The sequence below is a fragment of the Squalius cephalus genome (genome assembly GCF_949319135.1).
Source record: "Squalius cephalus genome assembly, chromosome: 21".
NCBI classification, from domain to species: Eukaryota; Metazoa; Chordata; class Actinopteri; order Cypriniformes; family Leuciscidae; genus Squalius; species Squalius cephalus.
Genome location: NC_137142.1, coordinates 1,121,404 through 1,265,582, shown reverse-complemented (window position 1 = coordinate 1,265,582; position 144,179 = coordinate 1,121,404). Strand labels below are relative to the sequence as shown.

General features: G+C 43.4%; 6 protein-coding genes across 6 annotated transcripts; all 6 read right to left on the bottom strand.

The window, feature by feature from the left end:
- Window positions 1-9,632: 9,632 nt before the first annotated feature.
- Window positions 9,633-21,891, bottom strand: lgi1a (leucine-rich, glioma inactivated 1a). Its single transcript, XM_079855942.1, has 8 exons — window positions 21,342-21,891; window positions 21,153-21,224; window positions 12,870-12,941; window positions 12,637-12,708; window positions 12,181-12,252; window positions 11,917-12,086; window positions 11,673-11,837; window positions 9,633-10,771 (listed from the first exon to the last, which is right to left on the bottom strand). The coding sequence occupies exons 1-8, from the start codon at window positions 21,515-21,517 to the stop codon at window positions 9,954-9,956; spliced, it is 1,617 nt and encodes a 538-aa protein (XP_079712068.1). The 5' UTR covers window positions 21,518-21,891; the 3' UTR covers window positions 9,633-9,953.
- Window positions 21,892-46,271: 24,380 nt separating this feature from the next.
- Window positions 46,272-48,053, bottom strand: LOC307149470 (trace amine-associated receptor 13c-like; the record flags this gene model as incomplete). Its single annotated transcript, XM_079855814.1, has 2 exons — window positions 46,272-47,313; window positions 48,013-48,053. The coding sequence occupies 2 exons, from the start codon at window positions 48,051-48,053 to the stop codon at window positions 46,272-46,274; spliced, it is 1,083 nt and encodes a 360-aa protein (XP_079711940.1).
- A 13,950-nt stretch (window positions 48,054-62,003) lies between these two features.
- LOC307149469 (trace amine-associated receptor 13c-like) lies at window positions 62,004-66,054 on the bottom strand (the record flags this gene model as incomplete). Its single annotated transcript, XM_079855813.1, has 2 exons — window positions 62,004-63,045; window positions 66,014-66,054. 2 exons carry the CDS (start codon window positions 66,052-66,054, stop codon window positions 62,004-62,006), a joined length of 1,083 nt encoding a protein of 360 aa, XP_079711939.1.
- Window positions 66,055-75,932: 9,878 nt separating this feature from the next.
- Window positions 75,933-76,904, bottom strand: LOC307149468 (trace amine-associated receptor 7c-like; the record flags this gene model as incomplete). The annotated part of the gene is made up of 1 exon (XM_079855812.1): window positions 75,933-76,904. The coding sequence occupies one exon, from the start codon at window positions 76,902-76,904 to the stop codon at window positions 75,933-75,935; it is 972 nt and encodes a 323-aa protein (XP_079711938.1).
- Window positions 76,905-98,197: 21,293 nt separating this feature from the next.
- Window positions 98,198-100,665, bottom strand: LOC307149467 (trace amine-associated receptor 13c-like; the record flags this gene model as incomplete). The annotated part of the gene is made up of 2 exons (XM_079855811.1): window positions 98,198-99,236; window positions 100,325-100,665. 2 exons carry the CDS (start codon window positions 100,663-100,665, stop codon window positions 98,198-98,200), a joined length of 1,380 nt encoding a protein of 459 aa, XP_079711937.1.
- Window positions 100,666-135,556: 34,891 nt separating this feature from the next.
- On the bottom strand, window positions 135,557-136,552 carry LOC307149687 (trace amine-associated receptor 7c-like; the record flags this gene model as incomplete). The annotated part of the gene is made up of 1 exon (XM_079856195.1): window positions 135,557-136,552. One exon carries the CDS (start codon window positions 136,550-136,552, stop codon window positions 135,557-135,559), a length of 996 nt encoding a protein of 331 aa, XP_079712321.1.
- Window positions 136,553-144,179: the final 7,627 nt, after the last annotated feature.

Genomic DNA, 144,179 nt, shown 5'->3' with positions numbered 1-144,179 from the left:
CGCCATGTAAAGTGTTCACTATTCTATGCGCATCCAAAACATCTAAAGCACTAGCACTGGATGCGTGTTTCTAATTCTGAAATCTTCTCTGTCAACCTAACTGTCTCCTTACATTTATCACATATAAATCCTATATTGTCGACAGAGAAGGCTATACTAAACATGTGACATGAAGTGCAAGTGACAATAACAGGACAAGACATTACTCACCGTGTTTGTTGACTGATTCTTACTCACCTGAGCTTTTTATGAACTCAAAGGCGCGGACGCGCGAGAGAAAAATAAATAAATAAAAATAGCTGAGCGCACGGGTGGCGCGTTAACAGGCTAGCGAATTACTAGCGTTTTGTGCTAGTAGTACTAATAACAGAAGCTAGCGATGTCAGGTTAATCTGAGATGTTGGGTAAAATGTAGTAGTATAAACAACTAGAAATGGTAGTAAAATGATGGTTCAAAACAAAGAAATATAAGGCTAAGACGGAGCTTACAGCACCGAAGCACACAAACACACTCACAGCAGGCAGCGAGGCAGACAGGAGCAATCGATCGGCCAATCGATCAATGTCCGATCAATGTCCGGGGAACACTATTAATGAAACTATTAATGCACTCCTGCAGAGCGAGGACCACCTTGCGAATGGTTCGACAAACCGTGTTTTCCCCTAGCTTCTGTGTGTCACCCACCGTGCAAGTATGTACCACTTGCAAAAAAACGCAACGCAATATTTGCGGTACAGTAAGTGCATGAAATCGACGTGTTAAATTCTTTATGTGCGGCTCAAGAAGTTCGCAAAGATAAGACATTCCTTCCACGGAAAATCTGTATCTTTCATACAAGTAACTATCAGGAAAGGCAAGGGGATTTTGTCTGGCTAAAAACTCTCTCTACGAAGTGCTCGTCAAACAATTTGCGCTGAGATGTCCACCGGATTTGGAAGAAAAGTTGAAGTCATTGTAACAGACACTGGGAATAAGTTACGTCACCTATATGTTTCTTTGCTCTCAGCTGATTGGTCAAACTTCAGTCTGAGATCTCGAATCCAGAACATAGCCTGCCCCGGAGCAGGTTAGCCGTGCAGCGTAAGATACCATGGCAACGAACACCGATTAAAGCCGAGCTACTTTCATAGTACCTAAAACCCAGGGTTGGCGGAAACTAAACTGAAACATAGCTGGCTAGCCACCTAAACCAGCTTCATGGTATAGGCCCAGGGTTTAAATACAGAGGCAAACAAGCTAAACAAGATAACAAGGGAGCGTGGCTAATCAGAAACACCTGGGGAGACTAATAAACAAGAAAAACTACAAAGGACTACAAAACATGGCACAGGACAGGAAATAAAAGTCCACACAAGACAAGGGGAACACAAGACAGGAATCATAACAACAACAGTATAACCTATAATTGTTCACATTTGATAATTTATTAACTAACATCTTCATGTGTATTTTTTAAGATACATGTTTGGCCTTTATTGGACAGAACAGTATAGAGAAGACAGGAAGCAATTGGAGCTGAGGGGAACGTTGTGTCAACGTTTCAAATTTACGTTGTGGCAACGTCTCTGGCACGTTGCATTTCTGCTATGGCAACGTCGCTGTCTACGTGCTCGCAACATTGTAACAACGTAGAATTGTAAGACGTGACAGGGCTGTAGCAACATTGTTGCGCGACATTCAGCAACTGAGAGACGACGTTCTGACAATATTTTTATATGGTGTATTTTGTTAGATAATGATATACTTTTTATCGTTTATTGTTTATCTATATTATTATTTAATGGGGCTATCAACACCTGCAAGTGTAGCCTACACTTTGAAGAGTAAAAATGACAGAAGGTTTCGTTAATTCAACTTTATTAAAACTGCATATAATCAAATTGCACTTCCAAAAGTCATACATTTGTGGAGAAAAAAAGAAAAAAAATAAATAAACGAATATACAAATTTATTTTAAGTATAATAAATAAAACATAAAAAGCAAAGGCAGATCAGAACATTTAATGAACAAAAGTCTGTATGGCAGACAGTAGCCGAAAGCAGGTGTCACCGGGGAAACATCCACAAATCCAGAGGAGCAAAGAAACGAATGAGACTAAATAGCGGAAAAATCAAACGAAAAACTAAACAGTGCGAGCGATGCTACATTATTAGAAATTAAAGTTGTAGGTCGTGTTTGATAGCTGAGGTAACTGTTAGGCTAAACGCAATACTCACGTATCCTTGCTCGATGATGAATGAGAACACAATGAGCCCAACAGGTGATTGGAATTTAAAAGGCTGATTTTCCCGCTTCAGGGCAGTGACGAGTACATTATGTAGTCCAGTGGTTGTCAAGACACCATTGGCACAACCTTAAGCAATGGCCCTGAACAGTGGTTTAATGCCAACATTGTGACAACGCTGTAACAACCTTCACTACACAACGTAGCTATAGCAACTTTTTGGCCATGTTGTTAAAACGTTGTTAGAAGGTTGGGTACGTTGTGCCAACGTTCTGTGTTTGCTGGGAGGATTGCGAAAGAAACCGAAATTAGACAGACGTAACTGGTGCTTTATTCCAAGCCAGTATCGCAGCAATCAGGCATTCCACTGAATGGTTCTTGTAACTTAAAACAAACATTATAACTGCAAACAACACGTCTACAGAAAACCTTGCATTCACTTAGCAGTCACATTCATGCATTGTTCATTTTCATTTGTTAAAACTGCCACTCTTTTCACTGCACACAACAAAAGCATTAAGTTTTTGTCTGTTTTCTACAGACGCAGTAAAGTATTTTGGGCTAATGATAAGTAACCTTCATCCAAGGGGAATGGATGTTGCATCAGCATATGTCCATGCATCTAACACCTTTAATTGCTAGGCTTCAACATCCTGTTTAATGGGACATCATTACTGATGACAAATGTTTTCACGTGCTAATAGACTCTCTGTGGAGAGTTAAAGATTTTGCCATGTAAACAGCTCGGTTCAGTTAAAAGTGCTGATTGGTCTCAAAAGGATTGAACACAGAATCATTACATCATAAGAAAGCCAAGACGAGTAGAGGACATTGCCGATCAGGGGCTGAATTCACTTTGAATTCTTTAATTAGTTCCTAGCAAGGAAGTTTTAAAGATTTTGAAACCTAGTCACAAAACTGCTAAGATCAAGGTATACTGAGGATTTGAGGAAAATGCTTTGTTTCAGTGTTTCAGCCATAGAAATACATCAATAAAACAATATGTCAGGATACATTTACCTCAAGAAAGTCGTTCACTGTCCGTAGCTTGTCCGTAACAGTGCAAATTCCCTAATCAAACACACCTTCTTCAGGTAACCTGATTCAGAGGACCTGATTTAGGCCATCAGCTTATTAGTAGAGACTCCAAGACCTGAAATATCATTAAAGGGATACTTCAGGATTTAGCATTAAGCTTTGTATCAGTAGAAAACCTGTAGTATTTTCAAAGTACCATGCTTTCCTCCCTCATATCCCGCTGAGACGAAAGATTTATGTATTTTTTGTCTGGAAAAAATCCTCCGATGACGCAAAAATCGCCATTTTGCCTCATCGGAGGATTTTTTGGCCAGAGGCTAAAGACTACAGCCAGTAGGAGGAGCTGTCCCGCATGTGTTCAACATAGAGGGATCTCACTCACAGAATGTACACACAGTGACTCACCATGTTTGCTGACTGATTCAGAGTCCCAACTTGAGATCCTTTTAGATGCCATCACCTCCTCTCTCTCTCACTTCACTTCTTGTCCGCTCTCTGTACTGTAGGATTGAGGCCCTGAAGCCCAGAAAGCACCCAGAACCTCTTTTTTAGAGCCAGAGTCCTCATTGTCAGATTTGCAGTCTGTGTCAAGGTCAGGTGATGTGGGCTGGTCATGGATGACATTTTTAATGGTGGTTGGTGGTTTTTTTGATAGTCTCAGGAAAAAAGGTACAAAAGCTGTCACTAGGGCGATACCCTTTCAATGGTATATCTTTGTACCTTTTTTGCCCCTAAAGGTATATATTGGTACCTAAAGTGTACATATTAATACCTAAATGGTATTAGTAACTTTTTGAAAGGGTACTGTCCCAGTAACAGCTTTTATACTTCTTTTTTTTTTTTTTCTGAGAGTGCAAAAAATCACAGTGTTTCGCTATGCATGTGGAAATTTAGCTGATCCTTGATGTGATCATTGGTTGCAACACAAAGTTGATTCTGGACTAATTTGATCTAATATATTTTTATAACTTTGCGGTGGTTGTTTTGAACAAGTATTAATGTAGATTGTATTATGCAAAACTAAAGTGCTTGTTTCAATACTGGGTGCCTTTTACCCTGAGAGTGAGGTAAAAGGCATCTCTTGCCACCTCACACAGTTATATGTCCCACAGGATGTAGCTCCCACCTGCTCCAAAACACCTGCCTGGAAGTTTCTAGTAATCCTGAAGAGCAGGTTCAGGTGCATTTGACACTCTGCAGGACAGTGGCCCTCCAGGAACAGGATTGGACAGACCTATCTTAGTGAGCCCAGTCTTTATTTATTTATTTATTTATTCCAGTTTGGTGTATTCAGTGTTTTACAGTCTCCAGGACAGGTTTGAGAAGCTAAGTTTTTGTTTTCACTCAAAAAATATTTTACTATATTGTTCAGTTTATTTAAAAACAAATTTTTTATTTAACACCATTGTATTAGCTTTCTCATTCAAACACAATGCATTGCGTTAAACTGACTTGAAACAGTTGCGTTTGGCTTAACTCAATATTTTCATGTCGAAAGAACATGTTTCAGTTAAGTAGACCAAAAATAACATTTGATGCCTGCTCAATTTACTTAAGTAAATGCAGTTAATTCAACACGATTCTTTTCAACCTTTTTACTTAATCCATTTGAGTTGAGATAACATAAATGAGTTTAGTTGTGTTAAAATAGCAATAAAGAAGACTAGGAACAGGATTTCCCCTTCCCATCATGCTTTGCACAGGACTGGATAGGGGTGTCAATGTGTTTTTTCATCATGATAAAAAAAAAATTGGTGACTTGTTAATGTTTAATGTTCTTTAATGCTTATATTTAAAAGAGTTTCTGATATGTTATTTATTTATTTATTTAGTTTACTTAATAGGGACCATGCATATTCATGCACATTGTTGTATGAAAATACACCATGTAAATATGCCAGAATTAGTAAAAAGATACTACTTTTCATCTGCAGTCCCTAGGCCGGTAACATAAAAACTAACAAAAAGATAAACAACAATCATACAACATTCATTCACTATGACAACAGTACACATATTTAAAAATATACATTGACAATACAAACAAACAAGACAAAAATTCATGATAACAATGACATTATACATTCACCACTATACTACATTTAATTTAACAGTGAAAGTGTATGACTGATAAATGCTACAGTTAAAAGTGAATACATCCATGGTTCTCTAAGAGCCACTGTTTTAATTGAGTTTTAAAGGTGGTAAATGTAGGACACTCTCGTATCACAAGGGGCAAGCTATTCCAAAATGTACCGCCTATTATTGACAATACATTTTGTCCAAAGGTGGTACGTCTAAATGGTATCATACAGTCCCCTTTTACAGAGGCCCGTGTACTACCTCCGCTTGCAAGTTTTTGAAAAAAGGCATGCAGCGGAGGCGGAGCAAGATTATTTAACACCTTATAAACTAGACAAATGTACTTGAAACGTTTGAAACTGTCAAAACTTAAAAAATTATGTCTCTCTAAAATATTGCAATGGTGAAATGACAATGCCTTTTTATCAAAAGTTTTTATGGCTTTCTTAAATAGAGATTCAATAGTTTTAAGACTCGATATGCTAGTTAATGACCAATTTATAAAACAATACTCAATATGTGAAAAAATCATAGTATATAAGAACAACTTGGCTGCTTTGGTATTAAAAAATGGCCTAACTTGTTTAAAATTCTGCAAACTGAATTTAACTTTATTTGCCACCTTTTTTACATGATATTTGAATGTTAAGGTGGAGTCATATAACTCCTAAATACTTAAATTCATTAACAATATCAAGGTCATGTCTCTATTTAAACACCAAAAAAACAGTCTGTATGGCGTTCACCAAAAAAAAGTATGAAGGTGTCACATTCTAATGTGTTCTTTAGAGGACAGGAGCTTGATCATGTGTAAAGATTACAGCATCATCTGCATACATCTGGACGTCAACATGTTTACATGCCTCTGGCAGGTCATTAATATAAAGTGTGAACAAGATCGGACCAAGTATGGAGCCTTGGGGGACCCCTACTAAACATTCACTAGGCTAAATGGAGACTTTGAGTCATTAATACGAACACATTGCTTTCTACAGGACAAGTATGATTTTATCCAGTTGAGAGCTTGCTCAGAGAAATTAAAATATGTCAATTTAGATAAAAGAGCTTCGTGATTTACAGTATCAAAAGCTCGCTTTAGGTCTAGGAAGACAGCACCAACATAAGAACTCCTGTCTAGGTAGCCTTTAACCTTTTCCAAAAACAAACAATTAGCTGTTTCTGTTGAGTGATGGGCCCTGAATCCAAATTGCATAGGGTGGAGTGAATTATTGCTCTTATTGAGATGTTCAATCAGTAATTTAGCCACCCATTTTTCAAGGATTTAGAAACAACAGGTAAAATACTGATTGGCCGATAATTGTGCATATCCAATCTTTCCCCTGATTTAAAAATGGGTGTGACCAGGGCCATCTTCCATGCTGATGGCACGATGGATTGACTTAAAGACTGATTAATCAGATGTGTAATAGGCTGTAGAAGGACCTCTTTGTGCCTTTTTAAAAAATCCGTATCAAGGCCATAGATATCCATGGCCTTTGAATTTTTTAAGCTGTTGATAGTGTTTAATACCTCTAATTCAGTTATTTGTTGTAGGTAAAAAATCGTCTGTGCACAACTAATGGAGCGAATAGAGTAGCTAGTTGAATTAAAAGTGTTAGTGTTTTTGGAGGTTACCACTGGGGTGAGGTGTAGACCATGTGCTTGGGGTGAGGACGTGCTAAGAACAATTAAAGTGGATTTAATAATAATAAAAACAACAACTACTTCAGACATGCATTGGATGTAACGTAACCGTCTTCTAGCAAATGCCTAACATTAAGAGTCTTTACGCAGTAAAGATTTTGTAAAAGGTTTTCTTATTAGATAACATTTGTAAGATTGTTGAACGCATTCACTAAATAAAAGAATCAATTAAACAATTGGATTATTTGTTTTAATTTTTGTTTGATATTAATTTTAGGATAACTGAACTTAATAGTTTTGGACAAAATTAAGAATGTTAACCTGATTCTACTAAATGGCATTGAAATAACCTTATGTAATAAACTTAAGTCTACTGAAATAAACAATGTTAATTAAATGCTACATAACCCAGTTACGTAGTACCTGTTGACATAAAAAGTAAATCCAACATATTTTCCAACAAAATTTGAATTAAACATTACATGGTTAAGACATGCACGGGTGATTTGTTCGCACTAGATCCATAACATGCATTTAGAAAGGACAGATAGGATTGAATTTCTTTTTGTGCAGACTTTAAGTTAACTTTTACCAAAGATTAAAATGTTAAAGTTCAGCGCCTGAAGTGTTTATTAAATTGTCGCTATAGTGAAATTGAAACACAGTGTCCCGATTGTATAACCCTACACGTCGACTTTTGAACAGTAGTCTAAATTCTGAATAAACACATTATATCTGTAAGAATCTTTGAGGTGTGAAAATTGGATTGTGGTTAAACAAAACAAATAAAAATATAGCAAGAAACACTGAGATAATGTCGAGTAGCACAAAAACAGATGCAAAAACTCGATACATTACAATATCGTTCTACAAATAATGGTTTTGCTGTAACACAATGGTCTTTTCAATACATGTCGGCATTGTGTAACACATATATGGATATAACACCTGCCGTTCGAAGTTATTAAATCAAGCAAATTCATGTGAATACTGTCGTATATGAACAAATAGAAGACGAGAAGACCTCGAGTTCACTAACATTACATAGAAAATAGATATCCAGGGGAAAGTGTAAATAAAAACACTACACAAAACATTACAGTCACACCCGGCATTACAATAAGAATGGTGATGCTAAGAATGAAACCGTGGTAAACAGTTTAAAACAGTCTGTTTTAGAAAAATGAGAACAAAATCAAAGAAACATAATTCAATCTCCATACTGCTACAACTAATTGCTGTTTTGGTTTTTTGCTTCATCCCTTATCTCTGTCTCTCTTGATGATTAATTAAAAATGCTATCACTTGTTAATTCAAATAAATTTAATTTTACCACAATCTCTGTGTCTGATTTAAAGCGGACAGAATGCTGGATCTTACGAGCCGTAACTGATAAAAATAGCCCTCATTTTTACCCTTCCGGTCAAATATTGTGCTAAAAACATCCATAACAGCTTTAACTCATCAATGCTGGTAAATAAGCATTGTATAAGTGGTATAATCCACGGCTAGATGTGCATTAAAGGTTTAATGTGTCTGCTTCGCGTTGGTTGATTCTGTCGTGCATTAAAATCGTTTAATGCACAGCTAGCCATGGATGATCTCTTACATGTGTTACAGAGTATACTATAAAAATATACAGATAATATGTCATATCAATAACATTTGGACTCACTCAATATATAAAGCTTTAAAAATGTTAGAGTCGCTTTGGACATATATTTATTATGATCTACCTATATACATGATCTAGTTTTACTTGTAGGCTACTGTTATTGCCCGATTTTTTTTTATGAATGTGTTTAATTTCTTTTAAACTCGCACTCAAGATCACAAAGTCTTTATTTAAAGTTAGTATCAGTCTCCAAAAATGTAGGCATTTGCACAAACTCATCCAGCAGAACATCAGTTTCATCATTTGGTGATATAGAATCTCGTCATCTCAACAAATTGTATCTTGTTGAAAAAGAAAAAGTACTGACATTGGTCGTCTGTTAGTAGTTAATACAGTTCAAACAAACAGGCAAATGCTAAAAACAATAGTCACATGACACACTACAAAAGTCGAACTGTCAATGTATATTTCAAACTCCCATTCTGCATATCAAATATTTCACCCAGCTGCCACATACATACACTGTTTACAAGTTAAAAGAGAAGTTGAGATAGACACATTAATGAATAGAATAGCAAGTACTTCAATGAAAGTACATCAGTAACAATGTAAAAATACAACAGAAATGAATGAGTGCACTGAGAAGATCATTTATTAAAAAAACAACGTGAATCATTTCAGTGGCGTACCTAATTAATTATGCAAGTCATCTGCGCAGAATCTTCATGCTGTGAATCTGATGAAAACATCCTGGTCATATTTCATCCCAAAATCAAAAGTAAGAAAATATAAGAAATTGTGTTTTGCATAAAGAAAATTAAGCCTATTTTTTAACCATTAAGATTTTTATGCATTTTTCATGACAGTTAAGCCATTTTTACTGTATTACAGACTACATTATGGTATTGAGAATTGAGGAGTTTTAATAGGTTAAATCATAAAAATATGAATACAAGGCAAAGACATCAGCGTGAAACTAAACTTGCGCTAGTCTCGTCTCTATTGTGACGAATATTCGAGGCAACACTTCTAGAACAAGGACAAATGTGGGCGGGGCTTGATTGTGTCCGTGGGGAATTGATTGGATGATTGGATGGTTGAGGTTTGAAGTTATTCTGATTCCTGAAGATTATTAAAACAACAATGATGTGCACAGAAAAATAATTTAATAATAAACACTGCAATATTCCATAAAAACAAGAATGGTTGATGTTGATTTCATGGTGACTTTAAAACTAGCTTTATTTATTTAAAAAAAAAAAAAAAAAAAAAAATCTAAATATGACCTGGACGTGTCCGTGAGATTCATCGAGACACTAATCATCCTCAACCGTCCCGATGAAGCACATCAGCTGCTCAAGTCAAGCACCAAATGTTCATAAATCCGTGTTTGCCCTTTAAAACTAGAGCCAAGAAGGAATTCCCTGTTGTCAATAAACACCAGAGAAAAAGCCCTGGGTGCCTGAATGTTCATCTCCTGAAAGTGGATGAACTGTCTCTTCTGTGCGTCCCAGCGATAGACGCGAGTGAAGGCGTAGTCGCTGCCCAGGATGGCGTACTGCCAGTTGGCTATGGAGAACGGCTGGAAGACCATGGAGCCACGAGAGGCCATGGTCTGGATCTCACTGAACATGCTGCCATCCCACCTCATCACCTTGGAGTCGCCGATGAAGCGGGTCAGACATATGTAGAGCTCGCTCTTCACCGTGAAGTGTTTGACCGCGTACACGTCCTCCATCTCTGGGATATCGGTGCGCCGCTCGAACTGCTTGTTGCTCTTGCTCCATTGGTAAATAACCGGCCGCTGAGAACTGCTGGACAAGATCAGATGAGGCTTCCCCGAGATGTCTAGGTACTCCACGTCTGTGTCGCGGTGCCAGGGGTGCAGGGACTGATGGGAGTAGAAGCCATTGCCGTTCCATCTATAAATAGTCGTGGAGCCGGCTTTGGAGCTGTCGGCGATGATGAAGAAGGACTCTCCGTCGACGTGGAATATTTCCACGTCATTTGGCTTTCGTATTTTCAGAATGTCGATGTCTTGAATTTTGATGAATTTGTTTGCGGAGACGTCTCTCTTGAAGATGTGCGAGCCGCCGAACAGTTGAGCTACTATGATGAAGAGTTGACTGTCGATGACTAGCGGTTTGCAGATGACAGATGAAGTACCTACGGGAGGAGGAGAGATGTGAAGAGTCGTTACTGTATCATATTTAATCATTAAAAGCCTCTAAATGATCTGATAAACATGTCGCACATGCGTTCTGTCATCTGACTTATAGTTTAGACTTCTTTTATCAAGAAAAATATATACTTTTAGTGTAATTGTATAAATGTCCACCTTCACGTGTCTTTCTGCTGTGAAATCTTTACTGATTTTTATAATATAAATGCAAGAATAACTTTTACACTGCGAGCATTATTTCAAGATGAACACATACTGGACTGAAGCAGCTTTGTTTACTTATTATTCATATATATATATATATACACTGTATATATATTTTTTTTTTTTTTGAAAAACAATGTGTCAAATGTTTCATTTGTCAGGGTTTACGGGGTTAAAGCTGTACGAAACAAAGGCTTGAGAAACAGTTCAATGTCATATTTTCATCCAAAAAATATTAAACTTTTGCCTGTTTAATGTAAAAATTACAACCAGTGGAATGTTAGAAAGTTACAGAAAAAAGTTAGAAAAAAAGTTAGAACAAATTAAATAAAATAAAAAACTTACGTGTTCAACACCCTCCACCCTTTGATTTTATTATTACAGTTTATTTGGATAGGAGTATATCAGCTTGGTACATCTTGACTTGGGAATATTTTCACACTTTTCTTTGCAAAAACGTTCCAGATCTGTCAAATTGTGAGGGCTTCTCCTGTGCACGACCCTCTTCAGGTTCACACACACATTTCACAAATTTTCCTTCACTTTTTACATCACAAAAACCATCTGTTTTAAAAGGGATGTGTAGACTTTTTATACCCACTGTACTGTATTATTCTCATAAATATTATGTGTAGAGTTAAATATCAACTCCTTGCGACGTTTCCACCACTATTTGCTTACTTGTGATGTTATCGAAGTTTCGGAACTCCATTTGCACATGATCCCATTCCATGAAACTACACCTGCCAATGAACGGCTGGGCGAATACCACAAACTGGTCGCCACCAAATGCAAAAGCTTCGACTGAAATGGACTGAAATTCGAGAGACTTCAACAGCGGAAAATCTGTAGAACAAACAGACAAATGTTAAGCTCTTTTGATGTCAAGTAACACAAACTGGTCTGTAATGAAAATGATAAAAACCTGTTGTTATGCAATCAAATGACTGCGCCACAAGGTCATTGATTTTCCTGTCCTGGTAAGATTCAGGGCCACTGCAATAGATCTCATCCACAGTTGCATTTGTGTGAAACATCCAGTCGACTAACCACTTTAACTTACAGTCGCAGCTGAAAAGATTTCCTCTCAGATCCCTGGGCAAATTAATAAAAGTTTCAGTCTAGAAGCTTGTATATCATTGACAGTTATTCAAATGATATCACAAACATTGCACACTCGCATACGTACACTTTAGTCAAAGCTTCCATCCCTTTGAAAAGATCTTTAGGTAGTGTCTCCAAATTATTGTACGCCAGACTTCTGCAATAACATTAGTCAAAAACCAAACGGTAGTTTACATCAGTAAAAAGAAATGGACCAATTTTTATTGTGTGCAAAGGTTTTTTAAAGAATAAAACCTGGTTTGCTGACTGCTTCTTCAAACATCAGAGAAATAACATGAATAATTAATAGTGAGACATAAACTCACAATTGTGAGACAAACATTTCAGAAATTTCTTATTCCAGTGAGGAAACAAGCTTCTACAGCAGACACTTTGTATATTGTAAAAGTATGAAGTAAATGTTTTGTATATATTTAAAAAAAATAATTTTTACATTCTAATTATGATGGCAATGTTTTAATGTGGATGAATAAGAGAAATGATCGACAACATTTCAGTCGTACTATGCAGAAATGCTCACAAGTGTATTAAGGACTTGAGTCCTCTGAAGGCGAAAGGTGATATGGACTTGATTTGGTTATTTTCAATGAACCTAGAAGAAAAACAAACATTAAAGTGATGCACAAGATTTAAGCATTCAAAACAGTCATTATACACAAGGAAACACATGAATCATCAGATCAGCTGTTTTTCTGTCATTGAGTTCTTCATGCAGTGCTGATTGCTCATATAAGTGTTCTGTGAGACACTTACAGATACTCCAGATGAGGAAGGCCAAGAAACGCATCTTCATTTATAGATTCAAAGACGTTTGCTGTGAAAAGACTAGGAGAGATAATTTAGGGTGAATACAGGACAGTAAAGGGTATTTGTCTTTATGTGTATGTGATTACATTAATAAAATCTGCATTAGGTTCATCTGAAAGTATGGAATCACAAAAAGTCATGCCACATTTGGACAGCAGTGCTTACAAAGGCTTATGTTAAAGTACTATCATATGAAAAGTATGTAATTTCCCAAAAATGGTACATTTGTCTTTCTGAACGGGTATCTGATGATGCTGTGTGGTATTGAAGCGTCCATTGTAGCACGTAGCATCACAATGTCCCCACTTTAACGTGTTTATGACCTGTTAAATCTCTGATGGTCTAAATGCAACGGATTTTGTCATGCAAATTTTGTTTTGTAAACAAAGCTGAATTTCTTTCCCAAAATATCAAAATCACACCCCAAATTCCCTGCTTGCTATAGTAGCCACACCCCAAACTCTCATCCTGCTACAGTAGCCACTCCCCAAACTCTCAGCCTGCTACAGTAGCCACTCCACAAACTCTCAGCCTGATACAGTAGCCACTCCACAAACTCTCAGCCTGATACAGTAGCCACTCCACAAACTCTCATCCTGCTACTGTAGCCACACCCCAAACTCTCATCCTGCTACAGTAGCCACTCCCCAAACTCTCAGCCTGCTACAGTAGCCACTCCACAAACTCTCATCCTGCTACTGTAGCCACACCCCAAACTCTCATCCTGCTACAGTAGCCACTCCCCAAACTCTCAGCCTGATACAGTAGCCACTCCCCAAACTCTCATCCTGCTACAGTAGCCACTCCCCAAACTCTCAGCCTGCTACAGTAGCCACTCCACAAACTCTCAGCCTGATACAGTAGCCACTCCCCAAACTCTCATCCTGCTACAGTAGCCACTCCCCAAACTCTCAGCCTGCTACAGTAGCCACTCCACAAACTCTCATCCTGCTACTGTAGCCACACCCCAAACTCTCATCCTGCTACAGTAGCCACTCCCCAAACTCTCAGCCTGATACAGTAGCCACTCCCCAAACTCTCAGCCTGATACAGTAGCCACTCCCCAAACTCTCATCCTGCTACAGTAGCCACTCCCCAAACTCTCAGCCTGCTACAGTAGCCACTCCCCAAACTCTCATCCTGCTACAGTAGCCACTCCCCAAACTCTCATCCTGCAACAGTAGCCACTCCACAAACTCTCATCCTGCTACTGTAGCCACACCCCAAACTCTCATCCTGCTACAGTAGCCACTCCCCAAACTCTCAGCCTGATACAGTAGCCACTCCCCAAACTCTCAGCCTGATACAGTAGCCACTCCCCAAACTCTCATCCTGCTACAGTAGCCACTCCCCAAACTCTCAGCCTGCTACAGTAGCCACTCCCCAAACTCTCATCCTGCTACAGTAGCCACTCCCCAAACTCTCATCCTGCAACAGTAGCCACTCCACAAACTCTCATCCTGCTACAGTAGCCACTCCACAAACTCTCATCCTGCTACTGTAGCCACACCCCAAACTCTCATCCTGCTACAGTAGCCACTCCCCAAACTCTCAGCCTGCTACAGTAGCCACTCCACAAACTCTCATCCTGCTACAGTAGCCACTCCCCAAACTCTCAGCCTGCTACAGTAGCCACTCCCCAAACTCTCAGCCTGCTACAGTAGCCACTCCACAAACTCTCATCCTGCTACAGTAGCCACTCCACAAACTCTCATCCTGCTACAGTAGCCACTCCCCAAACTCTCAGCCTGCTACAGTAGCCACTCCACAAACTCTCAGCCTGCTACAGTAGCCACTACCCAAACTCTCATCCTGCTACAGTAGCCACTCCCCAAACTCTCATCCTGCTACAGTAGCCACTCCCCAAACTCTCATCCTGCTACAGTAGCCACTCCCCAAACTCTCAGCCTGCTACAGTAGCCACACCCCAAACTCTCATCCTGCTACAGTAGCCACTCCCCAAACTCTCATCCTGCTACAGTAGCCACTCCACAAACTCTCAGCCTGCTACAGTAGCCACTCCACAAACTCTCAGCCTGCTACAGTAGCCACTCCACAAACTCTCATCCTGCTACAGTAGCCACTCCCCAAACTCTCATCCTGCTACAGTAGCCACTCCACAAACTCTCATCCTGCTACAGTAGCCACTCCCCAAACTCTCCTCCTGCTACAGTAGCCACTCCATAAACTCTCAGCCTGCTACAGTAGCCACTCCCCAAACTCTCATCCTGCTACAGTAGCCACTCCCCAAACTCTCAGCCTGCTACAGTAGCCACTCCCCAAACTCTCAGCCTGCTACAGTAGCCACTCCCCAAACTCTCATCCTGCTACAGTAGCCACTCCCCAAACTCTCAGCCTGCTACAGTAACCACTCCCCAAACTCTCAGTCTGCTACAGTAGCCACTCCCCAAACTCTCAGCCTGATACAGTAGCCACACCACAAACTCTCATCCTGCTACAATAGCCACTCCCCAAACTCTCAGCCTGCTACAGTAGCCACTCCCCAAACTCTCAGCCTGCTACAGTAGCCACTCCCCAAACTCTCAGCCTGCTACAATAGCCACTCCCCAAACTCTCAGCCTGCTACAGTAACCACTCCCCAAACTCTCAGCCTGCTACAGTAACCACTCCCCAAACTCTCATCCTGCTACAGTAGCCACACCACAAACTCTCATCCTGCTACAGTAGCCACACCCCAAACTCTCAGCCTGCTACAATAGCCACTCCCCAAACTCTCATCCTGCTACAGTAGCCACTCCCCAAACTCTCATCCTGCTACAGTAGCCACTCCACAAACTCTCCTCCTGCTACAGTAGCCACTCCCCAAACTCTCAGCCTGCTACGCCACGCCCCAAACTCTCAGCCTGCTACAGTAGCCACTCCCCAAACTCTCAGCCTGCTACAGTAGCCACACCCCAAACTCTCAGCCTGCTACAGTAGCCACACCCCAAACTCTCAGTCTGCTACAGTACCCACACCCCAAACTCTCCGCCTGCAACAGCACCCACTCCCCAAACTCTCCGCCTTCTACAGTAGCCACTCCCCAAACTCTCAGTCTGCTACAGTAGCCATTCCCCAAACTCTCAGCCTATATAATAATACGGTGCAGCAGCTGTCCACCTCCGAGGAGATGGATGTGCTGAGTATCGAGTTAAGGGAATTGAAGATTCGTTAGAACTACTATGGCGCTGGTGGGTAAGGCATAAATGGCAGCCCCAGCCATTAACAAACTCCTTCAAAAACATTCAGTTCGGTTGTTTCCTGCCAGTATGCTTAAGGTCACCGAAGTGGCTGTTCCAATTACATCAGAAGCCAGTCTCGAAAGGTTGGTACCCTTAGTAGACTATCTGACAGAATGGAAGAATCTGCCAAATATATCTCAGTGTGTCCTGCAGATCATAGAGTAAGGCTACAGAATCCAGTTCGGTTCTCCTCCACCATGCTACATCGGGGTGTTGCTCACGTTAGTGCATCCCGAGCAGGCTATGGTAATGGAGCAAGAACTCTGTTAGGGAAGGAAGCTATAGAGCAGGTGTATTCACCCGACAGAGAATCGGGTTTTAACAGTCGTTACTTCATTGTTCCGAAAAAGAATGGGGGGTTACGTCCTATAATAGATCTTCAACAGTTGAATCGTGCAGTCAAAATACTCAAGTTCAAAATGCTGTCAGCTCTGACCCCGCTCAGGCTGCAAGGCATACGCATTTTGAACTACATAGACGACTGCTTGATTCTAGCTGAGTCAGAGCAGTTAGCGGTTCTGCATCAAGATGTCGTCCTCGCACACATGCAGAAATTGGGGTTGAGACTCAATGCCAAGAAGAGTGTGCTTTCTCCACTACAGAGAACCACTTTCCTTGGTGTAGTTTGGGATTCAGTCACGATGCGAGTCGTTCTATCGCCCGCTCTTGTAGCTGCTATCCTCACAGCCACGGAAGAGTTAAAGCTAGGCCAGCCACGTCAGAGACTGTTAGGCCTCATGGCAGTGGCGTCCAATATGACCAATATGTATGCTGTACGTGAGACCTTTGTTGTGGTGGCTCAGGACCAAAGGTTTCTACCCGAGGGGAAACCCACTTTGTATGATCAAGATCACGCAGCAGTGTGTCTGTGCCTTGGTTATATGGAGGAAACCTTGGTTCCTATCCCAGGGTCTGCCATCGAGTTGCGCTCTCGACAGATGCTTCCCTTACTGGCTGGGGAGCGGTAATGGAAGGCCGCTCAGCTCAGGGTCTCTGGAGGAGTCATCATCTTTCGTGGCACATAAATTGCCTGGAGATGATGGCAGTCTTCAATGCGTTGAGACACTTCCTCCCAGACCTGAGGGGCCATCATGTGCTTGTCCAGTCAGACAACACATCGGTGGTCTCCTATTTAAATCATCAAGGGTATCTGCGTTCACGTCCACTATGCAAACTGGCACACCAGATTCTCTTGTGGTCCCGAGGGAAGCTGCTCTCCCTGAGAGCAGTTTAAATTCTGGGGCATCAGAATGTAGGAGCAGACATCCTGTTGAGGCAGGGGCTGAGGCCCGGGGAATAGAGGCTCCACACCGAGGTGGTGGAGCACATTTGGGAGGTTTATGGCCAGGCACAGGTGGATCTGTTCGCATCTCAGGATACGACACACTGTCCACTTTGGTTCTCCTTCACACACCCAGCTCCCTTGGGGCTGGACATTGTGGTATAGACATGGCCGAGGCTACGTCCGTACGTTTTCCCCTGATTACTCTGCTTCCAGGAGAAGGTCTGCCGGGATGGAATAAGTCTACTACTAGTAGCACCATACTGGCTGAGCTGACTGGTTCTCGGACTTGGTGTCCCTTTTCGACGGCTCTCCTTCAGAAATTCCAGTCAGTAGGGACCTTCAGTCTCAAGTGGGAGGGGTGACCCTTCACCCCAGCCCAGAGATATGAAACCTGTGGGTCTGGCTTCTGAAGGGGGCCCAACTCATAGACTTTGGTCTCTCAGCTGAGGTTGTGGAGACCATACTTCTCTCCTGAGCTCCCTCCATGAGGAAACTCTATGTATTGAAGTGATGGTTTTCACTTCATAGTACAAACTGCATGATTGGTACAGTGCTGGAGGTGCACGTTTCCTCCGTGATGCTCGTAGACCAGTACAGGAGTATGGCGGCTTGGAAGCCTTATTATATAAGGAGGTATCCCTGCAGGATGTGGTATGCGGCAGGCTGGTCCTCTCCGCTCACATTCGTAGGGTTTTACAACTTCGACCTGGGCGCTGCCCCAGGTTCACAGGTGCTCTTGTCTTAGTTGTGCTCTCAGTATTCACACATACAGGCTCTGATTCGTATGGCGTTCAGGCATTCTTGTTCCAAAAGCACCATCGACGCAGTGCGAATTTCCTCGAAAAGGGAACGTCTCAGGTTACGACTGTAACCCTAGTTCCCTGAGAAGGGAACGAGACGCTGTGTCACTTTGCCATAGTCCCTGCATTTCTGTGATCGACTTGCTTCGGCTAAATAGAAGCTGAAGTCGGTCAGACCGCATGTGCTTTTATCCTTTCCTGGTCGTGACGTCACCACCTGTGATGCTCACTAGGGATGGGCGATATGGCCTAAAAAATTTATCACGATAATTTCAGGTATTTATTGCGATAACGATACACATGACAATAAATTATTTTCTTCTGTAAAATATCAGATTATGTTATGTTTAAGTTTTGTTTTGTTTAATTCCATTTTTCTTTATTTAAATTTCGTTTTCCTTTATTTAAATTTCTTTTTTTTTTCCTTTTTTTAAATTTCGTTTTTTTCTTTATTTATATTTAGTTTTTCTTTATTTAAATTTCGTTTTTCTTTATTTAAATTTCGTTTTCTTCTTTATTTAAATTTCGTTTTTTTCTTTATTTAAATTTCGCTTTTATTTATTTAAATTTCGTTTTTTTCTTTATTTAAATTTCGTTTTTATTTATTTAAATTTTGTTTTTATTTATTTAAATTTCGTTTTTATTTATTTAAATTTCGTTTTTTATTTATTTAAATTTCGTTTTTATTTATTTAAATTTCGTTTTTATTTATTTAAATAAATTTACTGTGTCAGTAGTTTGTTAGTCAGAAAAATATTAGACTACCTTTTTAAAAGTATTGCTTAAGTTAACAGACCTGTGTGTGTGTGTTTTATACATTTATATCACTAGTGCAGTGTCCGTTCTCGGAGCATATAAGCCCTGCTCGCGTGAGGTGAGCAGACACACTCGGTCACTCTCGCGCACTTTCGCTCGCGCGCGCAGACACACTCGGTCTCTCTCGCGCACTGTCGCTCGCTCGCGCAGTTCGTTTCGCTTTTGTCCAGTCCGGCGCCTCATATGCCGCTTCCCGCTCGCGCTCTTCTGCAGTTTCTGCAAACTTTGCATATTACGGTACTTTGCTGCTCATCTGATTTTCTGTAACCAAACCAGTTCCAAATTGTGGAGGTAGCTCCTCGCTTAACAACAAGCTTCTCCTCAGCCTCACGTCCACCTTCACTCCGCACGTGAACAGTGAATCGGGCACGCACAAAACTACGTCATCAACTAGAAGACTTATCGTTATTATCGCGAGGAGACAAATTTTTATCGTGGGGAGAATTTTCAGCGGTATATCGCAAACGATAAGATATCGCCCATCCCTAATGCTCACTCTTGCCATTGGACTAGTTGACAAAAGTGCTTCAGACGCAGTCACACAGGGGCTTTCCCAAAGCGTCATTGACGCAGCATCTCGTTCCTAACTCAGGGAACTAGGGTTACAGTCGTAACCTGAGACGTTTTTGTTTCCCTTCACAATACTTTAATAGTTAAAATACATAGCTAAAAGTGAGTAATATTGCTCTGAGTGTGTGTGTGTCTGACAGTGATTCATCAGCATACATGTCAGTCAGCGCGGCATCGCACTTCAAGTTCGTAGAGAGCTTTATTCAGTCCATTTTAAATTCTGATTTTGTCCGCCTCTCAAATGGGTCAAACCATAGATATTACCTCAGAAGTTCAAGTAAATGCGCTAGAAATCCGCACTCATTCAAGGATGTGCATTTATTGCATGGACTGAGAAAGCAATGACAGGATTTCATCTGACGGTACTATTTATTTAACACTGAAAATTTAAATATGCATATTCTTATCTGTTCTGTACAAAAATGCGAAACGCCAAAAAAGCAAAGCAATTGTCAGACATCCATGAGTGCAAGTTCACAGAGGAAAACAACTGAAAAACAGCGCTGGTTGTTCTCTCGATACTCAACAACGACGAAATCCAAAGGCGTGGGCGAAGGTATAATGTGTGTATTAATGAAATAATCCCGAAAAAAGCATAACCCACAGCAGTTCAGCGGCTGGAATTAGCTGAGGTGACGTGACGCTAACAGACAGCAGACAATCGGCTAGTCGTGACAGCAGGGGCAATCCACCTGTCACTCAAGTGGCCACGCCCTTAATTATGCAGAACTTTAAGGCTTAATGTAATTTAAAGGTATGAATTATAAAAAAAAATTCACCCCCCTCACAGTTGTCATGAAGGGCAAAATCAACTATATAGACCAAATCCAATTTTTGTACCTGGCTGTAAACATGTTTTTTTTCTGCTGTAAAGTTGGGCATTTTAACATGGGGGATATATGGAATTGACTCCCTTTAGGAGCCTGTCTCTAGTGGCCAGTCGATTAATTGCAGTTTAAGTCACTTCCGTGTTGGCTTCACGAGAGAGTCTGTAAGGTTGCCGCTCGTTTTTAACATTAAAAATCTTACATAGCCCACCTCACCTTTAAGGTTACAAAGTGTTTATACAAATTTATACTTTAAAAATGTATATTATTGTGTAGCTATATAACGTTTTTTTCTATTACGTTATTTTTCTAATGTGCTGTAAAGTAGATATGTATTATTTATTTAGATGTTTTAGTTATTTATCTTTTCTTAAAATCAACATATTTATTTTAGTCAATGTTTAATTTATTTTATTCAATTTATTTATTTAGTTTAATCTCATTTTTATTATTTTATTTATTTTTACACTGTTTCTCTTTAGACTTCACCCCTTTCCCAGTTTTAAACCCTGTTCATAAAGTATTATGAACACTATTATAAAGTAGGCTACATACAAACTGCACTGATCAGACAGAACACACACAGACACTCTCACTCTCTCTCTCTCTCTCTCTCTCTCTCTCTCTCTCTCTCTCTCTCTCTCTCTCTCTCTCTGTGTGTGTGTTATGAAGTGATGTTGAAGTCTTACAGCAGATGGAGGGCTGGTGTGTGAATGAAACTCTCTTTAGGGATTTCATTAAAGCCGGACTTGACGAACGATCTGAAAAAAAAACAAAAAAAAAACATCAATATCTGATCACAGGTAGCGACATAATATTAATAAAAATACTAATACTAATAATATTGACACATTGTTATTACAGTTGTGATTGCTTACAGTGAGATGACATCTGGCGGGAAGCTCCTCGGTATTGATCCAGTATTGGCACATACGGCGTTATCTTTACTGCATGTACATGATGGGAAACAGCGCGCGTGCCTCCTCCTGCTGCCGTGCACGAGCATCAACAAACACAACAAGCAGAAGAACACAGTCCGCCTGAAAGACATCATTACAACCAAATATGGCCCTGAATGTTTAATGGTCACCGATACAGTCCCGACGATTGCGCTGCTGCGAGCCACGATCTCATAACGGAAATAAACCGATGAAAGGAATAACAAACGATAACGAATTATTTATTTTATTTATTTTTTTGCCAGATCAGTGTAATATGCACATGCAGATCGAATCCATAGAAATCACTGTAGCAGATAATGGGCGGGGCTTAGTGGATCCACGGTGGTCTAAAATTGGCCAGATATACTACGAGTCTACATTATTCTCGAATTTTACGTGCCTCGATGTGTATCTTCAATTGTGTTGTCTTTTAAAAAATTGTCCGCGACTTCAAATAATTGATCCAGGCTGTACTGAGTTGTCACGTGGTTCTTGCTCCTTTTCTCCGCGCTGGTCTTAAAGGGCCAGTAACAGTAGTTTGTTTATTGGCTAATGCGTTTTTTTCTTCTTCATATTTTTATTTAATAATGTCCTAGAGCTTTGCGACGCGGATTTCGATTTGTATATCAGGTGAAACACTTGTAAATCGCTAGATTTAAAAGTACTATTTTATGTTTTAGTCTACAAACGTTTGTACTTGCAGAAGTCAGACATTTGAATGTGGCTCAATGGAGGATTCCGCTTCACGAGCCTCAGCTGCGCCCTCTGGAGAACAACACATTTACCAGTTAAAGTCACCATGAAATAAAAATTTTCAAAAATCCTATTTTTATGGAATACTTTTATATGTTCCATGCACATCATTATTGTTTTAATAATCTTCAATCAGAATAACTTCCTCTTGCATCATCTCTTCTCTTCTCTGATGATGTGGGCGGGGCAACCTGTCACTCACATGAGATCAGCCAATAGCAAACCACAACCATCCAATCAATTCCCCACAGACACAGTCAAGCCCCGCCCACATTTGTTCTTGTTCCAGGAGCGTTTCACTCGGATATAAGGCACAATAGAGTAGAAAAGACTATGAAACTTCTGTTTCATGCCGACATTAAGAGCCAGTAACATGGTGAACGCCACAGACAGCAATGAGCGTCACTACATGACCAAAGCAAAAATCATAAGACTATAGAAAAACATAATGCTAATGCTAAATGTTAAACATAATGCTAAATATGCTTAGATATGTTACAATAATATTTCTTTAAAGGGCACTTATTATGCAAAATTCACTTTTACATGGTGTTTGAACATAAATGTGTGTTGGCAGTGTGTGTACACAACCACCCTATAATGATAAAAATCCAACCAGTGTTTTTTTTTTTAAATCCCCAAAAATCATAAGCACTGTCTCAAAACGAGCTGTTCTCAAAATCTATGCAATGTGACGTAGAATTGCACAAGCCCCGCCCACTGTAATGTATTGTCAATATGGCAATGTTTCTTTAAGTGGTGCTTCAGCCTCCGTATTTATTGTTATGACTCCTCCCTCTGATATGTGTTCCAGTGCTGAGGAATAAACAACAGTGAGCATGGCTCGGTACTGAAGTTCTGTGTCAGTCGTATTATTTTACATGGTGTCAGAAGTCTGTCAGGAACAGATAAGAAAAGAATGGCATTATCACAGTTTGATCACCCAAGGATCGACTGGGATGCTCCTGATCTGTACCAAGAGTTTGAAAGATTTCGGAGTCACGTCACATTCATTTTTGACAGCCCGCTATCGGAGCAAACAGCGAAGCAGCGTGCAGGCTGGCTAGGCACGTGGATTGGCGAGCAAGGTAGAGAGATATAAGACTCTGCACTAGGGCGAAGGTGAGAGAGATGACCCGTCCAAAGTTCTGGATAAATTCGCCAACTATGTAAGGCCGAGAAAAAACAAGAGAATAGCTAGACATCGCTATAAACAAAGAAAGCAAGGAGTCACTGAAAGTTTTGACCACTTTGTGAAGGATTTGAGACTCATGCTCATGGATTGTGAGTATGCTGATCCAGATGATATGTTAATCAACGCGATCAGGGCCGTTTCTAGCCTTTTTGGCACCCTAGGCAAGATTCCTATTGATCCCCCCCCCCCCCCAATTGTAATTTGGCATTAACAGTTTTACTCACTTAAAAGGACTTTCTTGCACTATGCTGGAGTAAAGTTAATAAATGATCGTTCTCTCCCATAGGATTTTGTGAAACTATGTTGGGTGGACCTCTGTCCCTCTAGGGGGTTTCGGGGGCATGCTCCCCCGCAAGAAAATTTTGTACATTTTAAGGTTAAATTAATGCATCAATCTGATGCACTTTGAGAGCTAAAAATTAAGAGCTTCAACCCATGAACTGTGCACATTGAACAAAGAAAAACCATTGACTTGTACCTGGACACTAAAGAGGGCTCAAACATCTTAGTTATGATATAGAGTCTCAGTCTACATTACACTATCACTGGTGTTTATGATTTATATTCCTATGTATTCCTATGACGTAAAAATCCATATAGCCAATAATATGTACTATAAATTAAAATGAATATTTCAAAAGTATATTTTATTTTTGTTCTAATTTCTTCACTTGCAAGAAATAAACCCTTTAGCTTTTATTTTGGAGAAAAACACCAGATCACCATGCTGATCGCGTGAGTGCGCACTTTTCTCTAAATCACGCAGCACAAACAGAATGCCTATATAGGCTAGGCCTACTTAAAGTCTTGTGCTGTTTGTGCTATTTTAGTTCGTTGACAAAATATAACGCTAGAGACCTTTATGTTAGGCTATACATTTTACATCTCATGTGTTGGGAAAAGGGAGAAGAGCGAGTTCGGCAAAAGGCGGATTCAAACTCGGGTCAAACGCATCAAAAGCTACTTTCAAGCACCTCACGCCTTACGACCTATGCCACTGTAGATATTTAGTGGTGGGCGTCTTTTTGCCAAAAAGACAGGCACTTAGTGCAAATATACGCTCCATTATCGGAAATGTAAAAAAAGAAGGATTTTTCTTCCACTCGCTTGGGCGAGAAAAAAATCTCTTGGTGTGGTGGGGGCTCTCACTACGCCTGCTTCACCCATGATATGGAAGCAAAGTTTCTTGATTATTACGCAGGAATGAGAGTATAGTTCCTAGACATATCAGCCTAGAAAATCGCAACTTTTCATTTTCCGTCGGTCTTAGTACAACGATGTAACTACAGAAGAGTCAAGTTTTAAATAGGAAAAATATCGAAACTCTTTGTTAATTTTTTTGAGAGAGATGCTAATGGTCTTGTCCGGTTCAATTCATTATGCTTAGCTATGCTAAAAGTGGGACCCCAGACCCGGAGATCGGCTGAATGGATTCGAAAACGGTAAAACTCAACTGTTTAACTCTGGGGGAGTTGTAAAATGAGCCTATTTCCAAAAAAAGTGGAGTATCCCTTTAAGACAGTTATCAGTCACTTCCACACGATGGTGAGCTCAAAAGCTCTAATCGAGTGCTAAAGTCCTACTCTAATCACAAGCTAAAGCCAATAGCTGCAGTTGATCTTCTGGTTAATTACAAGAATACTGAGATATCAGCAGAATTTGAGATTGTGGACATTTTTCAAGAAAATGTGCTCAGTGGGCCAACAGCAGAAGCATTAGGTTTAGTAACACGTCTCAATGCACTGCAGCCTTCTAACAAAGAAAATAAAAAGCTGAATTCTGGTCAGAGGACAACAAAAAATGTGCCGGCTGGACTAGATGATTATCCAGAGCTGACTCACACTACTGGAACCTTGCCGGGCAAATACACAATTAAAATTGATCCTGATGCAAAAGGTGTGGTCCATCCTGTCCGACGACAACCAGCGGCACTGAGAAAAAAAATAATAGAGAAGCTACAAGAGATGGTTAAAGATGGACACATCGCAAAAGTTAACCAACCGACCGAGTGGGTGAGCTCGATGGTAGCAGCAGTACGCAATGGCAAGATAAGGATCTGCATTGACCCGAGTGACTTAAACAAGGTCATAAAACGAGAGCATTACCCAATGCGCACCATCGAAGAGATTGTATCTGCAATGCCTGGTGCTAAAGTTTTCTCAGTCTTGGATGCTAAATCTGGCTTCTTACAAATAGAACTAGATGAAGCATCATCACTGCTGACCACCTTTAACACGCCAATTGGTAGATTTAGGTGGCTTAGACTTCCTTTTGGCCTAAAATGCTCACCAGAAATTTTCCAGCGCATTATGTATGAAATGCTTGAGGGCATCAGCGGGGCAATCAGTGTCATGGATGACATCCTTATTGCAGCACCTTCAGCTAAGGAGCATGATGAGATCCTTCAAAAAGTAATTCAGAGAGCAACAAGCTCAGTCTCAACTTTAATAAATGCCACATCAAGAAATCTTCCGTGCCCTACGTGGGACATCTGATAACATCAGACGGTTTGAGGGCAGACCCAGCGAAGATAGAAGCTGTTAAGTCCATGCCAGAACCAGCAGACAAGGATGGTGTCCGTTGTTTCCTGGGTTTCGTCACCTACCTGTCAAAATTCTTGCCAAACCTCAGCGAAGTTGACGCTCCTCTGAGGCAGCTCCTGAAAGCTGACGTTGAATTTGTATGGCAACCAGCACAACAGCAAGCCTTTGTCAAACTCAAGGACTTATGCACAAAGTCGCCTGTGCTAAAGTTTTTTTGATCCGTCCAAACCTGTTGAGATCTTCTGCGATGCCAGCAGCAACAGCCTCGGTGCGGTTCTACTGCAAGACAGTCATCCAGTTGCATTCTCATCCAGGTCACTGACAGATACCGAAACGCGCTACACGCAAATTGAGAAAGAGATGCTCTTAATAGTTCATGCTTGTGTCAAGTTCCATAATTACATATTTGGAAACCACGTCACAGTGTATAACGACCATAAGCCTCTGGAAGACATTTTCAAAAAGCCACTGCTCTCTACTAGAGATGTGACGGTGATAATATTCTCCCACCGGTTAATCGACTTGTGACAACACCGGTATTACCGGTTTCATCGTGGGGGTGGGGGGTGTTAGAGTGATGTGTTTTTTTTTTTTTTTACATGGCGTCAATTCATCATTCGTATTGAGTTTGATTGACATGCGATCTGACCAATCAAATTCCACAATTTTTGTGCGACAAACTTCGGTGGATTTGAACTTGGCTTTAACTGAGGCAATCTGTCACGACACATTAAAGAGCCAAAAAACGGTAGGCCTATTTTATTTTTGTTTGACTGACCAAATTTGAAAGTTGAGACTTTGTTTCATATTAAATATTACCTGCTCGGTCCTGTCTTTCAGCGCGTTGTCCGTGTCCTCTATTTTTCACTGCTTGAGATTATGTTGAGAACAATAACGCCCTATTTGAGTGTATAGGGCGCGATTTCGGATCCAACCACAGTGTTTGAATGGTGGGTTCGTTATTATTCATGAAAAACGCATGTTATTATTTCAGCACTTCGCGAATGGACAGCGACTCTTAAGTATCACGAATGCGTTCTCGCTCATTCATGTTAAGTGCATTTTTTGGAAACACGCGTGGAACTGCGGCGTGTGACGAGCGTAACCTTGCACATAGAGAACGCTCTTAAGATCCAAGATACATCGTTATCGGGAAACCCGGCCCTGGTCTCCGCACTAGCCTAACTGAAAACTATGAAAGCCGTGTGGCCAACCGGTAAAAAAAAAACTAAAAGAAAAAAATACATTAAAGAAACTATTCCCTCTGATTTTGTTTCATTAATAAAGTTTGACTAATCGCAGCAGTCTCACATTCGTTTAGAGCTCGTGTGAATTGCACGTATAAAATGAAGTTAACGAACAACCTCGTTCCATCAGGAAACGCCACATGAATTTCACTGCGCTTTATGAAGAGTTTTTATTTTGCGTGAAGAAGCCGTTCGCCGGAGATGTGTTAAAAGATTCATTCATGCACACAAGAGAGTGTATTCATGATTATTAGGCTACCGGTAACGTTATACTAATTCTCCTGTCGCCGGGTCTGAGTGAGTAATTTACTCTCTTACCTTTGTTCTTTGATTAACATTAATGACACTCCATCTGACACGCGTCCCATTTTCTCACAAATCTCTACATTCATTTATGATATTATTTAAATCATTTGCTCTTATGAGAACACTCGACAAAACGGACATTTTGGCATAATTTGTGTGTGTTATGTTTTGTTCAAGGCCGAAAAGAGAACTCGATACTGACGCGCGTCTTTTCCGTGTGTGCGTGTGTGTGTAATAGGCAGGACTTACAGCGCGGTCTCTTGTTTTGTTGCGCTTGAATGGTTGAGCGTGATCATACAACGCTAGTCAACTGGTGACAGAAAATACGGATACTGCGTAATTGCTTTAAAAAAAAAAAATTTTTTTTTTTTTTTGCGGTGCTGCGGTGGGCAAGTGATGCAACCGGTGTTGCGACTGAACACCGTGTAACACCGGTAACACCGACTATCGCGCCAAGCCTACTCTCTACCCCAATGCGGATACAGAGAATGCGTCTTCGTCTGCAGTGGTATGATCTGACTGTTAAATACAGACGAGGAAAGGACATGGAACGGCCGGACACACTGTCTAGAGCTCAGCTGCCAGAGAACAAGCCAGAGATGGAGGGTTTTGAGTGTATCTCCATGCTCAATATTGTTTCAGTCAGTGAGCTTAAGTATTCAGAGCTCCAGAACTGCACGGAAAATGAGCTCAACTGCCTCCAGCAAACAATCCAACAAGGCTGGCCAGACCACAGGCGTGACACGCCTAATGCAGTACAACCATATTGGGACTCTCGAAGCCAGCTTGCAGCTTCAGATGGTGTTGTTTATAAAGGCCTGCGTATAGTGGTACCCCCTTCTATGCGAGAACACATGCTGAAGCTTATACATCAGTCTCACTTAGGAATAGTGAAGAGCAAGCAGAGAGCTTGTGAGGTCCTGTACTGGCCAGGCATGAGTTCTGAAATTGAACAAATGGTGAAGAACTGCGGCAAGTGTGCAGACTTTCAGAACCGGCTGCCTAGGCAACCACTAAAACCAACAGAAACACCTGATCTTCCATTCGAAGAAGTAGCTTCCGACCTGTTCGAGTTTGAAGGAAACCATTACGTTTTGCTGGTGGATTACTCTCTAAGTCGTCCTCAGACGAGCCTTCCATCGTTGCCTCCAGTCATCCCGATTATCCATGCATCTGGCCAGTTCGTTGGTGCTCTGGGCTCCTGCATCCCTCTTGAGTATGTCCACGTATGTTAGCGTGGGACGTCCTCTTGACCGATGGCCATGTGTTGGTTCCCATAGCACCAGCTTGCTGGCTGGCAGCTCTCGATGCCTTCGGCAATGTCCTGCAAGTCTCATTCTCCTCACAGCAATCTTGTTGCTCACTCTTGGTACTCCCTCATACAGGATTTTGTTGGTTACATGCGCACTCTTGCTGATGTTAAGCACTGCACGCAGCATCCTGGTGTAGCACCCGTCCAGGGACTTCTCTAGGGTTGGATTCAGGGTCCAGCATTCACTGCCATAGAGGAGAACGGACTCTACCGTCGCGTAGAAGAAGCTGAGTTTAATTTGGCGGGAAAGGTTGGAGTTCCATACACAGTTCATGCCGTTCAGGGCCCTCCATGCAAGTGCCTTCCTCACTTTTAGATCTTGGTCAGTTGAGTTGACCCATGCGCCCAGGTATTTGAAGTCCTCAACTTCTTTCAGCACAGTGTCTCCTGCTGTTATCAGTGGTTGATGTTCTGGTGGAACGTTGTAGGTCATGACCTCAGTTTTCTTTGCATTTACCCTAAGGCCAACCTTGGTGCACTCTAGCTCTACCCTGTGTAGTAGTTCCTGTGCCTGTTCCATGTTGTCAGAGAGCAGACTGATGTCATCCGCGTAGTCAAGGTCTGTCAAGACTACTGCCGGGTGTCGACTTGACTTCTTTGGTGTCAGCGTGAAGCCAAGTTCCTGCTCTCGCCCACTGATTGCCTTCTTGAGCGCATAATCAAGGACTATGATGAAGAGGAAGGGGGCTAGTGTATCCCCTTGCATAACTCCAGCCAGGATGTCAAACTCCTCGCTGTTGCCATCTGGGGTCACCACCCTGGCCCTTTTTCCTGAGTACATGGACTCTATTGCCCGGAGTAGGTTCGGAGGAATTCTGTATGCCTTCAGGATCTTCACCATCGTGCCTCGGTGAATCGAATCAAATGCCTTTTTGAAGTCTATGAAACATAGGACTGCAGTCAGGTTGTCTTTCCTCACCTCCTCTATCAATCTCCTGAGTGCCAAGATCTGGGCTGTAGCAGTTCGCCCTTCTCGAAAGCCGTTCTGATTTACTCTCAGGTGAGGGTCGATTGCTTGCCGGACCCTGTTCAGAATCATGCGGTTGTAGATTTTCGCAGTACTACAGGTCAGGCTGATGCCTCGGTAGTTGTCCGGCTTCGAGAGGTCTCCGGATTTGGGCACTGGCACGATGTTTGATAGAGACCACATATCAGGCAGCCGATTGTGCAGCAGAGCAAGGTTGCAGAACTCTAGAATGATGTCATCAAAATCACAGTTCTTCAGCACCTCTGGGGGTATGCCATCTGGACCAGCGCTTTTTCCCACTCTTACTGTGGCTTTTGCCCTGACGAGCTCACCGAGTGTGAAGGGACCATCGTTGACGTTCAGGTTTGGGAGGTCTGATGGTATTTCCTCTTCCTCAGCTGCGTCTGCTGTTTCTCCCAGCAGCCTTTTGAAGTGGCTTGACCAGGTCATCACCCTCTCCTCCGGGCTGTGTCCCTTCACCTGTCCCTCCTTGGTCCTCTTCCGTCCCGTCATTTCATTGATGACCCTCCAGGCCTCCCCATACTGCTGTTCCCCTTGCGCCGCCTGCACCCTCCGCACTCTTTCCATCAGTTCTTCCCCTTTGATGGCATCATAGGTTCTGAAAAGAAACTGTTTGGCTTCGTTCAGCTCGCTGCGCCTCTCCGCAGTTGGTTCCTGCTCAAATTTGAGGCGGGCTTCCTCCACCATCCCACGTGCTGCTATGACCTCTGGGTGTTTTGATCGCAGGGAGGTTCTGACTTTCTCCATCTTAGGCACGCACAGTCTGGTCGCCTCCTTGTTCACAGTGACGAATCTCCTGTATTCGTCGCTTGCCTCCGCTCCCCTGTCCAGCTGCTGGAATCGTCTCCTCACCTCCTCTGTGTATCTGGTTAGAAGGCCAGGGTCACTTGAGAAAGCTTTCCAGTTATACCGGACTTTGGGACTTGGTTTGGGGACCCTGAGGCTCAGGCGAACTCTCATTGAGACCACGCGGTGGTCTGAGCCCACAGAACTAAAAGTGCTGTATGGCTCAGCATTCATGATGGAGTTCCTCCATTTCTTCCTCACTAGGATGTAATCTAGCTGCCGTAGCGTTCCTGAGGCTCGGTCCCGGAAGGTCCACCTCTTTCCTGTTCTCTTCCGGAAGATGGTATTTGCCGCCAGTAACTCGTGCTCCGTGAGGAAGGCTGTGAGGTAGGTGCCGTTGCGGTTGGTAGAGTCGTGGTAGGGGAAGGGTACGTCCTCTGGTCCAAGCCTCGCATTGAAGTCCCCAAGAATTGCCAGGAAGTTGTGCATTGGGACGCCGCGGACCGCTCTTACAAGGTCCTCAAAGAACTTCTCCACCTCGTCAGATGGCGCCACGTTGGTGGGTGAGTACGCGACTATGACTGTTGTTACTGGATTACCCGAGAACTCTGCACACATAATCCTGTCGGTGTGGTGGTAAACCCGACGTAGAGCCTTACGTGCCCGTGGGCCCAGCATTAACCCTACACCGCCTGTTGCGGCTTGGGCATCGTTCCTCCACGCTGATGCGGAAATAAACGTGCATCTCTCCACTCTGCGGTACAGTATCGGGTCATCAGTGTGCACTCTCCTATGTTCTTGGACCCCCAGGATCTCCACTCCCCGTTCCTCTGCACAATGTGCAAGTTCTATCAACCTCGCTTCTTCTCTCGCTGTGCATGCGTTGAAGGTTCCCATAACAACTGGTCTCCGACAGCGCATGAGTGCATTGGACGGGGTGATGTGGTCGGACAGGACCCTCCCTGGGACAATCCCAGGGTTTAAGGTCCTGTTGTCATGGTGTCCTCCAGGAGGAGGACCAGCACCACCGTCCGCCGCGATGTTCCTACGGACTCCCGCCGCTGGAAGTATAGGATTTGGGATGTCTTTGTGCTCCATGGTTGGCTTTACTATGCTGATAGCAGACTGTGGGGCGCAACTCCTCACAGTCCCGATTTTATTTCAGAGTGACCTTCTCTTAGACAGGTTGCCATCCAAGGCTATGAGCCCCATCTACCCATGCTATTTGACCCCTAGCTGGGACAGTGGTTGGCAGACGCCAGGGCGTATCCACACGCCGGTGGGCCTGCACGTCGTGCCTCTGGGGCCCACTGCTGCTCCGAGATCCCCTGCAGATTAGCCTGGGGCCTCGCGGAACCCAGTATCCGTGTGTGGCCACGTGGAGGCACTGCAGGAGTCTTGGTGGTAGAGAGGCTGTGTACCGGCAGGAGGAGGCTTACGCACACGGCTCCTCTTTTCACCTCCACTAGGGGGGCTAGCCGGTGGCAGTAGCTGAAAGCAGAGAGTAGCAAGCAGGAGCAACATGCAGCACACAACATGCAACATGCACTGACTACAAGTACTTCTACACACTTCTGCACATGACGCATCACACACACCCTGTGCAAGCACACACACACAAACTCAAAATTTGTGTTCTCAAAAAAGAATTACTACTCAAAATTCATCGAAGTAGATAAGTTGAAAGACCTACATAGTCATGCTGTCATAGAAAAGCTTAAGGCTCAGTTCAGCAGACATGGCATCCCCACCATCCTTCGAACAGACAATGGTCCACAATATGCAGCAGATGCGTTCAAGGATTTCTGCCAAAGTTATGGAATTGTGCACAAGACATCGTCACCAAACACGCCACATTCCAATGGTGAGGCAGAGCGTGCAGTCCAGACTGTTAAGAAACTTTGGTCCAAGGCTACAGAAAAACACCTTGCGCTGCTTGACTACAGAACAACGCCAATAGAGTCAGTAGGCCTGTCACCAGCTCAACTGCTCATGGGCAGACGGCCCCGTAACAACCTGCCTGCTGCTCGTCTCAAAGTTAAACAGCGAATAAACGAAAGCAAAAACATTCAGAAGTTTTACTACGACCGCAAGAGGGCAAGTGGCCCTCGTGCAGCACTGAAGCCTGGAGATGAAGTAAGGGTGCAACCACACGCCGGCAGTCACAAGTGGTCTCCTGGAGTCGTAGTGAAAGAGCATTGTGCCCCAAGATCTTATGTTGTGGACTGTGGAAGTAGAGAGTACCGCCGCAACATTCAGCATCTTCGTAAGAGCACAGCAGCTGCTAACGAGTCCCGTCACAGGCTTAGTGATGATCAATGGACAGAAATAGTAGAGCCAGAAAGTGTTGAGGAGCCAAACTCTGTGGATCGTCCTGGTTCCTCACAAACATCTCCTACAGAACTAGGGGCTGCTATGCAGACGCTGCTGTTGTAAACTCAGAATCGAAGACCAGGAGACTTGGTTGTTTCTTCAGCAGGATTGTTTATTGAAAACACGAGCTGTCGGTAGCTGCAGTCACCAAGTCTGACTAAGTGAATGTTCTCTTACAGTTTATATACATTTAGGGGCAGGAACCAAAACTGTGTGATGAGACAGGTTTCAGAACCTGTTTTAGACTGAGAGTGCTGCCCACCCTAACACACTCAGCATATCTATTCAAATGCTGAGACCCAAGTACAGGACTGGCAGGACTTTCTTGCTAAAACACAAACTCCAAGAGCCATTAAGAGTTTCAGTAAAACAGGACTGACCGGAGTCTTTTTCTAGAAAACTCTGATAATAATAATTTATACCTAACCTTAACATGCTAAATTCAATGCAAACCTAAATTAAACAATTTAATAAATTTGTAATCCCACACTGCCAACTGGGCAGTACACTACCAGGCGAGGCAGAGTTGTGAAGCCTCCTGACAGGCTCTGCTTGTAGTTAGGGAAAGGCGTGGTAAAGACGCCTTTTGGAAGTGATGTGCTAGAAACCTCTCCTTCCTAGTTACTCGTGTTGTTGTTCATTGCTGTAATCATTTTGTCAGTGATTAATTTGAAAACAAAGGAGTGCTAATGTTCTTGATTATGGGGATGTGCAAGTTTTAGACAAAATTCCATAATTGAAAAGAAAAAAAAAAGTTTAATATTGGTAATATCTGTTTATGTGCACAAAGTGGTTGTTAGCTTGGTTATTGCTTTATGCTTAGGAGGGGAAATGTAATGTATTGTCAATATGGCAATGTTTCTTTAAGTGGTGCTTCAGCCAATAAATCCGTATTTATTGTTATGACTCCTCCCTCTGATATGTGTTCCTGTGCTGAGGAATAAACAACAGTGAGCATGGCTCGGTACTGAAGTTCTGTGTCAGTCGTATTATTTTACACCCATGACTGTTGATTGACACTGCAGTTTGAGCATAGACCCGCCTTGAGTGAGCTAAACACAGTCCGGTGAGTCCGCCAGCGTTTCGACGCTGGAGCAGCTGTAGAAAGTCTCCTAAAGCGATTGAGGTGTTTTGTTTTTTGGATGTTAGAATAAACATAGCAGTCTTCATTTACTCTCGTTGTTACTCGAGGATTGATCTGTACAACTGCTCTCGTGAGCTCTCGTGAACTCCCAGCTTACAGTCTACGGAGCGACAGGACTAACGTTACTGATCACAGCAGAAATTAAAGTGAGCGGTGAGCGCGCACTTTATGACAGCTCAAGCTCATCGAGTCGTTTTACAGATATACAGTTTACCAGTTTATAAAGCACCCACTGAAAAGGTGTGTACATATTTGTTAACTGTTAGTTGTAACGAGTGTTTTGTGTACTTCGCTGTGTAATGTTATGTTCCATGATAATGAAAGTGAGAGAGAGAGAGAGAGAGAGAGAGAGAGTTTATGGATTAGACTTAATTAGGTTGGGATGCCAGATCGTGCCGCTCGCCTGGGACAACAGGTCCCTCCTGACAGGAATTTCCCATGGCGGTCCCGCCAGTAATTCCCTCATGTCCGCGAGCCACGGCTGGTTTGGGGCCAGTTGGGAGCTACAAGGATCACTGATGCTTTTTCCTCCCTGATCGTGCACAACACCGTGGGCAGAATTCTCACCGGAGGAAAGGCATAGAGTCTGGCTTTTGGCCAGTGCGAAGTCAACTCGTTCCCTCCCAGCGGGGAGCGAGTCAGAGAAAAGAACGCCTGACAGTGCGCGTTCTCGTCCGTGGCAAAGAGGTCGATCTCCGCTCTGCCAAAACGGTTCCAGATCAGTCGAACCGTCCCCGGGTGAAGCCTCCACTCTCCTTGAGGAATCCCATTCCTCGACAGCATATCCGCCCCGCGGTTCAGAACACCGAGGATGTGGGCTGCTCTCACGGAGAGAAAGTGCCGGTCTGCCCACAGCAGGAGGGCCTCCGCCTGCTTGAAAAGGGCTCTGGAATGTACGCCGCCTTGGCGATTTATATATGAAACTACGGACGTGTTGTCGGTCCGGATCAGCACATGCCATTGTTCCAACTGAGACCGGAAAGCTCTGAGGGCTAGGGAGACCGCCGTTAGCTCCAGGCGGTTTATGTGCCACTTCTTCTGCAGTTTTGACCACTGACCCAAAGCGGGCTCGCCCAAGCAGACCGCTCCCCAGCCTGAGGTCGACGCACGCCAAAACCTCTATGCGTCGTGTCACGATGCCCAGGGGGACTCCTGAGCCAGACTGTTCTCATGAAATAGCGTATGTATGACATGCCAATTCGTATGTATGACATGTATTTCCATTTTTGGCGTGTTATCAACACGCATAATCGCTTTTCAGCGTGTTTATCAACGCCGTTGAATTAACGTTACATTACTGTATATAAATATATATTACTTACTACCCCAACCGCGTCCCTAAACCTACCCGTCACTGAGGATAATACCATTTATGAGTGTTCCCCTACCATCCTAGGAAAAAAAATATTGCTCCCCAGATGTAGATATACATTTTGCTCCGTTTTGCTCGGACATTTAACGGCGTACACATACACGCGGAATCACTCTGACGTTTAACGGCGTAGACAGTTTGTTTCGGCGTGGACATACACACGGATAGCTCAAAATGCGTATAAATAACTTTCAAGTCAAGTGGCATGTATGTTTACTCAAAGTCATGATGTCATGTTGCCTGAGCTGAATAATTCCATGTTTTTCCACGGCGCCAGAGCGCGAACGCAGCTGTAGGTAACCATGATACCTCTCGGAGGGACACGAGCTTTCAGCCAGAGTTGAAGTGGTCTCATATGCAGCAGACCCAGGTGACACACTGAGGAAGCCGCTGCCATCCGTCCCAACAGTCTCTGAAAATCCTTCAGTGAAACAGACCTGCCCGGTTTGAAGAGACTCAGAGATGATCTTAGAGCCTCTACTCGCCCCAGGGAGAGACGGGCTCGCATCTTCACCGAATCCAAACATACCCCCAAAAAAGTAGTGGTTTGACTCGGTGTGAGCACACTTTTCTGGAGGTTTACTCGCATTCCAAGCGTATTCAAGTGGCGAAGCAGAGCTTCCACATGGCCGATTAGCATTTCTTTCAAGTGAGCTAGAATCAGCCAGTCGTCCAGGTAGTTTAGAATGCGCATTCCGCTCGACCTGAGGGGAGAAGTGCCTCCACCTTTCTTCGGCACTACGAAGTAGCGGCTGTAGAATCCGCTTTCCCTCTCGTTCAGGGGAACCGGTTCTATCGCTCCTTTCTCGAGCAAGCCGCGAACTTCCTGCCTCAGGACGTGAGCGTTTTGGGGCAAAGTTAATGAAGGGATCACGCCGTGGAAGCGGGGTGGTCTGCGTTTGAACTGAAGCGTATACCCGTGCCGAATTATGTTCATTACCCACGGCGAAATGCCCGGAATAGCCGCCCATTCGGCTTGAAAGTGACTCAACGGATGCATTTCTAAACCTGCTGTCATCGCCGCTGCCGGTGGGCTTATAGTTATGAACCGTGACCCTGTGCTGCTCATGGGCAGGGCAGGTAACACAGTGTGAGGTGTAAGAGGGAGAAAGAGCTCTTTTTGTGAAGGTGTGACATGCTTTATTGAACAATCGCTTGAACAGCAAACAACATTCACAACATTCAAACACTCGTCGCTCAGTGTGGAACTCTGAGGGACGTGGTGCATGAAAGCACTGCGCTTGGGGGTGGGCCCTCTCTGTCACTCTCTCTCCCTCTTGCCCAGGCCGTCAGGATGACTGCATGGAAGCAGAGGGGGGCGCGCTGACTTTTCTTTCCCTGCGCGCGCATGCGGTTCAGCGCGGGGTGCCGCTGGCTGGGGGTTGAGGGCGACGCGAGGCCAACGATGAACGGGAGCGATGCTAAGGTGCTGCTGCCCGGCGCGGGATGACGTGGCTCATAGCCTTCGCTCGCTTTTGGGTCTCTGAATAGCGCTCCGTCACCTTCTCTACGGCGTCCCCGAAGAGGCCGGCCGGGGTGATCGGTGCGTTCAGCAGCGTCTTCCGGCCTGCTTCCTTTACGTTGGAGGGTGAGCCACAGGTGTCTGTGGAGGACCACGAGGAAGCCCATAGAGCGGCCGACTGCCTGGGCGGAGCGCTTGGTCGCCATTAGGGCGAGGTCTGTCGCCGAGTGGAGGTCTCGGATGACGCCAGCGTCGACTGAGGCGGCGCCATCCAGAGACTTAAGCAGTTTTGCCTGCAGGACTTGGAGGATGGCCATTGCATGGAGGGCAGACACCGCTCGAGTTGAGGAACCACGTGTCAAGCTTACTTTTAGTGGGCTCATCCGGAGAGCTCCAGGAGAGGTCCAGCTCGGATACGGCCTTACTGAGGATCCTGAAGAGCTCCTCCTGGAGGTCCGCAGGGCTCTCCTCTGGCTGAGCGGATTCAGATCCCCAGTCTTTTTCTGAAGCTGACAGAGACATAGAATCATCTTCCTCATCCGCTCCAAAGGAGATAAAATCCGTGACTTCGTGAGGGGGGGCGGAAGGACGCGTCCGGGAAGCTCACCGCGTCCCGTTCTCTGACTCCAGGGGTGGAGGGACCCACCAGCGGCTCACTGGCGGCAATGGGTCCAATCCTCGCTGCTGTACGCGCCACGTCTCATCTGGCCTTGAGTGCTCGCATGGGCAGATCTGCGCAGAGTTTGCACGCGAGGTCGTCCGAGAGGGCTGACTCGGCATGAGCCAGGCCCATGCAGGCGATACAGAACAGGTGCGGGTCGGGCTGCGCGATGGGGCCCGAGCACAAATTGCAGATGGTCGCCATCGGATGCTGAAGACAGTTTAATGTATCTTCGGTGCACCTTCAACGACAGCAAGGTTGATTTTCTTAGTCAGTTTAGCAACACACTAGATTTGAGCGTGAAGAGAGAGATTCTGATGCAGTTGGCGCGTTCAGGCAATTTATACTGCCAGACGGGCTTGTCAGTATTTGCATAATTTGCGTCAATTGGCCAGCTGTTTCAGCTTGCGTTAGCACATAAGATTTCAGCAGAAGTGAAGGAGGGGAGGAAGTTCCCATATACAACATCCGTTATGTCGAAGTTCCTTGATAGGGAACTTCACATACACACTCTGGGGACATCAGAGACTTATTTTACATCTTGTGAAAAGGGGCATAATAGGTGCCCTTTAATATTCCGACTGAATTTTGTTTTAAATGTTTTATATGCATCACAACTTCTACTCTTTTGTAGAATGATATCTTTTAAGACTTAACATTTTAAGTTAGTTTGGTAGGCTACTTTACAGCATTACGGATGAGTGTTTCATCTCTACCTGACAGGTATAATTTTGAACAAACTTCTTGTATTTATGAACTAACGGTGGAAATTATGAACTATTTATGGGTATAATTTTTTAGTAGACAAATAAAAGAAATATCACATGAAACACAGAGTCCTTAATTACAAGTTTTTGGGTAGTAATGTAAAGATGTTCCATTTAGTCTGTTTTTTAATTAGCAAGGTTTCCATCCAATGATGATTTAGCACATACGATTGTTTACCAATGGCAGAAATGCCTTTAATCGATACAATTTCTAAAGTGTCGACACAACCTTTTTTAATTTAAATTTAGCATATACATTTTATGTCGATACTTCAAATGTCGCAAAACTAGTTTGGAAAACTGTTATTGAGAAACATGACAGGATTAGCCTATGTCCAGCATCCATGTTCGTGTTTTTGCTCCCGTTAAAGGGATAGTTCAGCCAAAAATTATATTAAACCCATGATTTACTCACCCTCAAGCCGTTTGAGATGCATATGTCAATAATTTTTCAGACAAACACATTTGCAGTAAACGAGCCTGTTTTAATACACGCGCGCCTGCAAACAAACGCCGAAACGAAACACGACGCTCGGTCATATGCTCGCACTAACTAAAGGCTTATGTGTGCCCCTGTGGCTCAATGGCAGAACATTAGGCTTCCGTGCCAGAGACCCGTGTTCGAATCTGGCTCTGGCAGCAGATAAATATTTTTTCTGCTGGCTTCTCCGAGCTCGCGGCCAGCTTTCTTACATACAGAAAGCGAACCCGCATCTCGCACCCTCCCGCTCATAGGATGGTGCTTGAGTATTTATGAGCGTCTAAACATATGAGCCATCAAAGCATTTCGCTCTATCAGTTTCCTATAACGCCGATGGTGTTATAAGTGTAGAAAATGTGCCCACTCCCACGTGCTCACTGCTACACACAAACACGGTCTCCCCGGTAACGCTCACAGAGCGCACTCTCATAAAGCGGGCACGCGCCGTTCGAGTGCTAAGCGTAGAGAATGTGCCCACAATTCTGTGCCCACACCTACCCACTGCCCGCTCTGTCACACAGTTACCCCGGGTTGCAGATCCTCTAAAGCTCACAAACATTCCGGCTCTGGCCGAAGGTGTCATAAGTGTAGAAAATGTGCCCACTCCCATGTGCTCACCACTACACACAAACACGGTCCCCATGGTAACGTGCTCAGAGCGCACTCTCATAAAGCGGACACACGCCGCTCGAGTACTAAGTGTAGTAAATGTGCCCACAACTTTGTGCTCACACCTACCCGCTGCTCACTCTGCCACTCAGTTACCTCGGGTTACAGACCTTCTAAAGCTCCCAAACACTGGCCGTGTTATAAGTATAAACTCTGCGCCCGCTCACGAGCACGCGCACTCACTTTCAGACATGATAACCCCCACGCCGCTCTCGTGCCAGGGGTGTTCAGCAGCAAAACGCGCTCCATCCATAGGGATCGAGCCATCATATGCTGTACAGCCGCGCACCTGTTTCAAGCAGAAATAGCGAAGCTGCTGCGCAAAGGGGCTATAGAACAGGTTCATCCTTCTCTGAGCGAGTCGGGCTTTTACAGCCGTTACTTCCTCGTACCCAAGAAGGACGGAGCGTTAAGACCTATTTTAGATCTGAGACATTTGAACAAAGCCCTCATGAGATGGCCGTTGATCACAACCAGACAAATCCTCGCGCAGATTCGCCCAGGAGACTGGTTTATCTCTCTCGATCTGAAGGACGCGTACTTTCAGATCCAGATAACTCCCCGTCACAGGCCATTCTTGAGATTCGCCTTCGACGGTCGAGTATATCAATCCACAGTCCTGCCGTTCGGCCTGTCTTTAGCACCCCGTACATTTACGAAGTGCATGGACATGGCTCTCGCTCCCCTGAGAAGACAGGGAATGCGGATACTGAACTATCTGGACGATTGGCTTATTCTAGCGCGGTCAGAGACAGAGCTTGTGTCTCACAGAACAGCGCTTCTCAGCCATCTGGAAGGTCTGGGTCTCTCGGTCAACTGGACCAAGAGCTCGTTATCACCCCGTCAGTCAATTTCCTTTCTTGGAATAGAACTGGACTCGGTGGCTATGACGGCCAGATTGTCGGAGCAGCGCGCGCGCCGCATCCGTCACCTCGCCGCATCCTTCCAAGTAGGCAGCCAGGTTCCGCTGAGGACATTCCAGCGCATCCTGGGGCATATGGCTTCAGCTGCAGCAGTGCTCCAGCTGGGCTTATTGCGCATGCGCCCGCTTCAACGCTGGCTGAAAGCGCGCGTGCCCCACCGAGCCTGGGCGGCCGGCGGCTCGCGAGTCAGAGTGAATCAGGGCTGCATTTCAGCCCTGCAGCCCTGGCTGGCAGCCGAATGGTATCACACAGGAGTGACTATGGGAGTGATCTCACACCGGAAAGTTGTCTCGACAGACGCTTCCAACCAAGGTTGGGGAGTGCTCTTCGAAGGCAGACCGGTCTATGGCCGCTGGTCAGACCAGGAGAATCTCCTACACATAAACTGTCTAGAGATGCTCGCGGTCGAGAAAGCGCTCAAGCACTTCCTCCCATTCCTCCTAGGTCACCATGTTCTAGTCCGCACGGACAATACATCGGTAGTGGCCTATGTGAATCGCCAGGGCAGTGTCAGATCAAAGACGCTCTGCACCCTGGCGGAACGCCTCCTCGTGTGGGCTCAGCACTCTCTGCGCTCGCTGAGAGCCGCGCATGTGCCTGGCCACCTGAACGAGGGTCCCGACAGACTGTCCAGGGACAACGTTCCCCCTGTGGAGTGGTCTCTACACCCCCAAACAGTCCAGTCACTGTGGCGCCGTTTCGGCAAAGCGAAAGTCGACCTTTTTGCGTCAAAAGACAACGCTCACTGCCCAGAGTTCTTTACGAAGAACGAGGACGCGCTGGCCCAGACCTGGCCCAGCGGCCCGCTATATGCTTTTCCCCCGGTCTCTCTGTTGCCTCAGGTCATCAGGAGGGTCAGGGAAGCGCGCCACACAGTGCTCCTCATAGCCCGATACTGGGAGAACCAAGCTTGGTTCCCGGAACTAATACAGCTGGCAGACACATTCCCCTGGCCGATACCGGCGAGGAGAGACCTTCTCTCTCAAGCCCGCGGCTCGATCTGGCATCCCCATCCAGAGCGCTGGTCTCTGCATGCATGGAGCCTCAGCGGTTACCCGTTGATCTGCCAAGAGGGGTTATGAACACGATCATACAATTTAGAGCTCCCTCTATGAGGCGGCTCTACACGTCAAAATGGTCTGTGTTTAGCAAATGGTGCACTGCCAAGGGGCTCAATCCACAGGCATGTGGGGTATCGCACGTATTGTGTTTCACGTATTGTGGGGCAGGTCCCCCACCACGCTCAAAGTTTATGTTGCGGCCATCTCAGCTTTCACTGACTCAGAGCTGGGCCGCGCATTAGGAAGGAACGAGTTCGTCACCCGCTTCCTTAGAGGAGCCAGGAGGATGAACCCCCCGCGACCCCCCTCGGTTCCTATGTGGGATTTTTCACTGGTCTTGGAGGCCCTTAAAACGCATCCCTTTGAACCCTTGGAAACTGTTGATATGAAATACGTTTTTCTGATAGCTCTGTCTTCAGTCAAACGTGTGGGAGACCTTCACGCGTTATCTGTTAACGCCGCGTGCCTCGAGTTCAGACCTAACGACTCTAAAGTTATTCTCAGACCGAGGCATGGTTACGTCCCCAAAATATTGGGCACTCCCTTCAGAGCGCAGGTCATTTCCCTCTCAGCCCTGCCAACTCCCGGCAGCGAGGCCGATAGTAATCTCCTCTGCCCGGTCAGGGCGCTGAGAAACTACATCACACGCTCCGCTGCTTCAGGCGCTCGGAGCAGCTTTTTGTTTCGTTTGGAGGGCGCACCAAGGGTCTCGCCGCCTCGAAACAAAGCCTGTCCAGATGGATAGTGGACGCTATCGCAACTGCTTATGCGTCTAAAGACCTGCAGTGCCCACTGGGCATTCGAGCTCACTCCACCAGAGGCATGGCCTCATCGTGGGCGTGGTCCAGCGGGATTTCCATTCACGACATTTGTGCAGCGGCAGGCTGGGCCTCCCCCTCTACATTTGTTAGGTTTTAAAACCTGGAAGTTCCCGCCTTGCAGGCGAAAGTTTTATCAGTCTAAGTCTCGCGTAGACCGGCCCACTATCAGTGCGCGGGCTACGTTGGTTGATTTAGCTCTACTGGTTGAGCTGCACTCTGCAGGGAATTGTCAGTTCGGACCAGCTGTGCCCGCTCCGTGCTCCGTAGTATGTGCTTGTGTACTGCGCTAGCCTTCTGTTGGCCGCCCGGCTCCCTGCTATCACGTTCCCCGGGCTCTCCCTGGGACTCATTCAGTGGATGCTGGGCGTGCTCGCCGTGCTCGCGCCACAAGCTCACTCGCTTCAGCGACAGAAACCAGTGAAGCAGCCCCTGAGCCTCGCTTATATACGCTAAGCCACACCCCTTTTCGCGGGCTGTGACGCATGAAGCGCACCAAGCGCGCTCATTGGACGTGACGTTACGCCAAGGGCTCAGCGATAGGCTGCTGCAGTTGCCGCAGGGCAGCCAATGGGCACGCTAGTTAGCCTGCCCTAGGTCTGCATGCTGCCGCACTGCATTGACAAGATGATTAAAAATTAAGGATAATTTTTTGGCTTCAGTATCTCGAGAAAGAAGACTTTCCCGCAGCGTAAGCTACTTACGCAATACTCGTTCCCTCTTCTAGAGAGAACAGAGGTTACGTTTAGTAACCGATACGTTTTTTTGTACGTTTGGATAGATGCTGAAACGTATGATACAGACATGTCTGCAACGTAGAATTATTACGAATTCACAGCTACAAAACGTTTACGAATCATAAAGATATCTGTATCATTTCCCTTATACTGTTTTATAGATAAATGTAAGTTCCCTTAACCCTACTCCCAAACCTAAATATAAATTACTCATCTTATACAGAATATAAAAAGAATAAAACACTTTATGGACAGAGATGTGTAGGGAAATGCCAGTTTTATTAATAGCATTAAAATATATTTTGAGCCACTAACATCCTACTCCTGCCCCTAAACCTACCCATAACCATTTCTTAAAACTATGCAGGCTAAAATTATGAAGAAAAACAACAGATGTGTAATCATAATAATTTATTGCAAAAATGTAAATCGGTACCAAAAGTCGCTCAAATGACGATGTGTTGCAGTCCTCTCTGGCAGTATATAATAGTTTTGTATAAGGGACAGAGCATAATTTAAGTTATTAATCCATGAAAATGTTAACCCAGCTTCCCTCTGCGTGAAGACGGCGCGCGCGTGCTTCTGCATTTCAATGTTGTTTCAACTGAAACACGGCATGCTGCAATCTGTGACGAAGCAGGCGAGAGCCAATGAGCGTTTGATATCACTGCCGTAAAACATATCGTAACGCTTCTTTAGGGCGCAATTTTTGAATTTAAATTCATCACGACTCACGAGCCCGGGATTTAACATTTACGGTCGCTGCTGAGAATGGAGATGGAGATCGCTGGATGTGGATGAAGGGCTGGATTTGGATCTGTTTCTTGCTTGCATATGGATTATAAAGATTTGGATTACATCTAACGTTACGTTAGCTAATAAAAATTATGTATTTTGTTAATTTATATTGTGTTTTGGTGTATTATGGTTCTATAGGAGAAAACGCCTTTTGTGTCTCACCGTAACGTTAAATAAACTAAATGTTACAAAATGGTTAAACGATTAAATAAGGTATTGTTAAAGGAGAACTCCGGTCAATTTTAACATTGAGCTCATTTTTTTGTAAATTTGGAGTGCTGTCAATACAGAGAACAACGACAAAAATCGGTGTTGCCTACACCGTGTTATCCTCTTTTTAAAATTTGCACCCTGTTGACTTCAATGGGGCAAGTTTTAAACCTGCTTTTAGCCTCTTAACATCCTTGATGTGTCATTACAAGTGCACAGCCATGTGAGTGATTCCTTCAGAGTGAACGCGGGTCAATCTGACTGCAGTAGATGTGAAAGATATGAATACATACCTGTATTTACATCCTGTTTTCGGTCGAAGTCCATAGTAATCGATTGTCGAGTTCACGCACATTGGTTTAGTACCAATGATCACGCGCGTGAACTCGACAATCGATTACTATGGACTTCGACCGAAAACAGGATGTAAATACAGGTATGTGCGCTGGCTGAATAAACATAATTTTTATTCATATCTTTCACATCTACTGCAGTCAGATTGACCCGCGTTCACTCCGAAGGAATCACTCACATGACCTGTGCACTTGTAATGACACATCAAGGATGTTAAGAGGCTAAAAGCGGGTTTAAAACTTGCCCCATTGAAGTCAACAGGGTGCAAATTTTAAAAAGAGGATAACACGGTGTAGGCAACACCGATTTTTGTCGTTGTTCTCTGTATTGACAGCACTCCAAATGTACAAAAAAATGAGCTCAATGTTAAAATTGACCGGAGTTCTCCTTTAAGGGTTTAAACTATAGTCTTGTCTGTTAATCCTCCGAAGCGAGTTTGCAGCAGGAACAGAGATTTTTTCTTAAATGAGAAACTGTTATAACGTTAAACTGCATTTAATAAATGCGATTTTCTGTAAAACTTACTGTCATGAAAGGCTACATGTATTAATTAATAATTATTGTTATTTGTTGTTTATAACTTTTGATCTTGGCCTCGGGCATTTGAAATTATGTTGTAGACTATTGAGAGTTTTCTCATTTGGAATGCTTAATATAATTGTTTTCACATAATCAGATGGTTCAGATGTGATCGTGATATCCTAGTAAATAATGGGTTGTATTATTTATTTATTTATTTATTTATTTTTTTTAATAAAAGTGATTTTTTTTTTTTTTTCTCTGATGTGCTGGCCATAGTGTTTGTTCTACTTCAGTCAGGTTAGGTATGCAATCTGTTGATAGGTTATAGACTTTCTACTGATATCAACTGTCTTTCACTTTAATTAGATAGTCCTAAAAGATATCTACTAACACTTAGTGGATAATGTCTATTAATAGTCAACTGATCATAAACAATATATTAATCTGTTGATAGGTTATAGACTTTCTACTGATATAAACTCTTTTTCACTTTAATTAGATAGTCCTAAAATATATCTACTAACGCTTAGTTGAGAATGTCTATTAATAGTCTACTGATCATTAACAATTTCTTTGTTGACAAGCAACAAATAAGCAACTACATGTAATCTTTAGTTGACTATCAACAGATTATCTACAAATGGTTAAAACATTTTTTAAAAACAGTTTTAAATCAGCTAAAATAATTATTAATTTGATGCATATGAGACCCCTTGAGTAGGATATACAGTATCATATACTTCATATGCTGACATGACTGTTGACTTTTAACTGACAGATTGATCTTGAGTTGTTGGTACTCAATCTACAGAAAGTTAGTTGACAATTGAAAGTTAGTCGCCAATTGGTTAATAACCTGTTGCAAAATAACATTGACAGTCAACAGGCACTTTTTCGTAAAATCTGTAGATTAACACTTGAATTGTACCTTATAGTCTATAGGCAGTCAGTTGAACGTATGTTACTTGTCTGTTGAAACAGTGTTGTTGAATGTCAACTGGTGCACTGTTGACAAGCTACTGAATGGCTACTAATAACTAGTAAAGTCTCAACAAACGGACTATCAAAATAAAGTGTTACCGAAATATTTTTCATTGTCTTTTTTTCTTAAAAAAAAGATTACTTTGTATTTAAAGATAATGGTGTAGTTGTCATTTTAAGGCCTTCAAGAGAGCAAAAATGTTACTCAATGTTACTCACACATGTTCATGTTCTCAATGTATACATAATAGGCAGAATATTTAAACTATTCACAAACATAGGTGTTGCACAGATTCTGGTGTCATCTAATGTTTGATAAGGAAGTGCTTAACACAAGAACCCTAACTATTACATTCATAGACAGACGGAATTTACAATTGTGCTTCATGCAAGAGTGTAAGTGATCATATCTCTTCTGGGAACAGATTTAAGTATGCTGATGAAGGTTCACATATTTTCAGTGTCAGAATGTATTTTGATGACACTCTAAACCATTGATAAAACATTGCATATATAAGTGGATTCATACAGGAATTCAAGCACTGCATCCATAACATTACATCAATTATAAGAGTGTCATTTTCGTCATTCCCAAAAGAAAGACTAACTATGTAGTACGGCATCCAGCAAAGAAGATAAACCAGTACTACAATCCCTAAGGTTCTTGCAGCCTTTTTTTCTGATTTGGCCTTTTTTTCTGTGACTGAATTTAAATGCTTAGCTTGCCGTTTTGCTACAAAGCAGATTTTCACATATAAAGGAATAATTATGCAACAAGGAGCCACTAAACAAACAAAAGCATCTATTAGAAGATTTTCCAATGTAACAACAAGTATGCATTCTCCAATACATGTGTGGTTCCTCTCTGGATACAGTAAAAAGTCATACACCATATAAAACGCATAAAAGAAGTTGAGTAACCAGTTTACAACAATAGAAACAACAGCTCTGTTATTATTGACTCTTATTGGATATCGCAAAGGGTCAGTCACAGCAATGTATCGATCCACAGAAATAATAATCATATTACCAAGAGATACATCAACAATAATATAAAGAATAAGAAGGAATATTGGGCAAAATATTTCTCCAAAGTACCAGCATGGCTCAATCAGTTTCATTCCCTGCACTGGCAAGATAATCAGTCCTGTGATCAGATCAGCCACTGCCAGAGAGAAGATCAGCACATTGGTGGGAGTGTGGAGCTGCTTGAAGTGCGAGATGGAGATGATCACCAACAGGTTCAGAAACACGGTGAACACTGATGTTACAGCGATGAAAACATACACAATAATGTACTCTGCTTCAGGTCGGACACTTCTGGTACAAGACAAATTGTTGTTTGGAAAGCAGTATTGGATTGTTTGATTTTCCATGTTTGTCAGTCCCCAGTTGGATAGATTCTGTGTGAGGATGCTTGTTAGTTTAGCCCCCTGGTCCTTGTCACTGACACGACTCAGTTTTATACGTACAGAAAGCACAGCACCACCCCATTCAACAATACAACCCCTCAAATCCACCCACTACTTAAATATGCATAGACCTGATCAATCTGATCTATACAATATAGTGGATTAGCGAATATAATAAAGCTAGTTTACTCTTACATTCTGCCTATGTAAGACAGCATCTGTTCTAACAAACAGCAGGCGAGTGCATTACTGTAAGAGCAAAAAGTCCAATCCATCGCCTTCCATTCCACTCAAAATTATATCCATGTTAACATACAATAAAAATTAAAGATTGAATCTGGATATTTTCACATTTCCAGTATAGGACTACCACCAATTTATGTCCCTGGAAATAATCTCAAGAAAGGAGCTTTGAAATATTATTAGACTGTTATGCAAAGGCAGAATAGAATAATTAATTTAGTCAAAATTGAATTATGACCACAATTTGTCCTCATAAACTATGATCCTTTGACATCTTTGGTTAAACTATGCTTAGATTAAGACAGGGTTGTACAATGCTGCTCCTGGAGGGCCACTGTCCTACAAAGTTTAGCTCCAACTTGCCTCAACCCTCCTGCCTAGTAGTTTCGAATTTGCCTAGTAAGACCTTGATTAGCAGATGTGTTTATGTGGGGTTGGAGCTATACTTTGCAGGACTGGAGACCCCTGAATTAAGAGAAAATGGACTGACCAAGACAGAGCCGGAGGGGTGAGGAGGCCCGGTGAAGCCATAAGGATGACGATCCCAGGTGGAGCCGAGGGGGAGAGGGGCCAAGGTGGAGTGATGGGCTCAGAGGATTGAGATAAAGCCAGGGGGAATGACATCTTTTGGCGGAGCTAGCGAACTGGAAGCCCCAGGCAGATCCGAGTTGCTAGGTGATGCCAATGAGGGAGGATTCGAAGGGCTGAAAGGAGCCAGCAAAGACAAGGCTCAAGAACTGGATGGCATAAGCAGAGGAGGTGGGAGTGGGAGGCTGGGTGGGAGCAGGTTTGGAAATAATCTCTTCCTATTCCTTAATCCCACAAGGGTTCAAGTTCATCATTTCCACAGCAGCGCCCGGAGTATGGACAGGGCTCCACTCCATGCCTTCGTATTCTGTTAATATTCTCACTGGAACGGATACAGGAATCGGCTCACACACCTGCTCAGACTGAATTGGCTCAGGTGACAGACATGGCTGCAGGAACTGACTTTGTAGTGGGCATCGGTTCAGGCTCTTGGTCCGTGGTGGGCATCAGCTCCGGTTCTGTGGTGGGCTGCGGTTCCAGATCTGTTGTGGGCATAGACTTAGTGCAGATGATATTATGATGGAGGGAGTGGAGTGGAAGGGCTGCAGTGTAGTTACTCCGTCGTCCTAAACCTCACCGAGAGTACAATGCCCTAATATTATGTCATGCTGGAGGTGATAACAAGGAGGTGCAGGTAAACATAATTAACCACCTGGGGTCGGAGGTCACGCCGGCAATACCAGCTTGCTTTTTTTCTTATCAGTGCAAAAGAGACTCAAAATACTCTGTTGATTTTGATCTTACATACTGTATAAGTGTTATACATCATTCAAAACTGTTAAATGTTCGTAAAATAAAGAAAATAAACATGATGCACATCCTGCCGTCTCTCTCAATGTGAAGTTCATTATGAAACACGACAGAAAATGATCTGTAACTCAGTGAATGTTTGTCACACATACTTGAGACGTATGTCTTTACAAAGCTTGGAGTCTCTTTTTTAAATTATGTAAATTATATCAAAAACAAATATTCTCTAAGTAATCGGTATGAAAGCAACGACATGTACAGTTTCTTCAGTCTGTGCTCATTAACTCTAATGTGACCACACCCACGCGCACACGAGCGATTGACATGCAAATAGTCCACGTGAAGGAACGCAGAGCTGTAAACGCCCTCATCACCTCTAAATAAAGAATCAGAGACTTCAGTCCTCCTCTGCTTTTCATCGAGTTTGGAAGACACGTTGTGTTTGTGCTGTCCTGACCTGTTTACCTTGGATTTACCTCAGAAGAATTCGAAGAACGCGATTTGAAAATGAGAACGATTTTTAAGGTAAGACATGTCCTCTTTAATAATAGTAATAGTAAGCATGTTATTGTTATATAAACTTTACATTGTAGCAACAAGTCAAACTGGTGCCAGACTAAAATGTACGTTAGGAAATGAGATTGGAGTAAAAACATGAAGCCTATTGCTAAATTTATAAACATGTACACAAGGATGTTTTTATGTTTGATAATAAAACACAGCATGATATTAAAGTAAGCTAGTATGAGTGTTTACTCTAATATGGTTAATATTATAATGTTTAGACCCGTGTTTACTGTTAAATACTGTGTTTGTGAATATATGCTCAAATGTAGATATGTTTAATGTAACGAATACGACTCTGGGTAAATATGAATTAGCTCAAGAATATGGGGAATTCTGGGAATATTAATATTTATGACTCATGGTCATAATTCATAAGTCACATGTACATTTATTTTATCAATTATCGAGATTACCTTGTTCTGTAACTGGTCTGACCAACCTTTAACTCGGCCAGCGAGTAGATGTAAGGTCAGTACAGTTAAGAAGGGGGTATTCACAAACTCCACTAAAGTTTAGGTTCTGGCCATGAACCTTAAACTTCTGAGTTTATTAATTAAAACTACTGAATGTAGTCTAGTATCGAGCTTGTAGCTTAGATCTTTTAGATTCATTGACTTATAAGGTAGGCTTTATACAGAGACAGTGAAAAGTATTCCATGGATTTTAATAAATGTAAAACTAGAGATTATATGAGCTACAAATATAAACGTACGTAAAAATGCAAACAATAAACAAACAAACACTTAACCGAAACAAAACATAAAACATAGCATGATCAGAATGAACTGAAAGAAAGAAAGAAATAGAGAGGAGGGAAAAGCTAGTAATTATTACATACAGAAACCTTGGTTCACGAGACCCCTGGAAAACGACTTCTATCAGCTCAATATAACATTAAGTTACTTGCAGAATTCTGTGCTCTTTCTGGTCAGACTGAAGCAGGAAGCGGGAAGCGGACAGCGCGGACGTGTCCTGTTTCTGCTGGGTCTTCCAGTACCGCGAAGTTCGAAAAGGCTCACTGAATATAATATTACCGAGAAAGTCAGGTGCGTCTCCCGGGACGGGAGAGGTTTCAGATCTTGGTTGCAGAGACGGCAGGCTTTTTCAAGGCAAGGCCCGTTCATCTGGAGCAGCGCTCACGTGGAGAAGGAGGAGGAGGTCAGCGGGATCGATGAGAGAAGAGAGTGAAGAGTGGGGGTCTCTTCCTTTTAACAGACAATCTGTTTACGCCTTGTTTTGTGACAGAGCGAATCAAAACTTCTGATCTGTAGCGGGAAGACGTCTTCTTTGTGTGAAGAACAACACGCCCCTTTTACCATATGTCTTATGAGGGAAAGGATTCATACTTAGAAATATGAGATTTCCTGGAACAAATGCATATTATTGTACTTTGCAGTCAAGATTCGTCTCCGTGAGATGGAGAGGATTACAGAGACATCAATTATGACAGGTAAAGATTGGGGAAACATAACGTTACATTTATATGCATAATTACACACAAATAAAGTTTGATTAAACACACAATGAAATGGTCAGTATTTCCGTTATGGCATGTGAAGACACTTGAGAAACATAGGAATACATATCAACATTTTGGTAATGTCCTATGTGGGTAAGTCAATGGAAAATCTGGACGTGGCTCGCTGGGAATGATCTGCTATCCTCAGTCGTAAAGTTTTATGGTCTGAGGTAGGGTTACCACAAGGCACTATTGAGGAACTTCTTTCAGTGAACATTTAGAATTAAAGATTTTACTCTTAGCAACCCACATCTCTATTATAAAGCAAAGCTAATCACACACATACCTATCGGAAGGTATACATTCAAGAGACATATTTCTACATGAAATTGTACTCAAAGGAGGTTTTGTGTGTGTGTGTGGGGGGTGTGTGTGTGTGTGTGGGTCATGAGGTTGTAAAGTCACAGGGAGTCCATGCTGAAATGGGGGTTTTAGAGGAGATTGTCCAGAACAGGTTTCCTTTTGTGACTAAAATGTCCCTCTGGGGAGCAACAGATTGCAATTTTGACATGTCCAAGCAGACTTAGCGACGCCGTGGACAGACCCGTTGTCTAAAATGACAACGAGGGATGTGTTTGGAGACAAGGCATTACTAATTGGAACAGCATGTGACCGCATGTCAGGCATTGTCGCTACATTCCCCCTTTGTGTTGGATGAAGACTTGGAGATGGACTTCATCGAACAACAAATAGGCACAATGGATGGCAGGTGGATCATGATGGTCCAATAGCAGGTGGTTGCTAGGCTGGTGACTCAGTTCAAGTGAGGTTGAGGTGGTCGATGGCGTGGGACCCCCCTCTTTCAAGGTTCGTAGGAGATCGCCAGACACGGTTTCGTGAGCTTGGCTGTGGATGCTCACGTCTCGTTGAGTCTGGTACAGGATGAAAGCCAAGACGCGTGTCGGGGCGTGGTCGGTGACCGTGGAGATGCCCATCACAGTGTTAGACTTCCTGAGTGTGAGTCCTGCCTTGGTGATCAGGAGTCGGGCTGCTCTCTCTCCATGCGATGCCGGATCTGGTGATGTCCGATTGTGGCTGCTTTCTCGCGAACCACCACGGCATCCTGTTAGAGGAAAAAGGGAGAGAGAGAGAAAGGGAGGAAAAATTTCAGCGATGGATGTCCTTGGTTGGCTAGGACATCTTGTTGCTTCGCTGAGGTTGGTATGCCACATGCTTTGATGTGCCATGCGTGGCTTTTGTGCTGCGGTGTTCAACACATGAGGCGTCATTGGTGGCATAGGAAAGGTCTGTTCATCAGAGGCCCGCATGACCTTTCTTTGTACACAGCGGAGGTGGCGTAAGCGGCTCTGAGGCGTGCAGTGTAGTTGGTAAAGTTTGTTTGTGCTGTGTAGTCACTGCAATCGTGATGGTGGTAGGTATGTGGCGCAAACATTGGTCTGGTTACACAGCTGCAGGTCAGAGGTGACCTTGAAGCAGTAGGTGTCAGTGTTCGTTTTCTGTGTCGGTGTCAGACGTGGCTGCACTGTCTTCATCTGTTGTGTAAGAAGACTCTGGCTCACCAGGGTTCTGGAGAGAGAGGTTGCAGGTTCGACGGTCTGGGCTTGGAGTTCTGGACGGCGGATGATGCTGGTTCCAGAATCTTTCTGAACGCTCGGTCCGACGCTTTGGATGAGCACCGTCACAGTCGTGCTGCCACCTGCTGTCTGGCTCTGAGCAGTGCTCAGAGACGGAGTAAATGGTGTGTGTTTTGACAGTCTTTTCATCCATAGCCCTTTGCTTGGTGTAAGCCTTGTGGGCTAAGTCTCTGAGTTTTCGAGTAGACATGGTTCGTGGGCAGACGAGCACACCGAGATGTTTACTCACAGTGCTATGTAGATTTCGCAGAAACAACGTTCTAAAAGCTACATCTTCTTCCATATGTGGGGAGTTGATTGCTCTGAAGAATGTTTGTCGGAGTCGGCCATAGTAGGACTGTGGGTGTTCAAGTTGGGCCTGTTTGACGTCAAAGGCCGCGATAAACCCTTGGTCGGCCTCTGGGTCGGAGAATTCACGGATCAAAGCTTGTCGCAGCTGCTTGTAATCTGCTTTGACAGCCCCTGGTTGTCGATCCAGAAAACTACGCACTTCTCTATTTGCGGTTATTCGTAACAAGTACAACTTGTCCCAAGCTGTCACGTTAGCGACAGTTTGCAGGTGAAAATCAATGTCTTGAAGGTATGAATGAACACTGTGGTCTCCGGCAAAAGTAGGAATGTTTCTGGCCAGCTTGTCCAGGCTTGTTGGACGAGAGCTGTTGCTGGGGGCCCAATCCGTCTGGGGAGGATTCTGACCCTTTACAGCTCCGCCCCCTTCAGCCTTTGGATCTTGGCTGACAGGGTTGGGGTGGCTGATTGGGAGAAACTCTGTGAGGTGTGTTTCTCTGTTCCAGCCACTCTGCAATCTGTAAGCATGTTTTAGTTCTGCATGAACAGTGTCAAGTTCATCTTGGAGCTCGTGTCTCTGCTGAGCAAGCTGATGGATTTTAGTCTCTGCTCTCTCAAGGAGAGCTTCAGCCTGTTGGAGCCTTTCGTTGAGTTCCTTCCGGGTGAGTTCCTCCGACTGTTGTCTTTGGTCTGTGTGCCGATGAAGATCGTCTAGGGCATTTTGAAGTCTTTCAACTTCCTGTGGTAGCGTTGTGTCCGTCTCGTCCTCTTCCTCGGTCAGGAAGAGTAGCTGGTCTAGACGGCTCTGTGTGTGTGCTCGGCCCTCCAGGGCCTCTGTGGCCTGGAGCTGTAGTGCGGCTGCCTTCTGCTCCAGGTCGAGGTTGGTCCTTTCGCTGGCCCGAGCCTTGATGACGAGGTTGAGTGCGAGTTTTCCGAAGATTTTGGCCAACTGCTCGTGGTCGTACTTCTGGGTTGGATCGTAGGTCTCAAACTGGTCCAGGTCCTGAGGGTCAGCGGCGTCCTGTTGTAGTATGGTTGCCGTCATCTCTCTCAGCCATGTTTCGAGAGTGTGCCAGCGGACTGGGTGACTGGGTGAGCTCGACATCTCTGCTTACTGTGGTGAGAGAAGCACAGCACACACAAAAAGAGACAAAATGCAAGTTTGTTTTAGGGTCAAATGAGCTATACTCATACGGGCTATGCCGTCTATGAGAATTTCGGGGCTAACTGATAGTTAGCGGAGCCAATTTCGTGGGTATGGATAAAACCCACAATAGAGATTTTGACAGGCGGTAGCCTGGGGGTCGTCTAATGACGCCGGCTTTGATCGTTACTCTATTCACTTTCCTGGGGTCTCTCTTAGGTTCTGTCTGTAAGTGAAATGAGAGAAACAAATCACAACAGAAATGGAGAAAAATTTAAATAAAAACAAAGTTGAAGGTAGGGAAGATCAAAGGGAAACACAACACAAGGAAGTGAATTGGTCTGCAATGAAATGTCACAAACAATAACACGGGGAGTGTTATAAAATAAAAATAAAGAGGCCTAAGCCTATAAACACTGACTGAGTCCTGCCAATAGATACACAATAAGGGATTAAGATGTTAGACTTAATGTAAATTAAGGCTTTCTGGTTTCATCAAATTGAGTAAATATGTATGCAGGAGTCCGAGGCAAAGGCTTTACTAAAATAGTGATACAACAAAAGGGAAATTATGATAACTGATGGTGATTTATCAGAATAACCTTTTTTTTCGAACTTCACTTAAAGTGTGACAGTCAAAAACAGGGAAAAAAAAGGAAATGTCTAACTCCAAATAATATCAGCATAAGCTAAGCTTTGAATGCAGTTAAGTATTTGAGAGAGAAAATGAATGCAGAGAGAGAAAAAGAAATTGAAAGCAGGTATTATCTGATTGTGCTCGCGCAGGCTGACGTCAGTGGGAGGCGACGCTCACGCAGAATGACGTCGGTGGGGGGCGCGTGATTTGAGAACTGCCACACACCTAGAGGCTGCCCTCTAGTGTCGGTCAGTGGCGTGATTCAGCAGATTTTTTCTGTGGGATCACGAGTATTTTGCGCTCTGTTGCATGCGGAAAATTACACGAGTTTCATAACATGTGACTAATAGGAATTACACATCTATTTAATTACACATTATATATGAAACGGTTTACAATAAAACAGGAATTAGCATCTGTTTACTTATTACATTATACACAAAAATGGTTTACGTAAAAGCAGGTATTAAAACTTCTTGTTTTAATTAATAGAGCTGTAAACAGGGATTATCTTCTGTTTTATTAACAGCTATGAACAGGTATTATCTTCTGTTCATTACAGGAACAGGAATTATGCGTCTGCTAATCTCCCATAAGCATTAATCAAACTAGCACTTTATGATAATGCGTAGGTTTACGAAATTGGATCGCGAGGCCAATTTCTGACCAGGAGCTTATCGTTAACGTATTGTATATCATAAGGCCTATTACGACTGAAAAACTGAGTCACTGCTCAGGCCAGATTTACGTCTTCGTCCTAAAAGAGATTCCTTGTCTTCATTTAGTCGGTTTAAATCGTATTACATGAACTAACTGTAAAGAGTTTTGCTTCGTCTTTACAGAGACAAATGTAATATCATGAACTGCAGTTTTAGCACTTAACAGTGATTAAAAATGCTTAGACATTTTTGAAACTGTTAATTTGCAGAGCTGAGCTGGCTTTGTGCCTGCCTTCAGCTGGGTGAGTTCGCCTTAGCGACTTACCTCACAAATTCAAAATAATTTTATAATTTATTAATACCAATAATACACATTCACTGAAACTGAATTTTGCCCACCAAATAAAGTTTGAAACTGCCAAAAATTACTCCACCATTAATGTAACGAATACGACTCTGGGCAAATATGAATTAGCTCAAGAATATGGGGAATTCTGGGAATATTAATATTTATGACTCATGGTCATAATTCAGTAATATGGTAACAATAATGTTTCATAGTTTGGAGGGGCTCAATCGCTTCTGTAAATGTTCTCTGCACGCGCTGTGCGTTTGAAAAGCAAAACGCGCCAAACATTAGGCTTCATGTTTTTACTCCAATCTCATTTCAACGAATGGAAACATTAGAAGTAACATGATTATCCATATATTTTTCTCTAGTGTAGTTGTTACTTAAGTGTTTATTTTTAACGATTTATAGGCCACCTGCTATAGGCTATTGTTATTATTATTTTATGCAGCCCTACACGTATATGCATAAGGCACAACGAACCTGGTTATCATTATATATATATATATATATATATATATATATATATATATATATACGGCTTGCTGTGGAACGTGTCCCTTTTTATGCAATATTTCTCACAAACAAATGTCGCGCTCTCAGCGCTCTCCAAACACAATCTCTTTCAAATAGCTTCTTGATAACAATTTCTTTGACTCTCTGTAACCAGCAGCGTGCACACGATTCAACAGCCACTCTCTTGCTTCTTCTTCTTCTTCTTCTTTATTGTTTATTGGCGGTTGGCAAACCAGCTTTTGGTGCATTTCCGCCACCTACTGGGATGGAGTGTGAATACCTAGGATGATGGAATGGAAAACTACTATCTAGTAACAAAAAAAAAAAAAAAAAAAAAAAATTATTTGTTTAAACTTATATTCTGTGTATCAACCGTGTATCTCTCAAATATTTAAATAAAATAGGGTACACTTTTGGTTGTATCTGTGCACTTTGAAATAAATCTTTTATTGCTAGCTGAACTTTCAGTTCCTTTAGATCTTCCACAAGTTGAACTCGTTCATCATTATATGCTTGACACTGAACAATCACATGCTCCACTGTTTCTGCCACCCCACAATGGATGCCACTCTCTTGCTTCACACTTCCAGGTAGCTTTTATCTGGTTCCCCACGGCAATTACTGCAACGAGATCCAGGTGTACGTCATTATGCACTTGACCTACTTACGTGCCACTCGTCTCCCAACTCTATCTCCTGTCACAGACGTCGCTGAACCACGCCCCCTCGCCACACTATAGTTTCTCTTTTTTTACAGGGACCAGATGAGTCTCTGTACATGACCATGGTAAAATGAAAAATCAAACATCTTGGAAATGACAGGTATGTACTATGTTTGTAACGGTCACCAGCTGGAGTGCCCTTGAGAGACACCAGAGGGTACTCCACACCAGACTATTATCACTCCCTCACAAACTACATTTCCCATAACTCACTGCCCGGACTCATCATCACTGATTGCATTCACCTGTGTCTCATTACCCTGTTAGTCTCAGCTTATTTATACCACGTTCACTCATTCACTCACTGCAAAGTTTTGTATGTTGTTGCACTGCACTTCTGAGCGTTTTCCCTGGTTTTCTTGTCTCTTGGTTTTTTGGATTTCTTGCCTGTCCCGTGGATTACTCTTGTGCCTCTGACCACTGCCTGTTTTGTTTTGTTTTGTTTTGTTTTGTTTTGTTTGTTTGTTTGTTTGTTTGTTTGTTTGGACTGTCTTCCTGTGCTTGACCCTCTGCTTGCTGGATTACGATTCTGGATAACCCCTTTAATAAAAGCTGCTTTTTGGATCATCTACCCTCGTGTCTCGGAGCAGTTCGTAACAGAAAACTTTGCAGAAAATAGATCCAGCAGCCGAGAACTCACCAAGAATAATCCAGCAGCACAGATTATGCGTCTCCGTCAGGGAGCCCGGCCCATTGAGGAATATATCATTGACTTTATTAAGCTGGCACATTTAACATTTTTTGATGAAGTTTGCCTAATGATATTTTTCCATGGATGACTATCCGAGCCGCTCAGCTCCCTTATGCCACTTCATCACCCTAGCTGGAGTCTTAAACAGTATATTGTCAATGCTCTTTTGCTGGCCGGTTCACCTCTCACTTTGGGTTTGCAGAGGAGCCCCGCAAACTGACAGTATCCCCTCAGCCTGAGCTTCACGTTATGTCTGCCGAGCCAGAGACTGTTCATGTCACGTCTGTCGAGCCAGTGTCTCCGGACAAGATGGCCGCTGCCAATCCAGAGACTGTTCACGTCACGTCTGCCGAGCCAGAGACTGCTCACCTCACACCTGCCGAGCCAGTGTCTCCGGGGACAAGATGGCCGCCGCCGAGCCAGTGTCTCCGGACAAGATGGCCGCCGCCGAGCCAATGTCTCCGAACAAGATGGCCGCCACCGAGCCAGTGTCTCCAGACAAGATGGCCGCCGCCGAGCCAGTGTTTCCGGACAAGATGGCCGCAGCCGAGCCAGTGTCTCCGGACAAGATGGCCGCCGCCGAGCCAGTGTCTCCGGACAAGATGGCCGCCGCCGAGCCAGTGTCTCCGGACAAGATGGCCGCCGCCGAGCCAGTGTCTCCGGACAAGATGGCCGCCGCCGAGCCAGTGTCTCCGGACAAGATGGCCGCCGCCGAGCCAGTGTCTCTGGACAAGTTGGCCGCAGCCGAGCCAGTGTCTCCGGACAAGATGGCCGCCGCTGAGCCAGTGTCTCCGGACAAGATAGCCGCGGCCGCAGCCGAGCCAGTGTCTCCGGACAAGATGGCCGCCGCCAAGCCAGTGTCTCCGGACAAGATGGCCGCCGCCGAGCCAGTGTCTACAGACAAGATGGCCGCCTCCGAGCCAGTGTCTCCGAACCTCAGCAGAGATGGCCACCGACACGCCTGAACCTGAGCCCTCAGCAGAGATGGCCGCCGACATGCCTGAACCTGATCCCTCAGCAGATATGGCTGCTGCCACGCTGTTCATGTCACGTCTGTCGAGCCAGTGTCTCCGGACAAGATGGCCGCTGCCAATCCAGAGACTGTTCACGTCACGTCTGCCGAGCCAGAGACTGCTCACCTCACACCTGCTGAGCCAGTGTCTCCGGCGACAAGATGGCCGCCGCCGAGCCAGTGTCTCTGGACAAGATGGCTGCAGTCGAGCCAGTGTCTCCGGACAAGATGGCCGCAGCCGAGCCAGTGTCTCCGGACCTCAGCAGAGATGGCCACCGACACGCCTGAACCTGAACCCTCAGCAGAGATGGCCGTCGACATGCCTGAACCTGATCCCTCAGCAGATATGGCTGCTGCCACGCTGTCTGTTCCTGTCCCTGAGCCGGTGTCTGCTCCTGTTCCTGAGCTGGTGTCTGTTCCTCTTCCTGAGCCGGTGTCTGTTCCTGTTCCTGAGCCGGTGTCTGTTCCTGCCCATAACCCCATAGCCGCCCCCAAGGAAAGGTTTGGGGAGGGGGGGGCAGGAGGTCCCTTGTTAGGCCCATGGAAGCCGCGCCGCCATGGTCTCCTGAACTGTCTGGTCCACCCTGTAGCCCTGAACTGCCAGGTCTGCCTGGTCCCCCGAACCGTCTGCTATGCCCTGGCCGCCTGAAGGGTTGTCTCCTCCCTGGCCGTCTGCACAGCCTGCTCCTCCCTGGCCTCCCATCTTGCTGCAGTCTCCAGGTCCTCTTCCGCTCCATGGGCCTAGCCCTCCATCCCGCCCCCAGGTCCGCCTCCGCTCCACCTCCCTCCTGGACAATTTTAGAGCGTCTGGAAGCTGCTCCTTTGAGGGGGGTCTATGTAACGGTCACCAGCTGGAGTGCCCTTGAGAGCCACCAGAGGGTAATCCACACCAGACTATTATGACTCCCTCACAAACTACATTTCCCATAACTCACTGCCCGGACTCATCATCACTGATTGCATTCATCTGTGTCTCATCACCCTGTTAGTCTCAGCTTATTTATACCATGTTCACTCATTCACTCACTGCGAAGTTTTGTATGTTGTTGCACTGCACTTCTGAGCATTTTCCCTGGTTTTCTTGTCTGTCCCGTGGATTACTCTTGTGTAATCCTCTGACCCCTGCCTGTTTTGTTTTGTCTGTTTGTTTGTTTGTTTGTTTGTTTGTTTGTTTGTTTGGACTGTCTTCCTGTGCTTGACCCTCTGCTTGTTGGATTACGATTCTGGATAACCCCTTTAATAAAAGCTGCTTTTGGATCCTCTACCCTCGTGTCTCGGAGCAGTTCGTAACAATGTTTCATGAATGGCACAAAGTTATGTGACTGTTCAAGTCTCTGTCTTTAGATCTGTGTGTTCAATAATGTGCTTTTTTGTCCTTTGTTGTGTATCTTTGGATTATGTTGTATTGTAAATAAATCCAAACAATCAAAAAGCCATTCTTTTTTAAATCTCTCCTCATTCTTTGTGCAAGGTTCCTCATAATGATAGGGCCTGATAGCACCTGATAGGGCCATTATGGGAGGGTCTTTGTCTTTTTTAGGTATGAAACACATCAATATTCATGATGATCGCATAAAGCTTTCTTACACAAAACATCTTACAAAGTTTAAATCAATATATTGTCTTATCTGAATGAGTAGGCAGGATGGTTTTCACATAGTTTTAAAGCAAATATTCTAGGCTACGTGATGCAAGTTTCAAAAGTCTTGTACAGCAATAATCAGTATGGGTTTCATGACCTTATTTCAGTGACAATTTTCTTTTTCTTTTTTCAAAAACAGAGGATTTTTTTCTCTTCAAGTAACTAGTCAGTGTTCATTTAAAATTCCAAACACACTGAAATGGGCATAATCTCGAATAATCTGATAAAGCCATTAAAGTTGTGCGTATCGTGCACACGCCTGATTTTTATGTGGGCAAGACTTGAGACTAAAGAAACGCAATAGGTTTTGTTCTGGGTTTTGAGAATTGTTTATATCTCACAATGCTGACTTTATTTCTCACAATTGCATGTTTACATCTCACATTTATGAAAAAAAAAGAAAAAAAAGAAAAAAAAAAGTCTGAATCGTGAGATAAAAAGTCACAATTGCCTTTTGTGTTTTTTATTCCGTGGCAGAAACAAGCTTTTTGGGGACAGGATGAGAAACAGAGCAAGAAAATGAGAGGAAAAAGAATGATAGAGTATGATAGAAATGACAGTCGAAGAGAAGGTACAGCTAATATAGTATTATTGTATAAATATATTTTTGTAAATGCAACAGTTAGTATCAGTCATTACTTGTCGGATAAGATTAGACATAGTATGTTTATCAGGGAGCCACTAGAAAGTTATTCCATAATTCTTTAATCCTTTATTCCTCCAGTGAGCAAACCAGAGGAAGAAAAAGAAACAAAAAGTTCATACCGGTGTTGGATAAAGGATAAAGACAAATACTGATTTGATGATGATGATGATGATGATGATGATGTTTATGTTCAGACTCTCAGGTCACTGTTGGATATGCACTTCTATTCACTTCACAGATAAATATCTAGTGGAGGTTGAGAAGAGAGACTGATCCTTTGAGTGTACAGTAGTGTCTAGAAGAGCTTGATAAATGCTTCGTTCAGTTTATTCATTCATTAAATTACCTGATTTTTTAAAGGTGGTTTAAACCCGTTTTCTTTTTTTAAGATTAGTAGTTTAAATAAAAGTTTTTTTTTTTAAATCTATATCTTTAATAAGTCAAATGTAAACGGTGCTGTATTACCATTGTGCATGAAATTTACTATATATATATATATATATATATATATATATATATATATATATATACATATATATATATATATGTATATATATATATATATATATATATATATATATATATATATATATATATATATATATATATATACACATATATATATTTATATATATATATATATATATATATATATATATATATATATACATACATAAACCTACCATTATGAAATATGACCACATACAACATGGACAAATGCAGAAATGCAGACACAGGGCAAAGATGGCAACACTGTATATGTTTTTACACAAACATATCACACAAACACATATCTGAACATATTTATTTCAGCTCATTATAACAGAAAAAATTGTGGCCACAATTCAATTGAAATATTTTTCATTGTCTTTTTTTCTTAAAAAAAAGATTACTTTGTATTTAAAGATAATGGTGTAGTTGACTTAGTCATTTTAAGGCCTTCAAGAGAGCAAAAATGTTACTCACTGTTACTCACACATGTACATGTTATCAATGTATACAGAACAGAATATTTAAACTATTCACAAACATAGGTGTTGCACAGATTCTGGTGTCATCTAATGTTTGATAAGGAAGTGCTTAACACAAGAACCCTAACTATTACATTCATAGACAGACGGAATTTATAATTGTGCTTCATGCAAGAGTGTAAGTGATCATATCTCTTCTGGGAACAGATTTAAGTATGCCGATGAAGGTTCACATATTTTCAGTGTCAAAATGTATTTTGCTGACACTCTAAACCATTGATAAAACATTGCATATATAAGTGGATTCATACAGGAATTCAAGCACATCATCCATAACATTACATCAATTATAAGAGTGCCATTTTCGTCTTGCCCAAAAGAAAGACTAACTATGTAGTACGGCATCCAGCAAAGAAGATAAACCAGTACTACAATCCCTAAGGTTCTTGCAGCCTTTTTTTCAGATTTGGCCTTTTTTTCTGTGACTGAATTTAAATGCTTAGCTTGCCGTTTTGCTACAAAGCAGATTTTCACATATAAAGGAATAATTATGCAACAAGGAGCCACTAAACAAACAAAAGCATCTGTTATAATATTTTCCAATGTAACAACAAGTATGCATTCTCCAATACATGTGTGGTTCCTCTCTGGATACCGTAAAAAATCATACACCAGATAAAACGCATAAAAGAAGTTGAGTAACCAGTTTACAAAAATAGAAACAACAGCTCTGTTATTATTGACTCTTATTGGATATCGCAAAGGGTCAGTCACAGCAATGTATCGATCCACAGAAATAATAATCATATTACAAAGAGATACATCGACAATAATATAAAGAATAAGAAGGAATATTGGGCAAAATATTTCTCCAAAGTACCAGCATGGCTCAATCAGTTTTATTCCCTGCACTGGCAAGAGAATCAGTCCTGCGATCAGATCAGCCACTGCCAGAGAGAAGATCAGCACATTGGTGGGAGTGTGGAGCTGCTTGAAGTGCGAGATGGAGATGATCACCAACAGGTTCAGAAACACGGTGAACACTGATGTTACAGCGAAGAAAGTGTACACAATAATGTACTCTGCTTCAGGTCGGATACTTCTGGTACAAGACAAATTGTTGTTTGGAAAGCAGTATTGGATTGTTTGATTTTCCATGTTTGTCAGTCCCCAGTTGGATAGATTCTGTGTGAGGATGCTTGTTAGTTTAGCCCCCTGGTCCTTGTCACTGACACGACTCAGTTTTATACGTACAGAAAGCACAGCGACCACCCCATTCAACAATACAACCCCTCAAATCCACCCACTACTTAAATATGCATAGACCTGATCAATCTGATCTATACAATATAGTGGATTAGCGAATATAATAAAGCTAGTTTACTCTTACATTCTGCCTATGTAAGACAGCATCTGTTCTAACAAACAGCAGGCAAGTGCACTACTGTAAGAGCAATAAGTCCAATCCATCGCCTTCCATTCCACTCAAAATTATATCCATGTTAACATACAATAAAAATTAAAGATTGAATATGGATATTTTCACATTTCCAGTATAGGGCTACCACCAATTTATGTCCCTGGAAATAATCTCAAGAAAGGAGCTTTGAAATATTATTAGACTGTTATGCAAAGGCAGAATAGAATAATTCATTTAGTCAAAATTGAATTATGACCACAATTTGTCCTCATAAACTATGATCTGTCCTTTGACAGCTTTGGTTAAACTATGCTTAGATTAAGACAGGGTTGTACAATGCTGCTCCTGGAGGGCCACTGTCCTACAAAGGTTAGCTCCAACTTGCCTCAATAGTAAGCATGTTATTGTTATATAAACTTTACATTGTAGCAACTAGTCAAACTGGTGCCAGACTAAAAAGTACGTTATGAAATGAGATTGGAGTAAAAAGCCTATTGCTAAATTTATATACATGTACACAAGGATGTTTTTATGTTCGATAATAAAACACAGCATGATATTAAAGTAGGCTAGTATGAGTGTTTACTCTAATATGGTTAATATTATAATGTTTAGACCCATGTTTACTGTTAAATACTGTGTTTGTGAATATATGCTCAAATGTAGATATGTGTAATATGGTAACAATAATGTTTCATAGTTTGGAGGGGCTCGATCGCTTCAGTAAATGTTCTCTGTATGCGTTGTGAGTTTGAGTCACTCGCGCTGTGCGTTTGAAAAGCAAAACGCGCCAAACATTAGGCTTCATGTTTTTACTCCAATCTCATTTCAACGAATGGAAACATTAGAAGTAACATGATTATCCATATATTTTTCTCTAGTGTAGTTGTTACTTAAGTGTTTATTTTTAACGATTTATAGTCCACCTGCTATAGGCTATTGTTATTATTATTTTATGCAGCCCTACACGTATATGCATAAGGCAGAACGAACCTGGTTCCCTTTCGTTGTCACTCCGAGTTACGTCGGATGACGACGATTGGGGTTTCGCTTAGAAAGCCTATCATCTTCGAGTATATAAAACGAGCCAATGGCAATGAAATGCCATGGGTCTGCGGAATTTGCATAGCGTAACTCCGCCCCACCCTGGGGGTATATAAGGAAGTGCGCTGGCAACATGCAGATATGTTTTCGCTTCGGAGCCAAGTTGATGTACTTCACTCCACAGCCAATCCTGAGATTCATCTCTTCATTCTCTTCGAGACGAGCCTCTCTCCAAGTGTTGGTGTGACAGCGAGTTCCAGCGAGTGCACATTCCCTGCTTATCTGTGCAGTGATTTGCCAGTGTGTGTGTGTTCTCTCCCTGGTCGCTTCAGCATTTGTGGAGAAATCTCCTTTCTAAAAGAGCTTGCACGCGGCACGTCTTTTTAAAGATGCCTCGCCCGTGCACTTCTGGTTGCAGTCTTCTCATTTCTGACTCTAATGGGCACAATCGGTGTCTTGTGTGTCTGGGTGTAGAGCACGCTAAGGCAGCGTTTGTGGATGAGTCATGTTCCCATTGCGGGAACATGCCCATCGCACGGTTGCGGTCGAGACTCAATGACCTTCATGGTAGAGTCCCCTCATCCGCACCCCGATCTACTGGCTCCACGAGAGCTGGTACTTCGGCTGGCGGCCAGGGTGACCTGAGGGTTACGGTGTGGAACAAAGCGCCGACTATTCCACGCTCCACACCGTCCTCTAGCGCCGTGCAACCCGCGAGTGTTTCGAATGAGCCCGCGGTACAGTCCTCTGACTTGCCGCGGGTCTCATTCGGCGCTCCAGAGGAAGATGTGATGTTGATCGCTGCGTCACAAGGTGGGCAAGAGTCCTTAAGAAGTGAGGATTCAGCTGTGCTGCCACCTTCGGGTGTGCCAGCATTGCCCGAGTCTGATCCCGAGATGACTGCCATGCTTTCCTGGGCAGCCGCGGCCATCGGTCTTGAGTGGTCCCCGCCACCTGGTCCGGTGCGCTCGCGGCTGGACGATTGGTTTTTGGGTGCCGCCGCTGATCCTCGTCAGCGCGCGACCCCAATGCCTTTCTTCCCGGATGTGCATGAGGAGGTCACGAGGTCCTGGAAGGCACCATTGTCTTCCCGTGATCGCTCGGCGACCTCCTCCGCCTTGCCTCCTCTCGATCAGGCGGCCTCCAAAGGGTACACTGGGGTTCCCCAGGTTGAACGCTCTGTTGCGATGCAACTGTGTCCTCAGAGTGCTTCTTCCCGCGGTGACCCAAAGCACCCCTCCAAAGCCTGTAGGTTCTCCTCCACCCTTGTGGCGAAGGCCTATTGAGCTGCGGGGCTGGCGGCCTCCTCACTGCATGCCATGGCGACACTCCAGGTCTACCAGGCCCAGATGTTGCGTGACATGCACGAGGGGAGGACTGACCCAGGGCTCTTTGATGAGCTGCGTGCCGCCACCGACCTTGCTCTCCGAGCAACGAAGGTGACCGCACGCTCCCTGGGTCAGGTGATGTCCACTTGCGTGGTCCAGGAGAGACATCTGTGGCTCAACCTGGCCAATATGCGTGAGGCCGAGCGAACCCGGTTCCTCGACACTCCCATATCCCAGGCTGGCCTCTTCGGCGGAGCGGTTGAGGACTTTGCCCAGCAGTTCTCGACCGCCCAGAAGCAGACTGAGGCTCTCAAACACGTCCTGCCCCGACAGCCCGCTGCTGCCTCCACCCAGCCGTCGGCACAGGTGCCTCAGTCTGCTCGCCGCCGAGGGCGCCCTCCTACGGCTCCCGCCCCTTCTGCACGGCCCCAGCAGCAGCCTCCATCCGGGTCGCGCCATGGAGGACGTCGTAGGAGGGCGCCACAGCCCTCTCCCGCCCTGTGCCCCGCTAAACGCCAGGCCAAGCGACGCTCCTGAGACGGGCTGCTCAGAGATGGCGTTGAGTTCTTCCCAGGAAACGGTAGCAGGGCCGCTCCTTCCCCCAGTGGAGGGCCGGGGGAGAATCCTTGATTTTCCCCACCCCGCTGCTCGTCCCACGACGGGCAGCACCCTAATGTGGTTAAAGAAAGAACTCACTTCCCCATCTCTGAGCACACAGAGTGTCCGGATGACAGTGCGCGCCGCTCACGAGCCTCGCCACTCTTGTCCCCCTCTGTCGCCAGTTCCCTGGCAGAGCATGCCCCCGTGGGACGCTGGTCCTCCCCTGGCCTCCTCTGGCAGGACGCAGCTAATGACCGTGCCCCCGCACCGGGCCGCTATGCCACCCACGCCTGGGCCGGTCATTCTGCCTCGCTGCACCACCGAGGGTACGTCTGTGGTCTGCATGACCCCGCTGATACAGTTCCTGGAAGCCTGGTTAGAACTTCCCAGGCTGTCCCGCTGGGTCGCGAGGACCATCAGGCTCGGCTACGCGATTCATTTCGCGCGGTCTCCTCCCCGCTTCAAGGGAGTCCGCTTCACTTTGGTCGGTGGCAATGCCCCGGTTATGAGAGCGGAGGTCGCTACCTTACTGGCGAAGGGTGCGATCGAGACTGTCCCTCCAGCCGAAATGAGGTCCGGCTTTTACAGCCCCTACTTCATTGTACCGAGGAAATCCGGTGGGTTACGACCAATCCTCGACTTGCGCGTCTTGAACCGCTCCCTTCACAGGATGCCGTTCAAGATGCTCACTGCCAAACGAATTTTCGAGTGCATACGGCCGCAGGATTGGTTTGCAGCGATCGACCTGAAGGACGCCTACTTCCATGTCTCCATTCTTCCTCGACACAGACCGTTTCTACGGTTTGCTTTCGAGGGGCAGGCATACCAGTACGCGGTTCTCCCTTTCGGGCTAGCCCTGTCTCCTCGCGTCTTCACGAAGGTCGTCGAGGCAGCCCTTGTTCCCCTTCGGGAACACGGGGTTCGCATCCTGAACTATCTCGACGACTGGCTGATACTAGCTCACTCTCGAGACCAGGTTTGCGAACACAGGGACCTAGTGCTCCGGCACCTAGCTCGTCTGGGCCTTCGGGTCAACTGGGAGAAGAGCAAACTCTGCCCCGTGCAGAGGATCTCTTTTCTCGGTATGGAGATCGACTCGGTCGCCATGTGCGCGCAGTTTACGAGCGAGCGCGCGCAGTCACTGCTGACTTGCCTTCGTCAGTTCGAGGGCAAGAGTGTGGTTCCACTGAAACTATTTCGGAGGCCCCTGGGGCATATGGCATCCGCAGCCGCAGTCACACTGCTCGGGTTGCTTCATATGAGTCCCGAGGTGGGCATGGCATCACGGCATGCTCCGAGTCCCAGTGACTCCGACCTGCCGTCAGACCTTCACCCCGTGGTCAAACCTCAGTTTTCTTCGGGCCGGAGTGCCCTTGGAACGAGTTTCCAGGCATGTTGTTGTATCAACCGATGCCTCCACCATGGGCTGGGGCGCCATGTGCAATGGACATGCTGCCGCGGGCTCCTGGACAGGACCCCAGCGCCTTTGGCATGTCAATTGCCTCGAGTTGTTGGCTGTACGTCTTGCCCTGCACCGCTTCCATGCGTTGCTCAGGGGTCAACACGTATTAGTCCGATCAGACAATGCCGCGACTGTAGCGTACATCAACCGTCAAGGTGGTCTGTGCTCCCGCCGTATGTCACAACTCGCCCGCCACCTCCTCATATGGAGTCAGAAGCATCTGAGGTCGCTTTGTGCCATTTATATCCCGGGAGACCTGAACCAGGCGGCCGTCGAGCTGTCTCGGCTTCGGCCTCTCGCTGGAGATTGGCGACTCCATCCCCAGACGGTCCAGCTGATCTGGGACCAGTTCGGGGACGCACAGGTAGACCTGTTTGCCTCCCACGACTCGTCCCACTGCGGCCTGTTTTATTCCCTGACCGAGGGCATGCTCGGCACGGATGCACTGGCGCACAGCTGGCCGCGGGGCCTCCGCAAGTATGCGTTTCCCCCAGTGAGCCTTCTTGCGCAGACTTTGCGCAAGATCAGTGAGGACGAGGAGCAGGTAATTTTGGTTGCCCCGTACTGGCCCAACCGCACCTGGTTCTCAGAACTAGTACTCCTCGCGACAGCACCTCCCTGGCCAATTCCTCTGAGGAAGGACCTGCTTTCTCAGGGACGGGGCACCTTATGGCACCCTCGTCCCGATCTTTGGAGCCTCCACGTGTGGCTCCTGGACGGGAAGAGGCAGGTTTGAGTACCCTACCACCAGCGGTGGTGGCTACCATCACTTCCGCTAGAGCGTCGTCCACGAGACATGCCTATGCGTTGAAGTGGAACCTCTTCGTCAACTGGTGTTCTTCTAAAAATCTAGAACCCACGAAATGCCCCATCAGTGTCGTGCTTTCCTTCCTGCAAGAAGGGTTGGAGCGAAGGCTGTCTCCCTCCACCCTGAAAGTGTATGTTGCCGCTATTGCCGCACATCACGACGCAGTTGATGGTAAGTCCTTGGGGAAGCACGACCTGATCGTCAGGTTCCTGAGGGGAGCGAGGAGACTGAATCCTCCTCGTCCTCCCCTCGTACCCTCTTGGGACCTCTCAGTGGTTTTAACTGCCCTGCAGAGTGCTCCCTTTGAGCCTCTGCAATCAGTGGAGCTTAAGTTCCTGTCAATGAAGACAGCGCTCCTGGTTGCATTGGCCTCCATCAAGAGGGTAGGGGACCTGCAGGCATTTTCGGTTGACGAAGCGTGCCTGGAATTCGGACCGGCTAACTCTCACGTGATCCTGAGACCCCGGCCTGGATATGTGCCCAAGGTTCCCACCACACCCTTTCGAGACCAGGTGGTGAACCTGCAAGCGCTGCCTTTGGAGGAGGCAGACCCAGCCTTGGCACTGCTCTGTCCAGTACGCGCACTCCGTGCTTACGTTGACAGAACGCAGTGTTTCAGGACCTCAGACCAGCTCTTAGTCTGTCATGGTGGGAAGCTGAAGGGAAAGGCTCTCTCCAAGCAAAGGTTGTCTCACTGGATAGTGGACGCCATTGCTTTGGCATACCAGCAGCAAGGTCGACCATGCCCCCTTGGTGTGACGGCCCACTCCACCCGGAGTGTGGCATCCTCTTGGGCTTTAGCGCATGGCGCCTCGCTAACAGACATCTGCAGAGCTGCAGGCTGGGCGACACCTAACACATTCGCGAGATTCTACAATCTCCGAGTGGAGCCAGTTTCTTCTCACGTACTCGCTTCAACTAGCCGGTAAGAGATTCTGCTCAGGTGTCTTTGCTTGCTCGCCATTCCTCTCCACGGACGGGATACGTGCGATATTCTCCTCAGGTGAGCCTAATAAGCCCTGAGTCTCCTCCAGCACTGACGACGTCAACGCCAGAGTTATGCAACTGAGCAGCTTTCGCGCTTGGCTAGGTGCCTCCATGTGCATGGGTCCCCCTCTGGGCGACCCCCACATGTGTATTCCACTGTAAGCCTCTTTGAGCATGTGTCTTTCCCTTGGCAAGCCACCTTGCCACCCCTGGGGTTGAAATATTCCACCTGCGGCTGGACACCCCAGTGATTCTCCATATGCAGCCCTTCGGGGTCATATGTGTATCCCAAGTCCCCCCCTTCGGGCTGGGCATAATTGCATATTTCCACTGGATATGCTTCCCAGTGTACCTTGGTATTCCTGTGTTAAGTAGGACTCCTTCGTCCGTGCTAGTCTCACGACAGGGAGCTCAGACTTACGCAGGGCACTGGAAGACAGTCAAGAGGTGGCGTGATTACACTGGGAACCCCATTCGTCGTCATCCGATGTAACTCGGAGTGACAACGAAAGGGAACGTCTCGGTTACGTATGTAACCCTCGTTCCCTGAGTAGGGAACGGAGACGTTACGTCTCCCTGCCACTTCCGCTGTACCGCTGGAACGCCTGAGCTCAGTCTCGGCTCCTCAGCGAAGACATATCTGCTTGTTGCCAGCGCACTTCCTTATATACCCCCAGGGTGGGGCGGAGTTACACTATGCAAATTCCGCAGACCCATGGCATTTCATTGCCATTGGCTCGTTTTATATACTCGAAGATGATAGGCTTTATAAGCGAAACCCCATTCGTCGTCATCCGACGTAACGTCGCCGTTCCCTACTCAGGGAACGAGGGTTACATACGTAACCGAGACGTTATCATTTTATATATATATATATATATATATATATATATATATATATATATATGTGTGTGTCTGTGTGTGTGTGTGTGTGTGTGTGTATTTTGTAATTTTAAATCCCAAATTTAACAAGAAAAATCGTGCAGCCTATATGTAGCAAGGTTCAATGTTGTGGGAAGAAGGATGGAGACAGGGTCGGCTTGCTGTGGAACATGTCCCTTTTTATGCAATATTTCTCAAAACAAATGTCGCGCTCTCAGCGCTCTCCAAATACAATCTCTTTCAAATAGCTTCTTGATAACAATTTCTTTGACTCTCTGTAGCCAGCAGCGTGCACACGATTCAACAGCCACTCTCTTGCTTCTTCTTCTTCTTCTTCTTCTTTTATTGGCGGTTGGCATACCAATTTGGTGCATTACCGCCACCAACTGTTTGGGGTGTGGAGCTTCAATGCGGATTTCTACTAACATGTAATAATAATAATAATAATAACAATTTTTTTTAAAAAAAAGGTTATTCTTGGTTATTCTTAAATTCGATCAAATAGGTCTGTTTCTTTAAGGTATCTCATGATAACTGGCCATGCTGATGGTTTTGATGTAGAAAAGGAAAGTAAACCCTCTACTGATAAATGTGTGTAACCTAATTCTTTAACTTGTTCTAACAGTATGATTCGTTCTGTTCTGTATGCTTCACATTCTATTAATATATGCTCTACCGTTTCTCTCCTGTCACAATTAATACATAGTCCTGTTGCGTGTTTCCCTAAACGACTGAGATTATGATTAAGACCTGTGTGTCCAATTCTTAGCCTTGTGATAACAGATCCCCCCCTTCGTTTCCAACCACCCTGCCTCCTTGTTTTCACTTGTTTCTGTATTTTATATAAAAAACGACCTTTCACTCTCTTGCTTCACACTTCCAGGTAGCTTTTATCTGGTTCCCCACGGCAATTACTGCAACGAGATCCAGGTGTATGTCATTATGCACTTGACCTACTTACGGTAGGTGTTATTATTATTTTATGCAGCCCTACACGTATATGCATAAGGCACAATGAACGTATCATTATATATATACATATATATGTATGTATATATATATATATATATATATATATATATATATATATATATATATATATATATATGTGTGTGTGTGTGTGTGTGTGTATTTTGTAAATTTTAAATCCCAAATTTAACCAGAAAAATCTAAAATGTATTCCCAAAATCGTGCAGCCTATATGTAGCAAGGTTCAATGTTGTGGGAAAAAGGATGGAGACAGGGTCGGCTTGCTGTGGAACGTGTGTCCCTTTTTAATGCAATATTTCTCAAAACAAATGTCGCGCTCTCAGCGCTCTCCAAATACAATCTCTTTCAAATAGCTTCTTGATAACAATTTCTTTGACTCTCTGTAGCCAGCAGCGTGCACACAATTCAACAGCCACTCTCTTGCTTCACTTCCAGGTAGCTTTTATCCGGTTCCCCACGGCAATTACTGCAACGAGATCCAGGTGTACGTCATTATGCACTTGACCTACTTACGTGCCACTCGTCTCCCGACTCTCTCTCCTGTCACAAGCCGCGTTTCCATTACCCTTCAAATTGCGCAAATTGAAATTGCGAATTGAAAATACGCTTAATGGAAACACGTCAATTTCGCAAAAACTCCCATTTATCGCAAAAAAGTTTTTACGCTCTCATGAGGTGGTTTTTCAGGCAATTCGAAAATGGAATATTTCGCAAAACTGCAATGGAAACAGTTTTTGCGCATTTACAGTCACCTGACTTAGAAGACGCAGTGTGTTTGAAGTCCATGTATAGCTACGGAAATAATAATAATTTTATATTATTTTATTATAACATTTAATAGGCTATATTTAGAAGACGCTTTTATGGAAAAAAGGAACAAAGCTGAGAGTGGAGCGTGACACGGAGGCGCGGCCGCGAACACTTGCATTTTCCTATCAACAGTGGAAACAACTTAAAATAGCCTACTCTATCATTTCTGGTCAGACAGAAAATAATAATACATTATTCTCAACCACTTTTATTTGTGTAAACTCACAATAACAAGAAAACGCTTTGCTTTTGTAAAATAAACGAAACAATCAGCCGCACTTTCATGATCTCCGTAAACTGGAGCGCGAGAACTGAAACAAAATATAGCCTATGTAGGCTAAAGCTTGAAATGTCCACTTTAAAACGAACAAATTCGAATCGAAAGCTAATACCTTCTGATTATGTAGGCTAATCCGTATGAAAGTTGCATTTCATGAGATGGAGATGTGATTTTAGCCGACACTTAGAAAACAATAGTTTATTAATTATATTAATGGCTCTTCTCATTCAGCACTGCGGGAAAGACATCAATTCCAGTTTCTAATTTGGCCTTAGAAAACCAGTAAAATCGACATATTTTCCATATTAATTTGTGAATATTTTAAATGTTTAATAAAGGGGCAAAAAGTCATAAACAAAGCGCAGCAGTTGTGTGTAGCCAGTTCAAATGAAAATTTTGGTGTTCAACTTTGCGTTTTAAAAAGACAACAACCGTTCATTTTTCAATTAGAGGTTAAAGGAAAAACAAATAGACACAAAAGTAGCCTACATGGATCGTTTGGACGAGACAGAATTCTTTATTAAATTCATAAAAGAAACAATAATTAGCCTATAGGAATACTGGATTCTAAATCTCAAAGAAATGCCACAATCAAATCCTCGGAGCAGAAATGAGGGCGAAACACCAAACTCCTTATATGTGTCGTTCGGGGGTCTTTCCCTGCCATTAATGCTTGGATAACACGCCACGTCTCCTTCCATTAATAATAATAATAATGTCTAATGCGGTGGCTGTGATATTATAACCAACGTCCGTTGCCGTGATTTTTGGAATGACTTATCGCGCGAGAAAAAAAAGACGTTTTAGTCGCATAACATCGGTTAATGGAAACGCCGTCATTTCGCAATAGTTTTTTATCGATATTTAGATAATAGCGCAAAACATTTGCGCAAATCTGTAATGGAAACGCGGCTACAGACGTCGCTGAACCACGCCCCCCTCGCCACACTATAGTTTCTCTTTTTTTACAGGGACCAGATGAGTCTCTGTACATGACCATGGTAAAATGAAAAATCAAACATCTTGGAAATGACAGGTATGTACTATGTTTGTAACGGTCACCAGCTGGAGTGCCCTTGAGAGACACCAGAGGGTACTCCACACCAGACTATTATCACTCCCTCACAAACTACATTTCCCATAACTCACTGCCCGGACTCATCATCACTGATTGCATTCACCTGTGTCTCATTACCCTGTTAGTCTCAACTTATTTATACCATGTTCACTCATTCACTCACTGCGAAGTTTTGTATGTTGTTGCACTGCACTTCTGAGCGTTTCCCTGGTTTTCTTGTGTCTTGGTTTTTTGGATTTCTTGCCTGTCCCGTGGATTACTCTTGTGCCTCTGACCACTGCCTGTTTTGTTTTGTTTCGTTTTGCCTGTTTGTTTGTTTGTTTGGACTGTCTTCCTGTGCTTGACCCTCTGCTTGTTGGATTACGATTCTGGATAACCCCTTTAATAAAAGTTGGTTTTGGATCCTCTACCCTCGTGTCTCGGAGCAGTTCGTAACAATGTTTCATGAATGGCACAAAGTTATGTGACTGTTCAAGTCTCTGTCTTTAGATCTGTGTGTTCAATAATGTGCTTTTTTGTCCTTTGTTGTGTATCTTTGGATTATGTTGTATTGTAAATAAATCCAAACAATCAAAAAGCCATTCTTTTTTAAATCTCTCCTCATTCTTTGTGCAAGGTTCCTCATAATGATAGGGCCTGATAGCACCTGATAGGGCCATTATGGGGAGGGTCTTTGTCTTTTTTAGGTATGAAACACATCAATATTCATGATGATCGCATAAAGCTTTCTTACACAAAACATCTTACAAATTTTAAATCAATATATTGTCTTATCTGAATGAGTAGGCAGGATGGTTTTCACATAGTTTTAAAGCAAATATTCTAGGCTATGTGATGCAAGTTTCAAAAGTCTTGTACAGCAATAATCAGTATGGGTTTCATGACCTTATTTCAGTGACAATTTTCTTTTTCTTTTTTAAAAAAAAGAGGATTTTTTTTCTTCAAGTAACTAGTCAGTGTTCATTTAAAATTCCAAACACACTGAAATGGGCATAATCTCGAATAATCTGATAAAGCCATTAAAGTTGTGCGTATCGTGCACACGCCTGATTTTTATGTGGGCAAGACTTGAGACTAAAGAAACGCAATAGGTTTTGTTCTGGGTTTTGAGAATTGTTTATATCTCACAATGCTGACTTTATTTCTCACAATTGCATGTTTACATCTCACATTTATGAAAAAAGAAAAAGAAAAAAAAAGTCTGAATCGTGAGATAAAAAGTCACAATTGCCTTTTGTGTTTTTTATTCCGTGGCAGAAACAAGCTTTTTGGGGACAGGATGAGAAACAGAGCAAGAAAATGAGAGGAAAAAGAATGATAGAGTATGATAGAAATGACAGTCGAAGAGAAGGTACAGCTAATATAGTATTATTGTATAAATATATTTTTGTAAATGCAACAGTTAGTATCAGTCATTACTTGTCGGATAAGATTAGAGATAGTATGTTTATCGGGGAGCCACTAGAAAGTTATTCCATAATTCTTTAATCCTTTATTCCTCCAGTGAGCAAACCAGAGGAAGAAAAAGAAACAAAAAGCTCATACCGGTGTTGGATAAAGGATAAAGACAAATATTGATTTGATGATGATGATGATGATGATGTTTATGTTCAGACTCTCAGGTCACTGTTGAATATGCACTTCAATTCACTTCACAGATAAATATCTAGTGGAGGTTGAGAAGAGAGACTGATCCTTTGAGTGCACAGTAGTGTCTAGAAGAGCTAGATAAATGCTTCGTACAGTTTATACATTCATTGCATTACCTGATTTTTTAAAGGTGGTTTAAAGCATTTTTTTTTTTTTAGATTAGTAGTTTAAATAAAAGTTTTTTTTAAAAAAATCTATATCTTTAATAAGTCAAATGTAAACGGTGCTGTATTACCATTGTGCATGAAATTTACTATATATATATATATATATATATATATATATATATATATATATATATATATATATATATAAACCTATCATTATGAAATATGACCACATACAACATTCAATTCAGACACAGGGCAAAGATGGCAACACTGTATATGTTTTTACACAAACATATCACACAAACACATATCTGAACATATTTATTTCAGCTCATTATAACAGAAAAAATTCAATTGAAATATTTTTCATTGTCTTGTTTTCTTAAAAAAAAGATTACTTTGTATTTAAAGATAATGGTGTAGTTGACTTAGTCATTTTAAGGCCTTCAAGAGAGCAAAAATGTTACTCACTGTTACTCACACATGTTCATGTTCTCAATGTATACATAATAGGCAGAATATTTAAACTATTCACAAACATAGGTGTTGCACAGATTCTGGTGTCATCTAATGTTTGATAAGGAAGTGCTTAACACAAGAACCCTAACTATTCCATTCATAGACATACGGAATTTACAATTGTGCTTCATGCAAGAGTGTAAGTGATCATTTCTCTTCTGGGAACAGATTTAAGTATGCTGATGAAGGTTCACATATTTTAAGTGTCAGAATGTATTTTACTGCCACTCTAAACCATTGATAAAACATTGCATATATAAGTGGATTCATACAGGAATTCAAGCATAACATCCAATACATTACGTTAATTATAAGAGTGTCATTTTCGTCATGCCCAAAAGAAAGAGTAACTATGTAGTACGGTGTCCAAAAAAGAAGATAACCCAGTACTACAATCCCTAAGGTTCTTGCAGCCTTTTTTTCTGATTTGGCCTTTTTTTCTGTGACTGAATTTAAATGCTTAGCTTGCCGTTTTGCTACAAAGCAGATTTTCACATATAAAGGAATAATTATGCAACAAGGAGCCACTAAACAAACAAAAGCATCTATTATAATATTTTCCAATGTAACAACAAGTATGCATTCTCCAATACATGTGTGGTTCCTCTCTGGATACAGTAAAAACTCATACAACAGATAAAACGCATAAAAGAAATTGAATAACCAGTTTACAACAATAGAAACAACAGCTCTGTTATTATTGACTCTTATTGGATATCGCAAAGGGTCATTCACAGCAATGTATCGATCCACAGATATAATAATCATATTACCAAGAGATGCATTGACAACAACATAAAGAATAAAAAGGAATACTGAGCAAAATATTTCTCCAAAGTACCAGCATGGCTCAATCAGTTTCATTCCCTGCACTGGCATGAGAATCAGTCCTGCGATCAGATCAGCCACTGCCAGAGAGAAGATCAGCACATTGGTGGGAGTGTGGAGCTGCTTGAAGTGCGAGATGGAGATGATCACCAACAGGTTCAGAAACACGGTGAACACTGATGTTACAGCGATGAAAGTGTACACAATAATGTACTCTGCTTCAGGTCGGATACTTCTGGTACAAGACAAATTGTTGTTTGGAAAGCAGTATTGGATTGTTTGATTTTCCATGTTTGTCACTCCTCAGTTGGATAGATTCTGTGTGAGGATGCTTGTTAGTTTAGCCCCCTGGTCCTTGTCACTGACATGACTCAGTTTTATAGGCACAGAAAGCACAGCGACCACCCCATTCAACAATACAACCTCTCAAATCCACCCACTAGTTAAATATGCATAGACCTGATCAATCTGATCTATACAATACAGTGGATTAGCGAATATAATAAAGCGAGTTTACTCTTACATTCTGCCTATGTAAGACAGCATCTGTTCTAACAAACAGCAGGCAAGTGCACTACTGTAAGAGCAATAAGTCCAATCCATCGCCTTCCATTCCACTCAAAAATGTATCCATGTTAACATACAATAAAAATTAAAGATTGAATCTGGATATTTTCACATTTCCAGTATAGGGCTACCACCAATTTATGTCCCTGGAAAAATCTCAAGAAAGGAGCCTTGAAATATGATTAGACTGTTATGCAAAGGCAGAATAGAATAACTCATTTAGTCAAAATTGAATTATGACCACAATTTGTCCTCATAAACTATGATCTGTCCTTTGACAGCTTTGGTTAAACTATGCTTAGATTAAGACAGGGGTGTAGCTCCAACTTGCCTCAACCCTCCTGACTAGTAGTTTCGAATTTGCCTATTAAGACCTTGATTAGCAGGTGTGTTTATGTGTGGTTGGAGCTATACTTTGCAGGACTGGAGACCCCTGGATTAAGAGAAAATGGACTGACCAAGACAGAGCCAGAGGGGTGAGATGGCCCGGTGAAGCCATAAGGATGACGATCCCAGGTGGAGTCGAGGGGGAGAGGGGCCAAGGTGGAGTCGACTGGTCGATGGGCCAAGGTGGAGTGATGGGCTCAGAGGATTGAGATAAAGCCAGGGGAATGACATCTTTTGGCGAAGCTTGTGAACTGGAAGCCCCGACAGATCCGAGTTGCTAGGTGATGCCAATGAGGGAGGATTTGAAGGGCTGAAAAGAGCCAGCAAAGACAAGGCTCGAGAACTGGATGGCATAAGCAGAGGAGGTGGGAGTGGGAGGCTGGGTGGGAGCAGGAAATAATCTCTTCATATTCCTTAATCCCACAAGGGTTCAAGTTCATCATATCCACAGCAGTGCCCGAAGTATGGACAGGGCTCCACTCCATGCCTTCATATTCTGTTAATATTCCCACTGGAACGGATACAGGAATCGGCTCACACACCTGCTCAGACTGAATTGACTCAGGTGACAGACATGGCTGCAGGAATTGACTCTGTAGTGGGCATTGGCTCAGGCTCTTGGTCCGTGGTGGGCATCAGCTCCGGGTCTGTGGTGGGCTGCGATTCCAGATCTGTTGTGGGCATAGGCTTAGTGCAGATGATATTATGATGGAGGGAGTGGAGTGGAAGGGCTGCAGTGTATTTACTCCGTCGTCCTCCACCTCGCCGACAGTACAATGCCCTAATATTATGTCATGCTGGAGGTGATAACAAGGAGGTGCAGTCTCTATTTTTATTGGAGTCTCTATTTTTAAATTTTGTAAATTACATCAAAAACAAATATTCTCTGTTTAAGTAATCGGTATGAAAGCAACGACATGTACAGTATCTTCAGTCTGTGCTCATTAACTCTAATGTGACCACACCCACGCGCACACGAGCGATTGAAATGCAAATAGTCCACGTGAAGGAACGCAGAGCTGTAAACGCCCTCATCACCTCTAAATAAAGAATCAGAGACTTCAGTCCTCCTCTGCTTTTCATCGAGTTTGGAAGACACGTTGTGTTTGTGCTGTCCTGACCTGTTTACCTTGGATTTACCTCAGAAGAATTAGAAGAACGCGATTTGAAGATGAGAACGATTTTTAAGGTAAGACATGTCCTCTTTAATAATAGTAATAGTAAGCATGTTATTGTTATATAAACTTTACATTGTAGCAACTAGTCAAACTGGTGCCAGACTAAAATTTACGTTATGAAATGAGATTGGAGTAAAAAGCCTATTGCTAAATTTATATACATGTACACAAGGATGTTTTTATGTTCGATAATAAAACCCAGCATGATATTAAAGTAGGCTAGTATGAGTGTTTACTCTAATATGGTTAATATTATAATGTTTAGACCCGTGTTTACTGTACTGTGTTTGTGGATATATGCTCAAATGTAGATATGTGTAATATGGTAACAATAATGTTTCATAGTTTGGAGGGGCTCAATCGCTTCTGTAAATGTTCTCTGCATGACTTCTATGCTCGTTTCGAGAGGGACAGTGAACCCATTGCAGTGGAACTGCCTGAAGGCCGAGCCAGTGGCATGCCTACATTAACTGAAGCTGAGGTGAGGCTATGCTTCAAAAAGATCAACCCTCGCAAGGCACCTGGTCCAGATGGCATATCAGGTAGGGCCCTCAGGGGCTGTGCTGACCAGTTAGCTGGAGTCTTCAGTGACATCTTCAATCTCTCTCTAAGTTTGTCTGTACTCCCTACCTGCTTCAAGAGGACAACCATCGTCCCTGTACCCAAGAAAACCAAAGCCATCAACATGAAGGACTATCGCCCAATAGCACTGACTTCTATCACCATGAAGTGTTTTGAGCGGCTGGTCAAACCATTAATCTGCTCCTCGTTGCCCCCCACCCTGGACCCTATGCAGTTTGCATATCGGTCCAACAGGTCTACAGATGATGCTATCGCCCTGACCATGCACACCACTCTCTCCCACCTGGACAAGGGGAATACGTATGTGAGAATGCTGTTCATTGATTATAGCTCTGCATTCAGTACCATCATCCCCTCCAGACTCGTCTCTAAGCTCGTGGACCTGGGATTAAACATCTCCCTATGCAAGTGGATCCACAACTTCCTGACGGGGAGGCCACAGGTGGTGAGAATTGGTGACCGCACCTCATCCACACTGATCACCAACACAGGCACGCCCCAGGGCTGTGTGCTCAGCCCTCTATTGTTCTCCCTGTTCACACATGACTGTGAAGTAAACTACAGTTCCAACCTCATCGTGAAGTTTGCTGACGATACAACCATTGTGGGCTGCATTTCTGACGGAGATGAGTCAGCCTACAGAGAGGAGGTCGACACTCTGGTGACATGGTGCCAAGATAACAACCTCTCTCTTAATGTCAGCAAAACTAAGGAGATGATTGTGGACTTTAGGAGGAGACAGAGGGAGGAGCATGTACCCCTGCACATCAATGGATCTGTAGTGGAAAAGGTCAGCTGTTTTAAGTTACTCGGGGTCAACATCAGCAATGACCTCACCTGGTCTGCTCACACGGACAAGGTGGTCAAAGCGGCCCGGAAACGCCTATTCTTCTTGAGGAGACTGAAGAAGTTTGGCATGGACCCAGTCATTCTCACTAACTTCTATAGATGTACAATTGAGAACACACTGATTGGCTGTATCACAGTGTGGTATGGGAGCTGCATTGACAGGGACCGAAAAATCCTACGTAGTGTGGTTAGGTCTGCAGAGTTCATTATCGGCAGGAAGCTCCCAGCCCTACAGGACATCTACCACACACGATGCCTTAAGAAAGCGGGCAGGATTCTCAGAGACTGTTACCATCCTTCTTTCAGTCTTTTTACCCTGCTGCCTTCAGGTAGGCGATATCGAAGCATCCGGGCCCGCACACAAAGACTGGATAATAGCTTCTTCCCAAGAGCCATCAGGCTCCTAAATGGACAATGACCATCTTTCTTCACTTTTCTTTAGTCATTTATACACTGTCACTTTAGTTTAATTGTTTGCACTTAGTATATTATATGTTATATAATGCCAGGTTACTATGCGGTGTCTTGTCATAAGAATTTCAGTGCCAGTTTAACCTCATGTTGTTCTGTGCATCTGACAATAAAAGACTTGAAACTTGCACGCGCTGTGCGTTTGAAAAGCAAAACGCGCCAAACATTAGGCTTCATGTTTTTACTCCAATCTCATTTAAACGAATGGAAACATTAAAAGTAACATATGATAATCCATATATTTTTCTCTAGTGTAGTTGTTACTTAAGTGTTTATTTTTAACGATTTATAGTCCACCTGCTATAGGCTATTGTTATTATTATTTTATGCAGCCCTACACGTATATGCATAAGGCACAACGAACGTATCATTATATATATATATATGGGCCATTCTACAGAATTGGTGCAAACTGCTGTCCCTCATCCAAAAAACACATTTGAAAAGCATTTAATTATTAAAATCTTAGATGTTTACTAAGATCCTTCAATTATCTATTGAAACCCACAATAATATTTAAGATATCAGTAAGCTTTATATATATAAAATCATAATTTATGGGCTACTTTCAATTAGGAGGTGGCTGTCCCAAACCCTAACCCCTAAATTTCAACTTGTGAAAATGATATTGAATAATTTTTTGCAAATTTTTCCATTCTTGTTTTAAAAAAAATATTTTTGTTTTTTTAAAAAAAATGAAGTTAAAAAAAATATTTATTTTATATTTTATTTTTAAATCATGAAACTTTATCTAAAAAAACATGTCCCGCATTTTCATGTCACTACCAAAACAGTGAATGTTGTAGTCCATTGGCTGAGACTGATTTTAACCACACTCCTACATTTTTGATCAGGAAATATTCCTGTGTCCCTCTCTCTCATGTGCTATATGGTGAGTAGATTGATCCCATCATTTTGAGGTAAATGTGTTCTAAAGTCTAAAAATCTGTGTGTAACTTTAAGGAATGTCACTACCAAACTCATTTTTTCTGCTATTGAGTATTTTTTTTGGGATGTTATTCCATAAAATTTAGTTGTTATATGTGTTCAACTGTTCTGACCAGTGATGGCTAACCATGTGCTGATTAGCATCTTCGAGCTAGGCTCAAAAGTTATCTAAAATTGTCACTACCAAAACAGTCACAACCGAAACATTTTCTTGAAGTTTCGGTTGTGACATTGTTTTGGTAGTGACAAAAGGGAACACATAATCCTTTATTTGGAGGAATAAACTACATTTTAGTACAGTTATGCAAATAATTACTACTGTAGTATGTTTTAGTAGTGTTTTAGTATGCAATATTCTGTTAAAATTCTGTAATGTGATGAGGTTACAATTACTTAAGGTTGCAGTCCATGATACTAGCTTAGGTGTAAGGTTGTTGTCAGTAATGTTAATTTCTATGATTAACTTGGCAAGGAGAATGACATAAAACACCAACATGCCTAAAAAAAATAGAAAAACTACAACAGAGAGACAGAGAGAATACAAACAAAGGTTGAGGGAAGACCCAGTGAAGTACGAGGAATACTTAAGGAAAGAAAATGAAAGAAATAAGAAACGAAGGGAAGAAGGAAAGTTGAAGAGTATCAGTGAATTATCTGACAGGGAGCAAAGACATGTCAGAAAAGCATGGAGGAAAAGACAGAAAAGACACAGGATGATGGTGAAAAGACAAAAAGAGATGGAGACATTTTGCAGGGCTTCCACACCACCTAGCACTTCCAGTGAGGGTGATCAGACACCAGTACACACACACACACACACACACACACACACACACACACACAGTTCAGTGGTTCTGGAGATTTATCTGAATGAGGAAAATTATTCTGAAATTAATGTATTATGTAAACACACACACACACACACACACACACACACACAGAGTTCAGTGGTTCTGGAGATTTATCTGAATGACTCATAAACAAAATGTTGAAAATGTGAAAATAAAACAAAGTGGTTCTGAGTCTACATTGTAAGTTGTTGTTTTTTTAGGAAGAAAAATCTATGAGCATACCTCTTCTCACTTGCACCTCAAGACCAAAGTATAGAATAGCTCGAGGTGTTCTTATAAGATATTTACTGTCAGATGTGTGTCTGCTATATGTACTGACTGCATATGTGCATCATAGTTATTTATTTATATTAACATAAAATGTGGACAGTCTGATTCAGCCATGGCAAACTAATTATTGTGGTCACTACCAAAACATTACTGTCACTACCAAAAATGTGCAGTCACTACCGTAACATGGGATGTTTTGTCAAAAATAAAGTATATTGAATTATCAACTAAGATGTTATGATAGTGTTTGGTTCAATGCATATTAATACTAATGAATCCTTAACTTTGAAATCAGTACGATAAACTTTATGCCTTCTACAAAGAAAGATTGGGTTCAAAATACAACAAATCTCATAAATCACACTTAAAATATTATTAAAATTATAATCTTTATTGATTTAACCAGTAAAAATATTTTTTAAAAATAGAAAAAATATATATTTATAAGGTAGATGTAAACAAAATCTTAATAGGTCATTATAAGCCTTCTTAATAAATTATTTAATATTGTGTTTCGGTAGTGACAAATTTGGGGAGAAGGAAAATATTCCAGCATTTTCTGAAAATACAATATGAGAATTAACTGCACAATTACTAGAAAAGCATACCTTGGATATTATACAATTTGCATACATGCAAAATTTGTGGGAAAAAACAAAAAAATTTCAAGATGTTTCCAACTCTGACTTTGCACCAATTCTGTAGAATGGCCCATATATATATGTGTGTGTGTGTGTGTGTGTGTGTATTTTGTAAATTTTAAATCCCAAATTTAACCAGAAAAATCTAATATGTATTCCCAAAATCGTGCAGCCTATATGTAGCAAGGTTCAATGTTGTGGGAAAAAGGATGGAGACAGGGTCGGCTTGCTGTGGAATGTGTGTCCCTTTTTATGCAATATTTCTCAAAACAAATGTCGCGCTCTCAGAGCTCTCCAAACACAATCTCTTTCAAATAGCTTCTTGATAACAATTTCTTTGACTCTCTGTAGCCAGCAGCGTGCACACGATTCAACAGCCACTCTCTTGCTTCACACTTCCAGGTAGCTTTTATCCGGTTCCCCACGGCAATTACTGCAACGAGATCCAGGTGTACGTCATTATGCACTTGACCTACTTACGTGCCACTCGTCTCCCGACTCTCTCTCCTGTCACAGACGTCGCTGAACCACGCCCCCCTCGCCACACTATAGTTTCTCTTTTTTTACAGGGACCAGATGAGTCTCTGTACATGACCATGGTAAAATGAAAAATCAAACATCTTGGAAATGACAGGTATGTACTATGTTTGTAACGGTCACCAGCTGGAGTGCCCTTGAGAGCCACCAGAGGGTACTCCAAACCAGACTATTATCACTCCCTCACAAACTACATTTCCCGTAACTCACTGCCCGGACTCATCATCACTGATTGCATTCACCTGTGTCTCATTACCCTGTTAGTCTCAGCTTATTTATACCGTTCATTCATTCACTCACTGCAAAGTTTTGTATGTTGATGCACTGCACTTCTGAGCGTTTTCCCTGGTAGTCTTGTGTCTTGGTTTTTTGGATTTCTTGCCTGTCCCGTGGATTACTCTTGTGTAGTGATGGGCAGATTGAGGCTTCCTGAAACACTGAAACAGTTGAAGCAAATGTGCCATATTGTGTCGAGGCTTCGAAACAATCCGACACCCGTCTCAACGGTGACAATCTGTAAGCTTGTAATCTGTAGGCTCCTCACTGTGCATAATGTTATTTTGGTCATGAAAAATGAATATTAATAAAATAAATCAAGCCACAATGTCTCACTTTTTTATAGATTTTTATTCAAAAATATTAATTTCTCTGCTGTGGAAGGACTTAGCCTACTTCTTTTTTTACAGATAATTTCTCCAGCCTTTGAAAAAAATCCTCTCACAAGGGACACTTGTTGCAGGCATGCAAAGATTTTTTTAGCAAGGACATACAAATGAGGAAAGATTACTGCTCTCTCTTTTCAGTAAGTTAGGGGATCATGAGTTCTGGGCAAAAACGCATCGTTGAGGTATTTTTTCACTTCCACTGTGACATCATTTGTTTAGTAACAAATCCTAAACTGACGGCATATATGAAGTATAAATGACATGAATCAGATTACATAACATAACATAACATAACATAGACTGAAACTGCTCACCTGGGGCCTATACCATGAAGCCGGTTTAGGTGGCTAGCCAGCTATGTTTCAGCTTAGTTTCCGCCAACCCTGGGTTTTAGGTACTATGAAAGTAGCTTGGCTTTAATCGGTGTTCGTTGCCATGGTATCTTACGCTGCACGGCTAACCTGCTCCAGGGCAGGTTATGTTCTGGATTCGAGATCTCAGACTGAAGTTTGACCAATCAGCTGAGAGCAAAGAAACATATAGGTGACGTAACTTATTCCCAGTGTCTGTTGCAATGTCTTCACCTTTTACATTTTTTCCTTATTTGATTGTTCATCAGCAAAAAAAAAACAAAAAAAAAATGTCTTCACCTTTTCTTCCAAACCCTGCATGTGGACATCTCAGCACAAATTGTTAGACAAGCACTTCGTAGAGAAAGTTTTAAGAGTTTTGTTTGAAAGATACAGATTTTCCACGGAAGGAATATCTTTTTTTTGCAAACTTCTTGGGCCGCACATAAAGAATTTGACACGTCGAACTGCACGAATGACACGTCATGCACTTACTGTACCGCAAATGGTATTGCGTTGCGTTTTTTCACAAGGTGGTCCTTGCGCTGCAGGAGTGCATTAATAGTTTCATAGTGTTCCCCGGACATTTATCGACCATGCATGTCCATAAAAGAGGGCTTTTATAAAATTGCCGGAAAGATATAGTGATAGGGTGACATCACATGAACACATTTTTTTTCTTTCAAAAAGCAAATTTCAAAAATCTACTATACAACACAGTACATATTAAGAATTATTTTAAATCTTTTTTATTATTATTCTGTTAATCTTATGATAGGATTCCCTAGAGTTATTGGAGCAATAGACTGCATACATGTTGCAATCTCCACTGCTCTAGGAGAACATGAGGCAGATTATGTTAATAGGAAGTTCTTTTACAGCCTTAATGTTCATGTAGGCCTACATGTGAGATTATTTTCTGTGAGATGAATCTTTATATTAATAGTAACATTAACAGATATAACAATGATCTACTAAACATTTCATCTGCAGATGACTTGTGGTCATGAACGTATGATCATAAGTTTGGATGCCAAATGGCCTGGCTCCAGTGCATGACCAGGAATTTTCCGTGAGTCTGTGTTGTGTCAGCGCTTTGAGGAAAGAAAGTTAAATTTGGTACAGTACAAAACACTGTTAATTTGAATTAGGACAGAAAAACCTATACACAATAACCCCCTTTCATGACCCTCAGACAGGGCCACAGCACCGCTTCAATGTGGCCCTCAGTGTGGCACGTTTCAACTGTGTTCGGCGCTTAAGAGTCACCAGAGCGGGCATCAGAGATAGTGGCTGCATGTGCCATTCTGCACAATATAGCCACCAGTAGAAAGGAGCGAGAAACACCACAAAACCAGCTTCTCCCCGATGAAACTGACCCGATCACACTTGACCACCCAGCTGGTGCAGATGTAGATGCAAGCACCATACAATATTACACTTAATAAAAGCACACTGAAACTGCAGATAGGCCTCAAACTGTTTTATTGGTTTTGTGGGATGCGAGGAAGAAAGAGAGCAAGAGAAAGTTGCATTAATACATATTCTGTTACTTGGTTAAATAAGTTCACATACTGAGGTCAGTTTTATCCAGCTGTTTGATCTCCAATTTTTAATGATGTTTTATTAACAAAGTTCGGGAGGAGCACGTTCAAATAATCAAGCAATCAATCAATCAATCAACTCATCAAACAATTACCATGTCTACCCTATCAGCATGAGAGGAAGCATATATATATATTCACTCTGTCAACTCACCTAACTTCCTTGACAGTTTTCAGCATTTGACCTCGCCCTACCTTCCTATCATTTCCGAAATGAGCTCTCCCGTCCAATGAAGAATCTTTCGTCCTTCAGGAATCTTTGCCGCAATCCTCTGGTGTTATCTCGCGGGCGTCAGGCCAAACAAACGGGTCCTCACCACCATGGGCGAAACATCCGCGATCTCCTTCCGCGCATTGCTCTAAACCGGACCATTCAATAATTCCTGCAATAGAGAAATGGACTATAAGGCCCGCCGAGCACCACGCTCGCGTCTCGGGCAATGCCGCCCTCTTCACACGAACAAACGGGTCTTCCTCCAAGACCTGTGCTGCGTTCCAGTCCACTTTTAGACACGCACTTGCGAACTTCCCTAAGCACTTCCCCTCGGGGGAATCCCTGCCGCCATTTTGAAGTGCGTTCCACTTCATGAAGTGGACAAGGGAAGTTTAAATGGACAGACCCTCGTTCCCTCGATTTTGACCGAGGGAGCGAGTCTGCTTCAAATGTACACTTCAGGCACCTATATGTCCCACAATGCAACACGATTGTGACGTCACCGCATATCTCGTCTAATCACCACCACACAGACAACTCTATGATATATTAATTATAATTTTTTTAAAATTTAAAACAACCCAAACACACCTATAAACATTTGGATGCTGCATTAAACAAATTCTTAAAGGGAAAAAAATGTAAATAATAAATCAACTCCACAGCTGATTCCAAGTGATCAAGGGCTTAGGACGTTCCAGTTCAGCCCATTGCAGTTTCCGCCAGTAGTGGGCACTCGCAATGACGTACATCCGAGTGAACGAGACGAAGGGAAGTTAGCAAGTGAAGGGCATGACAATTTTGGACTGGAACGCAGCCCAGGCCGCCGCAGCAGGCCCTCAGTAAGCCGCGCCGCAGGTTCAGTCCCGGCCGGCCAGCTCACACTCTAGACCCGCTGGCTCGACTCCGTGAGTGCTCAGCTCAAAACCTTCTCATTTTTGTCCCTGGTTAAATTTCGCATCGCTTCAGTCGAGTCTCAAGCACAGTTATGCCATCTGGATATTCATTTTGATCGGGGGAATACACGTTTTAAACGGTTTCTGTTCAAATTATTTGACGTCATTAACGCGCTGCTTCCTTGTGGCTTAAACTATAGTACAAACAGTAGCTCGCACATTAGATTGCAAGCACACAGAATCATTAAGAACCTATCGTTAACGTTGTCTTGCAAATTATCTACAAAATCGCTTCGAAACTTCGTTATAGCACAGCTGTATTTTATTTTAAAGTAAATTAAAACCACAGCTTCACCATTGAAAAAAAAAAAAAAAAAAAAAAAATCTGATTAAGAACGAACAAAATCGGCAGGTAATGTGACCCATAGAAATGAAGAGAATTTTTTAGATAAAATACACACAAGCAGTGTGTTTCCACGGCAAAGTTTGAAGTCCTTAGTGATTTTAAAACACAATTGGATAAATTCAAGGCGCAAAATTTTATGAAAGCTCTTTGTCTTTTACAATAAGTGAGTCTATTTTGAACTTGACTAAATAAATGAACCAGCAACAGATAAAGGAACAAACGATCATCTAAATCAGATTGTACTTTGCTGTTTGATTATCAAACAACAACTACAGTATCAAATCGATGCGTTATCAAATCAGGTTATAAACCATTTAGGCTTCTAATGTATTCATTCAAAATAAATAAAATAAAAATAATTTAGCAATCGATCTCTCAGCCCCACACGGTTCTGGTGAGCTTTGGATTCCAGTCACCCAGGATAAACCATGGGTCTAGCCATATCCATTGAATTCTGGGCATTAACTTGGATACAGTTAATTTCCAGGCTGCACTGCACTGCAAAGGATATTTCTGGTTTCATCCACCTTCTCAGACATTTTAAACTGTCCTAAACGCGAACTACTATCTTCGCTCGGCCACTTAAACTTCAGATGTGCATAATCCTGCAAGGCTGCCCTCTAAACTCTAAACCTACAAGCTCACCATATCCACCTTTCCCGTAGGATCCCATTTGCTTCTCACATTGCCACAGCAGTGTCATCTCCTCCGCTCCCACAGCAGCTCCGTCTCTGCCGTTCCTCTGGTTAAACTTCTTCACTGTCACAGCAGTCCATTCTGCTCCCACTGGAGTCCAGTTTCTCTGGCTAACATTGATTTCACTGCCGCAGCAGTGATGTCTCCTCACGCTCCTGCAGGAGCTCAGTTTCTCTAGCTAATGTTCTCCACTGCCGCAGCAGTGATGTGACCATTGGCTCCCGCAGGAGCTTAGTTTCTGTCTAACCTTCCTTAAATAATTGAATGGCCTGTCCTTTTTCTATAAAAAATCTGATTTCTCTCCCTGTGGATATCCAACTGTACACCGACGCAGCTCCCTCTATCGGTTTCGGGGGATTCTACCAAAGCCGTTGGTTCAAGTTTACATGGCCCGCCCAGCTGTTAGACTCACCGCAGTCATTAACATCCTCAGCGCTGTTCGAGTTGTATCCTTTAGTGGAAGCAGCTTTCCTGTGGGGTAAAGAATGGTCCTCTAACAGCATCATAGTACACTGCAACAACGAAGCATCCGTGCATTGCATCAATAAGGCCGCTCAAATTTCCCCTGCAGTAATGCCTCTCCTAAGATGCCTCATTTGGATTGCAGCCTGCGATCAGTTCATCATAACTGCAAAACATGTTCCCGGGTCACGTTTTGCTTTCCAGAAATTCAGGTTGCTGGCACCAGACACGGACCCATTCCCAACCTCAGTACCTCACTTCAGAGCTGATATCCACATTAACCACCCATTGAAACCACTTCTTGACGCCTCTCTTAATTCCATTCTTCAAGCCGTTTCACCCAGCACCCTACAATCCTACTTAACCGCATGGAAGCTTTATAAGTCTTTCCACTTCCCATACAACCTGCCTTTTCCCAATTTCTCTGCTCGCCATCACTTCATTCATATCCTATCTCAACAGCATCAAGAACTGCAATGCTCTTCTAGCTGGACCTCCATCATGTGCAACTAACAGTGTTGGGGAAGTTACTTTTAAAAATTAGTGTTTGCTCGTTACTCGTTACTTTTTAAAAAAGTAATCCGTTACTTTACTTAGTTACCCCATTTGGAAAGTAACTTTTTACGTTACTCGTTACTATTACGTTACTTTTATGTTGCTTGACTTTGGGCAGAACCCAATATCTGTTCCTAAATATGTAGACATAAAGTTATACAATGGAGGACATAACAGGTAATTATTTTGTGCTCTTTATTATAAAAAATAGTATCAATTTCGAAAGAAAAAAAGTCCTCATTGGCGCTGCTGTGTGCGGCAACTTTTATTCTCAGCCGGCTCTGCATCATGGGGTAGAGTGCGACACTCCGCGATGAGCAGCGCGGCCGCACCACTTCTCTCCGCTCCGCTCCCCCTATCCACCGAACTTTAAATTTCGGCAACAGCCAATAAAGCGCTCCTGCTCTCTAACACCGGTGCGAATCGCGTCTTGATAGCATAGGACAAAATGATATAGAAGACATAAGCTTAGTTTTCAGACATACGACTCACTCTAAGGGAGTAGGAGAAAAAATATATATTTTGAGAGAAAAAAATATATTTTGTTTAAAAGTACACATATTCAAGCTTTCTATATATTTCTCAGGTCTGTGAGACAAGTATAGCTTATCTGAGTTTCGGTTCATTTACAGTATGGAGACGAGCTCCAGTTCACGCGCTGGTGCCGTCATGATTATTTTGCATGCCATATTTACTTATTTATTAAATTCAGGCAATTAATTGGTTGGTAAAACATTGATTAAAATTAAGATACAATTAATACACAACGAAATTCGTTTTAAAGAAAGTCTTTCTACAAAAACAAACTTAATAAAGTGGTCTAAATCATGTCTGCCCACTCCATTTATCTCCCGATATATTGCACAAAATTATGATCTTACTCATGCTTTTCACTTTTCATATAATCAACATAGATTAAATTATTTATTTATTTATTTTATTTAAACATAAATATGAAACTAAATAGTTTTCTTTAATTTACTTATTAAATTCAGGCAATTGATTGATAAAACATTGATTCAAATTAAGATACAATTAATACAAAACGAAATTCACTTTAAATACAGGTTTTCTACAAAAACAAACTTAATAAGTGGTAAAAATCATGTCTCCACACAAAATTGTTATTTTATTTTTAATTTAAACATAAATATGAAACTAAATCGTTTTCTTCAGTTCTCAACAGTTCTCTTCTCTCAAGCGCGCGCAGCTGAGGCAGTGTCGCTGTCAAATATATCCATGGGAAAAGTAACGTTGCGCCGAATTGAAAAAGGAACTACGTTTCGTTACCAAATTTTTAGTAGTAACGCGTTACACTACTTTTTACCCGAAAAAGTAGTTACGTTACTGTAACGCGTTACTTTGTAACGCGTTACTTTGTAACGCGTTACACACAACACTGGCAACTAAACATCTACAAAGGATTCAGAACGCTGCAGCTCGTCTTGTCTTCAACGAGCCCAAAGGGCCCACGTCACTCCTCTGTTCATCTCTCTGCACTGGCTACCTCTCGCATCAAGTTCAAGGCATTGACGCTTGCTCACAGATCTATCACAGGCTCAGCTCCCTCCTACTTTTACTCACTCCTACAAGCCTACATCCCTACCAGAAGCCTACGGTCGATCAACGAGGGACGTCTCGTGGTTCCATCACAGAGAGACACAAAATCACTTTCCAGAACATTATCATTCACAGTTCCATGCTGGTGGAATGCTCTCCCCACCCTCATCCGGAATGCAGAATCCCTGGCAACATTCAAAGACAAATGAAAACCCATCTCTTCCATGAGCAATTAACCTCATAACCCAACCTACTCGCCCAGTTGCCAGACAACCAATAACGTTAGACATACTTACTATATGCATCTCCACCCTCCGCCAAGGCTACCACTCTACCAACACTGCCCGCACACTGGACGCAATGTTCATAGTGGCTTTTTTCAGTTTCCTCAGATGCTCAGAACTCACCATCACTTCCAGCTTTAACCCAAAAGTCCACCCCACAATCACAGATCTATCAGTGCTAGACAATGAAACCATCTCCTACTCCATAAAGCAAAGTAAGACAGATCAAATTTTGCTCCATTCAGGCATCCCAGAAGACCACTTTTCCAGCCATTCATTTTGCATAGGCGCAGCAACAGCTGCCAAAAAAAAAAAAAAAAAAAAAAAAGGCCTCTCTCAGCAGCAGATCCAAGCACTTGGCCACTGGTCAGCGGAGGCTTTCGAGTTACATCTGCTCAAATCGCTTCCATATCAAAGAAGCCCAACGAACCCTCATTAATTCTTTGACAACTTCTCATACACCCAACCCTACAGACCACCACTCCTGCAGGAGCCACGTTCCCCATCCTAACTCGCTTTACTGCAACAGCAGTGCTATTTTCCGCTCCAGCAGGAGCTCAGATCTCTGTCCCACTCACCTTTTGGATCACAGTTTGAAAGCAAGTTGTTTCCAACACCACAACAGCAGCATCATCTCTTTCAACAGGAGCCCATTCTCCACCCAACTGGCTCATCGGACAGTTAAAAGCAAGTCAACCAAGTCTACTACAGCTAACCTACTCCACTCCCGCAGAAGTTCCGTCACTCCATCCAAACTTGCTCTACTGCCGCAGCAGTGTCATCTACTCCGCTCCCGCAGCCAGCTCCGTTACTCCGTCCAAAATAGATTGGATATTTAAGAAAGCAAGTTTGGTCCACTGCTGCAGCAGTGTCATCTAGTCCGCTCCCGCAGCCAGCTCCGTTACTCCATCCAAAATAGTTTGGATATTTAAGAAAGCAAGTTTGGTCCACTGCCGCAGCAGTGTCAGCTACTCCGCTCCCTCTGGAACTTCGTTACTCCGTCCAAACTTGCTCCACTGCCGCAGCAGTGTCATCTACTCCGCTCCCGCAGGAGCTCAGTTCTATATCCAAAATTGTTTTGGATATTTAAAAGCAAGCTTTGGTCCACTGCCGCAGCAGTGTCAGCTACTCCGCTCCCGCAGGAGCTCCGTTACTCCATCCAAACTTGCTCCACTGCCGCAGCAGTGTCATCTACTCCGCTCCTGCAGGAGCTCAGTTCTATATCCAAAATTGTTTTGGATATTTAAAAGCAAGCTTTGGTCCACTGCCACAGCAGTGTCAGCTACTCCGCTCCCGCAGGAGCTCCGTTACTCCATCCAAACTTGCTCCACTGCCGCAGCAGTGTCATCTACTCCGCTCCCGCAGGAGCTCAGTTCTATGTCCAAAATTGTTTTGGATATTTAAAAGCAAGTTGAAAGCAAGTTTGGTCCACTGCCGCAGCAGTGTCATCTACTCCGCTCCCTCAGGAGCTCTGTTACTCCGTCCAAACTTGCTCCACTGCGGCAGCAGTGTCATCTACTCCACTCCACCAGGAGCTCAGTTCTATGTCCAAATTGTTTTGGATATTTAAAAGCAAGTTGAAAAGCAAGTTTGGTCCACTGCCGCAGCAGTGTCATCTACTCCGCTCCCGCAGGAGCTCCGTTTCTCCATCCAACTCGCTTTCACTGCCGCAGCAGTGTTTCCTCTTCCGTTCCCACAAGTACTCAATTCTCCATCCTTCTGCATCAGATAGTTGGAAAGCAAGTCGAAATCAAGTTTGATCCACTGCCGCAGCAGTGTCATCTCCTCCGCTCCTGCAGGAACTAATTCTCATCACACTTGCTCCATCACACTGCAGCGGTTATACCATTCTCTTCCGCAAAAGTACATTACGTACCATCCCTAGCCTACTACCGGAGAGGCACAACCATCCAACGTCATGACAACCAACTCCCATCCGATGTTACAAGAAGCCTTCCAGCGACTAACCCTTTCCCACTTCTGATACCTTAAGCTTTGCACTCTGCAAGTTTTTGGGGGGTCATCAACATCAACATCATTCTGGTGGCTGTCCGGCATTTATTTGCAGCTTTTGGGGGGAGTACTCTGGGTTCGGGCCAAATACCGAGCCCGGAGCCCTCTCCTCGGACAGCACGCCAAATACGCATTTATTCTATCTGACTTATTTGTAAGTGTGAACTCGTGAAATGATGTTTTATTAACAAAGTTCGGGAGGAGCACGTTCAAATAATCAAGCAATCAATCAATCAATCAACTCATCAAACAATTACCATGTCTACCCTATCAGCATGAGAGGAAGCATATATATATATTCACTCTGTCAACTCACCTAACTTCCTTGACAGTTTTCAGCATCCCTCCACCACCCCGACTCCTCACTCTTGGCTTGTTCTTTCACAGCCAGGAATACGGGGGGAGTACTCTGGGTTCGGGCCAAATACCGAGCCCGGAGCCCTCTCCTCGGACAGCACGCCAAATACGCATTTATTCTATCTGACTTATTTGTAAGTGTGAACTCGTGAATTTTTATTTGGAGCCTCCTCAGCTCACAGTCCAGCTCCTTTAGTGAAAGTCTAGTTTGAGGCTCCTTTTGTACAGGGCCCTGACTGAGTCTGTTTCCACCTGAAACATAATTTCACCACAAACATGATCTTTACAAGTTTTCTGGAGGCTAATCAAATCACAAAAAGTTCCTTAACTTCCTACAAACACAGGACTGACTGTAATTTATTGTCAAGGGTTTTAAATCCTTGTTCACATTTCTTCTGAAGCCCATCGAGGTAGAGGCTTCAGTTCTGTGGCAGGTTGTGAAAAATCCTACAATAAAAGAGATGTGTAAGGGCAAGTCCCTTTTTTAGCCACATATTCAAATGTTTGCCATAATAAAAAGCCCAGTGCATTCACATCAGCAACTGTCTCAGAACACACAGACAGTGTCTTCTTTTCCTCCACCCTAATAAATAAAAGTAGGCCAATGTAAAGCACAACTGTTGTAAAGCAGGTTATGTTTGGTGTTCTGTCTGCTGCATACTGACCTCTGTGTGGGAGACTGTGTGTGTGTATGTGTGTTGGCTTCAACAGGGACACTGTATTTCCCTCTACTGCAGAACATACAGTCAGCCATATTTAAAACTTAAAAAAGTAGTAATGTATTGCACATGTACCCAGTGTTACTTGCTAAGAGGAGCCAGCACCAGGGTCAGATTGTACAGCACCTGTAATCCCATCCATAATCGGCCGTCCCTTATTGCCTACTCACAGCCAACTCCTCCGCCAGTGTATTCTGAATTTCACTCTTTTTTTCTGTTTGCTGCAAACAAGTGTTTGTGATAAAATGTTCACAGAAATAATAAAAGGTTGTGGTAAATACTCACCACTTTGAATTATATTTTTATACGTTGTTTTTATCTGCTGTCAAGAACGTTTGGAGTTGGGGTTGCATCTAAAAATCAATGAATATTAATCTTTCTTAGTATGTACATGCACATTTTTTATATATTATAAAAATAGGCTAAAATATATAGGCCTACATCATTTTACATGAATAGCCTATACAACGTATTTGTTTAACTTACACATATAACGCAATCAGCGATCTTTCTCCAACAGTAATCTTCTCTTTGGCAGCAGACCGTATTGTTTCGAGCTTGAAATACATATTTAAATTCATCGTAATTCTGAATGATCATCTCTTGCTCCTCCGCGGAAAAATATATCTCTCTCGCTCTATCTATATCGAACGCGATTGGTTGTTAGGTGCCAACGTCACTTTGGTATGTGCACGCGCTCGTGGAGTAATCATAGCTTAAAGATCAAAACCTGAGTTGACAGAGAAAGTTGATGAGCTGCATCATGGTACCAATAAAGCCTGATCGCATCGGTTTGGTTTTGGTCGACTCAAAACCAATCCTGTAACCCCGAGTTTGTTCAACTACCATGATGGTAGTTGAACAAACTCGGGGTTACAGGATTGGTTTTGAGTCGAATCAGGCTTTATTGGTACCATGATGCAGCTCATCAACTTTCTCTGTCAACTCAGGCTTTGATCTTTAAGCTATGATTACTCCACGAGCGCGTGCACATACCAAAGTGACGTTGGCACCGAAAAACCAATCGCGTTCGATATGGATAGAGCGAGAGCGATATATTTTTCCGCGGAGGAGCAAGAGATGATCATTCAGAATTACGATGAATTTAAATATGTATTTTAAGCTCAATACGGTCTGCTGCCAAAGCAGTGTTCTATATTCATGTAAAATGATGTATATATTTTAGCCTATTTTTATAATATATAAAAAATGTGCATGTATATATAGGCCTACTAGATTAATATTCATTGATTTTTAGATGCAACCCCAACTCCAAACGTTCTTGACAGCAGATAAAGACAAAATATAAAAATATATTTCAAAAAGGTGAGTATTTACCACAACCTTTTATTATTTTTGTGAACATTTTATCACAAACAATTGTTTGCAGCAAACAGAAATAAAGAGTGAAATTCAGAAAACTGGTGGAGGGCCACAGAAAACACTGGCGGAGGAGTTGGCTCTGAGTAGCAATAAGGGATGGACGATTATGGATGGGATTACAGGTGCTGTACAATCTGACCCTGGTGCTGGTGCTATGTAACGGTCACCAGCTGGAGTGCCCTTGAGAGCCACCAGAGGGTAATCCACACCAGACTATTATCACTCCCTCACAAACTACATTTCCCATAACTCACTGCCCGGACTCATCATCACTGATTGCTTTCACCTGTGTCTCATCACCATGTTAGTCTCAGCCTATTTATACCATCATTCACTCACTGTGAAGTTTTGTATTTTGTTGCACTGCACTTCTGAGTGTTTTCCCTGGTTTTCTTGTCTCTTGGTTTTTTGGATTTCTTGCCTGTCTCATGGACTACTCTTGTGCCTCTGACCACTGCCTGTTTTGTTCTGGTTTGTTTGTTTGTTTGTTTGTTTGTTTGTTTGTTTGGATTGTCTTCCTGTGCTTGACCCTCTGCTTGTTGGATTACGATTCTGGATAACCCCTTTAATAAAAGCTGCTTTTGGATCCTCTACCCTCGTGTCTCGGAGCAGTTCGTAACAATGTTTCATGAATGGCACAAAGTTATGTGACTGTTCAAGTCTCTGTCTTTAGATCTGTGTGTTCAATAATGTGCTTTTTTGTCCTTTGTTGTGTATCTTTGGATTATGTTGTATTGTAAATAAATCCAAACAATCAAAAAGCCATTCTTTTTTAAATCTCTCTCAGGAATTTTCAAGTAAATAGTTGGTGTTCATTTAAAATTCCAAACACACTGAAATGGGCATAATCTCTCGAATAATCTGATAAAGCCATTAAAGTTGTGCGTATTGTGTACACGCCTGATTTTTATGTGGGCAAGACTTGAGACTAAAGAAACGCAATAGGTTTTGTTCTGGGTTTTGAGAATTGTTTATATCTCACAATTCTGACTTTATTTCTCACAATTGCATGTTTACATCTCACATTTATGAAAAAAAAAAGAAGAAAGTCTGAATCGTGAGATAAAAAGTCACAATTGCCTTTTGTGTTTTTTATTCCGTGGCAGAAACAAGCTTTTTGGGGACAGGATGAGAAACAGAGCAAGAAAAGGAGAGGAAAAAGAATGAGAGAATATGATAGAAATGACAGTCGAAGAGAAGGTACAGCTAATATAGTATTATTGTATAAATATATTTTTGTAAATGCAACAGTTAGTATCAGTCATTACTTGTCGGATACGATTAGAGATAGTATGTTTATCGGGGAGCCACTAGAAAGTTATTCCATAATTCTTTAATCCTTTATTCCTCCAGTGAGCAAACCAGAGGAAGAAAAAGAAACAAAAAGCTCATACCGGTGTTGGATAAAGGATAAAGACAAATATTGATTTGATGATGATGATGATGATGATGATGTTTATGTTCAGACTCTCAGGTCACTGTTGGATATGCACTTCAATTCACTTCACAGATAAATATCTAGTGGAGGTTGAGAAGAGAGACCTTAAATAAAGAGAGTTTAAATAAAAGTGTTTTTTTTTTAAATCTATATCTTTAATAAGTCAAATGTAAACGGTGCTGTATTACCATTGTGCATGAAATTTACTATATATATATATATATAAACCTATCATTATGAAATATGACCACATACAACATTCAATTCAGACACAGGGCAAAGATGGCAACACTGTATATGTTTTTACACAAACATATCACACAAGCACATATCTGAACATATTTATTTCAGCTCATTATAACAGAAAAAATTGCGGCCACAATTCAATTGAAATATTTTTCATTGTCTTGTTTTCTTAAAAAAAAGATTACTTTGTATTTAAAGATAATGGTGTAGTTGACTTAGTCATTTTAAGGCCTTCAAGAGAGCAAAAATGTTACTCACTGTTACTCACACATGTTCATGTTCTCAATATTTATACATAATAGGCAGAATATTTGAACTATTCACAAACATAGGTGTTGCACAGATTCTGGTGTCATCTAATGTTTGATAAGGAAGTGCTTAACACAAGAACCCTAACTATTCCATTCATAGACAGACGGAATTTACAATTGTGCTTCATGCAAGAGTGTAAGTGATCATTTCTCTTCTGGGAACAGATTTAAGTATGCCGATGAAGGTTCACATATTTTAAGTGTCAAAATGTATTTTGCTGACACTCTAAACCATTGATAAAACATTGCATATATAAGTGGATTCATACAGGAATTCATGCATAACATCCAATACATTACATCAATTATAAGAGTGTCATTTTCGTCATGCCCAAAAGAAAGAGTAACTATGTAGTACGGTGTCCAAAAAAGAAGATAAACCAGTACTACAATCCCTAAGGTTCTTGCAGCCTTTTTTTCAGATTTGGCCTTTTTTTCTGTGACTGAATTTAAATGCTTAGCTTGCCGTTTAGCTATAAAGCAGATTTTCACATATAATGGAATAATTATGCAACAAGGAGCCGCTAAACAAACAAAAGCATCTATTAGAAGATTTTCCAATGTAACAACAAGTATGCATTCTCCAATACATGTGTGGTTCCTCTCTGGATACAGTAAAAACTCATACAACAGATAAAACGAATAAAAGAAGGAGAATAACCAGTTTACAACAATTGAAACAACAGCTCTGTTATTATTGACTCTTATTGGATATCGCAAAGGGTCATTCACAGCAATGTATCGATCCACAGAAATAATAATCATATTACCAAGAGATGCCACGACAACAACATAAAGAATAAGAGGAAATATTGAGCAAAATATTTCTCCAAAGTACCAGCATGGCTCAATCAGTTTCATTCCCTGCACTGGCATGAGAATCAGTCCTGCGATCAGATCAGCCACTGCCAGAGAGAAGATCAGCACATTGGTGGGAGTGTGGAGCTGCTTGAAGTGCGAGATGGAGATGATCACCAACAGGTTCAGAAACACGGTGAACACTGATGTTACAGCGATGAAAATGTACACAATGATGTACTCTGCTTCAGGTCGGATACTTCTGGTACACGACAAATTGTTGTTTGGAAAGCAGTATTGGATTGTTTGATTGTCCATGTTTGTCAGTCCCCTGTTCAGATTCTGTGTGAGGATGCTTGTCAGTTTAGCCCCCTGGTCCTTGTCACTGACATGACTCAGTTTTATAGGCACAGAAAGCACAGCGACCACCCCATTCAACAATACAACCTCTCAAATCCACCCACTAGTTAAATATGCATAGACCTGATCTATCTGATCTATACAATATAGTGGATTAGCAAATCTAACAAAGCGAGTTTACTCTTACATTCTGCCTATGTAAGACAGCATCTGTTCTAACAAACAGCAGGCAAGTGCACTACTGTAAGAGCAATAAGTCCAATCCATCGCCTTCCATTACACTCAAAATTATATCCATGCTAACATACAATAAAAATTAAAGATTGAATCTGGATATTTTCACATTTCTACCAGAAAGACTCGGGAGAATTATTTCAATAAATCGTACATTTATTGACAGCTCAGCAAGCTGATAATATAAAAGTCATTTGGCGTAGGCCCCGCCCGTAGTGCATAATCCGAGGGTATCAGATCTGCAATTCCTGCCTGAAGACGAAGGCAGGGGCGCAGCCGACCCCCCCGGGAGGTATGGACAGGACCATCCTGGTGGTGGTGGGGAGGATGGGGGTAATCGTCGCTTCAGTATCTGCGAACTCAAACATGTGTAAGTACCGAACTTTTATACAGTGAGCATAAAAATATGATTGGATAGAAGTGGCAATAGGTGATGTAGTAATTGAGTCTTCCCGACAGAACTTATGCTAAAGCTTTCATTTCCAGTATAGGGCTACCACTAATTTATGTCCCTGGAAATAATCTCAAGAAAGGAGCCTTGAAATATGATTAGACTGTTATGCAAAGGCAGAATAGAATAACTCATTTAGTCAAAACTGAATTATGACCACAGATATTAGTTTTATCATTTGTCCTCATAAACTAATATCTGTCCTTTGACAGCTTTGGTTAAACTATGCTTAGATTAAGACAGGGGTGTACAATGCTGCTCCTGGAGGGCCTCTGTCCTACAAAGTTTAGCTCCAACTTGCCTCAACCCTCCTGCCTAGTAGTTTCTAATTTGCCTAGTAAGACCTTGATTAGCAGGTGTGTTTATGTGGGGTTGGAGCTAAACTTTGCAGGACTGGAGACCCCTGGATTAAGAGAAAATGGATGGACCAAGGCAGAGCCGGAGGGATAAGGAGGCCCGGTGAAGCTATAAGGATGACGGTCCCCGGTAAAGCCATAAGGATGACAATCCCAGGTGGAGCCGAGGGGGAGAGGGGCCAAGGTGGAGTCGACTGGTCGATGGGCCAAGGTGGAGTGAGGGGCTCAGAGGATTGAGATAAAGCCAGGGGAACGACATCTTTTGGCGAAGCTTGCGAACTGGAAGCCTCAGGCAGATCCGAGTTGCTAGGTGATGCCAATGAGGGAGGATTCGAAGGGCTTAAAGGAGCCAGCAAAGACAAGGCTCGAGAACTGGATGGCATGCTCTGCTGGAAAACCCTTGTTCCAGCCATTCATGTGGACGTAAATATGACACATGCCACCTATCTAAACATTGTTGTGGACCAGGTACACCCTTTCATGACAGTGGTGTTCCCTGGTGGAAGTGGACTCTTTCAGCCTGATAGCACCTGATAGGGCCATTATGGGAGGGTATTTGTCTTTCTCAGGTATTAAACACATCAATATTCATGATGATTCATGCCTCCTCGCATAAAGCTTCATGACCTTATTTCAGTGAAAATTTTCTTTTTGTTTTTTCACAAACCATGCATAAACATCATTATCTCAAAACTACAAACAACATGCTGCTGACATATTGTTGTAGCAGAGTTTGTGCTGAATACAGTGTAATCAGACTTTAGCCATGAAAATGTCACAAGTAACAGAAATAAGCACAAATGTCAGAGCATGTCAGAACACCTCCAGGACCCAGAAAACACCTCAGACCCCAGAGGGTTAACCAATGAGTAGCCATGGCAACAAACTAGCAACAAGAACCAAGATAACAGGAACAGAACAGAACATGATAAGGAAACACAGGAACAAAAGGAAACCACATGTGAGTCCACAAACAGAACATAACCATTACACATATGAGCTAAAACATATCATTGATCATTTCCTAACAAGGCCACATATTAAGGTCTGGGTAGATTAGATTGCAAACAATTAGTTCTCATAATCAACGTGTTGGGTGCAGGAGAAAAGGGCAGGAATAAAGATCTGAGCAACTTTGACAAAGGCCTATTTGTTACGGCAAAGCGACTGGGTCAGAGTATCTCTGAAACGGCAAGGACTGTGGGTTGCTCCCAGTCAGCAGTGGTGAGAATTTACCAACAGTGGTCTGAGGAGGGACAAACGCAAACCAGTGACAAGGTATTGGGTGCCCAAGGCTCACAAGGTCAAATAAGGCTAAACTGTCTGGTCCGAGGCAACAGAAGGACTACTGTGGCACCAGTCACACAACATTTTAATGATGGTTATGGAAGGAATGTGTCACAACACACAATACATTGCACTTGTTGCGTATGGGGCTGTGTAGCAGCAGAGTGCCTTTGATGACCCTTGTTTACCACCGAAAGAGTCTACAATGGGCACTTGAAGCATCAGAACTGGACCTTGGAGTAGTAGAAGAAGGTTGTCATGTTTTATTTTACATCACATGGATGGCTGTGTACAGGGACGGACTGGGGCTAAAAAACAGCCCTGGACTTTCTCCCAAATAGGCCCATCATCCGGCCATTCGCCTCTAGCCGTGTGCGACAGACACTAGTCAGGATGTCCTGATATATGCCACAATACTGTAGCCTATCAGACAAGGTATTCACAGCAAGTAACATCTCAAAACCAATTATGATAATTGGGGTTGTATTTATTAATGAAGCCTCAGCCTTCAAATAAAAACAAAAAATGTACAATGCCATAAAATACAAATAATGAAATGTCACTGGCTACAGTAACCCCAAATTACACAAACTTGTAATTATAAAACATATAGTTACTATATACCAGGGTCCAACCTTTTTGTGTGCGAGGGCTACCTCAAGGGATAAAATAATCTAGAAGGAATTTTTATTTCTTACTCCAATATTTATTATACATAACATGGTGAAGCTTTTTTACTTTTCGCCGTCATATGGGAAATAATAAAATATCTTAATATTCTGGTTCAGACTTACATGCGTTTAAAAAAAAAAAAAAATCCTGAAAAATTATGAAAATATTTATTGATTTTTTGTTGATTTTCTATAAACCTATTGTATGTGTTATCAAAAACAGTAGCCCAAACATTTAGTATAAATATTAATGAAAAAATAAATAAAAAAATAAAAAAATAAACTGCCATAACTTCTAAACAAAACATTACTGCATTAGGCTACATTTTACATGACTATATTAATATAACAGCATTTTTAATATGAATACAGGCACATTTCTGCCAAAAAAGGTTTGTTTTACTAAAGTTAATTCATAAGTTTTGGTGTGAAATGTCTTCTAACTGGTTTGTTCTTGGAACAATGTTTCGCCTGTTTTTTTTTTGTTTTGTTTTTTGCGTCAATATGTTGAGAATATCAGCGCTATTTCATCTGGCTTTTTACAAGCTTAAATCACATAGTCATTTGTGGGTTTATAATAGAGATAGAGAATTCTGCGCTGAATTTAAATGCTTCTCAGTGGATCGCGCAGCTCTGTGTAATAATGTTTGCGTGATCGAGATCAGCGTAACGTGCTTTGGCCGCGATCGCTGTTTTTTGGGCCGAGCTAATAATGCGCTGCTCAGATCAAACAAGTTTTGTTCCGCTTTTTGAGCGTTTGCCATTTGATGTTTCTCATACGCAACGCAAATGACAGCGTATAATCAAAGAGAGTTGGGTAATTTTGTGGAGGCAAAAGTTCAAATTGAAACGTTTAGTTGAAAAGGTCGCAAAAATTATACTATTTATTCGAAGTCTGGAACCCCGACGGCAAGTTGTGGCTATTTATAGAATGTGTTTAGCGGGCAACTCACAGGCACCACGTTGGAGACCACTGCTATTCAAATATAATGTAAGCAAATTTAAAAGTGCAGCCTTATAAAACTAACTTTCTGTCAGTGGCTATAGGCCGACTCTTCTTCCTCAGTTGTTGTTTTTTACACGTAGCATATAAGTGATCGTATTAGTGCCCCTGCTGTTGGCTGTTCATATTGCTTTATTAGCCTTTTTTATTTTTTTATTTTTTTTTTGTGCCGACGGCCCTCGGTTGGACGGCCGTTCTGGACTTTTCCAGAACGCACAGATTGTCAGTCCGTCCCTGGCTGTGTACGTTTGCGCCTTTTGCCTGGGGAAGTGATGGCACCAGAATGCACAGTGGGATGACGACAAGCCGGTGAAGGGAGTGTGATCCTTTGTGAAAATGTTCTGCTGGAAAACCCTTGTTCCAGTCATTCATGTGGATGTAAATATGACACATGCTATCTAAACATTGTTGTGGACCAGGTACACCCTTTCATGACAGTGGTGTTCCCTGGTGGAAGTGGACTCTTTCAGCAGGATAATGCACTCTGCCACACTGCACACATTGTTCGGGAATAGTTTGAGGAACTATTTGAACAAGGATTTATTACTAATGTCTTGGTGCCAGATACAACAGGACACATTCGGGGTCTTGTAGAGTCTATCCCTCAGCGAGTCAGTGCTGTTTCGGCACTATCCAGAGGATCAACAACATTTTAGGCAGGTGGTTATAATGTTTTAGCTCATCGGTCTGACAGGTAAAACATGAGCTTATCAATTCTATTAAATCAATCTGCTGTATCATTTTAACCATTACTCATGGTAAGAGGATATTATAAATATTTAGCTTAAGTTTTCAATGTGTTTGAGTCATGAGTTATATTTCAATAAAGTTTAATGATGCAACACAAACACATTTAGTAGTGTGCAAGTTGTTATTTAGTGCTCTTTAACATTGCAACTAGGGCAAGTTGTAACTTACAGCTTGTGCAACTGGCCCCAGGTTCCAGGCATATCAATTACATCAGTGGTTCTCAACTCTGATCCTGGAGAGCCACAATACTGCAGAGTTTGTATGTCTCCCTTATCTGACAAACCATGTTCAGTTCAAGCAGCTCTCTGGTAACAAACTGATGATTTGAATCAGTTGTATAAATGTGATTTCTCATGGAAAATACTGTATATAAACATATGATTCTGTTCACCCTTTGTTCTTAGTTTGTTCCTTGGTAGTTCTAGGTTGTCGGTTCTCTTTAATGTCAAGATATGTTGTGGTTATAATGTTATAATGTTAATACATTTGTGGTCTAGTGGTTAGAGAGTCCGACTTGTAACCCGAAGGTTGCAGGTTTGAGTCTCACTACTGGCAGGAAATGTAGGTGGGGAGAGTAAATGCACAATGCTCGCATTACCCATAACTGAGGTGCCGTAAGACACCAAACCCCCAATCGCTCCCCACTTCTCTGGCTGTGTGTTTAATACTCACTGCTGTGTGTGCACTTGGATGGGTAAAATGCATAGTAAAAATTCCAAGTATGGGACACCGATTGGCTACACGTCACGTTTAACTCTTGATAAATCTCCAACATATTCCTGTGATATGAGTGGTTTTGGATGATTATTAAAGCCTATTTAAATATATCTCCTTCGTTGTGCTATTTGACCAGCGTAAACTTGACAGAAGAACCGACCATAACAGATATGGATTTACCGGCCATCCAGCTGCTCTGCATAGAACAAGAGCAGCAATCTCAAGAGGTCCACACCAGGAAATTTCTACAACTGGCGTGCCTAACGAACTCTCCAGACCACTCGCTGTTCATATTCCTCACACAAGTTTGAACGAGCACACAAAGAGCCCAGCCAGTTGCCTCGCAAGGAGCGAATGCCAGAGCCCACTGTAGAAGGAGAGCCTGCCTCAATGAAGATGTCAAGAGTTGAGGACTGAGCAAGCCATCGCTCCAGAGCCCGAGCAGTGGGACTGCTCGTGGAGTACTAGGGCATGGAGGAAAGCCCCACCCACACTCCCGCAGCCATGAGTGAGCTGCAGCTGGCCTCTGCAAAAATGTATTAAAATTTGGAAGATGATATTCCCCTTATTCTCCTGTCCCCACTGGTTCTGCCAAGCTCCAAGTCTCCTGTGTCTCCCGTGTCTCCAGATATCCCACCCAACCGCCCTCTCCTGCATCCTCATCCAAAGTGAGCTAGCCTGTTGGCCCTGCCTCCACTGGTTCCCATCAGCTCCTCAGCTCCTCCGCTCCTCCTTTGTTTACTCCAATATGCTGCATGGATGCGCCTTGGGTTTTCCAGTCTTCAGCTCCGCCCAGTAAAGAGAATCCCCCGACTTTGCCTCCAATCGATGATCCCGTCACTCCATCTCAGCCTGTCAACCTGCCTACCTTGGCTTCTCCCTCCCTTTGCTTCACCAAACACCATCATCCTTACAGCTCCACCAGGCTCCCTCATCCCTCCGGCTTCACCTTGGTCAGATGTCACTCTGCCTAAGCCATGAACTTCCAAGCCATCCGCTGTGCTCCGTCTCTCCCCTCCTTCGGCTCTGTTTGGCTCCGCCTGGCTCCGTCTGGCTCCGCCTTCCCATTGGCTCCACCTCAGTCCTCTGGCACCCTGGCTCCACCTTGGACACTCGTCACTGCATCTCCACCTTGGCCTCCAGGACCATCGGTGATGCCTGTTCTTGCTGGCTCTTCGTCTGCACTCAGGGCCCTTTTCTGCGTTCTGGGGCAAGAAGACCAATGCAGTTTGGTGCAGAGGCATGATTTATAAAGTCCCTGGGATAGGCCTCAATAAGGCCTCCCTGGTACAATGGGTCTTTCTTGAGCAGGGTTAGGCTGTCTTTCACCTCACGAAGAGACTGGGTTTTTGTCTGTCTGACCCCGCAGTGCAGAACTGGCATATGGACTTGGGCCGCCAGAATAGGCTCACCTCACCTCACCTCACCTCACCCCGCTGAGCTACTGCTCGAGCGTCGGGTTGTAAGTGGTTGGCTTACAAGCAAGCCCCACTCCCCTAGGCTGGGCTCAGAAAAAATTCTGTCACCTCTAGAGCCGCTGACAGCCCGCTAAATCTGCACACTGTTAAATCTCAGGGTTAGGTGGTGGTATTCCCCTGTGATACAGGGTAGGTCTGAGTACTTCACTTTCAGTTCTGTATTATCCTACCTCGCACCAAGTTCTCACCTTCACTTCTTTTTGGTTTTTGAAGTACGTTCCCGTGAAGCCAGAGCATTGCCATGAACTAACACAAATGCGTACAGATGGTAGGCCCCTGACTCTGGGGCCTCTGTTGAGGCAGAGTGGTGTATGTTGTACTCCCCTTGCTTAAAGGGTGCTGTGTTTTTGCTGAGTACACTGCCATGGAGAATGTGATTAGGAACCAGGATTCTGTAGGCGCTGTGTAAACAGCTTATCTGCCAACGAAGGCTGCGCTGTTAGGTAGTAGGCCTCAGCAGGCCCCCTTGACTGGGTAGCACCCAAGAGGGCGCTGTAGGCCAACTTACCTCAGGTGGTTGGCCTTAGTAGTTTGGGCAGTAGACTCACTGATGGGTAGTAGGCCTTAACCCCCTGAGGTCGGCGGTATCGCCGGCGATACCAGGTCGCTTTTTTTTATCAGTGTAAAAGAAACTCATAAATACTCTGTTGACTTTGATTTTCCAAAGGAGTTTCATACATCAATCGATTCTGTTAAATGTGTATTATTTTTGTGTATACTCACAATAAAAACAAAGTGTTGTGCTTTTTGCCAAATAAAGAAAAATAAACACGAAGCGAGTTCTGCCTTCTCTCTGTCAGTGTAGTCCATTCTGAAACGCGTCCGAAAATGAACTGTAACTCAGCGAATACTCAGTCAAACAGGCATACAGACACACAGGCATGAAGCTTGAATTCTCTTCTTTTAAATGAAGTAATTTATATAAAAAACAAATATTCTCAGTTCATGTAATCTGTAAGAAAATAGCGAGATGTCAGTCGTTCTCATCTCATCTAATTACTTGTAATGTGACTCCGCCCTCGTAGAGCGCGCGCTATTCAAACGCAAATGACTGAGGCAATCCGTGCAAATTGTGAACGCCCCCATATCAGCTCGAGAAAACAAGTTGAATCAGATCATTGTAGCCTACTTGTTTACACCGTCTCGAAGCGCTGTGAGGAATAATAATAATGAAAAATGTACTTCAGAAGTGCGGGTATATCGAGGAGCGAGCCGAGGAATACAGTAGTAAGTTTTTTTCCCTTCTCACGTGAATCGGGTTTCTGTTTATGAATGAATGAACGGCAGAGATGCGCGCTGTTTACCACAGCTCGCAAAAAGACAGTTTAAATTTAAATCGCGTGTGTAAATGAATGATGATGTTTTAGCAAACTGTATTGCTATACTGAGATGAGTAAAAATCGACTGAAATATGTTGAAATAAAGTGTCTAGGTTTTGACATAAATGCAAATATAAATGTAATTTTACAAAATATTATCGATTTTCAAATACTGCAGTATTGAATGAACAGCTTTTAGCAAACTCTATTGCTATACTGAGATGAGGAAAAATATCAAAAATGATCAAAAATAAAGTCATCAAATAATACGTTTTGTATACTTTAGTTTTTAAAAAGAAAGATTACACTTGAATTGTTGTTGTAATTGTAACCTTTTTAATAAAAAATATATATTTATAAGGTAGATGTAAACAAGTAAATATAATTTTTTTCTTTAAATAATTTGTATTGTGTTTTATCAGTGACAAATTTGGGGAGAGGATAAATATTCCAAAACTGAAAATACAGTATGAGAATTAACTGCACAATTACAAGACATGTTTACCTTGGATATTATACAATTTGCAAGCACAATTTGTGAAAAAAAAAAAAAAAAAAAAAAAAAATTGCGATGCCTCCAACTGTGAACCAATTTGGTAGTGTATATATATACAGTATATATGTGTGTGTGTGTATATATATGAAGAGTTCAGATGCAAAAGCCTCTAAATGCCATCTGAAATTTTCTTCTAGAATGATCATTTTTATGAAGCTTGTATATTTAAGTTAGCTATAGGTGACACACCTGAATGAATGGCTCATTAAGTATGCAGGGGCATTGTCTCATCAGGTGTGAACTACTAAATATGCATGATCGTTTACGCCCCATCCGCATATTGGCTTTCCAAACTAAAAGTGTTTCGCAAAACTTAAATCAATGTATCGTTTTATGTGAATGATTAGGCAGGATGATTTTCACATCATTTTGAAGTCTTATTGACATATATTTAGTATGTGTTTTGTGGCCTTATTTCAGAAACTTTCATTTTTAGTTTTTTCAATAACCATGCATAAACATTATTCTCTCAAAAATGAAAACATGTACATACATGTGGCTCAAATATTATGGTAGTCCTGTTTGTGCTAAATAGAGTGTATTTTTTTTTTGCCATTGATATGTTTATAAGCAACTGAAAAAAGCACAAATGTCAGGGCATGTCAGAACATCTCAAGGACCCCAAAAACACCCCAGACCCCAGAGGGTTAAACAGGCCTCCTCAGAACGGAGTCCTAACTTTGTGGGACATACATTATAGCTGCGACCAGGTAGCTAGCCTTATTGGGCCTCCTGCGGGTGGCCTTAATATTTGTGTTGGTGTAGTATGGTTCCCAACAGTATATGTTTGTAGCAGAATAGACTGGCTATCAGCTAGTAGGCCCAACCAGGCCTCCCTGATGGTGAGTCCCCATCAGTATGAATTTGGCTGACAGCACTGACTTGCTTCAGGCCTAGTAGGCCTCTCAAATCTTCTAAGTGAGTCTTGAGGGATGGAGTATACAAACAGTGATGTTAATGGTCAGGCGCTGACCTTAGCAAGGCCTCCCTGACCCTGAGCCCCATCATGGGGTGCTCGACTGTTAATTCGCTGGCTAATCAGACAATTGGCTTCAGTGGGCCTCTCTGGAGGCGAGCCCCGATTATGATCAGCCGAATAAGATTGACCACTGTCAGCCGGTTGGCCTTATAAGGCCACCATGTAGCTCGGTCCCCAACCTTACTGGCCATGGCAGTCAGTTTCTTATCTAAAGAAAACTTTCAGGCGACCGACTTTAACAGACCGCTCCAAGACTGAAGGCAGGTAGTAGGCCTCTCCAGACCTCCCTGAAGGTGAGTTCCCACGGATGCTAGCTATCAGGTAGTAGGCCTCTCCAGGCCTCCCTGAAGGCATGTAGTAGAACTCATCAGGCCTCTCTGAAGGGGAGTTCCCAAATACGGGCACTAGGTAGCCAGCCCTCTAGTTACTTATCAGGTAGTAGGCCCAGGCCTCCTTGTAAGTGGTTTCCCAGCAACGCTGGGTTCTGGCAGCTAGTGGCCGCTTGCTATCAGTTCAGCTGGCCTTAGCAGACAGCTTCTGAAGGCGAGCTTGTGCCCTAGTATGACTTATGGTCATTTTCTGCTACTGGTTCCCTCCCAGAACCTCTCTTCTTTATCTAGCCTACAGCCTGGTTTGCCTACCAGGTAGACCATGTACTCCCCTCATTGAGGGTCACTATGAGTACTCATAGGTTGTAGGCCTCTCGTGAGGCCTCCCAGTTAGATCAGCCCTTAGGCCTTTTCAGGCCTCCTCAGTATTTTGAAACACAAACGTTGGGTAGATCCGTGGATCGAGCAGAGAAACTCTCTTGCCACATTCCCTAGAAGAGACCTCTTCTAAATTTGAAGCTGTGGTCCTTGGCCCTTGAGCAGGCCCAGGTAGGCATTTCATTAAACAAGGTTTATGGAGGTTTTCCTGTGGAACGTATGGCTTGGGCTATGACCGTAGGGAATGCTGTCACTGACAGCCCAGTGTGATCTGAGGGTGAGAGGTTCTGGCATTTCATTTGAATTTGCTGGTTTTGACAGTTGTCACTGCCAATGGGTATGCACTCCCCTTAGCATGGTAGAGTTGGTATATCGTTTCCCTTAGCGTCAATCGAAGCAGTGCGAGTTCCCTGTTCTCAGGGAACATGGTTACAGTCGTAACCTAGACGTTCTATGTATTTATATCCCTGTGTTTCAGTTCTATGTTGTCGGATCTCGTTAATGTTAAGTCTGAATAAATCTCCTATGTATTCCTGTGTTATGAGTGATTTTGGATTATTAATTAAAGCCTATTTGAATATATCTCCTTCGTTGTAAATCTCCTATGTATTCCTGTGTTATGAGTGATTTTGGATTATTAATTAAAGCCTATTTGAATATATCTCCTTCGTTGTGCTATTTGACCAGTGAAAAAGTGACTGATTCTGGTATTTCATCTCTTTTCTGTGTATTTTGAATGTGACAATAATTCAGACCCTGCACATTTTACCTGTTAGCTTTCTCAGCACTTGTCCGAATAAACTATTTTGCTGTTCATTTGCGATAAAAGGCATTTTATCATTTAACAAAAATTACAGGGTTGATTTCCCTTTGTATGCCAGGTACTAAACCAATTATACTTTTAGGTGTGTTAAAACATCCTATAACTTTGGCTGGTTTCATGAAACAGAAAGATATAATGGAAATATGTCTCTCTGCAATGCACTCAGAAGAAAAAAACTTACAAGACTACAAACACATAAAAAAATGACTACAAGTTACTTGTTTTATACAACAGTATAATTTAATTAAAAAAATAAGTTTTTGTCTGTTTTCTAAAGACGCAGTAAAGTATTTTGGGCTAATGATAAGCAACCTTCATCCAAGGGGAATGGATGTTGCATCAGCATATGTCCATGCATCTAACACCTTTAATTGCTAGGCTTCAACATCATGTTTAATGGGACATCATTACTGATGACAAATGTTTTCACGAGCTAATAGACTCCCTGTGGAGAGTTTAAGATTTTGCCATTTAAACAGCTTGGTTCAGTTAAAAGTGCTGATTGGTCTCAAAAGGACTGAACACAGAATCATTACATCATAAGAAAGCCAAGAGGACATTGCCGATCAGGGGCTGAACTCACTTAGAATTCTCTAAATAGTTCCTAGCAAGGAACTTTTTAAGATTTTTAAACCTATTCACAAAACTGCTAAGATCAAGTTTTACTGAGGATTTGAGGAAAATGCTTTGTTTCAGTGTTTCAGCCATATAAATACATTGATGTCCGTAGCATGTCCATAACAGTGCAAATTCCCTAATCAAACACACCCTCTTTGGATAACCTGATTCAGAGGACCTGATTTAGGCCATCAGCTCATTAGTAGAGACTCCAAGACCTGAAATATCATTAAGTACTAAGAGAATAAATTTTTTTTTTAAAATAAATAAATAAATATATTGTTAAATAAATGCACTAAATTACCAATACATTATTTTTATTTAAGCATGGCAACTCATCCATGTCAACATTAATGTGACAACTCCATGGGGTTAGAGTGAAGTTCAGGGTCAACTGAGATGTCACACTTTACAGGATCTGAGTGGAAAATCAAAAAAGTGTTTGAGAGATCAACAATATCTTGCAGGGTATCAAGAAGAAAATTGAGTAGACAGGTTAGGGTTTTCATCTGCATTAGGTTAATTTACCACAACCATGCATGTAAATAATTTAAAGCTAAAGCAGTGGTATAAGAACTGACCAGGGTTTTTCTTTCTTTTCTTTTTATCTATGTTTGATTTACCAAGGGGCCAAATTTACATCCAAAGTGTTTGGGAAAATGCACTTATCACAAAGACTCTCACTCAGACTTTTCCCCTGCTATTGTGCACTTTAACAGATTCAGTCTAAGAGTCTTTAGGTTTTAGTCTCTCCAAACTCTAAAAGTCCTTTGTCACATGATTGGATATTAAGTGATTCTGAGATTTTAAGTGATTTGCCCTCTTATCTCTCTCAGACAGGAAGAACTTATTGCATTGTTGGATACCAGTTTTATTCTGTCCTCTGATGTTCCAGGTATAGAACAACCATCATCTGCCATGATTTTGATGCGGGTGATAATTCCTGGTTAAACAGCATCCATATAGGGTAAACCCTACAAAAAGTGCAATTATGAAGGCAGAAGATCATGTTGAGTAAAAAACTGGCTATAGCCACCACATTAACTTTCTAACTTACTGGCTGACAAAAGCCTTGGTAACTTTACACTTGGCCAAGTCTGAGTTTGCAAAAGCTGTGATAGCCTGATTGGTCAAGTCAAGTCAAGACACCTTTACTTCTATAGCGCTTTATAGAAATACAAACTTTCAAAGCAGCTTTACAGTGATAACAGGAAAAATTATTAATTTCACCTGTCGTTCATCTGAAATCCGTTAAGTGTTGATTCAGTTCTGTTGTAAAGATCATCAATTCATAAATCAGTTAATTTCATCTATAAAATAGATCTCCCAAAAATGATGTAATAGTCCACCTCAGTGCAGTTCTCATACAACAGCATCAGTACAGTCCCAGATAGCATGGTGACATTGATACAACGTTAAGTTTTGGTTGAGATTGAAATTTCAGTGCTTTAAGAATGATGGATCAGCATTGATATTTTGAAAACGTATATTTCGTTTTGGCCTTCCGTCCACACTGAGACAGCGTTTTTATTAATGAAAACAAAGCTTTTTTGAAAACGCACTCCAAAGTAGATACATTTGAAAACGCTGTTTTCACGTTGTTGTGTGGACTGTGAAACCGGTGGTATTTAAAACCAATGATGTAAATTGTCATGTGATGCATATCGTACCAATAGATATTCATGTTTATACCAGTATTGTGCCTGTTATGTGCTATTCACTTTCACACTGTTGCTAAAAATATTCTACATTGCACACTCTTCATATCACAGTCCTGCAAAGATGACAGAATTTACACACATTTGCTGCAATACATGAGAACAGTCGCGTTTTAGACCAAACATCTGGTGACTGCGTGTGACCTGGACCGCATCAGTGAATGGTGAGATATTTTACTAAATAAAATGATCCTGTCAGAAGAAATGCGCGATAACTTCATTATTTATTTTTGTATCTGAATCATTTCAGTGGTCTTTTGTGGGGTTTTACGCATGCGCAGTAAAGTTGAATTCAGCGTTTTCAGGCGTTTTTCACAAGTTTCTCATCCACACTGAAACGTCCGAAAACACCTGAAAACGCTAGTGTGGACGAAGAGCGTTTATAAACGAAAACGCCGTTTTGAGATGTATCCGGATTAATGTAGACGTAGCCTTTGATGAACAGCACAAATGGGTGGAGACAGTGACATTGAACTAACAGTGATTTGTAGTTGAGAATGAGAACAGATCATTCAGGCATGTATCTCTGCAGAACACATCAGTGGGGCGTTTCAAACACGAGGGACATTTTCAACCGTTTTACCCGATTTGCTCTAATCCACTGGGGGCTTGGTTTAGGGGTGGGCCTTTATGATTTTAGCAAGTCTGTTAAAAATGGTTGAAAAACGTCAATTGTAGTTTGAAATTAGCCCCTGATTGGTAAATGCTCATTTTGGTTTTGCATGTGCACTTCTCAGTAGTTTAATTGATGCATCCTCATTAGAAAGAAGACACAGGTGAATCCTACACAGAAGTCTTGTTTGTTGAAGCGCCTGACATACTTACACTGACATACTTACTTCTCTAGCTCAGTTTCAAACTATGGTGAGATAACTATCTTAGATAATTAGATAACTATCTATCTAATTTTTTCTCTGTTCCTTTTCTTTTGGGTGCTTGTTATTTGGGTTTGATTTGTATTGTTACTGACTGTAATTAGATACATTAAAACAAAATGTGGTTTATAGGTACATAACCTTTATAGGAGGCTCAACACAAGGACCACAGCAGCACGTCTGTTGAACCCACGGCTTTATTCAACCCCCCCTCAAACAACCACCAGCACAAGCTTCCTACCTCAGTAGTTAACATGATACTACATCCCCCTTTATAAACAAAGGATAATCTTTTTGCAGATGCAGGAATAAACATTAAGAGCATTTCTAAACTGTAACAGAAGGCTCTTCCGATTACTTCTTATACTGCAAAATATAACCCATTCCATCATTAAAATATGATCAAGATCAGTAACAGTAATAACACACAAGTATGGTTCTCAACTTTTGCCATACTGTTCGGCTATGAAGCACTTTGAACATGTGCTTCTGTAACACTTAATCAACAACATAAATTGGCGACAATCAACTACTCCCTGCCCTCCCCCATAACTCAGGTGCCGTTCCTAAGAACAAGCAAAGTCTTTCAAGTAAGATGGAGGATTCCTTATTCGGGCTGGGAAACGTCTCTCACACGCTGGAGTCTGCTGACTGGCTACACACTGTGCTCCTGGTGTGACAGGAGTGTGTGCGGCATCAGGAACCGTGCTCTCTGGTGCTGGCTCAGATGAGTTGGCAAGTTTTCCAGGAGCCACAGGGGTTGGCGAAAGATGGTATCTGTTTCTTTGCAGAGTGCCCCAGGGCGTCTCAATGAGGTATGACCTTGGCGTGCCGGCAGTAGACACCACAGTGCCTCTTTCCACTGTATCTTTGACCCACACATGATCACCAGGGTGAAGGTATGGCATGTCGCATGCTCTGTGTCTTCGGTCATAGTTCTGTCGCAGTTTTTGTCTGTACCTTTGTTCTGTCCTTTTCAGGTTGTCCATGTCTGCGCACCCTGGGTTGAGCTTGGATGGAATGACAGGAACTGGCGTTGTTATTTTCCTTCCCATCAGAAGCTCAGTGGGACTGTATCCATTCGCCAGGGGAGCAGCCCGATAGGCCATCAGGGCGAGGTAAGGGTCGCTGGATTTCTTGAGGAGACTTTTGATTGTCCTCACAGCACGCTCCGCCTCCCCGTTGCTCTGTGGGAAATGGGGACTGGATGTCACATGACTAAAGCCCCAATCCTGTGCGAACTGTCTGAAGATCTCGGATGCAAACTGTGGGCCGTTGTCTGAGCGGACCACTTCCGGTATACCATGACGTGCAAAAATAGACTTGAAGTGATCAATCACAGCTCCAGATGTTGTAGATGTCAGTTTGGCTACTTCAAAATATCTGGAGAAATAGTCCACAATGACCAGGTATTGTTTGTTGTCTATCTGGAACAAATCTGCTCCTACAGTGGACCATGGTCTTGGCGGAAACTCAATAGGCATCATCGTTTCTTTGAAATTGACTCTCTCACGGCTACACACATCACATTTCTCTATCATGTTTGTCAGCCCTCTGCTGAGCCCTAGCACTGAAACACTGAATGTTTCGCTCGCTCGCTCGCTCTCTGCATTTTGTTATTCCCAGATGGCCCTCGTGCAGCTTAGACAGGATGTCTGCCCTGAGTGATGCTGGGATGACTATCCTGCTGCCATACAATGGTAGACCATCTTGGATTGTAAGCTCACCTGAAAATGGCAGATATGGCTGGAACACTATGTTAATGGAGAATTTATCTGGCCATCCTTCGACACTTCAATTTCTTCAAGTGCTGGAGTGTGGGGTCGCCATCCCGGTGTCTCTAAATTTCTCTTAACCTCTTTTCTGTAGCTGGGAAATTCGCTACGACAGAGTCAACATAGAGGTTGATTTCCTCCTCCTGCAGTCCTTCTGTAGTGTGACTGACAGGAGCTCTGGACAGCACATCCGCAGTTGCAATGTCTTTGCTAGCCACATCTGATATGTTGTAGGCAAACTGCATCAGTCGCATGCACAGACGCTGTTTGCGTGGAGGAAGTTCATCTAAGCTTTTTGAGCCTAGTAGAGAAATCAGGGACTTGTGGTCGGTTTCAATTTGAAAACTCTTCCCAATGAGGAACTCTGCAACCCTCTCGCAGGCCCATGTTGATGCTAGCGCCTCCTTCTCAGTTTGGGCGTATCGCTGCTCAGTGCTGCTGAGGGCTCTCGAGGCATACGCTACAGGTTTCCACTCTGTGTCTGTTTGCCGCTGGAGAAGAACGGCGCCCATCCCATATGAGGAAGAGTCAGCGGAGACAATCATTTCAGCGTTAGGGTCATACAATGCAAGCCCTGGGGGTGTCGTCAGTTCTTCTTTGATGTTATCGAAGGCCTGCTGTTGTTGCGGACCCCAGGCCCACATACTGGACTTTCTCAGCAGGTCTCTGAGTGGTCGCGTTCTCTCAGACAAGTGAGGCAGGAACTTCCCCAGGTGATTTGTCATCCCCAGGAACCGTCTCACCTCGCTGACGTTACTGGGTGCTGGCATGGCTTTTACAGCGCTCACTTTATCAGGATCAGCGCTGACGCCTGATGCCTCAATGACCTGTCCCAGGAACTTTATCCTGTTCTTGGAAAACTCACACTTGTCGTTGAGCATCACTCCCGCCTCCTGCAGTCGTGACAGTACTTTCCACAGTCTCTCATCATGCTCCGTCTGTGTGGCTCCCCAAATGAGCACATCATCCATCTGACACAGAACACCCACCAGGCCCTCCAGGATGCGTGACATGCGGTTCTGGAAGTGTTCTGGTGCTGACGAGATCCCAAAGCACAGGCGATTGTAACAATACCGCCCGAACGGAGTTATGAAAGTGGTTTGCAGAGATGACTCCTTGGACAGTGGAATCTGCCAAAAGCCTGCGTTGGCGTCTAGCTTTGAAAACACTTTGACCCCAGCAAGCTGTCCTAAAGTGTGTTCAACTGAGGGGAGGGGGTGCTTCTCTCTCATAACTGATTTGTTCAGCTCTGTGAGATCGGTGCATATTCTCACCTTGCCCGTGCGTTTCGGCACCACCACCATAGGCACACACCATTCAGTGAGCCCCTCCACCTTTGAGATAACTCCCTACTGCTCCATACGGTCCAGCTCCTCTCTAACCTTTGGCAGGAGTGGGAGGGAGATGTGCCTGGGTGTTGAGAGGGAGAAAGGCTGAGCACCTGGTTTCAGTACTATGTTGTACTCGCCCTCCATTTTTCCTAATCCACAGAAAAGGAACTCCCTTTTTACTGTCTCTTTGGAGTCCAGGCTAATGTTATTTATTCTGGCGACCAACTGCAGTGCCACTGCAGCAAGCCCGCCTAGCAGTGGTGTGCACAGCCCCTCCACAACGTATATTTCCTCTTTAGTACTTTTACTGTTCTTAATGAGAGTGGCTGTGAACTTGCCCTTCACATTCAGACGAGTCCCTCCTGGCCCCAGCAGAACCCTCGTTGGCCTCTCCAGCTTGCTGAACTGGCCCTGGTTATACAGCATTTCATGTATAGCGGTGACATCTGCGCCAGTGTCAATTTTAAAGCGTGCATTGAGATTCTCCACATGTATGTCTGTCATCCATGGGCTGCCATTTGCGTCCGCTGACAGTGAACCCAGAAATGCAACTTCCTCACCAGTGTCCTCAACCACTGTAGCTACATGCATTTCACACATTCTTTTGGTTTTGCACACTCTGGCGTAATGTCCCTTTTTTCTGCAGTTATTGCATATTACTTCCCTAGCTGGACATTGTTGTAGGCTATGCCATCTTGAATCACCACATCTTCTACATTGTGCCTGTCTTTCCTTCTGTGTTTTATCTGTTTGCTTGTGTTGCGGCTTGGTTGCTTTGAACGTGCGCTTTTGCGCTGCCGTGCGTGCATGCTGTCAAGCTGAGCGTTGGAGATATCTGCTTTAAAGTTCATTTTTAGCATTTCTTGTTACTTCTTTACCTGCTCGCTTGAGCTCTGTTAATTGCTTTCTCTAGAGTCAGTTCAGGATCGAGTTGTAGCTGTTCTGACAAGCGTTTATCTCTCAGACCCACAACAAGTCTATCTCTCACCATTTCGTCATGCAGAGCCCCGTATCCGCAGTGCTCCGCTAGGCAGTGCAGCGCTGTGTGAAAGCTGTCAGCCAACTCACCCATTTCTTGCTGCCTCTGGTTAAACTTTGCCCTCTCGAAGATCACATTTCTGCGTGTGAGCATCCAACTTCCTCTTAACTGTGTCATACTCACTCACTTCCTCTGGGCTGAGGTGCAGGGAAACCAGTATATCCTCCACCTCCTCCCCCATTGTGTAAATCAGTGCATTCACTTGAATTTCGTCCGCTTGTGTCTCCAATCCAGATGCGATGCGGAATCTGTCGAAGCGTTTAATCCACTTAGTCCAGTCTTCGGCTTTGAATGTGAACTTCTCTGGTGGAGAAACTTGAAACTGACTCATGTCGCCGTCTGTGAGCTCGCTAGCATTAGCGTTAGCCCCCAAATTTTCGGTAATCGGCGAAGAGAGAAAAAAAAAAACTTGTCGGCGTCCTGTGTTATCTCTTATTTGTAGACGTCCGTTAAGATAAAGTTTTTGCTTCTGACACCATGTTATGTGGTTTATAGGTACACCATAACCTTGGCTCAACACAAGGACCACAGCAGCACGTCCGTTGAACCCACAGCTTTATTCAACCCCCCCTCAAACAACCACCAGCACAAGGTTCCTACCTCGGTAGTTAACCTGATACTACACGGAAGGCTCTGGAGTTGTTACACCAGCTTTCTGTTCGTGTGTGTGTTACTACACACGTTGGATGTTTATTGGATTTTCTGTTGTGCCAAATAAACTGTTGCATGAATCCTCTGCATTTGAGTTCTACCAGAAAGACTCGGGAGAATTATTTCAATAAACCGTACATTTATTGACAGCTCAGCAAGCTGATAATATACAAAGTCATTTGGCTTAGGCCCCGTCCGTAGTGCATAATCCGAGGGTATTGGATCTGCAATTCCTGCCTGAAGACGAAGGCAGGGGCGCAGCCGACCCCCCCGGGAGCCATCCTGGTGGTGGTGGGGAGGATGGGGGTAATCGTCGCTTCAGTATCTGCGAACTCAAACATGTGTAAGTACCGAGCTTTTATACAGTGAGCATAAAAATATGATTGGATAGAAGTGAAGGCAATAGGTGACGTAGTAATTGAGTCTTCCCGACAGAACTTATGCTAAAGCTTTCATTTCTCTCTTTACGTTCCTGACACACATAGCCCACGTCTTCGTCCATCAGTGCTTGCAGAGCACATTACTCCTTTAGTAGGAGTGAAGGCAGATGAAGTTTAAAAACTTAAATTGAATTGAATTTAAAAAAAGTTGAAGCACCCTCCTGATAATGCTGATATTGATTATACAATGAGTTGTTGTGGTAATCTTTCATATTCCTGAGTCACTATTAAATTTGAGGAATGTAACTTATTTGTATACCACTACATCACTAGTATTTTTTCCTGCTATGGAAATCAACAGCTACTCTCAATTGTCTGGTTACCAACATTCTTTATTGTGTTCAACAGAAGAAAGAAACTCATACAAGTTTGGAACAACATGAGGGTGAGTAAATGATGACAGAATTTTCATATTCAGGTGAACTATCCCTTTAAAGAATTTTCATTGAACAAAAAACTAAGCTCTTTTATTTTTCAAGATAAACTTGTTACTTGAATCCAACATAGTTTCATGGAAAATTAACTGAGATATAGTTTATAGTAATGGCCATAACTCAGAGGTATTCATTCCTCTTCATGAAGAGTTCCGCTCCACCTGGGGTGCTTCTCAATATCCCTCCTCGTCTCCTCTCTCCTCCGTCCTCCATCCTATGACCCGGAAACCGATCGAGCACAGCCATCTTGAAGGACATCTCAATTCTCTAATTGCACCGCGAGGAGTCGAGGATCGAGGAGTGAGGAGGCTTCCTGAGGAGTCGTGAGCGAGGATACACAGGTGTATCCTATACGGAAGAGTTTTATCGACTAAAACGTGACGCACGTATAAATTCTCCCCCCCCTTCACATCGGTCACAATAATTTAGATTTATACTTTACTTTTGCAGTTTATATAAACCACACATCTCACATATTTCAACAGGGTATCTTTCTTTATTATTATTTATTATGCATTTCTTAAATAAACAAATTTCAACAACATAAGGGCAGATCCTCTGAGCGCTGCTGATGACACGATGAAGTGACGCTCGAGTGATCAAGGATTCCAATGTATAAAAAAAGCTTTCATTCGATCCCTCCGTCCTCGCGTCTTTTCCTTGCAGCCTTCCCTCGCATCCTACAGGGGGTGGAGCTGAGACGCAAGGAAAGGAAGGGAGGAGAGGAAACGAGGATACACAAATAAGAATTGAGAAGCACCCCTGGAAGTTTTCATCGAACCTAATGACCTTGATTAGCTGCTTCAGGTGTGTTTAATTAGGGATGGAGATAAACTCACCCCTGCCATAGTGCTTTCTTCTGATTTTTAGGCATTAATAGATTTTTAGAACAATAGAATAAGTCCCTGTTTACATGAAGACGCAGATATTTCCCTGCGGTTTGACCTCTCACTTACACGAAAACCCTGTTTTTATCACAGAAAACGTCTCAGGTTACAAATGTAACCTTTGTTCCCTGAGAACAGGGAACGAGACAATACGTCATCGACGTTATGGGGAACGCCTCAGGCGTGACAGGTGTCTGAAATCAAATATCAACTCACAGCAATCATGCTGACCGGCGACAGCCGTGAATCATCAACTTGAATGATGAGCGCGCAACCTGGATATATAAAAAGGGCGCCTTGAAACCATGACAATATCCTTTCGTCTGAAGGGACTGTTTGGCAGGCAGGCCTCGAGGCATGGCAGGGAGACGTATTGTCTCGTTCCCTGTTCTCAGGGAACAAAGGTTACATTCATCGACGTTATGGGGAACGAAATACCCACGCCGCCATGCTAAAGGGAGTGCATGCCCAAAGGCAGTGACAACTGTCAGAACCAGCAATTCAATGAACGCTAGAACCACTCACCCTCAGGTCACACCAGGCTGTCAGTGACAGCATCCCCTATGGTCATAGCCCAAGCTATATATGATACCACAGAAAACCTCCATAAACAAGGTTTAATGGAAGATCTACCTGGGCCTGCTCCAGGGCCTAGGACCACAACTTCAATCTCAGAAGGGGTCCCTTCTAGGGAATGTGGCTAGGGAACCCAAGGGAACCCCAGCCAGTCACTATTCAGGGGAACATGCCACCTGAAATGCCACCAGGCAGGCCTGACCTGGTGTCACTATATAAGACAATACAGTCTGACCACTTCCTGTCTGTCTGAAGACAGAGCCTCTGGACACTTGCCTTTAGGAAGGCATCCAACCCGAGGAACTGCAAAGCAGGCAGTGAACCATTCGGCCCGGATCTCAGAGACGGGATATCCTGGAGAGTATGACTCAGCATAGTGCTTTACAACCCTTGCCAGCGAGGGGAGTTTCTCTACTCGATCCACGGATCTACCCAGTGTTTGTGTTTCAAAACACTGAGGAGGCCTGTGAGGGCCTAAGGACTGATCTAACTGGGAGGCCTCATGAGAGGCATACGACCGACTGACCAGACTCAGGAGACCACATACTCATATTGACCCTCAGTGAGGGGAGCATAAGATCTACCTGGTAGGCAACCAGACTGTAGCAGGATAAAGAGGGTCCAGGAGGGAACCCGTAGCAGAGAATAAAAACTTGAGTCGAGCCAGGGCGCAAGCTCACCTTCGGTAGCTGCCTGATAAGGACTGCTAAACTGAAAGTAAGCGGCCACTAGCTTACAAAACCCAGCACCACTGTGAAACTACTCTCAGGGAGACCTGGAGAGGCCTACTACCTGACAACCACAGTATGTGGGAGCTCACCTTCAGAGAGGCCTGGTGAAGCCTACTACCTGACAACCACAAAAAGTGGGAGCTCACTTTCAGAGAGGCCTGGAGAGGCCTACTGCCTGAAAAACCATGCTAAGTGGAAACACACAGTATGTGGGAGCTCAACTTCAGGGAGGCCTAGTGAGGCCTACTACCTGATAACCACAGTGCATGGGAGTTCACTTACAGAGAGGCCTAGAGAGGCCTACTACCTGTTACCAGAAAACCCCCTTAAGTGGAAACTCAAAGTATGTTGCAACTCAACTCCAGGGAGGCCTGGTGAGGCCTACTACCTGACAACCACAGTATGTGGGAGCTCAACTTCAGGGAGGCCTAGTGAGGCCTACTACCTGATAACCACAGTGCATGGGAGTTCACTTACAGAGAGGCCTAGAGAGGCCTACTACCTGTTACCAGAAAACCACCTTGAGTGGAAACTCAAAGTATGTTGGAACTCAACTCCAGGGAGGCCTGGTGAGGCCTACTACCTGAAAACCATGACATGAAGAAGCTCACTTTCAGGGAGGCCTGGAGAGGCCTACTACCTGGAAACCATAGCTGATAGTGAGCCACACTGGCAGTCCAGTTGACTGTCTTTGGGGCTTAGCCTTCAGGGAGGCCTTATGAGGCCTACTACCTGATAGTTCAAAAAGCGGGAATTCAACTTCAGGGAGGCCTGTGAAGCCTACTACCTGACCACCACAAAATGTGGGAGCCCACCTTCAGGGAGGCCTGAAGAGGCCTACTACCTGAAACAGTCTAACAGCTGGATGTGACTGCTGCTGGGGACTCGCCTAACAGGGAGGCCTGGTCGAGCCTACTAGCTGATAGCGAGTCTATTCTGCTACTTTAACAAACACTGCTGGAACCATACTATTAAAAAACTTTCCTATAGTTTTGTCCTAGTGTATGTTCCACAATGTTGGGACCCACTTCCGATGAGGCCTGTTAAGGCCTACTACTCGGCAGTGAGCCTTCTGCCCGAACTACCAGGGCCAACCACCAAAGGTGAGCTGGCCTAGGAGCCCTATTTGGGGGCTATCCGGTCAAGGAGGCCTGCTGGGGCCTACTACCTAACCGTGCAGCCTTCGTGGCAGAAAACTGTTACTACAGCATCCTGGTACCTAATCACATTGCCAAAGGCAGTGTACTCAGCAAAAAGCAATACCCTTATAGCAGGGGAGTACAACATACGCCATTCTGCCTAGTGGAGGCCCCATTAGGGGCCTACCTACTAAATGCATAGGCGTCAGCCCATGGCAATGCTCTGGCTTCAAGGGAGTGGAGTTCAAAAACCGGAATGAAATGTAGTTTAGAACTCCCTGCTCAACCGGAGCCATCGTGGTGTGAGGTAGATAAATACAGAGCTGAGAATGGACTACTCAAAACTACCCTGAGTTAGCGGGGGAGTAACCATATGCCCCTGCAATGTTAGACAGGGAGCGGGCCTGCAAGTGGCTCCAAAGGGTGACAGGGATTTGTCCTGCGCCCAGCCTAGGGGAGCGGGGGGCTAAATTGCAAGCCAACCCACTTCAACGCATCGATCGAGCGATTAGCTCAACGGGCTGAGTGGAGCCAGCTCTAGAGGCCCAAACATCACTGTTCGGCAGGGTCTGACGAACTGTCACTTCGCAGAGCGAAAGATGGCCTAACCCTGCCAGACTGATCCTACCTCAGCTACCACCCTGCATTACTCTATCACCCCTGAATGCAGAGAAAGGGGCGGGCCTTGGCCAACAACTCCCATTTAAGGGAGGAGGCTAAAATCTAGGGGAGGAAGCCTAACACATAATGAATGCGGCAGCTATACTTAGCAAAATGCCTCCAATATCCCTAGCATAGCCTAGGCCAGCTACAGAGGCGGCCCAGGTGAGGGCCGACCTACAAGCATAGATCTACCTGAGGGCTTGGAGGAGCCACAGCCTACTTGATTGAGAGGCTGTGAAACACTCAACCTACTGAAACCTTACAGAGCTCAGAGGAGCGAGTACTCAGGATACCAATGTCACAACCGATAGGCAGGACATCTATCTGAAGATCTATCTGAAGCGCCAGCGTCAGTCTAAACCTAAAGCAAAAAAGCTCTCCTTTTTTTTTTTTTTTTTTTTTAGGAAGACCAACTACTCTACCCCTGGGTGGCTAATAGCCCTGAGGCTAAACAGAAATGAGCGGATATAAAATGTTATGACAGGAAGGCCATCACATACTCAGCACGGAAGCCAAATCTTCTTTGAGCTTCTCCCTAATTCGTTCTAGCCACCAACTGGGGGAGGCTTCAGGGCCCTGAAGTCCAATACTTTACCTTTTTTTCTTAATTGCTCCTCTAAGAATGACCCCCTAGGTCTATACAGGGAACAAGGTCTGTAGAGAAATACAAATCAGTGTTAGTTATACACACAGAATTTTTAAAAACCAATAAGTTCACCTGCGGCGTGCGGAGTGAAGACTTCGCCAGAAAGTTCTCAATGAACCTGGGGTCCACCACTTTTACATGCCTAAAAGAGGTGCTCACATCAACCAGTTGCTACGGCGGGTCATCAGAACATAGTTCTCATCATCGGCCCATCCCCAGGGCTGGTGTAACGTAAACGCCTGGGGAGTCAAGAAGAGGGAGAGGGCTGGTAGAAAAGGCCCTCCAGGGAGATCAAACCCTACTTCCGCTGAGCGTTGCTGCGCTTGTGCTGAATGACCTCCCTTAAGTCCCTCTTCTTGCGGGAGGCTCGCCTCCTCTGCATCCTACTCCTCCATGGAGGGGGCGCACGAGAGGCGACACTAGACCTCTGGTCCTGTCTACGGGTTCAGACCAAGACGGACCAGGTCCTCCCGCCTGCCTGGGCTGGGGCCCGGATCTCAGCGGTATACAGGTCTTAAAAGCGGCTGAGCGCGCCTTCGCCTCCCTAAACTTTCCAACCACCGCCTCAACGGAGGTGCCAAAAAGTTTAGCAGGCGAAACTGGTGAATCAAGGAGAAGGGATTTTTCTTTCTCCCCGATATCAGCCAAGTTGAGCCACAGATGCCTCTCCGTGGCCACCATCGCCGCCATCGATCGGCCGATCGCGGCAGCAGTCTGTTTAGTGGCCCGGAGAGACAAATCTGTGGTCCGGCGCAACTCAGCGACCGCCTCAGTGGACAGCCCCGCCCCCTGGTCGAGATCCCGCAGCAGGTCAGCTTGGTAAGCTTGGAGCACTGCCATGGTGTGAAGGGCAGCACCAGCCTGACCTGCTGCCGTGTACGCTCTGCCATTCAAGCGAGCCGTGACTTTAAGAGGCTTGGATGGCAGAGTCGGAGCTTTTAGTGTCAACACCCGCCTAGATACGAGATAGTTCGCTATCATCTCGTCAATGGGCGGCATCGACACATACCCATACTCCCCGATTCCCTCAACATCAGCGAAATTACCCCGCTGATGTCGATGAATACGGGCCGAGTATGGTTTCTTCCATGCCCTCTCGATCTCAGAATGGAGATCAGGAAGGAATGGAAGGCTCTGCTGAGCTGGTGGTCTATGTTCAGGGAGAAACCGATCGTCCAACCGGCCGCGAGCGATCTCTCCCCGAGCGCGCCGCCATGGCAACTGAAGTTTGTCAGTGGCGCGCTCCATAACTTCCACCAACTCTGCGTACACGGGGCAGGATGGCTGACGAGGTTGAGGATCTAATTCATCCTCCTCAGCCATCTCTTGCCCAGCCTGAAGAGCACTCGCTGCAGTATCAGTAGGAGAATCGTCTCCGTCATCCACCTGCAGCTCACTCTCGTCAGCCGATGACGCGTCCGAGAGGTTAACGACCCTCTCGAGACTGTCAGCGAGCTCCATCTGGGAGCCCCATGAAGCGCGTCGACGCTCTGCCTCGGCACGAGCGGGACCCGATCCGCGAGGACCAGATGCTGAACTCTCTCCCCTCGAGAAGAGTGCCAGACGAGAGCGGAGCGTTCTCATAGGAAAACGCTCACAATTTGCACAGGACGCTCCCTCAAAAGCATCCTGTGCGTGCTCTTCACCCAAGCAGTACACACACATCTCATGAGTGTCACCCGGTGACAAATATCTTGGGCACGGGTCGACACATTTCACGAAAATTCTTAGGACCTGCCTTAGATGTGCATTTCATTTTCGCTGTAAGCAGACGTATAAATTTCAGTACAAAACAGTCCCTGAAGACGAAAAAGGATATTGTCATGGTTTCAAGGCGCCCTTTTTATATATCCAGGTTGCGCGCTCATCATTCAAGCTGATGATTCACGGCTGTCGCCGGTCAGCATGATTGCTGTGAGTTGATATTTGATTTCAGACACCTGTCACGCCTGAGGCGTTCCCCATAACGTCGATGACGTATTGTCGAAGTTCCCTTCGAAAGGGAACTATTATTTCTAAAAATTCCAGCCAAAGTGGAGATTTCTGATAACGCCGGTTATGTGTTGCCGTGTTGTAATGGTCACTTTGTGCTTTTAAGTTAATATGAGGTAAAATGAGAACTGCGCATATGGGTAGAGTGTCAGTAATAGATTTGACGTGAGGAGAAGAGATAACCGCTCTAACGTTACCGACCTTTGTACTCTTTCTTTTATTTCCTTTTATATTTGTGACCAGAGTTGGATGTTTGTTTGTATACTTTTTCTCACTCAAGTAATTTTATTAAACACGGGGAAAATACGCCATCTCTCGTCTCTCGTGCATCTTTTCCTCCAACACCTATTGTTTTTTTCTCTCTGGGCCACATCTCAACTTTGCCTTACAGTGTCAACTGGGAGAAACGGGGTTTTAGGTTCCCAAACGTCACATTATGCGCCAGAAAATGCTTAACGTCATGTGAGCGCCCTAGGAAGTCGCTTGTGTTATTGGTTGTTGTCGATTCTGATTGGCTTGCATGGCTTTATCCTCCTCCCTACACTGCCGACAAATAGGTTTGGCATAGTTATGATGGTGCTATTTACGATGCCGTATTTTTGTGGGTTGATGTAAACTTTTTTGAAAACAATGTTGTGTGCACAATGTTATTATTGAAAACAGAGGGGGGGAAATATTTGTTTCTCTAAATACACGGCTATGTGTAAATGTGGCCTGAATAAACAGAATTTAATGATACTATAATCATAGCTAGAATAATTTGTTGAGCAACTTTTTTTAAATAGTGAATCAAATTGTGTTTAGTATATGAATGTGACTGTATGTATGACAACTGAATTGACTTGTTTTTAAGTAACATTATGCTTTCTTTTTTAGATTTCAGAGAACCCAAAGGAAAAGAGGCAGCAGTGCAGATGAGTAGTCTGATGTAAGACAGATTTTTAAAACCTGAACTGTTGGACCATCTGTAGTTATGACATCAGACTTTTGAAGCTTATTTTTAAAGATTGTAATGCTTTTGTTCTATTTCTTTGCTAACCTAACTACCTACCTTTGAGAAACATACCTGTGCGATCCGTCTTCAGTCATCCATCTTCTCTGGCGATCCCTTCATCTCTAATCTCCATCTGAAACAGATAAGAACTATCACTCACCGCAATCAAGTCAACGTATCCATTCTCTAAGATACTCACCTGCTCACTTTGTTTGTTTTGGATCTTACCTGTAGTTGCATTCTTCTGTTCCGTGACAGGCATGGAGCCGAAGCTGGCAATAGGGGTCTGTGCAGAGGACCTGTCTGGTTCTTGTGGTCTCTGCTGAGGATCTGTGCTGATGGCTGTTGTGTTGACGAGGCCTTCACAGGGGATTGTCTAGTAAACACGGTCTCTACTGACATTCAGGGCTGCATTGTGGTCGTGTCTAGGAGCAGATCCACCATCTGATCTGGATACGGACCAGATCCAACTGACTACGGTAACCTTGGGATAAGGATGAGACAGACAGACTAATATTTGTGTAGTAATATTCTTCTTTGGGAACAGACACAGTCTCTATATGATGATATCAAGATGAAAGAGTCTCTATGTTTTGGGATTTATCTGACTTCTGTGATGTGAGACAGCTAGCAGACGGTCAGTTTAGCCAGTCTGTCTGCTTCATGACCTGGGTCCTAGATGGTCAAGGATCAACTCAAAAACTGTGCCATATTGCTAGAGAGGAGAGCAGCACCATCCCAGGAAGGATGAATACCATCTCTTTTCAACATATCAGGTCTGCCCCAAAAACTTTTCCAATTGTCCATCCATCCATCCATCCATCTTGTTCCGCTTATCCGGGGCTGGGTCGTGGGGGCAGCAGTCTAAGCAGGGATGCCCAGATTTCCCTCTCCCTAGACACTTCCTCCAGCTCTTCCGTGGGGACACCGAGGCGTTCCCAGGCCAGCCGGGAGACATAGTCCCTCCAGCGTGTCCTAGGTCTTCCCCAGGGTCTCCTCCTGGTGGGATATGCCCGGAACACCTTCCCGGGAAGGCGTCCAGGAGGCATCCGGAAAAGATGCCCGAGCCACCTCAGCTAGCCCCTCTCGATGTGGAGGAGCAGCGGCTCTACTCTGAGCTCCTCCCGAGTGACCGAGCTTCTCACCCTATCTCTAAGGGATCGTCCAGCTACCCTGCGGAGAATGCTCACTCAGAGATGAAATCGTGTGGTCCCCAAACCTGACACCCTCCAGTCCCTGGTTGTGCCTAGAAACTCTGTCCATAAAAATTATGAACAGAACCGGCAACAAAGGGCAGCCCTGCCGGAGTCCAACATGCACTGGGAACAAGTCTGACTTACTGCCGCCAATGCCAAGCTCTACTGAACCAAGCTCCTGCTGCAGTCGTACCCCATACTCCCTAAGCACCCTCCACAGGATGCCGCGAGGGACACAGTCGAATGCACAGTCGAGGGACACAGTCCACCTCCGAGCCCTCAGCCTCTGCTTTCTCAAAGGAAGACGTGTTGGTGGGATTGAGGAGATCCTCGAAGTATTCCTTCCACCGTCCGATGATATCCCCAGTCGAGGTCAACAGCTGCCAACCTCCACTGTAAACAGCGTTGGTAGGGCACTGCTTCCCTCTCCTGAGGCACCGGCTGGTTTGCCAGAATCTCTTCGAGCCCAACCGTTAGTCCTTCTCCATGGCCTCACCGAACTCCTCCCAAGCCCGAGGGCTGCAGTCCGCTTGGCTTGCCGGTAACCGTCAGCTGCCTCAGGAGTCCCACAAGCCAGCTAGACCCAATAAGACTCCTTCTTCAGCTTTACGACATCCCTTACTTCCGGTGTCCACCACCGGGTTCGGGGATTGCTGCCTTGACAGGCACCGGAGACTTTATGGCCACAGCTCCGAGTGGCCGCGTTGACAATGGAGGTGGAGAACATGGTCCACTCAGACTCAATATTTCCAGACTTCCTCGGGATCCGGTCGAAGCTCTGCCAGAGGTGGAAGTTGAAGATCTCTCTGGCAGGGGATTCGGCCAAACGTTCCCAACAGACCCTCACTGTACGTTTGGGTCTGCCGAGTCTGTCCAGCTTCCTCCCTCGCCATCGGATCCAGCTCACCACCAGGTGGAGATCAGTTGACAGCTCCGCCCCTCTCTTCACCCGAGTGTCCAAGACATAAGGCTGGAGGTCAGATGAAATGACCACAAAGTCGATCATCGACCTCCGGCCTAGGGTGTCCTGGTGCCATGTGCATTGATGGACACCCTTTATGCTTGAACATGGTGTTTGTTATGGACAAGCTGTAACTAGCACAGAAGTCCAATAACAGAACACCACTTGGGTTCAGATAAGGGGGGCCGTTTCTCTCAATGACGCCCCTCCAGGTGTCACTGTCGCTGCCCACGTGGGCGTTGAAGTCCCCCAGTAGAACGACGGAGTCCCCAGTCGGAGCACTTTCCAGCACCTCTCCCAGAGACCCCAAGAAGGGTACTCTACACTGCCATTTGGCCCGTAGGCGCACACGACAGTGAGAGACCTATCCCCTACCCGAAGGCGCAGGGAAGCGACCCTATCGTTTACTGGGGTGAACTCCAACACATGGCGGCTGAGCTGGGGGGCTATAAGCAAACCCACACCAGCCCGCCGCCTGTCACCATGGGCAACTCCAGAGTGGTAAAGCAAGTAAGTAAGTAAACTTTATTTATATAGCACCTATCACAGATAAAATCACAAAGTGCTTTACATGTAGCAAGTTAACAATTTTAACAAATAAAAAAACATCATACAAAACATAAAACATAATAGCTCTGTCAACTGAAAGCTTGTCTAAATAGAAGTGTCTTCAGCTGTTTTTTAAAAGAATCAAAATAATCGGCCACACGCAGCGACAGTGGCAGGGCATTCCACAGTTTGGGAGCAACAGCTTGAAAGGAGCGGTCTCCCCGAGTTTTAAGGCGGGTTTTGGGGACAATCAGGAGATTTTGACCTGAGGAACGAAGAGTGCGGAAGGAAGAGTAAGGGGTCAACATGTCTTTGATATATTGGGGGGTCTGGCCATGTAGTGCTCTAAAAGTTCAAACTAAAAATTTATAATCAATTCTAAATTTGACTGGAAGCCAGTGGAGAATAAATAAAATCTGAGTAATGTGTGCCCTTCTGTTGGTTCCTGTTAATAGCCTGGATGCTGCGTTTTGCACCAATTGGAGACGGCTCAGAGAAACTTTGTTAAAACAAGTAATAAGAGAATTACAATAATCTAACCGTGAAGAAATAAAAGCATGAATGATCATCTCCATGGTAGCTTTGGGCAATATCGTTCTCAGTTTAGAAATATTTCTCAAATGATAAAAACAGTTTCTGACCAACTGTCTAGAATGATCGTCCAGAGACGATTGGTCAAATAAAACACCAAGGTTTCTTAGGTTCAACTGGACAGATGAGTCCAAGGAACAGAGGTGTTGTTTAATTTGGGGTAGTTTTTTTCTGGAGCAATGATCAAAGTTTCAGTCTTTTTTGTATTCAGTTGTAAATGTTGTATAACCAAGTCTTAATGCATGACAGGCATTCCAATAAATCAGTTAATTTACCTAACTCTGACTCTTTGAATGAGCAGTACAACTGAATGTCATCAGCACAAAAGTGATAAGACGCATTATTAAAATTACAAATTATTTCACCAAGAGGGCTAATATACAATAAAAACAAAATAGGACCTAAAACTGAACCCTGAGGAACTCCATATGACAGAGGGGTAAAGAGTCCATCCTCTCTCCAGGAGTGTGGTTCCAGAGCCCAAGCCTTGCGTGGAGGTGATCCCAAATATCTCTAGTCGGAACCTCTGAACCTCACGCACAGTCTCAGGCTCCTTCCCCACCAGAGAGGTGACATTCCACGTCCCTAGAGCTAGTTTCCGTGTCCAGGGATCGAGTTGTCGATGCCCCCGCCTTCGACTGCCACCCAATCCACTAAGCACCAGCCCCTTACGGTCCCTCCTGCAGGTGGTGAGCCCATGGGATGGCGGCCCCACTTCGCTCCTTCGGGCTGAGCCCGGCCGGGCCGACCGCCAGGCACTCGCATACGAGCCCCTACCCCGGGCCTGGCTCCAGGGTGGGGCCCTGGCTGTGCCATGCCGGGCGACGTCACGGTCCTCGAATTTATTGGCATCATAAAGGGTTTTTGAACCGCTCTTAGTCTGACCCGTCACCTAGGATCTGTTTGCCTTGGGAGACCCTACCAGGGGCAAATAGCCCCAGACAACGTAGCTCCTAGGGTCATTCGGGTACTCAAACCCCTCCACCACGGTAAGGTGGCAGTTCAAGAAGGGGACTGTGTTTCTGTGTTAGTTTTCCAATTGTCTATGGACCCTGTGTTATTCTGCGGACACTACTTTGACAGCCAGCCATTGAATGATGACAGACTGCTAAGTATCTCATCACTCCGGCTGTTATGTTCCACGTGTGTTTTGTATTTTGTTCTTTCTCTTCAGTATTTGTAAACTCTTTTGTTAGGTTGCGATCATTGGATCATTTAGCTGTCCATCATACCTGTGACGCCAGGACGCTCGACGTCATGATCAGCGCGACCAATCTGCTGGCGTGCCGGCAGATTAAAAGGCCCTGTTCACCATGAATGAGTAGTGAGGGATCAGCATCAGACCTCACTCAAAACCTGTGTCCCCAGTCGAGCCGAACAGCCAGCTTACAACCTTAATGATTAGTTTGATGTAGTTTCGTTGTTGTGATGATGTAGGGTGTGTAGTATTCTTGTATTACATGCTGACAGTCAAAGTAAAAAGCACTGCGTTGTAACAAACCACTCGGTAGGAAGTTCTAATTTAATTTGTACATGTGTTTCTGTTTGGTACAAAAACCTACATGTTGTTGATACAATCGTAAGTAGCTTTATTGATTATTGAAATGCAGCCATCTGTCAGCCATTTGACTGATTGATCTGAGAACCTTTGTAACATCGGTAGGTAGGTTTTTCTGTGTTAGTTAGTTGAAGATTGATCGCCATTAATTGTATTTTGTTTTAATCAGCGTAGTTTATTTAAGGCGTCGACATACGCTGAAAACTAAGTTTTGTTTCTCCATTTTTCTTTTGGCAAGTAGTTTAGAGGTTGGGTTAATAGTTATGGGAATTTGGTTTTTGATTATTTTATTAATTTGGCGACACTCTTGTTTTGTTTTGTTTTCTAATCTAATATTTGTTCTTTGCTGTAACTTTTTCTGTCCTCACAAATAAATATAACTTAATTGTTAACTCTGTGCTGCTCTTGGTTGTTTCTACTACTTCATACATGGCAAAAGTTACATCTCACTCAAATGTTGTGTTATCATCCCATGTAAACATATTTAAGCAACATATTTATGCGAACCGGAAGAGGTGCAGTGCAAATTACAGTGTCTGACATCGTACGTGTGAGTTCACACACCTCTTTAATGTGATCACATACTTTGTGATCTCAGACTGTCAAAGTTGGACATCATTAGTGCCGATGTGAATAACAATCTTAGAGTTCTTTTTTCAGCACAAATCTGATTTGATGTCAGGTGGTCTGGCTCCCAGCAAACATGTGACTATGGTGGCTGGTGTCTCTATTTTCACATTCCGTACAATACAATTGTCAATAACTAGGACACTTTCAACAGGTTTTCAACAGGTCACTGAGTGGGAAGAACCTGTTTGATGTACTAACTGTAACGGAATTATAATCCCACAACTGCTATCTCACAGTCACCCAGTTGACCTGCTGCGGGGGATCTACAAATGTAACCGGACAATGTACGGGGCTTGCTAAGGCAGTCACATCTAAAGCAGTATCTATAGCCCTTTCATTCTTATGATCCTCTATTGAAGTTTGGATCTGTGTCTCTGGTTCTGCAATCTCCCTGCATTTATCACATGAATAACCCTCACTGCTGACAGAGAAGGCTATGTGGTGAAGGATTCCAAATTTAAGAATCTATTTCAAATATGCTTCCTTACATAACATCACGGTAAAGAATGTTGTATTTAGCGTTTAAGGGTAAGATAATGATTCTGCTCAGCAAAGTTGCCATTCCTGTTTTCTCCTTATTGTCTTTAATGGCTCTTGGAGTCCCAGTTTCACTCAGACTGATGGGATTAGCACACGAATGATTCGTCTATGCAATTTGCAATGCAATAGACTGTTATGCTGATTGAATTAGGATTGGCCAGACCCTCAGTCTAGGGTGTGTTACCTAAACCTGTATACTCATTTACATGCTTTGTTTGAATTTGTCTCCACCTTCAAAAGTCCCTCCTCCTAAAAAGCCTATAAGACACCATGAACAATTATGTACTTCAGACTGTTTGGAAGAACTGCAGCAACGTCAACGCGAAGTCCTCAGTAAAGAATAACTTCTTGAACATGATCCCAAACGTCTCCTGGTTTCTGCTTCGATGAAGGAAAAAGTTTACAACAGTGGCATGAAGTGCAACTGACAATAACAGGAGAAGATGCCATGACTCACCATGTTTGTTGACTGATTCAGAGTCCCAACTTGAGATCCTTTTAGATGCCATCACCTCCTCTCTCTCTCACTTCACTTCTTGTCCGCTCTCTGTACTGTAGGATTAAGGCCCTGAAGCCCAGCAAGCACCCAGAACCTCTTTTTAGAGCCAGAGTCCTCATTGTCAGATTTGCAGTCTGTGTCAAGGTCAGGTGATGTGGGCTGGTCATGGATGACATTTTTAATGGTGGTTGGTGGTTTTTTTGATAGTCTCAGGAAAAAAATGTACAAAAGCTGTCACTAGGGTGATACCCTTTCAATGGTATATCTCTGTACCTTTTTTGCCCCTAAAGGTATATATTGGTATCTAAAGTGTACTAATACCTAAATGGTATTAGTAAGTTTTTGAAAGGGTACTGTCCCAGTAACAGCTTTTATATATATATATTTTTTTTTTTCTGAGAGTGAAAAAAATCACAGTGTTTCGCTATGCATGTGGAAATTTTGCTGATCCTTGATGTGATCATCATTGGTAGCAACACAAAGTTGATTCTGGACTAATTTGATCTAATATATTTTTATAACTTTGCTGAAGTGGTTGTTTTGAACAAGTATTAATGTAGATTGTATTATGCAAAACTAAAGTGCTTGTTTCAATACTGGGTGCCTTTTACCCTGAGAGTGAGGTAAAAGGCATCTCTTGCCACCTCACACAGTTATATGTCCCACAGGATGTAGCTCCCACCTGCTCCAAAACACCTGCCTGGAAGTTTCTAGTAATCCTGAAGAGCAGGTTCAGGTGCATTTGACACTCTGCAGGACAGTGGCCCTCCAGGAGCAGGATTGGACAGACCTATCTTAGTGAGCCCAGTTTTTATTTATTTATTTTTTTGCCATTTTGGTGTATTCAGTGTTTTACAGTCTCCAGGACAGGTTTGAGAAGCACTGCTCTAGACATTAAAACTGTGTACTGTATACTCACACTGCATCTAAAACAGAGTTTGTCATTGCGTCCTGTTAAAGCGCCCTCAGTATTTACAATATATTTGTTTGACCTCATATAACAGCTTGGTTTAGACAGATTAGATATACCATACATGCTTAATAGGCCTTGCTTTTTCTGTCACTCATCAAAACAGAAATAAAGAAAGCTACAGGCACACTGGGTTCCCACTCATTCCAGAAAAAATTGCTTCTATTGCGAGGACCCGACACATCACTGAGAGATGTGAGCCTCAGTTGGGATTGTTTGATGAATCAACATTTTCTCCTTCAGAACTTTATAAAATGAAACTTGAAATATTGTTCCAAAATATATATATATTTGTATTATTCAGGAACTGAATGCACATTAAAAATGAAACAGAATTTATGAAAAATTTCTGCAAGTTCGAAATTAAACATTCTTCACGTTAATGCCATGCATAATATAAACTTTGATGAATTAAATGCTTTTTTTAAAATTACATGCTTAACACTGAATAAATACAAAATAAGGGTATTACTAACTGGACGTCATACTGGTTTATTGGTTCATTCTTTTTTATAAGGCAAAAAAAAAAAAAAAAAAATACAGGCAGAAAACCGGAGATATGAAGACCTTAATAATACTTATCATTATAATGATTAAACATAACTCTTACCCATCATCAATCATTTAAGCTCATGTTGTGAAATTTGTCTCAATTGTTTAACTGTAAGTGCAAAGTTACCATGGTCATGAATCAAAATATATTGTACCTTGCTTTCTACTAATAAAGATTATATTTGTAATAACTACTTTAGTGTGACAAATGTTAAATTAACTTTTAACATCTACCTTCCAAGCAGCACCACTACAATTTTGCTGTGCTTTCATGTTCAGATGTAGCAAATGGAGCAGACAGTGTCACTAACAAATATGCTCACAATATACATGTTAGACACCATATTCAAAAAACAACTTTTACATGCCATCTAATGTTATAAGGATGTGCTTAACAAAAAAATCGATTTGATTTGGAGACACATTATCTCATTTACATTTGCATGAGGGTATAAGTGATCATTTCTCTTCTGGGAACAGATTTAAGTATGCCGATGAAGGTCCAAATATTTTCAGTGTCAAAATGTATTTTGCTGACAGTCTGAACCATCGATAAAACATTGCATATATAAGTGGATTCATACCGGAATTCATGCATACGATCCAATACATTACATTAATTATAAGAGAGTCATTTTCATTATGCCCCAAAGAAAGACTAGTTAAATAATATGGCATCCAGCAAAGAAGATAAACCAGTACTACAATCCCTAAGGTTCTTGTAGCCTTTTTTTCTGATTTGGCCTTTTTGTCTGTGACTGACTTTAAATGCTTAGCTTGATAGTTTGCTACAAAGCAGATTTTCACATATAAAGGAATAATTATACAACAAGGAGCCACTAAACAAACAATGGAATCTAGTATTATATTTTCCAACTTAACAGAAATAATGCATTCTCCAATACATGTGTGGTTCATCTCTGGATACATTACAAACTCATACAACAGATAAAAATTATATATGAAGGAGAATAACCAGTTTACAACAATAGAAACAATAGCTCTGTTATTACTGACTCGTATTGGATATCGCAAAGGGTCATTCACAGCAATGTATCGATCCAAAGAAATAATAATCATATTACCAAGAGATGCTGTGAGAACCACATAAAGAATAAGAAGAAATATTGAGCAAAATATTTCTCCAAAGTACCAGCATGGCTCAATCAGTTTCATTCCCTGCACTGGCATGAGAATCAGTCCTGTGATCAGATCAGCCACTGCCAGAGAGAAGATCAGCACATTGGTGGGAGTGTGGAGCTGCTTGAAGTGCGAGATGGAGATGATCACCAACAGGTTCAGAAACACGGTGAACACTGATGTTACAGCGATGAAAATGTACACAATAATGTACTCTGCTTCAGGTCCGATACTTCTGGTACAAGACAAATTGTTGTTTGGAAAGCAGTATTGGATTGTTTGATTGCTCATGTTTGTCAGTCCCCAGTTAGACATTTCCATGATAGATCTATCTTGGAGATTAGACTCTGTGTGAAGATGCTTGCCACTAATATGACTCAGTTTTATACTTCTGGAAGATCAGCGACCACCTCATTTTACCATGATGTTTGAATATTCAGCTGTCAACCAACCCACTACTTCAATATTCATAGACCTATCAGATCTAATCTGATCTATATTCTAAAAAACCTTTCATTAAAGACTGGTCCTTGAAAGCTTTTATATGGTTATATACATAATACCAATAAAAGATGGAAGTTAAGTGAATTTTATTGTAAATATGTATCCCAGTATAAGACCAATTGGAAACACTGTGTCAGGTAAATGACTCAGGATTCAATTGCAAGTGCAATAAAACAGTTTATTTCAGAAATAACTTGTGCAATGGTCAGTCGTGGATGAACATGATGAATCTTGGCAACGCAGAGACTGCAATGGGCAGATGATGACAGAATATCCAAGGCAGAAGTCCAGTGAGAGAAGTCCACAAGGAAGGTTCAAATAATCCAGGAAACAGGCAGGAACTGGAACTGGAGCACAGGACACAGAAGACAGGAGACACTGCACAGAGAACGAGTAGTGAGCAAAACAATGATCTGACACGGAATGAACAAACACAGGCCCAAGATATAGCGAGGCTGATGAGACGCAGTTGAGCCCGATCACTAATCAGTGATCATGGGTTTCCCAGCAATGCAGGTGACAAACACACACAATCACAGAAGACAAGTAAGAAGCCACAGACCTGCAAACCCTGACAGTACCCCTCCTCCTAGTAGTGCCTCCTGGTGCTCCCATGAGAACTTACCTGTCGAATGTAATCATCGATCAAGGAGTGATCCAATATGTCTCTTGCAGGAACCCAACTTCTCTCCTCCGGACCGTAACCCTCCCAGTCCACCAAGTACTGGAATCCGCGTCCCTTCCATCTCGAGTCCAGAATATGTTTGACTGAAGAGACAGGTTCCCCGTATAAGAGATGCGGCGGTGGGGATGGGTGGTTAATAGGTGAACAAAAAACGGGTTTTATTTTAGGTGCATAAAAAAACTAATTATTCTCCTGTACACCAGAGGAAGTTTGAGGCGTACTGCCACTGGACTAAGGACTTCAGTTACAGTGAACGGGGCAATACATTTGGGAACAAGCTTATTACAAAAGGTGCGGAGAGGAATGTTCTGAGTAGAAAGTCAAACTTTTTGACCAACTATGTATACAGGAGGCTTTGAAGGTGGCGATCGGCCTGGGCCTTAGTGCGTGCTCGCACCCGAAGTAGAGCCCTTCTGGTTTTCCTCCAGGTTCGATGGCACTTCTGGACGAAAGCGTGAGCGAAGGGAACCGCAACCTCGTATTCCAGGTTATGAAAAATTGGTGGCTGCTAAACTACCTTCGAACGGAGAGAGGCTCGTGGACAATACTGGTAGCGAGTTATGCACATACTCAACCCATGAGAGCTGCTGGCTCCAGGAGGATGGATTCTGAGACACCTAACATTGCAACACCCATTCCAAGTCTTGGTTGGCCCTCTCAGTCTGACCGTTGCTCTGAGGATGAAAACCAGAAGAAAGACTAGAATAGAATAGAATAGAATAGAATAGAATAGAATAGAATAGAATAGAAAAACTTTATTAATCCCCAAGGGGAAATTGCAGTGTTGCAGCAGCAAAATTGACACAGAATACAGACCAGACATATTACATAAACTGACATATAATGTAATGTAAACATTTTCCTTAAAAAATAAAATAAAATAAATAAATACAATATATTTACAAATATGATATGTATACACAAGTGCAACAGTGCGCAATGTGCACTGTTTAGTATCACATGCAACTATTAAAAGTGAGTATAATGTTAACAATAATGTGATGTCCTTTATCATTCACATGTCATTCAGTCTCCTCAATCCCCTATCCCTACCCAGAGAAGAATTGTTGTGTATTGTTATTGCAGTGGGGAGGAATGACTTCCTGTAACGGTCCTTGCTACAGCGGAGTTGTAGGAGTTTCCAGCTGAATACACTCTGCTGCCCGACCAGCATGTTGTGCAGCGGATGTGAAGTGTTGTCCATGATGTTAAATAGTTTGTGTAACATTCTTCTCTCCACAACCAAATTCCAGGGGTTCCAGAGCAGACCCTAGCACAGAGCCAGCCTTCTTTATTAGCTTGTTCAGTCTCTTACTGTCACTGGCTCTGATGCTGCTGCCCCAACAGATGGCTGCAAAGAAAATTGCGCTTTCGACAAGAGACTGATAGAACATAAACATCATCCTGCTGCATACATTAAAAGACCTAAGTTTCCTCAAGAAGTAGAGTCTACTCTGGCCCTTCTTGAAGATGGCCTCAGTGTTATACTTCCAATCTAGTCTGTTGTCAAGGTACACACCCAGGTATTTAAAATTCTCAACCACCTCCACCTCCTCTCCCAGAAGGTGAATGGCGTTTAGTGTTGTTGTCCTGGTCATCCTAAAGTCCACCACCTACTCCTTCATCATTGTCACGTTTAGGAGGAGGTGGTTTTCCCAGACCACAACACAAAGCGGTCAACCAAATCCCTGTACTCCGTCTCATCTCCACCATTAATACACCCAACAACTGCAGAGTCATCCGAGTATTTTTGGAGATGATAGGACTCTGAGTTGTGCTGGAAGTCTGAAGTGTTCAATGTGAAGATAAATGGTGAGAGAACAGTCCCCTGTGGTGTGTTCAGACACACAACCCCTCAGTCGCACAGTAGTAGAGCAGTAAAGGCTGGATAGTGTTAAAAGCACTGGAGAAATCAAAGAACATGATCCTCACAATGTTGCCAGCCTTATCCAGGTGTGAGTGAGCTCGCTGAAGCAGGTAGATGATAGAATCCTCCACACCAACCCCAGGGCGGTAGGCAAACTGCAGTGGGTCAATGGAGGTGGTCACCTGTGGTCTCAGATGGGCCAGAACCAGTCTCTCCAGAACCTTCATGATGTGAGATGTTAAGGCAACCATTCTGTAGTCATTGAGGGCAGATGGAGAAGACTTTTTTGGTACCGGGACAAGGCAGGATGTTTTCCACAGCAGTGGGACCTTCTCCAGTCTCAGACTGAGGTTGAAGAGGTGTTGTAAAATCCCACATAGCTGGTTTGCGCAGACCTTCAGGACTCTGGGGCTGATACCATCTGGACCTGGAGCCTTGTTCTGGTGCAGTTTCTCCAGCTGCCTCCTAACCTGACAGCTTGAGACAGAAAGGGGGGCGGGGGAGGTAGAGGGGGGCACGGTGCTTTCTGCTGGGAAGAAAGATGTTGATGTTGAGGGGTGAGGGGTGAGGGGTGAGGGGTGGGGAGTGGCACCATGTGTGTCACCAGTCCTAATCACTGAGGAGGTTTGAGAGGGGAGCAGCTGAGGGGTCAGGGAGGATTTGGGGCCCGTATGACAGGGGGCAGGGGAGGGTACAGCTGAGCTGAACCTATTGAAAAACACATTCAGCTCATTAGCCCTGTCCAGGCTTCCCTCAGCCTGATTTCGGTTCACCTTGAACCCTGTGATGGTCTTCATTCCTGACCACACGTCCCTTGTGTTGTTTTGCTGGAGTTTATTCTCCATCTTCTTCCTGTATACCTCCATGCTCTCCTTCATCCTCACTTTCAGCTCCCTCTGCACAGTCTTCAGTGACTCTCTGTCCCCCTCCCTGAAAGCTCTCTTCTTCCTGTTCAGCAGCTCCTTCAGGTCGCTGGTTATCCATGGTTTGTTGTTGGGAAAGCATCGCACTCTCCTAGTGGGTATAACAGTGTCTACACAGAAACTAATGTACCCCGTAATGCAGTCTGTCATGGAGTTTATGTCATCTCCATGGGAATCACAGAGTACATCCCAGTCCGTGGATTCAAAACACCCCTGCAGAGCCTCATCCACTTCCCGTGTCCATCTCCTCACAATCCTAGTGGTAACTGGTTGCCTCTGAACAATAGGTGTGTATGTGGAGATAAGAAGTACCAAATTGTGATCTGATCTGCTGAGAGGGGGAAGGGCTGTGAAGCTGTATGAATCCTTTACATTTGCATAAAATAAATCCAAAGTTTTATTGTCTCTGGTGGGGCAGTTAACATACTGCTGAAATGTTGGGAGAGTAGCAGAAAGAGACGTGTGATTAAAATCTCCAGAAATTGCAATAAAAGCATTCGGGTGTTTTGTTTGTAGTCCAGCAGTAAGTTGAATAATTGATGATGTCACACGCTGCGTCAGCATCAGCTGATGGTGGGATGTAAACAGCCACAATAATTGCGCAAGTGAACTCCCTCGGCAGATAGTATGGGCGCAGACTCACAGCTAACAGTTCGATATCTGGGCTACAGAAACGCTCCTTCACAGTAATATGTCTGGGATTACACCATCTATTGTTTACAAGCACTGCAATCCCCCCTCCTTTCTTCTTACCGCTCAGACAGCGATCTCTGTCCGCCCGTACCGTCTGGAAGCTGGGGACAGTGGCGTTGGAATCGGGAATATGTTCCTGCAGCCAATGTCTCCGTTAAACACATAACACTGCACTCACGATACTCCCGCTGTGTCCTCGTCAGCGCGCTCAGCTCGTCCATTTTATTTGCCAAAGACCTCACATTCCCCATTACAATAGAGGGGAGAAAAGGTTTGTATTTTCTCCTCCTTGTTCTCCGTAAAGCGCCGGCCCTGCATCCCCTTCGTCTCCTTTTCAGTTCGACGGGGATCCGGGGTCTCGCCTCGGGCTGTAGTAGTGTGGGCCTGGAGAGCGCAATCAGCTGATCGCAAAGGTAAACAATAGGCCTACCTCCAAGCCCGTTGGCAAAGTGACCCGGCACAAGAAAAGTTATAAGTGCCAGGAAAAACCAGAGAAAACGGTAACTCCACAAAATATCCATTCCACTATGATGAGTTACCAATATAGTTTTACAAACAAAAACGCGACAAGCACTAGAAAAACACAAAAACACACACACGTAGCGGGAGCTGCGGCAACAGGCAGCCACTCGAGCGGCGCCGGAAGTAGACTAACCTTCACCCCCAGCAAACAACAAAACTCTTTCCAAATTTTGGACACAAATTGGGGTCCCCTGTCAGAGACCACATCCAGAGACCACAGGGGAATAAAATGGGCCACCTTCGAGAACCGGTCCACCACGGTTAAAACTACCGTGTTGCACTGGGAGGTGGAAGGCCTGTAACGAAATTTAGTGCAATGTGGGACCAAGGTCTTGAAAGGACAGACAGAGGCTGAGGCCCGCCGGGGGCTGATTGGAAGTCTTATTGACAACATAACCTGAGCAGGCCAAAACAAAATTATGAGGCGGCGTTACCCCTTGTAAACATCGCAGACCTTCGATTCGATCTCCCACGTGACGGCCCGATGGAATCAGGAGAGGATTGATGCTCGCAACGATCAAAAATGTGAGACAAAGCATCGGGCTTGATGTTTTTAGAGGACGGATGGTATAAGATAGAAAAATCAAAACTACTGAAAAAAAAAAACACCCACCGAGCCTTCCTAGAGTTCAAGCGTTTTGCGGATCTAATGTTCTCAAGGTTCTTGTGATCGGTCCAGATGACGAGAGGCACCCCCGAGTCTTCCAAACAATGACACCACTCCTCCAACGCCAGCTTGACTGCCAACAGCTCTCTGTTACCAATATCGTAGTTACGTTCTGGAGGTGACAAACAATAGGAATAAAACGCGCAAGGGTGCATCTTGTCGTCCGAGGAAGAGTGCTGGAAAAAGAACCTCAGACGCGTTGACCTCCACCACAAACTGACTCGAGGGGTCACAAGAATGGGAGCCGAAAAAAACGGCTTTTAAGTTGAAAAATGCAACTTCAGCTGCACTAGACCACCTGAACGTTACCCTGGTGGAGGTCAAGGCATTAGGAGGGGCGACCAGTTGGCTTTAATTACGAATGAACCACCGGTAAAAACTGCCAAAGCTTTGAAACCTCTGCAGGGCCTTGCGGGAGTCTGGGGTTGGCCAATCCACCACAGCCAGAATCTTGTCAGTATCCATTCTGTGTATATATAATCCAAATATAAATGAAAGTCAAAAACACAGTTTTAGTACATAGTCATTCACACACAGAGTAGGGGTGGTGTGGCGCAGTGGATAAGACGCATGCCTTTGGTGTGAGAGACCCGGGTTCGAATCCACTGTGCGACACCAATGTGTCCCTGAGCAAGACACTTAACCCCTAGTTGCTCCAGAGGCGTGCGACCTCTGACATATATAGCAATTGTAAGTCGCTTTGGATAAAAGCGTCAGCTAAATGAATAAATGTAAATGTAGTCATACCTGGAAACAAATCCTGTTCAAATAGGATATATGGGCCATTCTACAGAATTGGTTCAAAGTTAGAGTTGGAAACATCTTGAAAAAAAATGGCCTTTTTCCACAAAAAAAAATATGCATACAAATTGTATAATATCCAAGGTAAACATTTCCTAGTAATTGTGCAGTTAATTCTCATACTGTATTTTCAGTATTGGAATATAAGTTTTGGAATATATCCTCTCCCCAAATGTGTCACTAATAAAAAAATATATAATAATTTAATGAGAAGGCTTATATTGACCTAATAAGATTTCTTTACATCTACCTTGTAAATATATTTTTTGCTATTTTATTAAAAAGTGTTCACATGTAAATCAACAACAATTACAGTTTTAACAATATTTCAAGTGTACTATTTCTTTTTTTTTAAAGTATACATTTTTTCATACGTATTTCAAAGTTAAGGATTCATTAGTTTGATATAGCCTACATTGGAATAAACACAATAATAATAAGTTGATGAGTTTATTTTTGACAAAACATACTATATATTTAACATATGAGCAGAAACTGGCTAATAAAAGTTTATTTGATATGGCAATAGTCTATTTTACAGTGAAAACTTTATAATCTATCCAAAACTAGTCAACGAAATGTTGTCTTTCATATTTCGTCTGTAACATAGTAAACAACAGCGCCTCTGTGCCATTCATTCACACACAGACACGCGATTCATTTTTAAACAGGCTTTTTGCGGTTTACAGACACTATTCCATATCGCGATTAGAACAAAGCATTTAAGAATAAAAAACGTACTGTGACACTGTCACACATGACATATGTTTTAACCACTCTATATATTATAATGGTTTTATGTATATAGAGTTTTAAAAGGTTTACATGTTGTCTTAGTCATTTTAGTCCATTTTATTCCTCTTATCTGTTTTGTGTGTATGTCTTTAAATGATTATGGATCTGCCTGTCATGTGAGCAATCACATGACAGGAAACAGGAAATAGCCAGCATAAAGGAAGCAGCATGGCAAACAAACAGGAGTTGCGTTCGAAACCGCATACTCAATGAGTAGGTACTTAAAGGGTTAGTTCACCCAAAAATGAAAATTCTGTCAGTAATTACTCACCCTCATGTTGTTCCAACCATGTAAGTCTTTCGTTCATCTTCGGAACACAAATTAAGATATTTTTGATGAAATCTGACAGAATTTTGACTCCTCCATAGGCTTCCAGTGTGACCGAAACTCACCGGCCCAGAATAGTTATTAAAACATCGTTAAAATAGTCCAAGTAACTACAGTGGCACTACATTAAGTTTATCATGCGACGACAATACTTTTT

Bases quoted from the DNA above. Each gene is read 5' to 3' on its own strand.
- lgi1a (XM_079855942.1), bottom strand. From the start codon at position 21,517: ATGATGTCTTTCAGGCGGACTGTGTTCTTCTGCTTGTTGTGTTTGTTG. The intron at 12,709-12,869 runs GTAAGTGTCTCA...TTTTTCTTCTAG, and splicing joins CTTCCTCATCTGGAGTATCT to GTTCATTGAAAATAACCAAA. The intron at 12,253-12,636 runs GTGAGCATTTCT...ATGTTATTGCAG, and splicing joins CTCAAGTCCTTAATACACTT to AAGTCTGGCGTACAATAATT.